This window comes from Seriola aureovittata, chromosome 9 (genome assembly GCF_021018895.1).
Source record: "Seriola aureovittata isolate HTS-2021-v1 ecotype China chromosome 9, ASM2101889v1, whole genome shotgun sequence".
Classification (NCBI taxonomy): domain Eukaryota; kingdom Metazoa; phylum Chordata; class Actinopteri; order Carangiformes; family Carangidae; genus Seriola; species Seriola aureovittata.
In genome coordinates, this window is record NC_079372.1 from 16,124,969 (window position 1) to 16,254,976 (window position 130,008).

Here is a 130,008-nt window from a genome sequence, read left to right on the forward strand (position 1 = left end):
AAAAAGAAATCGAAAAAGGCTGTTTCAGGGAGTCATTCAGTGCCTGCATATGTTCTTCAGACTTAATTTAATACATTTATAATCTCATTCATGATTTTATGTAAGACTCACATTACTGTTCCTCTTGAAGCAGCTGTATGTAAGTTTTCTCTGCTTCCGAATGTGGTTTCTTGCCGGGAGCAAGTGGTGGTGATGGTTACTTGCCAAGAGCTTCAGCCATCACTGCATTTACAATACAAGAGGTTATAGTATGCCCTCTGAGCAGCGCTACGTCTTCAGGGTGGACTGGACACTACAGTGACACGCTATCAGTAAATGACAAGACAGTCAGCCATATCAGGGCCTTGAGACTTTGTATGAAGTTGCGAGGGTTTCCTACAGTTCACACACATACAGAAAAGCATGACCAGCTGAAGTAGCTGGACATGTATGGCATCACACAGGTCCCTCTCACAGCAGATCTTGTATATTAGATGTTAGAGTTGAGGAGAGAGTTGGAGTGGCTTCCTGTTGAGCCGGGACCGTGGGCGACTGAACAAACTGGGTTGATGTGTGAAAAAGATAAAACATGAGAGAGAGAGACACAGAGAGAGAGAGAGAGAGAGAGAGAGAGAGAGAGAGAGATCGATAGCACAGTATAGTGGTGATCATCCCAGGTGCACAGGCTGCACAGCCCACTGTCATCTCCCTCTCATCTGTCTCCCTCCACAGCTAACTACACTGTAAGGCAGGCAGCAGTCGGCTGTTGCTGACTTGCTTTACTTTGAAAAAGAAAAAAAAAAGGATTTCTCTCATGAAGTTAAAATCCAGAAAATGCAAATGCTTTAAATAATTGTGCATCCTGCAGCAGTAACGGTGCAGAAGACAGACGGGAGGAGCAGAGCGGCGGAGTGAGGTTCAGGATCACAGACAAGAAAAACTTGCCTGTGGTTACCTTACCCTGTGGTTGCTCTTACTGTTACTTCTATAGCGGCTTTCTGAGGGCAAAAGCCCAATGTGCAGAGGTTGGAAAGAGTTCAGTTTATTCCTAACATTCAGATTTCTGTACCACATGCGCATATTGAAGGATAAAATACTTTACGCCTAGGTCTCAAACTAGATACAGTCTCTGTGGCTTTCTTAATAATGTAATCAGTATTCTTTGTGAACGTTGTCTTTAATCGCTGATATTTAAACACACACTGGCTGTTTTTGTGGGTGGGTCCAGTGATAGTCAAAAGTTAATCAAGAGTGTCTTGTGTGTTGCTAGAAGGCAAAAGAGGTGATCAAATCAATACCTTGTCAATCAATACCACCTGTTGTTAGACACTGTTTGTGGTCTATTGGACATAAAATCCAATAGTCAAACAAACAAAATAAGAGTGCACTACATACATACTATACTTGTCTGGTTCCAGCTGCAACATCAGTATCCCACCTTTAGACTTTTTATATGCAAACTGGAGGATGTCAACAGCAGCAGGTGTTCAATGTTTATTTAAAACTTCTCTCTGAAGATTTTAACTGATTATCTTCTTAGATTATTAATGAGTTATGAGTTTATGCTTTTGACACTGATTACATAACATGTCTCAGTCAGAGTTGATAAAGTGAGCACGATGCAGACCATTTGGAGAAAGTAATGATTTAGTGACCTCTGCTGTTCAGTGTTTAGCATTACAGTCAATGGAACTAAAGAGAAATGTCTTCACATGTTTAATTGCTTATCAACAGTATCTTTGATCTACATGCTTTCTTCACAGAAGCATATATACACTCACTGAGATCTGTCCGTTGCTCCTGGGTTTCCTCACACTGTCAGGCTGCATCCCGCTCACCTCACAATGTGCCTCAGTGGCCATACAACCTATACAAGCTCACAATGCTGTCTGAAGTGCAGCCCCATGGCTAACGTCCACACTCCTCCCCCTAAACACAGAAACATAACAATATTGTCATTGGCAGCTATTTTACAGATCTCTCTGCATCATTACATGCAGGTAGCCTACATACAGCCAATAAACCATGTCATAAATATTCCAGCGTGCAGCCTATTGGACTTTTCTGTTATTTGCAAAAATGCAAGCAGCTCTTTGCATTGGCAACATTTGACTACAATTGAGAACATTAAAATGCCATAGTAGTAGTACATACTTTACATAACACTGTACAAACACAGCAGAAACTAGTTTTTGAAAGTATTTTTGCTGCCTGCATATTCCTGACGTGACCTGCAAGTGGCCTTTTACAGACTGAAACTGCTGCCACCCTCAGAGAAGTCAGGTAGAAGAATAAATGCATCTTGCAAAACAGGTTGTGCAAGTGGAAAACTAATTAATATAACATAATTATTTGCCAAACTTCACAGTCACACCCAGAGACTTAATTTCTTCACCATCTAGGTGTTGGTTGATGACATGTTTGGGCACAACACTTTTTTTTTTTAACGGGAAAGAATTAGCACATTATTAATGGGACTGCCCTGTGTCTTTAAGATAGAAGAGATTATTGACAGGCTTCGCCCTCAGATGGTGTCACACTATTGTTAGTGATTTTAGTGAGAAAAAAGCAGAGATACAAACTTAAAATTACAGGAAAAAATTGTCTAATTGTCTATTAACAGGACTCGCTTCTGAGGAAAATATGTCCTTACAGGATGTTATGGGAGAGAACTCTTTGTTAGAGTTACATCATGTGCTGTGTCACATCATGTATCATGTCACATCATGTGCCGTGCTCCAAGATGGGGATATTTTGGAGAAAGGATATTGTGTCGTGGCTTTTACAGCCTAGTCATGGGGAAACGGCAATTTTTCTATATGTGCCTATTTTCTGAAATATAGCACACTCACTGCAAACAAGATTCGTCAATGCAAAGATACAGAAGGCAGACAGATCAATAGCAATGTGGCACAGCAGGACAAGACGGCATGTTGTTCAGCAACCTGCTGAGACACAGTGCTGCACATCTGGAAGAGTATCCCAGCAGGTTAACAGGTGGAGTTCAGCGGGATCAGGGTCGAGAGGGTCCTTCCAGCTGCCACATGGTACATCAACAGTATTTCCTGTAACCAGAATAGGAGCAACTACTACTGTCTCCTGGAGGATGAAGGATGCAGTCTGGCAGACAAAGGCAGACAGAAGCCATCAACCAGACTGATGAACGGTTGTGACAAAAGAGAATGAGACAGAGGGAGGGAAAAAAGAATAAAACAGACAGAGGTCAGACGACCACAGACAGTCCAGGAGAGATGAGACAGACTCCTTGGTGCTCATGTGCTCCTGATAGCAGGTTAGAAAGGTGCCACAAATTATTTAGAAAGAAGAACAACAGCCTCATCAACAAAGACAAAGAGAGGTGATTGAAAAGTCACACAGGGGAATAGCTACTGATTTCAACAGTGATTATTCTCCTAACAAAAGAAAGAAAGAACAAACGAAATAAAGTGATGGACCATTGGCAGATTTCTCAGGGAGAATTAGCCGATACATGAGGACCCACCCTCAAAGACTTTCTGGCCTTTCAACTTTCAACATAACAATTCAAGTGATAATCATTCTTTTATCAATATAACAGATTTTCTTTTCTTACAATTCACAATCAGATTTCTGGCACCTTAATTGTAAATGAATGTAAATTTGAACTGGTGATGTTAAACGTGTGTGGATATTCTCTCCGCTGATTTGTCCACTGGTAAAATATGGTATTTGGTTTCAGTGCACCATCCTCTTCTGACCTGCACTGCTATTCTTTCAAAAACAAAATATATAAATACTTATTTTTAATAAAAAAATTACATGCCACACAATGACACATAAACAAAGAGCGGGATCCTGTAGAACTGTTAAAGTGGTGAGTTCACCATTTGTTAAAGGTGAGCAACAGATAATCCACTTTATATCTTAAATCCATTAAATCCTCATCATTCAGTTTAGTTACTTTCAAATTTAAAGTCCATTTTCTTAAAGAGTGATTGTTTAATCCTGATCCACCACTTCATCCCATGACAACAGTGACTGTTGTCACCGTCACTCAGGTTTTTCTGTGTTGGGGCTTAACCTGAGCTTCACGCTGATCCTGACCGAATAAGCCTTCTTCACAAATTCAGTGGTGTTTCCCTTTAAACGAAAAAAAAAAAACCCCGACGTAACGTGACGCAGATGCTTCCATCCATATACCCTTGTGCCTCTCCTCACGCGGCAACCATCCAGCCTGCATCCCCCTGGCCCAGCCCCCCTTCCTCCCCCAGCCTTCTCCTCTCCTCCCCTCCTTCCCGGGCGTGTGAGCCCGGATCACCGCTCCATCCAGCGGAGCTCTTGGCGAAGAACCGCTGGGAAACAATGAAAACCGAGACTATAGATCCACGACAGGACTAAAGGCGTTGCAGGAGAGGGGGCAAATGCAGGTAAGCGAGGCCGGGGCTTGTCATTGACATCACCAGCGTCATTGGCCGCTGCAGAGCTGTCATTTTGCGGAGGATGCGCCTGTGGAGTGGAGATAGTGCAGTGTGCATCAAGGACTGGAAATTATATATGAATGGAGTAACCTTGCAGGAAACGCATGGAGCTTGGCGTTTATTTGAATCCCTGTGTGTTCCGCAGGGCTCAGGCTAATCCCTGCTGTGCGTGTGTTTATTATGATGCAGCTGATGGAGGGATGCTGCGCAGTGCGCTCCGGCAGATGTTTTGCGCGTCTTGACATCCTGTGCGCCCATGTTTGAGCGTGTAACTCCCCGGGGCCTTTGGGCGTCAGATGCACGTTTCCACCGGTGTCAGCGTCATAACAGGCTGGGCACTTAAACGTACTTTTCTTGGTGAATAGAAACGATCCTGACTGCTGCCCTGGCTCTGCACGGAGAAACAGCTCACTGTGTCACAGACCCAAAGTAAGTGCCGTCCATGTTTGTAGGAAGCAAAGTCGTGACATGTTGCCTGGCGCTGCAGTTTGACCTTGCAGCATTTTCTGTTTTTCAGGACCGCACATCCCACCTGACAGATAACAGAAGCTCAGCTGCTTTCTGTGTGGCTTTCAAATGTTGTGAGCGAGTTGCTCTAATCACATCAAGGCTTCATGCAATTTCAGCGAGGCTGCAGCCCATGGGGTTAGCCCAGTGCTCATTGGATTTACTTCAATTTATCTGCCAGATCCTTACAATAAAAACCTAGAAGCCTATTTCTTAATGTGACACCAAAGAAGAGTCAGAAGGACCGGGTTACAGTGTAGGGCTGAGTTTGGTTGGAGATTCTGTCAGTAACCTTGGAACAAAAACATATGCTTGTTTATATATACATATTATTGTGACAATTGATGGTGACTGATGGTCTGACTATTGTAAGAATTAAGCATGTCGATACAGCAAAATACACCACATACTCACAGGCACTCCTGAATGAATATAGCATTGGCTGGATAATGACACAATGGGCCCATGGGACAGACATGTACCCACCCCACACCCCAAACATGAGCCAGACATCCAGACTGAAACGGATGCTTTGTGCTCATTTCACATCTCTTTGTATTTGTTTTGCATCTTTGTAGTTGCTTTGCATCTCTTTGTTGCTGGTGTTGCTGGTTTGTGTCTCTTTGCAGCCATTTTGTCCTTCTTTGTTGTTGTTTTGTGTCTCTGAACTCTTGACTGACTTTCCAAACACAGTCACATCTGGCAGATGTTCTGGCCCAGGGCCCCCCTGCCCCGTTGTAGGCCCGCTCTATAATCCTCTCATGCATATAAAAAAGAAATGTATTTTATGACTTCACGGTGTCTGAAATGCAGAGGTGGGGGAAGCAGAACACAACATGCCCTGGCTGCAGAGACAGAGCTCAGTGTTGTTTACTGTCCTCTGCTACAGGTCACTTTTGTCCTTTGCAGCATGGCCATCTTGTCAGCAGCAGGCTCCTCCATTCGCAACCAATGGCAGCTCTCCTTCTGCTCACGTTCCTCACAAGTGGCGGATTGACCGTCGCCATGGTGACTTGGCAGTTGTTTGCACAGCATGGTGTTTGCTCAAATGCGCCCATGTTGGGAAAATCTCTAATTCTGTCTCTTTTTCTCCTGTAATAATCATCAGCACAAACTATTATTGATCTATAAGAGTGCAGCACTGCAGCAGTGGTCTCTGCATGCTACACTTCACTTCATCTCTGTATTTGTGTAAAATCTCCATAGGCCTCTTGCACACAGAACATGCAGCCATCAGTCTCCTCTGGACTGTTGGTTGTATTGTCAGTCACAGCATTTAACTCCACCACTACTCATGCTGCTGGGGAGGAGCAGCATTTCCATATAAGTGGATTTAGTCTGTATGAAAGGGAAACATGCCACTGCCAATCTCAGTGGTTTTCATATGGGGTGCTCTGTTTTTACATGATTATGTAATAAACAGTTTTGTCCAAGTTATTAAAATGCCTTTCTTTATTATCACCCATCATGTTAATATGGGAACATGTTAACAAATCGCTTCCCTTTTAAACATCCAGCAGATGTGGAGCAACATGAGCGTCATCGTTTGCCGCTCTATTTTAGTCTCCACCAACTCCTGAGGGGAAAACTTGCTGGTTAGCTGCACCAGTATGTTAACCATTTGTCTCTAATGTTGCCTGTCAACTGTTGGTGCTGTGCAGGTAGCACAGAGAGGGATTTTCGTGCCGCCTGCCGCAGCCCTGAGAGCGAATCAAAACATTAAAGCTACAAGCCAGAAAACCAAAACAACCAGCTGAAAGTTACTATCAAGGTCGGTAGAGCTGAAGGGAGCTGCAGAACCGGATGTTTGTCACTTATGTGTGACCCTTTTCACATACATGCGAAATATTTGTTGAGGTAATCCTGTGGTCCTAACTTGCCTTGAGGCTCCAGGTATGAGGCGTGGAGACATGCTCCTAATTGCAGCCTGACCAAGAAAAGAAAAGGATCCAATGTTATTCATCAATTAAACAATAATTATTTTGAAATCAAAGTATACAACTGTATCTGGGGCATACCTGGGTTCTGAATACATCCCATGATATATGAGTTGTAAAGTGGAAATGTGGAAAAAAACAAAAAAAAGGGCATAGACTATTTCTGTGCTAAAATATATCAATAAACCTGTTTATTAAACACAAAATAAACTGAATATCGTATGGGGTAATAAAGATAACATTTGCACAATATTTTGACCCCTGACTGTTCTTGTAGGCAAACAAAAATAATGACAACTTTCAGCATAAAAGGAGCTACAAACTAAAAAATAAGAAAAGTCAATTCAAAATATGTCCAACTTAAAGTGTTTGTGTGTGATACTGTGAAAGTATCACACACAACTTGTATTCAGTAACTGAGCCTTAAAACGAGTCGTCAGGACTTCTGTAACTTTGTCATGTCACAATTAAGCAGTCATGCCCCGAGCCCAGCCCGCCATTCAACCTTGCAGGATTTGGTTTCACTTGTTTACCAAATATATCTTATTACTAAAATCAACACTTCAAATAAAACACACAGGAGAAGTGTAAAATAAGTGGCTGTTAGGCATTTCTCACATTTAAAGCCCAGTTTATGTTGTTAGGGTTTACTTGTGACTCAAAGCGGCAATACTCAATATTTTTATTTTAACTATATAACAAATGACTGTGTAATGTGAGAGGGGTCGCTCCAGAAACAACTTTAAATGCTAATGTTGTTGGATGTGTACACTGGCAAGTGTTTTCTAATGTTTGCTGCATCATCATGAAGATATGATACTATTTTTAGCATAGAATTTACTGCTGTCTTACCTTATCACTGCGTCTTCATCCTGAATGGAGCCTGATGTAGAGAGAGAGAGAGAGACAGATTTTAATGAGTGAACTCCTGTCTCCTCCCACATGGTATTAATGTGATTGTGAATATTGATTTCCTATTTTTAATCAATGCTCTTTGGCTGTCTTGGCTTGGAGAAAAATAGTTTGCACGGACTGTTAGCATGATCACTTAGGCTACAGCGCTCTGGCACGCTTTTAATCGCTGCTTCTTGGCTCACTAATGACAAACCCATGGCATAATATATTTTGAGCTTTTGACCTGATTAAGCAGATATGATTCCCAGTTGTCTCAGATAAGAGTCATGTAAAGTGCCTCAGCCAAACTAGTGCCATGTGCATTTTACACAGAATTTGCAGCCAAATGAGAACTCCTGTCAAAATCCAGAGACTATGGTGCAAAAAGTCTGAAAGAAACCCTTTGCAGGGGATTACTGAAGATTATATGTTCATGTGTTAGGAGAAGGTAAGTTGCTCTCCTCTTCCTCCTTTTTCCCTTTCACCCTGTGTGTGTGTGTGTTGTGTTGATAGTTGGTCCAGTAAAATCTGTGCTGTAGCTTTATTCTTGTGCTCTGCTGGATCTTAGCTAAGCTGGTCTGCATCCACTGCAGCAGCAGGGTGACTCTGCAGGACTGGCCTGATCTGTTTACCCTGTGAAAACTGAAAGTCATCGTTTTAGCTTTGTATTGAACATTAATTACCTTCAGCCTGCGTTTACAGGGAAGGGGATTTGATGAATACGTGAGTATATTCTGGAGTCTGTATACTCTGCTTCACTCTAACGCGTTCTTCATTCTTGGAGTGCATGCATGTTCACAGAGCTAGGGAGGCTTGAAGGAAAAGTGTAGTCGCTAATTATGAAACTATCACTCTGCTCTTGTGCTTCATGTTTTCCATTAGAATTGAAATCACTTCGCTGGCTTGTACTGTAGGCAGAGTAATTTGTATTCCACAGCTCAAAGAGCCTTCACCGCAGTGTCTGCATGTACCAGCATGCATTGCACATCAACTGCTCAAAACCAAACAGCTGTTTTTGTTCTTTATCATGTTTAATGAAAGCAAACACAACAAGCATTACATAAACAACAGCTGAGTAATGGTAACTTGTGTGGATGGTAAAGGTCAAGCAAACCCCCATTTTAAAGGTCCCATATTGTATAAAATGAGATTTCCATGTCTTTTTTGATTATAGATCAGGTTTACGTTCTATATCAATACTGTGAAAGTATCACTGCTCTCACTCCCCAGAGAACTGCACACAGCCTGTATTCAGAAACTGAGCCTTAAAACGAGCCGTCAGGATTTCTGTGACTTTGTGATGTCACAACAAAGCAGTCACCGCTCCCAGCCATGCCCCAAGCCCCGCCCACCTGGACCCACCATCCAACCTTGAAGGACTTTGCTTCTCTGAGTGTTGCAGTACCTGAAATCTGCTATATCTTTATTAGATCAGAATAGATTTATTAGTCAGCCAATCAGAGGAGCGGTTCAGATCCTCTCTGCTGATTGGCTCACCGGCATGTTGTTACTAGAGCTTAGGAGAGGAGCCTGAGAGCGGAGATGTAAAACTACACTGAGATGATTTTTGGTACCACAAATATATCTTCTTATGGATCAACACTTCAAATAAAAAACATGGGACCTTTAACTCTGATAACTAGCAGCTGTGTCCCTGGTGTTCCCTCTTGTACAAGTTGGCAGGGTTTTTATGAATACTCTCTGAAGACACTCTGCAGTGAATGTCCACAGTAAAAATCACTGAAGTGTTGTGATGAATGAGCAACAGGATCTCAGATGCAACTGTTCAGTTCTGCCAGTTCTACCTGGCAGCTCCGCTGTTGTCATCCTGGCATGAACCAGGACTATGAAGACACAGTCTGCTGCTGCCAGACACAATAGACACTACCCCTGTTTAAGATTGTTTTATGCAATGCATGGGGGGCTAGCAGTGAAAAGCTAAGGCAAGCGGCCACTCTTTATCAGAGCTGATGACTCAGCTCTTCATCATTGACTTTTCTCTAAAACCAAAACACTTCAGATAAAGCATGATGCTCACCTTTGTGTTGTTGTTGTGGGGTCATTGTCACCTCTTGTGGCAAATAGGGACAAAAACACCCACTACAACCTTGGTTTTGCAAATGCACATCTGGTTAACCTGTGATAAAAAGCTGCATCTTTCCTTAAACTGTCTCCCACACAGTGGAGGAGTCATTCCCACATGGCCAGCTAGACAGTAGCCAGCGCCACATTGGCTAACATCTAGCTGTCTGGCTTCTAGCTACTAGCCAGGAAGTAGCAGTATCAATGTTAGTCTGAGCCTCTGCCTCATATGTGGATAGCTGAAGGCTGCTAGCTGCTGCAGTGATGCACAGATCACTCACAAGTGTGGTAAACATAAGATATGCTTCAAAAAACAATTCCATTTACATCACTAGTCTTATATTCCAGTCGTTAATGTCACCTTTGTAAACACGATAGCTCATTTTGGTTTTCAATCTTTGTTCTGAGTAAAATATAAACCAATACAGTACTGTGATAAGGTTTTAGACCCTTTAGGTGTTTAGATTCTTCTCCATCATCAGTAGACTGATGTTCTTTGTCACAGTCATATCAGCGATTCCAAACAAAGCTAATATGTAAGTGAATAAGAGGAGGGGCTTGATGAAACGTTGCTCTCATTAGTGTTTGTAAATGATTCTTGATCATATATTTATAAGTGCCCTTTAGCAGGGCCCTGGTAATGTGCACGCTGGCTAACTGTCACACTGTCGAGGCTTACTGGGACATATGGTAGATGTAGATAGAAAAGAGCCATCGATAATGTTATCTTTTCCTACTATATCAAGTCAAACTGTGCTGTGAAAAAGGTAATATATTTGTTTTATATTGAAATCAACAGCATAAATCTAGTATAATACACATCACCCTACTGTACATTTTCCAAATTTTGCATTGACTGTTTATTTTATCATATTTCTTACTACGAGAGGGAGATAGAATATATGGTGCATGATATGTGGTTCAATGTATTTATCTAGCCACAGAATATCTCAAATACAGTAGATGCAGCTTTTATCTGTAACTTAGTGACGTCTCTTTCTGTTTAACATGAAACAGAGTCCTGTGTGTCTTGTTTTCCTCCTTTAGAACTGCTGCAGTCTACAGGGACCAAACGTGGCATTGTGGACTGACAAACACTATCACCTACAAAATTTTAGCAACACCAGAGCAGGCTTCAAAGCTTTTTCATTGGTTTTCCTGATCTCGTTTCATCTACACTGTTCATATATCATTTACCAAAGCAAATGAGCAATTAAATATTTCAGAATTGTGAGTATTTATAGCACTAAGAGAACTTCAAACACACAGCTGTGTTTCCCAGGCAGCATGCTAATAGAAGCTGCTGACTGTGCAGACTGTCCAGATAAGCATATGAATCATCATCATCATCATCATCTGGGCAGAGAGAGACTTTGACTTGGAGCGATGCCACGCTGCTGCATTCAGCTCACAGATGTTTTATTTAAATCAGATGAGCTTCTCAACTTATGGAGTTTGGGACATCGTGTACAGGAATAGAAATGCTACCCGCTTGTTTGGCTAACCCTTATCAGGCAAGGGGCGCTCACTACTCAGAATTTATTGTGTTAGCTAATGAAGAGCTCAGTCTGTATAGTGCTGTATTTGAACGCTGCGGAATGGTGATGGGATAGTTTCTGGATCAAATTTATTTGTATTTATATGTATTTATGTGAGATGTTAAAGGAATAGTTGGACATTTTTTTGGGAAATATATTTATTTACTTTCTTGCTGAAAATTAGATAAGAAGATTGACACCACTCTCATACGTTTACACTATATTTGAAGCTGGAACCAGCAACTAGTTTGCTTACCATAGCATCAAGACTGGAAACAGGGGCAAACATCTAGCCTGACTCTGCCTAAAGGAAAACTCAAAGAAAAACAGCAACTTTCTCCACTTCAGGTCTAATCTGCTGTGTCAGCTCATTTAAATAAAGTTTTACTGTTTGTTCACTTGTTGTAAAAAGACACATAAAATTAGAAAATTAGTAGAAAAGAAGGTTTTTTAACCCAAATACAAAGCATGCTGGGAAGTACGGTATCAATTCAACACTGTTTCTAAATAACATGATTTGATGAGTTTGGTGAAGAATCAGTTGGTCATCTACAACTAAACACAAGTTAACAGAACTTTTTCACCTTGTCACGAATGACAATCTAGGCCACGTCACTAATAAGCAGACTGCAGTCTGGATCCGGACCCAGACATCGTCCTCTCCGGACCAGGATAACCTATAAATTATTGAGAAGCATTACATTTTGATGGAGTAGTTCCATTTTAATCGCGCAGCTTATAGTCTTTACCGCATTGGTCACGAGACGCTACTCAGCAAATTTATGTCGTTTTTCTAAAATTAAGCACTTTAATTTGAGATTCCTAAAAAACTCTCCCTTATGAACATTTTACTTATTACAGTCCTTATTTTCCTTGAAATGAGAAAATGTAATTAACATTAGAGAAGTTCATAATCCCCCTCAGCCTGAGACTTCTGGTGCTACAGGACATTTTACTTTAAATGCTGATTTATGCATTTATATTTCTCAGACCAAACACATTTTAATCCTTCTTTAGGGCACAAAATATGAGTTGGTGTTTTTACAGTGTAAGAAGATTTTTAAAACTTTGGACAAAAAAAGCTCAGTGCATTTCCCCCAATTTTTTGGTGTTTATGCTAAGCTAAGTTTACCACCTTCTGAATCTAGCCTCATATTTACATCAGACAGACAGAGACTTTATTTATCCCCTCGAGGAAATTCATGAGTGACATCAAATTTCAAATCTAACTCAAATAAGCATATTTTCGGGGCGTCGTGTGGCATAGTGGTCTAAGCAGGTGCCCCATGTGTAGAGGATACAGTCCTCGCTGCAGTCAGCCCCGGTTCGAGTCCCGCATCGTACGCCTTTGCTGCATTTCATTCCCCCTCTCTCTGCCTCCCCATTTCCTGTCTCGCTCTACTGCACTGTAAAGGCATAAAAAAGCCCCAAAAAAATATACTTTAAAAAAAAAAAAAAAGCATATTTTCATTAAACTTTAAATTGTATTATATATGAAAAAGTAACATGCTGCACCATGTTACCTCACAGCCCTGCTGATTAGATTAATTGAAATGGAAATGCACAACTTCGGAGTGACACTTTCTGAAACTTCCTGTGGCACTTCTGTCATGTAAAACTGTAAACAATGAGCGGTGACAGCAAATGGTCAGCTAGGTGCACAAGGACAGGTCACTGGTGTACAACTCACCACAGCATCCTGACTCAGCACATTGTTGACTTCTGTCTGATTTAAAATCAAGACAACAAAGTGAGATAACAAATACAGACAGGAGAATAAAAAGTTAGCATTTGTCCATGATTCAGTGGCTCAGTTTGCAAACACCAGCCAGGGAAAGTGCTGAAAATGACCAGGGGGCTTTGGATGACTGTTTATACACTCACTGTTGAATAGGTCTCCTGAATTAGCAGCAGTGAGTCAGTGTTGCAGACCCTGAGGTCGCCTAACAGTCCTGAACCTCTGTTTGCCAGCATTTGCCTGTTTAGGATTGAGACTCTCTAGCGTAGTTGGTGTGAGTCACACTTTCTCCTGCACCCCCCCCCCCCGTGTCCGACCTTAGGTGCAAGTCATGAGTTGCATTACCGCTGCAGTCTGCTCAGTCCAGACAAAGAGGGGAGCTCTGGTACTCCATTGTTTCTGCATTTAAACCCTGTTCTTGCATTATACCGTATCTTGTTTGAACCAGAATTTATGCTCTCAGTTCAGTTCTTTGTCACAGTTTTTCTGCTGTCAGTGTGTGAGGATTTTCATGCACAAACACACATGTATGACGCACCAATAGATTCACAGAGATTAATTAAGGCCACATTTTCCTACATAGCAAGGACAGTCTTTCATAAGAGAAACTGCAGTGTCTCCTCCGCTGCAGACGCAGAGGGGGATGAACAATGGCTGTGTGGTCATGTCTTTCCATACTTATGTGCGTGCAGATTATCATCCTCTATCTATTCACGTGTCGCCACCTCCTTCCATCTCATTGGATTCCCTCTCTTCTTCTTTACCTCCCTCTCTCCCACCCCTACTGTATCTCTTTCTTTTTACCTGCTCTGTGTTTCTGTCTCGTCAGCACAGAAGCTGCTTGCGTGTCGAACGCACTTAGGCTGAGTGAGGCTGGGGATGGTGTTACATAACAGGCCTAACTAAATAAATCCTGTATGATGTGCTGGCGTGTGGTTTGATCTGTTGAGACAGCGGCCAGAGCTGGAGAACATGCTGCCTTCCTGGGCCTATGTCACACTGTGTACAGTAATATTACGATTCATGAAAAAAAATCCAGCATTGTTATACAGACAAGAAATATTTGTATACTGTTTTTACAAGTAATACATGACCATGATGCCATTCTGTCTTTGTCTGTGTGTGCATGATTTTCCATACTTGTTTCTGAGTCATCATCATATTCCCTGTAGCTTTGATCTGAACAGCTCCAGCAGCCAATCAGATTTAAGTAATGGCTGCCGGTTTGTCCCCATTCACCTTCCCTGCTCCCTGTGTTTCCCTCTTCATTGCTTTGAATCTCTCCGTCTTTAATCATGGCCATTCAGTCAGCCAGTTACATCACCTTATTAAAGATTGATTAAGCAGGCTGATGAATGATTGAAACTAAAAAAGCATTAATGAAACAGGATTTAGAGGCATTAGCCCTCTTTACTCCAGATTAAAAAAAAAAAAAAAACATACAAGCTGGAAAAAATGTGCAGCACTATAATATGTTTTGATTACATTCAACAACCTGACCAAAAACATCAGATTCTGTCAAACTGTAGAATTTTTTCTATATAAAAATGCTCTATGATTATATAATATTTTGTTTAACATGGTTCCCCACATAAAAAGTGAACATAAATCAAACACTTGTGCTTAGTTCCTCACTAAGGAATTCTGGATCAGGCCTTGTGCAACTTTTAATTGTCCTGGCATGAACAACAACAACTGGAGTGAGATTCTGATGTTTTAGAGATGGTGTTGGGGTTGTTATGATGCTGTTAGTGGAGGTACAGTGTTTCAGGTGGAGATATGTCAGGCCGACTCAAATACAAAACACAGCAGTTAGAGGGAGGTGTGGAGGCAAAAAGAGCAACAAGCAAGCACAAAAATGAAGACAAAATGGTTTTGGTAAAACTGCTGAATAGATGGATGGAGGATTTTACAAAAGAAGGAGAGAAGTTTGATTTTGGTATGAATAAATTGCACACTGTGAACAGAAAGATATAGTTTGACACAGACCCAAATGATATGTAGTAAACCTGGGGTTATATATGCTATGTCCAGCCTTTGACATATCATATTACATGTACACATACAAACACACACACTTCTGGTCGTTCCAGAAAAGAAAATCCAAAAATCATTAAATGACAGAGATCAGAGGAACAATTCTAGATAAATGAAACTAGAGCTGAGATGTGTACAGTAGGTAGATGTGTGTGTTAGCAGGATTTGAAAGAATAACGTGTTGTTGTGTTAGAATATCAGGCTTTAATCCACCTACAGTACTGACTGTAGCGGGAGAAGACGACACAGGTGTTACAGCAGGAAGGTGACTTACAGCAGGTGCTTTATAGTCACACTCTCTCTCACACCCACACCCCCCCCCCCCCCACACACACACACACACACACACACACACACACACACACACACACACACACACACACACACACACACAAAGTGTGAGGCCACTAAGTTATGTGTGATTTATTATTGATGAGAAAAATCCTCCTCATTTCCTCTGTGTGTTTCTATCTTGTCTCTCATTCTCAGCCTGCTTCTCTCTGTCTCACAGCAGATGATGGCAGGATTTTATTTTATTCATGTTTCCATTTTGAACACTTGCATATATTTGCATTTGGCTTTTCCAGCAGCATAATGCAGGGGGAGCTCTGTTGGGTCACTGATGGCCGTAATGATTAAATGTTTGTGAGTGAAGGCAGGCGCTGCTCTGTCCTCATCTCTCGTCATCCTCACAGCCACGTGTGTGTCTCAATACTCACACAGAGGCAGATGACAAGCTCTGACATAGTCTCACACATGAACATACACACTCAGGCACGTGTACACACACACACACACACACACACACACACACACACACACACACACACACACACACACACACACACACACACACACACACACACAGATACAGATGCAAAGGCCCGTTCCCTTCGCTCACTTCTGCTGCTCTCACCATTACTTGGCCTGAGATGAGACAGATGAGTGATTATTGGTTAGTTCTCCCATGTGGCTGGGAGGTGATTGGCTGCTGAAACCTGATGCCCTGTGTTTGCCAGCCAAGTGTCAGCTTGAGTCAGTGGCACTGTGCTGCATGCTGAGGCATCCAGAGCCAGACGCAGAGGCAGTCAGCAAAACTCTGTGTGTGCGTGTGTGCGTGTGTGCGTGTGTGTGTGTGTGTGTGTGTGTGTGTGTGTGTGTGTGTGTGTGTGTGTGTGTGTGGGGTCACTCACTGGTCATGTCTGTGTTCTCCTCCAGGCTCCAGGTTTTGACCGGTGAGCTGCAGAGCAGAAAGTGAGGACAGAAGAAACTTCAGGTTGTGCAGGAGGCTGTCTGGCCCCATGTCTGCCCCTGCTCCAGCCAATCGGAGGTCTGCGTCGGGCTCTCGTCGGTAGGTAGCCAATGAGGAGCCCTGATTTTTCATCTTTCAGCAACAACCCTGGATAAGTATACTAACAGAGACATTTTGGGTTTTGAATAGGAATCCTGTGGTGCCTGATTTTTAATATACATTCATTTGTGATAATGTATATGGATAGTTCATGTAAACAATAAGACCAGAGAAGAAAGACTTAACCACCACTATGTGCAAGTGCACAAAACCATGCATATGTCATTTCCATCACATAAAGAACATGTGCACTTCATGCATACATCACTGGACATACACATGGTTTTCTAGAGTAAGCCAAGGTTTACTCTACATGATAAGCTGGAGATGAAAAATACATTAAGACGTGGAGTGAATTATTGATAATACAGTCTCTACAGATGGTATCATGTAATGATAAATTGCACCTTTTTTGTATTTTCTTCTTATTGGAAGACTGGTGGAGCGGGCAGAAGCATTGATATGCAAACATATGATTGACAGCGTGTCTACATCCATCTATGGCTGTGGGCTCATGTATGTGCACCCAGTTTCATGATGGTTGAGCTTTGTGTAGCGCCTGTAGTCTTGATCTATGGAAATAAAACTGATACTAACATCTACCTAGGTTCAAGGAGCGGTTTGCCTTTAGAAACTCACAAGAGGAGTTAGAATGACGTTGAACAGTTGACAGATTTATTGTTCCACAGCAATAATATAATTTACACAGTGCTGCAATTGTGTACAAACAAAATGAAACAAAAATGTAAAGACAGAGCTCTTTCAAATAAAAAAGAAACTAAACAAAATAAAAAAAATAAATAATCACTCCCCTTCAAGATGAGATCCTCAACTCCAGCACTCATTTGAAATGTCAGAAAACCAAGAGTTCAGTTTCTTTGTTCCTGTGCGGGTGTGTGTGTTGGATGTTCTGCACCTATGATAAGTACTACTACCTGGGTAGAGTTAATAGTGTAAATGCATCATTATCTGGGGTCCATGTGAATTAATCAACATGAACATACAAACACACAAGTATCAGTCCCTAAACACACAGATACAAATGCCCGTTCCCTTTGCTCACCTCTGCTGCTCTCACCAGTATTTGGCCTGAGATGAGACAGATGAGTGATTGTTTAGTTCTCCCATGTGGCTGGGAGGTGATTGGCTGCTGTTCAGATATCTTCTATGGACTGATCCCATGGTTGGCCTCACTGTTTCCACGTTCATCCACAATCTCCCAGCCTAGGCTCTCCATCACAGATTCCTCATAGATTTTATCTGGTAAACAAAAACCAACCTACACAAAGTGCAGAACGATAAGTTACTCTGTTCTCTATGTCTGACATTAGACCTCATCAACTTTTACCCTTCCATCTTATCATTTACAGTATAACCAATAAGGATATACTTCAATTAACATGACATGAATTACTCTTTATCATGACCTCCTTTGGTATTTTAACATAAACAAATGAAATATTTGTCATTAAGTACCTCAAATCACAATATAAAGTGCATTTAAGTATGAACAGATGAAATATGTAGCTTTGCCAGCTTTTTTTAAACCACTTTTACCTGAAACATCAATTTTATACATCACATTTCAATGTTTCTCTTAAAAATGAATATGAATTAAATTAACACTTCAACAATCTAGCTCAGTTCAACCACAATATAGCTGTGCTACAAACACTGAGACAAGTTAACTCTTCTAACGAATGGCTGTAATGTAAATGGGTTTAGTACAATGCGCCTTTAATATTTCATTGCAGCTATGAACTGTTCCACTAATCAAACCAGCAACTGGCGCTGCGTTATTACAATGACCCCCTTCTAACCGAGGCCAACGGTCAGCGGTTAGCCTCGATTAGCACTAGCTATTAGCGTTAGCGATCTTTTCAGAACAATAAAACAACGATACAAAACGCACCAAAGTACAGTGAAAGCTTTAGACAACATTCTCATAACCCCGACTGTTTTCTATGAAAAGTATCTGAACTTGAACAGCAAGTAAAGTGTATTATCTCTCCTCACAGTGGCTAACAACAGACTAGCAAAGAATGTTTGGTTCAACTCACCAGGATTTCAACACTAACAACTCGACAGAAGCTGTCTCCCTCAAGTTCATAGTCGGGATTCTAATAAAGGAGCAGCTTATTAGCGTTGACAAATGGAAATATTCAAGGTTTTACAATTATTCTGTGCTGTTTCCTACCAAGAACTGTTTAGCTGATCTGCAGCACGTTGTCAGGAGGAGGTCACAAGGTCAAGTGTGGGGGTGTTGGGAAAACAGCCACAGGAAACAGCACTTAGCGCCACCTACACCAGGTGTTGCACAGTGTAACAACATGCAACCACAACTCCTAAACGACCAATAGGGTTTTGGTAGCCCTGTTTCAAATGGGTTACATTTATAAAGCTGAGACACACATGAGCATAGGTTCATAAATCTGAATCTTTCTGTTGCTGTGTGTACACGGAGCTTTAGTTGTTAACCTACAGAGTTTTATGCTTCTAGCACCAAAGTACTATGTGTGCCCTGGATGGGTGTGTTTGGCATCTATCTTTCAAAAACTTTCTGAGCACAGGTTTCCTCCAGTTCAACCAGATGTTGTGAGAACTCAGTTCAGTACTACTTTCTAATAAGACACCCATTATACAACTTTTCTTTAATTCATCAGCTTAATTAAATACTTTCTTTCTTTGCAGTCATGGATATATCAGCAGTTCATTTTTCCAATTTTTTTCAGTCAGCTCTAATGATGCTGCTGCCGTGGTACATTTGACAAGAAGATGGACTTAAAATAAGCTTCATGCTTTCAGCCACCTCCTACTAATGAGCATCAAGTTTACTGCAACCTGAATACAGTTTATTGAGTGTGGTATATTGATGTGTTTTCTCCTACAGCTACCGGACTTCCTTTGCCTGTTTACTGGACATGAGTTAAAGATAAGACGGTGTTACTGAGTTTTCGTCGTCTCTCTAGGGACCAGTGATGACCTCTTCTCCATCCATTAAGTCATTCAGGCTCAGACCTCAGTGTTCTCACTTTACAATGCAAATGCTCCAATAATGTATACAGAGCAGACTGTATGTATTATACATAATGTGTACAATGATTATTGGGCATTGATTTAATGCTGTTGTCCAGTTTTACACAGTCAGTACTTTAATACCATGGAGAGCCAGTTTGCTGAAGAATCACATCCTAAGTAATTTTACTGCATATTGCTGAAAATCCAACTATTATAATGTTTTTAAAGTGATTAAATCCAGAATCCAGTTGAGACAAATCATAGGTTTATGAGTGGATCACGGACAGATAAATGCCCTGAACTATAGGCAAGATGTATGGTTATGATGGTTGTGTAGCCACAGACAGATCAATCTGTAGCTGTGGTGTCCTCCTCTCTTTTGTCTCTTTTCCTCAGATTCAACCCTCTGAAGGTGCTGCAGCCCAAACGCCGCTTGCAGCAAATACTGGCGTCCTCGCCCGTGCCGGTGTCCAAGCCGGTGCCGGTGTCGGGGTCGGGGGCGACTGCGCCAGCGGCCACAGCGCCGGTGGCCATTCCTGTGCCCGCCCCCCCTGCGTGAGACACACTTACGTTACAGTCTCACAAAGCATGCTCCATAGCTGTAGCTGTAGCTCCAGCATGCACTGTAGCCACTAAAAACAAGACCAACAAACCAATTAATGCTACCTGTCTTACTTAGACATGGTTGCCCCTCCATTTTCCAACTGACTTTTGGCTAAGTCCTGCAGCCCAGTTACTGTTGCTACGCCTGTCAAGTAGTAAGCAATTAGCCGCACATGCTAACGATTACACTTTTGCTCTAGTGACTGTAGTTTTGGTTAGGTTAAAGAAAAAAAGACACAGATATAAACTCCCCAAGTGCAGACTAGCTCTCTTACTATGGCCTCCAAAGCTCGACAGGCCGGCTGTGCCTAGGTACGAAGCTATTACTGCTCATTGAGGGCAGGGTTTAGTGAACAGTCAGTTGCTGCAGCACTGACCTGCGAATCTGATTTAAAGAGTTTAAAATGTAACAACTGTCCATCAGAGACTAGAGTTAGGTCACAGTTAAATCATGTACAGTATACAGTATAACATGAAAACAACACGAGATCCCAGCTGCTGTTCTCTGTCTTTATATTCAGTTTAGAAGTTGGCATCGGCAATGGCAACAGCACAGACTTCTGAGTTTGCTGTTGTGTTACATTGCATCTGAGTCTACTGATGTCATTGCAGGACAAAACAAGGGAAAGTATGATGTACAGGTGTTCGTTTGCACTCACTGCTGACATATGTTCAGTAGCTTCAGCAGGTACATTTGCGCACTAGAATCAGAGGATTGTAGCAGCATTTGGTTTTATGTATTTTTTCATGGCATGAAGTTGGGTTTAGCGGCTACATGCACGTTAGAAATAGCGCTATTGTTGTGCTGTGGAAGTATACTGTGATCACGAGTGATCACTGGTCCACCACAGTCGACAGCACCATGTGTTATAAACACTAACCAGTTCCCCACCAGACAGTTGGTGAGACACTGCCTGAAATGATATAATGATATTTAACTATCAGTATCTAGGTATGTGGAATGCCTCTTTAGCAAAGTCTCTGTCTCCACCAGAAACAAACAACAGCGTAAAGAAACATTTCTGCACTCCACCCACTCAGACTACCCAACACATGATGTCTGGGAAACACTCAGTTCCTATAGCCGACAGCCAACCACCATGTCCACCAGACCGTCACCCAGCACCCACAGTCCAGACACAGGTCCCGGCAGATGGATGAGATAGACTCTCAAACATTAAACACTGTTGTACTGTTTATTCTGTCCTCCTCCAGGCTCACTGCTTCAGCTGCTTCTGCCCTCCGCCTCCTTCTCTTCTGTTATTGTCTTGGCTTTTGTCAAATATTGATCTTCAAAGAAATACTGAGCAGTCAATATCTGGCCTCCTCCCTCACTTACTGTATCACACAGGACACGTGTGCTCAGCACACCTCTCGCAACAAACTTGGGAAACTGAGCACAAATAAATCAGTTGTACTGTATATGTTGACACATCATTGTGTTAGTGTGTCAAATACAGCAACGGTTGTTGTGTGCAACCCTGTTTCCGTGTGTTGGGTTTTTGTGGAGTTATCGTGTCCTGTGTGCAAATCCTTCATGGCTGCTCTGATTGGTCCCGCTTGTCCCCTCCTCCCTCTGTGGAGGCCAGTGATTGGGCAACAGTCATGTCCTTTTAAAGTAAAAGGTCATTAACATTCACTATGTGTCATGTAATATCACTGATTATAAAACATTGTATTGTTTGTTATCAGCAAGGAATGTCTCGACAGAAGTTGCCCATCACAGTTCACCCTTCCCTTGTCCTGGCTACCACTGATATAACTGTTCTGTGATACTCCACAACTCTCACCAGGATAGTAGCAATGGTTGAAGGTGAAAATGTGTGTTTATTTAACATTTTTTCAACATTACTATTAAGATGATACAGGAGTAGTTTTATTTGACCTCAACTGTGATTTTTGCAAATGTTTTCAAATGTTGTTGTTGTGTGGCATGTATTAGTTTAAAGGAATAGTTTGGCATTCATTCACTTTCTTGTCAAGAGTTATATGAGAAGATCAGTACAGAACATTAAGGATGAAACTAGTGCTAGCAGGTGTTTAGCGTAGCCTAGCACAAAGACTGGAAGGAAGGGGGCACAGCTGGCCTTGCTCACTCATAGCTCATAACCCAGATAGCAACGCAATAAATTCGCCCCATACTTGGTTTTCTTTTGGCCCACTATATGTCCGGTTCCATGGCCCAAATCCGGCCCATATACAGCATGATTGTAAGGTACTTCCACATCTGGACAAATTTTGGCCCCCACACACAAAATCTTCTGGCAGTCAGTCAATACCAGAGGAGAACAGCCAGACTCTGCTCAGATGTGGAAGTATACGGGCCAGACTCTGGCCGAGGTCCGAGGCATATGTTGGGCCAGAAGTTTCATTTTGCTATCTGGGAAATCCACCTACCAGAAGGTGCATAAGGTCAATGGATAGATTAAGTCCTGACGTCACATCCAGACTAGCCTCTCTTCCACTTCCTCATGTAACTCAGTGCAGTCTCAGTGCAGTCTCAGTGCAGTCTCTGGCATCCATAACAGCACTCTATTCGTTGTTAACAAGGTTTTCAACAAAGTTAAAGTTCATTTGGGAACTTATAAAGACTGCAGCTTCATATCCATCCATTATGATATTCCCCAACCATCTTTAAGCAGTAATTTCTGCTGTCTAAAAACTTCTACAGTGTGCGTTTTCTAGCCTATATTTCTCGCAGGATGTTCTTTCCCGCTGCTCTATGCTAAGCTACGTAAATTATTATTATGGGCTGGGAAGGAGCACAGCGTTTACTACAGAAGCCCTGAAAGGCAAGTTTGTTTGTCCTTAAATTCAAGGTTTTTTTTATTCATCTGTGAAAAAACCCCAAAAGACAAATAAAAAATATGTTTATAGCAAAAAAAAAACAAAAAAAACTTGTCTTTCAAAGCTTCTGTAGATTAATTAGAATAAGAAGGAAGACCTTCCTGGTGATGTGTGGAGAGACAGATCTGTGGTCTTAATCTGACATCCTTTCAACAACTGAACTCACCTTTGCCAATCAGATTTTAGCAATTAAATATGACAGATGTTGCACTATAATCTGGGGTGTATCAGATTTGTCAGGGGTTAAATTTATGTTTGATAAATGATGTTCGCCTAATTTTCAAATCACAACTGCTGTGTGTAGAGATTTTTGTATGGGAGCTTGTTTGAAGTGAACTTCTCTCGACCACGAGGCTCTAAATGCTAATGCCGCTCCCGCTCCCCGGCTTCTCTGAACACTGAAGTCTCAGAACATTTTATCTCTGAATTATATTTCAGGTAGCTAGACGTTAGTTTGTGTTCTGTGCCAGTAAAACCCTCGTAACTACAAATTTAAATGTGTCATATGGGTGGCCAAAGAGAGCAGCCTCAGCTACTAAAGCAGAGATATCTGTCTTTCCTCTTGCTATGCTCTCAGAGAGCCACCTCTCATGGGCCACTTCAGTGTTTGAGTGCTTATTGATATTTGGCAGCTGCGCCGCCTGCTGCTCAGACTCTGAGTGAATGAGGTGAATCCTACGACATGCTACATGCAGGGCAGCTTTGTCTCACCTCAATAGTACATGCACGTTGTATCGTTCAGGTGTGGTCCTCTGCTTGTTCTCTGTGATTTAACATCCCTGTTGTCTCTGCCTGGTCAGGTTTGACTATTGCAGGTTCATAGAGCTAGACTACGTTCCCATGGAGACAGGCTATATGGTCTCAATGCGCCCGACTAAAGGCTATGCATCAACCAAGTCGCCGACTAAAGGATACGCTTCCACCAAGTCTCCGGATCGCCACAGCCGCTCCGCAAACTCCCCTTCCTCCACCCCTCGTTCTCGGTCTGTTCTGAGTCCCTCTTGTTTTCCTCCCGATCAGTGTTGAATCTGTGAAGCATGAGAATGATGAGACCCTTTGCACTGTTGTGAATGTTCCATGATATTACGTTGAGGAAACACCTGAGAGACTTGTTTCCACAGCATCATGTCTGACCTGTTCCTCCCTTCTCCCTTTCTATTTATTTATTCTCTTTTCTTTTTTTTTAACCTCTCTAGTGAAAGATACCCTAAACTTTGTTTGTTTTGCTTCTTTTAGTTATGTCATTGAGTCTCATTTATTTTGATATTTGGTTTTCATCTTTGCAGAGCAAACTCCCTTTCTGAAAAACTGCAACATCACTGTCAGTGCCCAGAGGAGTGTGTGTCCTTGTTTCTCAGGCAGAACTTCCTCTGGCAGTGTCTTTGGCCTCTGTGTTTTGTAATGTGTCTGTGTATTTGTGCATTTCTGTGTTGTACTGGCATGTTGGTGAACCCGGACTGAACTTTGCTCCATTCATGTCTATTTTGATGTGTGGTTTTAAACAGAGTTGTCGTGGTTTTGCTCAACAGATCACCGACTTCACTGTCACCTGGAGTGTGGTTTCATATCACAAACACATTAACTTGTCTCCTCTTACTTTGGACCAGGCGGACACCGGCAGCGCCTAGTAATAGAGATCCCTATGGCAACGCCTCCCTCAGCAGCAGCAGCAACTCAGGCTCTTGTAAAGGCAGCGACTGCAGCCCCACCAAAGGGTGAGACATCAGACACTGCGTGGCCATGTCTTATATCCTGCTTTGCAGGATTGATTGCATTCACTTCAAAGCAAAAGTGAACACTACAGATAGAAACAGAAACTGTGTGTGACTTTCTCACCTCAGGAGAAATCAGAAATCGATATTCTTAAAACATGCATTCCTATTCCCTCGCTGTTTTATGAGCCTGATAATGAGACTCAAATGCTATTTCATTTTCACTTCATTATTTAAATCAGTGTAAAAGACGTGGGCAGCAATTCAGAAGCCTGGAATCCGGCTCCAGTTTTACAGCTTTTTGTCTGAATTGCTTTTTTATTTACATGACTTGGTTCCTTAAAGATTAAAGTCTAAAATAAATTTTTCTGTCAGAGCCGTCCATCCATTCTCGTACACGCCATATCTCCGTAACCTTGAAGGAATTTCTTTTGGCACAAATGTTCACTTAAGACTCAAGGATGAACTGATTCTATTTTAGTGGTCAAAGGTCAAAGGTCCCGGTGACCTCACAAAACGGTTTTGGCCTTGTGAACGCAATATCTCGGGAACTCGTCAAGGGGATCCCCTCAAGTTTTGGCACAAATGTCCATTTGGAGTCAAGGAGGTCAAAGGTCAAAGGTCAGAGGTCAAGGTGACGATGACCTCACATTCTTGTAAATGCAATAAATCAAACATATCAAATTTGGCACAAACATTCACTTGGACTCAATAATGAACTGAATTCTAGTGGTCAAAGGTCAAAGGTCAATGTGACCTGACAAAACACAGATTTGGCCATAACTCACATATGATGAAGTGTTGACATTTTATATCCAAAAGGTCATAGGTCAACTTCACTGTGATTTGTCAGGGGGGACAAACACATGTTGCTCCATAATTGATGGATGTATAAACAACCCACATTTAGTTAACATGACAACTGACTCGATAAAAGATGAATAAAATATTTTCAAGAGAACTCAATATCTTTTTTTGTTGCCATATCATGTCTCCAAGGCGAGAAGTCAATGATGTGTTTACAGCTTGTTTTCAAAGTAGACAGGGCCCATGTATTCGCATTAAAACCCCAGCTTACAACACAACAGACACTTTTCATTCAGCACCAAAAAAGATCTTGAGCTTTGATACCCACACCTACTACAACACATGCCAAAAAATAAAAAATAAAAAACTTCTGTTCCCTTCATTTGCCTGTCCTGTGTTCTAGACGTCACCAGAAGTACACGTCATGTACAGACAACCATGGTATTCGACCCCCTCCACCAGAGCAGTACCTCACACCCCTGCAGCAGAAGGAGGTGTGTATCCGCCACCTGCGGGCCAGGCTAAAAGAAACCATCACCACACTGCAAGACAGGTGAGATATGAATAGAGATTTTCACAATCAATAAGGTCACTTCATATTTCTTTTTCCCCTTACTAAATCTCCCAGGTTATAACCCTAACGATTGCAACTTTATCCCTCCCCCGTCTCCTCTGTCCATCTTCACCCTCGTAGGGACACAGAGATAGATGAGCTGAGAGGCCAGCTCTACAGGATGCAGGAGGACTGGGTCGAGGAGGAGTGTCACCGTGTGGAGGCTCAGCTGGCCCTGAAGGAGGCGCGTCAGGAGATCCAGCAGCTCAAACAGGCTGTGGACACTGTCCGTGCCAGGCTCAGTGATGCCGGAGGACTCAGTGGGGACGCAGGGGTCCAGAAGTACTTCCAGGACATCAACACTCAGAACCACAAGCTCGAGAACCTTTTGCTCAGTATGGAGTTAGCCCAGGCTGGATTAGCCAAAGAGGGGGGAGCCATACCAGGCTGTCGCACCCGTGTTGGGGGTTCAGCACCAGCGTCAGTATCAGGGGGCAGTCCAGGGGGAATACCCAAACCGGCAATAGGGGGGAGGGGGTCTTGCTCCTGCGATGCTTCCCCAGCTCGTTCTCTGACCCGGAGCTCCACCTACACTAAGCTCACCGATCAGGCGTTGGCAGACCAGAATGGCAACGGGCAGGACTTTCCTTGTCTGTCAGGTGACGGCACCCAGGACAGCGGCTTTGTGTGCTGCGGGGAGAGCAGCGTCCCCAGCCGGGCTGACCTGCTGCTGGAGGCCGCCTTCCTCTCCGAGGAGACTGCATCTTTACTCAACTCCTACACACAGACCTTCTCCCAGTCTCTGCCCCAGTCCCTGCCCCAGTCCCTGCCCCACTCTCTGCCCAGCTCTCTGCCTCACTCCTTCTCTCACACCTTACCTCATTCTTTCCCTCACAATCTGTCCCACTCTGTGCCCCACACTATGCCACACTCCTCCACCTATGAGAAGCTGTGCACAGGCGAGCGGCTGGCTCCCTTTCGCTGCGGCCTGGGTGGAGTGAGCTGTATGAGCCACCCCTGCCTGTCCCACCACCACCTGTACCTGCATCCCCTGCGGGAGACGGGTATTCAGACTGAAAGCTGCCCCATCCCTGCTACGGCAGGTTACCCCTCCGATCTGGATACCATTGCAGAGCAACGCACTTTCCGCTCCCAGGCCTGCAGCCCCACCTCCACCTGGATGTCTGATGAAGGGGAGGAAGAGTTGGACTCCATCACCACCACAACTTCGGTAACCACAGCAACAGTTATGAGTACGGCCACAGAGCCAATCCCACTCTCCAAAACGCCGGTTGTCCCTCCTTTACCACGTTCTGCTACTATGGCGTGTTGCATGGACAGTCCTCTGAGTGAGGTGATGGAGGGAGTGGAAGAAGAGGAGGAGAAGCAGGAGAAGGAAAACAGAGAGAAGGAGGCTGATGCAACAGAGAAGCAAGATGAAACAACAGTGATGAGGCCGGAGGATGGAGGGCAGCAGGAGCAGACGGGCTCAGTGGCAGGAAATGAGGTGGAAGGTCAGGGTGCAGAGGAGGAGGCGACGCCAGGAGAACTATGCGACTTGGAAGAAACACCAGCAGGGATGCAGGGTGAGCTTAAGTTTGGAGGATGCTGTGGAGAAAGCAGGCAGAGTGGGACAACACGGAAAAACCTCAGCATGGAGGAAGTTGGTCTGTCAGCAGGATCACCACAGGCGGAGACCGGAGGGTTGAGTCCGAGTCGTCCAGGATTATCACCAGGTGTAGACCAACCTCATACTTCCCAGCCCAGGAGAGCTACGTCCCACGAGGAGATCGCTGGCCTCACTGTAGTGGAGGTGCACGATGAGGACGATGATGAAGATGAAACTAAAGAACAAGGCGCTGCAGGGGGCGCTGCAGAAGAGGAGGGGGATTCGTCTGAATCTGGGACAATTCAGAAAAGCTACTGGAGTCGTCACTTCCTGGTTGATCTGTTGGCAGTGGCCATCCCCGTGGTGCCAACAGTGGCGTGGCTGTGCCGCGGTCCGGTCCGTGACGGACAGCCCATGTATCATATAGGGTCGCTGCTGCGAGGCTGTTGCACTGTGGCACTGCACTCGCTGCGCAGGGGAGGGGGATTGAGGCATTACCCCGCAGGCGGGGGAGACCTGGGCGGATCGCAGATATAAGAGGAGAAGCTGTTCACTCCTCCTCCTGTGTGGCTCTGATGGAAATAACTGTAATATGAGGAAGGGAAAGAACTTCCTGTCCTTTAGCTGAGGGAGCATCAGGAACAGGAAGTGTGCATTCATGACTAAGATCTCTGACCTATAAACTGTTGTGTTTGGTCCTGCTCTTTATTGTCTCTCACCCTCGGGTTCCTGCTGTTGCTACCAAGATGTCTGCTAATCCTATTGACTTGTGCAAAACTGATTGAGCTGACTGATGAATGAGTGATCAATGCCCGGATGTTTGATGCTGATTGTTTTGTTTTTAAGTGCAGGGAAAATGTTAAAGATTCATTGAACTGTCAACCTACTGGTCTGACTCCGCTCTGGCATTAAAACGATCACGTGTTAATGAGCGTGTACGTGAGACGCGGTACGTGTATGTATACAGCGTATGTATGTGTATGTGAACATGTACAACCAAACGGTCTCGTCCACACTAGACGAGCCACACTCATTAACCACTGAGGGAAAATCCACCCTAAATCAAAATTCACACGTTTCCTGTCGCTGCAGAAAGTCTCGGCTTCTCTTTGAGTCTTTGAGAACGTGGAGCTTGTCTAGTGTCAAGAGACGACAACATAGACACAGAACTCAGGTTGAATCAAAGGCCAGAAACACAGCGAACCTCACAAGGCTGCAACAACCATTGATATTTCCCATATTCAGCTGTTGGAGTCAAGCTGTGAAGCCAAACGCAGCCGCTGTACAGATAAAGTCCAATTTCAACACCAGATTCGACGCCTCCTAGTTGTTTATGAATCTGAGCGATCTCTGGTCGAGGAGATCGATTGTCATTTGATGCTTAGTTTAGGGGGGGTCACGATGCCATGAAGTGGACATTCAGACTGAATGCATTGCAACAAAAGAAAGGTTGTTTCAGATACCAGTAAGACAGAAAATACGATCCAGGAAATCCAGTTTGAGTAACAGATCCATGAGTGCGAGGCTGATCAGACACCGAACGCGTGCACAGTTTATAACACTTTACAGCTCTGATCAAAACAGCAGTTATTTGATCTTTTGTCGCAGCGATTGCAAGTTAAACAGTGCAAACACAGCGTTCTTGTTACTAAATAATTTACCAGAAATGTGTGTTTGCATGTATGTGATGAGCACCTGGCTGGATGATGTCACACTCTTTCCATAGCCCTGTGCATTGGCACCATGGCTGCAAGGTTATTCATTGGGTTTCACTCCAGTGAACAAGGTTCACTGTGTTTTTCCAGCGACCTCAGTGTTCAGATGGATTTCTGACATGTCATAAATTTTGTCTTGCAACTCGAGCAGTTTCCCATATTCCTATAAGGCTTATGTTGAACTATCCTTTATAAACTGCAGTGAGCTTGTACGAGCCTGAGCCACCAGGCAGTTAGCTTAGCTTAGCATGCAGACTGCAGGAAGGGAGACACGGCTAGCCTAGCTTTGTCCAAGGGTAAACACTAAAAAAAAAACAAAAAAAACGATCATTTAATAATTGAAGTCTTGCCTGTTTAATGCAAAGGTGCTGGTCAGCAATTATAAGTAAGTAAATAAGCACATTTCCCAAAACCTTTCCTTTATTGTTTTATTGTAATTAGTTTCTACATGTTGTTATTGAATAAAGAGTCTTGACTATAAAACAGAACAACCAGGATAAAAAATTATTTACTTCAATCTAGGAATTGAATAACTGTCTTGGTTTTTTTTTACTGGCCAAAGAGTTGATAGGAAAACAAAAACTCTGTGATTTCCTTTTAAATTCCACTCTCCCGAGGGATGCATGAATCTGCTGTTCCGTTCTTCAAAGGGGATGTTGCAATATAATATTAACTTCTCAAAGAAGATGAATGGGAGCTGACTGTGTTCAGTGTGTCTCTGCTTTGAGAGCAGATGATGCGGAAATCAAACAAAAGCTCAGACTCAATATGAATGAATCCACAAAGTAGGTCCTCAGTTTATTATTGGCAGTAAATCAACAAACATTAATGCCATTTATTTTATGACTGTAACCAAACCTCATAGTGTGTTTTTCTCAGTGCACAGCACCCCTCTGGGTTTTGCTGTGCAGACACAGCCGCCTTCACTGGTTCTCTCAACCATTAAAGGAGCAGTTCCACATTTTGGGAAATATGCACATTTGCTTTCTTGCACATAGTTCGATGATTGATATCACTGTAGTAGCAGGTGGTTAGCTTAGCTTAGCATAAAGACTGGCGGCAGGGGGAAGCAGCTAGCCTGGCTCAGCTCTAAAACTCTCTAGTTAATACAATATATCCTGTTTTGTTTAATCCGTACAAAAACCTAAATGATAAGTTTTACAGGAAGTTGCGTGCTGGAACTATTTTGTTTGTTCTTTGCTCTTCAGGCATCAACATGGACATTATGTTTTAGGGTGGAATTTCATATGTCTGGTCCTTGTACCCTGAACCTCAGAGCAAACTCAGCTGAACTACTGAATGACTGAAAACAACTGATCTCAATTTGGGTTGCTTTCATTTCACATAACACACAGACGATCTTTTCAAGTCATCAGATGGAAAGTCACATAATGACCAGACACTTGTTTGTAGATACTCACTGGCTCAGTTTGACACTCTGTTGTAGATCTGGATGAAGTGAGTTGTGCTCAGTCTGTGCTCTGTGCTGTATATTTCTGCTAACTATAATGCTCTTGTGGTGTAGTTTAACTGTCACTCTGGTAGTGTGTATTTCAAGTCCACTGTGCAAGAGTTAGTCACTGCAGATGAATTAACTTTATTTGTTTAACTCTGCAAAGCATCTCTAGACGCGGAAGACTACCTTACACGGCAGTAATGTAAATCAATAAGGTAACTGTCTGGGTTGTGATCTAATTTAGGATCAGGGTGTTTTCTTTGTATGAATGTGTGTATCGCGAGAGGACTTTGATGAAAGTGACACATCAATTTGCTGATCTTGTGCAGAATTTTAACTTTGTGTGTATAAGGGCAAATGAGCAGCCTGCAACTGTAAAATCTAAATTCGTCTGACTGTGAGAGACTCAATAGAAAGTCGTGAATCGAGGCACACCTGGACACAACCTGCAAAAACAGTAAATGGACACCAAAAAGAAAAATAGACACCAACTGAACTGTTTAAATCTTCAGTGAAAAAATAATCAGCATGAATCATGTTTTTGTTTTGTTTTGGGGTTTTTTACTATTTGGTTTGACATATTTTGCACTATTGTTCACTTTATGAATTTTAAGCAATTACTTGAAGCTGAGATTGTATTGGTTTCCAAAGTGTGTGTGTCCACTGAGTTCTGACCGATTGTTCTGATCAAGTTTGACAAAGCGCTGATGATGTTTAAGGCGAAAATGAAGCAGGTAAAGTGTAACTGAGATAATGCGGACATTTCAGGTAGATCTTTAAAAATACTCCTATAATACATGTCATTATTTCATCCATGATAAGAGCCATTGATCTCAGCTCTTTACATTTGTATCTACAGGCCATACAAACCCTGCAAATTAATGGACATTTAAAGTCTAAGTGCTGTTGTAAAGTCACACACTGGTAGAGAATGAGCAGCTTCTTTATCAGTGACAATCATGAGAATCCCTGTCTGTGTTTTCATGTCATCGATCTGAACGCAGCAGCCACTGAGATCCATGACAAGATTTCCTGAATGCCTTAGAGACACACAGGACTGCCTCTTCTCCACCTAACACTTCCCCACACATTTCATCCATAACCTTACTCGTTATCATGAGCTGTGCACGAGTTGTGTTGCCATCTCCTGACCGTGTGAGACGCTCGGCTGAAGTGGATTAGGAAGCTAAAACAATTTCACGTTTTACAAAAAAAAAGCCATATAATTAATCCTGTGAGGGAACAGGTGTGAGAATGTGGGAGGCGGCCTCCTTCTCTCGATATTAATGTGTTGTGTAACAAAATCTGATGAACGTCATGAGAATGATTACTACTGTACATCTGCTGTCACTGAACACAGGCCGTTGTAACAGAAACGGGGTGTTAGAGGGAAAACAAAGGGGTAGATCCAGTGAACTGACGCTGGACTACGAGGTTCAGGTTCAGGAGTTCAGGTTTGTAGTGGGTAGCAGTAATCATCTCAACCCCCCTTAATTTACCTCTATGCACCAAAGTCTATACTTCAGCTGCATTATGTGTCATGTATGTTAAGTTTATCTTATTAAAGCATTTATTGTGAAGTCGTGTACCGATTAAGAAAATATTGAATCGTTATCGTGTTACGAAGCCCCCAAAGTCCCTAAAGATTATATTTTTTCATCTTGTGCACATGGGATATGGATCTTGGATCTGTAATGGGTTTTATACTTATTTATTTTTTATTTATCTATTTGATTTATAAATGCTTTCAACGTAAATGTCACCATTTGACCAGATTATAGCTCCTAGATAATTTACATCTGCAGTCATATCAGGAAAAAAAATACAATGACATATGAGTAATTATTCTTTTTTGCCCAAGATGCAATTAGTGTGCATGAGATCCAGATCTTGTGCACACAAGATAATGAACGATATGTATGTATTAAAGAATAATACATCTTGTCACAAGTTAAAGGTCCAATATTGTACTGTTTTCCACTGTTTCATTTTAAGTGTTGATATCCATAAGAAGATGTATTTGTGTTGTTAAGTACCAAAAACCATCTCAATGTAATTTCTCAGGCTTCTCTCTGGAGCTCGACAACAGGCTCTGAGCCTCTCTTCTGATTGGCTGACTGTTTTCTGAGTGGTCGAATAAATATATAGCAGATTTCAGGTAAAACACTTTTCAATTGCAAAATGACTTTTTTTTTTTTCTCTTTTTTTGCAACAGTAAATACATCTTTCCTTTATATTGGGGCTTTGGGGACTTTGTATTTAATAGCTTATCGTCTTTTGCTTTAATATGTTTGACGAGATTCTAACAACGTTTAGACAGACCTGTGTTGAACCTGTATGTCTTCGCTAACTGGTCCTAATAGGGTTTGGTGATAACAGTCACATCATTAATCCTTGGGGTAACTTTGTCCTCTATGTTTTGCTGTTTAATAGGCAACATTTAGACATTGTGGCCTGCAGTGTTCTTGTTTTGGATCCTGACAGTGCAGTAATTTCCCTTGTTAAATGTTTGAGTCCCAGCAGAGGCTTCAGACTCATCAGGCTGTGATTGATTTATCCATTAAAAGTTTGATTCAACTTTCCTCCAGTCAATCTTTAACATAGAGCACTTTATCAAGTTTTATTGCAAAGCCAAGGAGGCCATTAACCTGATTGTCCTGAAAGAATGTCTACAGTGAGCCTGTGTTTTCTGTTTCTGTCCCAAAATACACCTAAACTTCCTGCTGCTGCGTGAGGTTGTGTCAGTGTACAGTATGTGACGGTGACTGATTGATTATATACTGCGTATATCCTTAGACAAACATGATGCTGAATATTTTTTGGGGGATGACAGGAGGAGGTGGGGGGTGTTTGGCTTTCTTTTTTTTTGTCAATATTTGAATGTGTAACGTCATTTTATGCTTTAATCCTTGTCTGATTGTCTGCGTATGTGCTCCATACACTATGTAATGATAATTAATATATACAGAGGTTATAACGAGTCTTTAACATCCTACCATTAAGGACATTCAATGCCTTGTATAGTAATCCAGCTGACGTCATTAATATCTACAGATAACGTATTGTAAATGAACTATTTTAATGGCAATAGTAGTGTGTACAGTAAAACACATCAGTAGACGACATCTCCATTCACACTCCCACCACACTGTATAAAGAAAGACCAAAAGCCCCTATATTAAACAGCATGGAGGAAACGTGTCCGTTGTCTTCATGTGTGTGTTTGTCTCTGGATGTTGATATTGTGACAGTGTTGTGAAATTACTTGTTGGGGATTAATGTCATGTTGAAGGGGTGAACGCCCATGAACACCATCAAGCTAACGTGAACAGAAAGATTGTTTATTTGTTTTACAATATTATCTTGGTTACATTCGTATATAAACTTTTAGATTTTTCTAATTTTTTTTTTACAGAATGACATGGATGTTTATCAGATTGCATACCTAGAAAATTAAAGGAATACATGCATCCAAACATGAACAGCATTAAAAGGAGCAACTTTATATAACAAGTAGAAATTCACAACTGTGAGCGCTGCTCAGTCTCACTGTGCTCATCAGTCAAGGAAGGAATATTACAGGGGGAAGTCCACTAACAGCTCCGAGCAGAAGAGAGCAGGTTCACTAGCTAAACACAGGATGTGGAATTTAAATGCCTTTAATCTGAGCAGATGATTTTCAGCATCAAATTTGAGCAGTTCCCTATAGTTAACATACATTAACATGAGGCGCCACGAACACAACTATCGGACTTGACTGTTGAAATGGATACAGGAAAGTCAACCTTTTAAAAGGTAGTGGAAAAGTGCACTTAGTGGGTCTGCCCATCACAGACCCTGCCCAAACAAATAACAACAAGGCCCTCAAAAGTTACAGTTTGAAGCGCTTAAATCAGTCAAACACCCACATGCTGTGCTGGGATCCTGCTCATCTGTGCCGTTGACCATCTCGTTGTCATCATGTTTGTGGACAGGGCCAAGTTCCAGCTGCATAGGGCGACAAACGTCTCCTGCTGTGCCTTTTCCCTACACTTTCCCCTGGAATGCGCACACAGTGTTCCCAGTACCAACAGTTTGAACACGTCAGCATCTCATCGTGAAATTTGCTCAGAGACAGGAAATGAGATGCAATGATACATCAAGCTATAGTAGAGAGTAGCAGCGTGCACAGCTCCACATCCTGAACAATGTATCGGTCGTAGCGATGTAAACGGACAAAGCGAAACAGAGACACTCATAAATAATCCTCTTGTTTATAATAAACATGATGATTATTTATCTATGACTGCGATGACACATCGTCATCTCTTGGAGAAGGTGGAAACTGCGATGTTGCCTCTCTCACTTGCGTGTTGGAATCTAGGGTCTCTAAAATAAGATCATAATCTTGATGCCAAAATCAACACTAATATTCACCAGTATATGGTGAAAACTAAAAACAACCCTTTGCTAAAACCTATTATTTTTACTGGCCTAGTAAAAATAACTGTACACTGGAATCTAGAACAAAGTCAGCAAACTTTTTCACAAGGCCCCCCACCGGGTGTTAGTTCAGCTCAGATTATGTATGTACACACATTACGAGGCCAAGTGCAGGGACTGAGAGCACAGCCGTAATCTACATGGTACTGTAGGGCTCTGATGACTGACCATTGGCTGTTACAGCATTTTTAACAAGGTGAAACGTTGTGCCAATGATTCATCTCCACACTGAGGAGGAAGCTCTGGACTCATGATAGTGTGCATGGCTTAAAAAACATTTTGTACTGCCCGTGATCTCAAATACAAAACAAGAAAAAAAAACATGTAATACTCAGACTACAAGGTTAACATATAAAAAGTACAAATGTCAACAGAGATGAGGAAAATGTAGAAAAGGTGAAGAATATTCTGAACTGAAGAATAGAAAAAAAGGCATCTTAAGATTATGTTAAGGATGAGAAACGGCGATGATGATTGCGATGCAGGAGGTGATTTGGTATGAAGACAGAAAGAGAGAGAGAGAGAGAGAGCGAGCGAGAGCGAGAGAAAGAGAGAGAGAGAGAGAGAGAGAGAGAGAGCGAGAGAGACAGAGAGAGATAAAGATATGAGTAAGGAAAGAGAGAACGAGAGAGAGAGAGAGATCTCTGTGTTGTAGACATCCAGACAGTTGTACAGTCCTCCTCATGGTCTTCACACCTCTGGGACAGAGTGATCCATGGCTGACCGCAGGAGGCCGGTCGACATCCTGGAGAACAAAATCACACCAATCAGCTAATTAATCTAGGATGCTTCACGCGGTCATGGACGTAGCCTCTGTGACGTCACAGACCTCCTACTCAACTGATGTCCCCTGCCAGACTAATTAGTCAATCTGACAACGAACTGAAAATATTTTACTATTTCGAATGGATAAAACCTTAGATAATTGTAGAGCTGTGTGTAGCGAAGTTATTCACTCAGCTCTCTCTCGCCCTCTCACACACAAGCACATTGACAATGGACTGGTCTGTCGATTGGCTATAACAAACGCATACATGTTTATTTGCATATAAAGCGGGGAAGGGAGATCTGATCATGAGTGGTGACTCACGACGCATGTGGAGACACATTTTAAAGGCAGCTGTGAACTGACCACTTGTGATCGGATCACTGAAGAGGTCTGAACAGGGCCTTACTCACTTATGGGAATGGACAAAGTTAATGATAAGGTGATTGGCACTAGACCAGGAAAAATGTTGAAGTCTCACCTCTTAATCATGTGCTCATAGATGAACTTGGGCATGATGGTGATGGTCATGGCGGTCGGAGAGGTGGTCAAAATATCCTTGATCTGAGAATCCTGGAGTTTACACACAGGAGCAGTGACACATCAGTATGGCATGTAATCAGTGAATTACCTTTATATTCAAGGTGTTGTGAAACACATTCATATTACAGTTTTTCTCCCTTGTTTTGATAGAGTTATAAAAAAAGAAGCCCAGTATTGACAATGGATGAGATAAACACCACAGCTGTACTTTGCTCGCTTCAAAAAGGTGTCTTCACAAAACTAACAACTAAATCACACAGAAAACACAGAAACAAAAAACTCCTCATGAGAACAAAAAGAAAAGCAACCATCTTTTTCAGCAGTAGTGCACTGAATCACAAATTCAAAACCAGAAAATAAAATAAATATTGTAGACAGTCTGTTCACTGCTCCAGCTGCTGTCATTCACATCAAGTCACCCACGTCGCATCTACTATGACAATTTCCCTGCCGCTCAGACGTAAAAGATCTGAGTGACAAATCCAGACTCGGATGTCTTCACAATGTATGTGTGTGTGACCTGATATGAGATTCCTGTATTGTCTATAATAATAAACCACAGTCTCTTCTGAAATGCTGCACAGAACCTCAAATTGTCCAACGTGACACTGATTAATCTGTTGTGTCTCTTTCCTTATGACTTCATGCCCTTTATACAGTCAAGGGTTTGGTACATTCATTGGTAGATTCAGAGTATTGTAGACAGAAAATTACCAGGAGATATCTGAGCGCTTGTGCCAATTGTTTTGCAAACCATGTTTTCTGAGTATGAAGAGTAAAGAGAACTGTGGGAAGTTATCATTGTATTTAGAGCAGTTTACAAAAGTACATCAAACCAAAGGAGAGAACTGAAGGAGCCAGCAAAACAAAATGTAAAGTTCAGACTAAAAACACATTGAAAACCCTCATCACAGGGCAGACAAAGACATGTCACGTGTCTGCTGGGGCAAATACTTGACAAAAAGCAAACTACTGATGGATCAATGCTGATACGTACTAAACACTTCACATTTGTACAGACTTGGCGTTGGTGAGTGCTGCACTTGCTTTAAATCACTGCATGTCCCACGTTTTGTTACATTCTGCTATTGTGGGAACAGCCATCCAGGTGCAATTTACAATCAGCCACCAAACATCTCATGAGAATCACAAATGTACTGGATCTGTTCTAATGGATCATTTTTAGCCCGTATTTTTCTCTGCTCTGACACAGTTCAAGATCAATAAAGTTAATCAAATGACACTGTTCACTTCTTCTCAATACTTCCACACAGTTTATATTCTGCAAACTATTTCGTGTGTGTAGAAATAAGTGTCTGACCTTGAGTCCAATAATGTTTTGTCCATTGATTTCACAGATGTAATGCTCAGTCAGCAGACCGTTGCGGGCAGCAGAGCCATCCTTGACCAGTGAGGTGATTTTTCCAGACTTGTAGATGAAGCCCACGTGGCCTGAGCTGTCTTTGTGCATGGTGACGGTGCGCTGAAATGGCCTGCAGACACACAGGTGTAAAGCTTTGATACACAGAACCTGATGCTGAGGCTCTTTCATTTAAAATTACAATGAACCAGAATGTCTGTCAATTTATAATTATGAACATGAAAACAGAAAACTCAGAAATAGATGGGAAAATACAAGATAACAAGAGACTATTTGATAATGTTTACAAAAGTAAGGCTAAAAGATGAGCTGAGCAGCAAAGTGCAAATGATGGAGGAGCCAGCAGAGGGAGCCAAACATTGCAGCTACTACAGAAATCAGATGACAAGGAAAATCTCACCAGTTTAAATAACCGAAGGATATGTAAAGATACACTAATTTACACTCAAAGGTTTGCAAATGTGATGGCCATGTTTATATCTGGAATCTGTCACAAGGCCCTAAGCTCATCAGGCAGCAGCCTCTTATCTTTTCCTCAAATAAACTCAAAAGCTGGGGAAGCTGAGTCGAAGACAATTAACAAACCTTGAAAATTTGAACTCTAACGTGAGTAAAAATTCAGGCGCTAAACTTAGCACTGGTGCAACGGTCAAACTGGTACCAAAAGAAAACATGTCTAGATAAAAAATGTAGGACACACTGTTATAATCTTCTGTCCTCAGTTTATCAAATGCTGCTCACCTGTCCCTGACCACAAGCTCAATGCGGGTCTCGGCCGCAGCCTTCAAGGCCTTGTGGGCCTTGTCTACGCTCCAGCCGGCACAGTTCTGTCCATTGATCTGCAGGACCTGGTCTCCAAAACGAAGCCCGGCCAGAGCCGCAGGGGAGTTGGCCTGTACCAGCTGGACAAACACTCCCTGTGAAAGGAAAGAGGAAACAGATAAAACATTCAAAATTAGTCAAGGCAGTCGAGGGAGAGAGAGGGGAGAGACAGAAAACAGACACTGATAATGGTGAGAAAACAAAGGAGTGACTCAAGAAGAGGGAGGCAAGGACACAGACAGGAAAGAAGAGATTAAATGTTCATAATGTCGAGAGAAAAGCCATTGATAGATTATTTTTAAAAAAAAAATGAAACAGTAGAAGGAATGACGTAAAACAGGATCAGCAGAAGGCTCATGTATGAACAGTTCATTTTAAAAAATTGGTTCCACTCTTTTACTTGATGTCCATGCAATATAACTAGCACTTTGGACTGGGGTGACATACATTTCAATTTTTATTGCCTATTCTGAGAATTCAGCTTGTAATGTTGTAAAAGTAAAAACAGTGCATGTTGTCTCTTGTTTGGATGCTATGTAAGCCCCCAGTTTACTGCAGGCTTTACTGCAGGATGTACAAATCACGAGTGTGCTGTGTCTGGTTCATCTCAGCAGGACATCGATTACCAATACTCCGAATCTTCTGTGTTTGCCAACTCATTCCAGTCATTTCAGCCCTGCGCTCTGTGTTAGTGCAATTCTACAAACTGAATTATTAACTACGTTTGGATGCATATTACCACTTTCAAGCTGGCCAAGTATCAAAAGAGAGAGACTGTTAATGAACACCAGCCAGTCACTGTTTCAGCTGGCACATTCAAGCCAAAGAAACACAACAAAACAAAAAAAACAAATTGTGGATCGGGGAAATGTTACACTAAAATGCGTGTTTACAGTCTGTCAGTCAGTGCTGAATAATTAACGCAGGTGTCTGTCAAAGAGCTTGTGATGCTGACTCACGTTGTCGATGGCCCTGAGCCGGAGTCCCACCTTCCTGTCCTGGTCCTTACAAAGTATAATCTCCCGCAGTCCTGGGCGGATCTCTGCCCGCCTGATGCCGACGTCTGCCCCTGTGACGGGCCGAACCATGCCCCCGACACCTGAGCTGGAGGGCACTGCCACTTGCTGAGGAGTGGGGAAGGAAGCCAGACAGCAGGAAGGTGAAAACGTATGAAGAGGTGGGTTGAGAAAGAACAAGTTGGGGAGGGGGTGAGGGGGTGGGGGGGTGAGAGGAAGAAAGGATTAAAGAGAAACATTAAAATTCAGCTGCAGATGAAAAAGAATACTGCATAAAATAGAGATATGTGGGAGGATTCAATTTCATCTCCTCCTCCACCAGTGACTGAGGTGCTGCTTTTGAAAACTTCATTATTAATATGCTTTGCACTAACAATAAAAGAAATGCACAAAAAATATAAATAAATAATGGTAGAGGTAAAGATATCAACAAATGGCAGAGAGCACAGATGGTTAAATGCCAGCTGACAAGCTTGGGTGCTGCAAGAGCTTTGACATGTTGCAGGATCCACACATACACACACGCAATTGGAGGGGAGTGAAGAGCTCACACCCGCCCACACACTGCTCCAGGCCTGTGGTGAGTCATTCAGTGATGTGGATCTCCAGAAACCCAGCACTGTTGTGCTTTCGATACATGTTCAGCTCATGGTTTCCATCTACTAAAAACACATTTTTTCTGGCCACTTGGGGGCAGCGGGAACAGTTGCTTACAGAACAACATGATTATACATATGTATGTGGAGTCCCACTTGTCATGTCACTTACATTATCAGCCACAGGCAACAAGGCCAAGTTCCTCTGGACTTCATCACTGTTGAGAGCCAGTCCCATGTAGTCTCCCAGCTCCTCCAGGTTAGGGTACAAGGCTGGAGGTACAAGTGGATGGAGGAAGAGGAGGGTGGGTGGGAAAAGGGAGCCAAAGAAAGAATTGAGGTAAAGGGAGCAGATGGAGGGAGGACAAACAGGTGGGAGAGAGGGAGAGTGAGAGACATGTGGTTGGTAGAAGAGAGAGAGAGCGAGAATGTGGAGGAGAAGAGAAAACAAGTTTACCTTAAGGTTACATTCTGTAATGAACAAATGAATATATAAATGCATTAGTGTATATGATAACACACAGGTATGTCTTTCTGAAACCCCTCCCTGAACAGGTCCACAACAGGTCTACAAACTCTGTTATATTAGCTACAACTCAGTAGGTTTTTTTAATCTGATCTCATTCTTTCCTACACGTTGTTTTATTCATGCTGTCGATCACAGCGGGGTCAAGTTTGAGCGACACTGAGACCTCTATTGGAAATCTACTGTTAATAACCGCCCTGTGCTGCAGTGCAGTAAAACTTTCCTGGCATCAGTATTTAGGTCCTTGCTCTGATGGTCACTTGCTCTGAAGTGTTAGCTTTGGTGTGCATGTGTCCATTCCTCCCCTGTGTTTTCCTGTTCTGTCTGTTTAAATATTACAAAGACATGTACACACATACATGTACACACATACAGTTTTTTACCAACTGGTGATGCCTTGTAGGTTATGAGTCAGGAGGCCATCAGCTATCAGGTTACTCAAAACCTAGGGAGGTAAGACTTGAGTCCCCAGGATGTTAAGCATCTCCTTTGAATTCTAACACACCACTACAAGTGTTACATAGGGTTAGGATTAAGCTCCCTGTTTACTGTCCCGTCTACCTTTCTGTTTGGACAGTGTGTACCTGTCTGTCCCTATTCTTGCTTGCCTGCATCTCTTTCCTAGCAACAAGAGCCTGTCACTGCCCTTGCAGCAGAGCAATAATTACTGCAAAGGTATAACAGAAAGGACACGAGAGGAAGGTAGTCAGAGGTAGGAAAATAAGCACCAGCTAAATCAGACTATATGGTGGCATACATGAATATGCATGCTAGCCAGTCATTTCGAATTTACTGTGGGTGTAGCAAAGCGCACCTTGCTATTTTGGTTCATGTATGTGCAGCAGGACAAAGACGGGTTGACTGAGGTGGAATATAGATCAGACGGTGTGGTGATTATTAAATACAGTCTGAGCCAGTTACATCACTGGTCTCATCTCTGAAATTAGCTATGCCACGGTGGAGCATGATGACAACTCAGGATTGAGATCTGGTGACTGGGGAGGCCACTGAAGGACACTGAACTTATTGTCATGTTCATGAAACCAGTTTGAGCCGACTTTTGCTTTGTGACATGGAGCATTATCCTACTGGAAGTAGCCATTCGAAGACAGCTGTGGCTGAGCAGTAATACTCAGACAGGCTGTGGCATTCAAACTATGATTAATTGATATTAAGGGTCCAAAGTGTGACAAGAAAACATTCCCCACACCATTACACCACCATCACCAGCCTGGACTGTCGACACAAGGAAGGTGAAGCAAGAACTGTGGCTCACTTTTTGTTTTTGGCTCCATTCTGAGTAAAAACTCTGGAGACTTCTTGTGTGTGAAAATCCCACGAGATCAGCAGTTTCAAAAATATTCAAACCAGCCCGTCTGGTTTTTACGATCCAACCAAACCTCTTCCGCAATTGAGGGAAAACTCATTTACATGTCATCAGATATCTGTATGCTCTTCAATAAATCAGATACAAACTAGATTAGATGGAAATATGCTACTGTATATATAGAGAGAAATTTTATTTATAAATCAGATTCCAGATCAACAAAGCTAAATTCGCCTAGTTCAGTGATTGTGGGGACGTTATGAGAAATTAGCTGGGTGAATCAACAATTACCTGACTGCATGTAGAGCTGACTAATTTTTAGTTTTAGTATAGATATGAATAAATAAGTATAACTATATAACTGTATGTCTTGTAAACAGCCAGTTTTGATTATTTTGATCAATGTACACTTCAGGGATTTTCCTTGTTTCAACATCTTGTTTCTCAATTTTACAAGGTAAGTCAAGTCTAAAGTCAGCATGGTTCGAGTCATTCACTTCAACCACACATATAGCAAGTGATCAGAGGTCACTCACTGTACAGTTACAGTTGACAGCTCTGGTCATGGTGGAAAAAGGGAAGAGACAGAAACACCCATGTGCTGGGCAAACAGAAAAAGTACAAATGATAGAAAAATGGAGATTGTGATTCATCTGGTACTCCTCCTACACTAGACCCTAATAAAAAAACTGAATGCGTTTCATTATATCAGAAAACTGAAAAGGCCTAGTCACATAAGCTGGCCTGCTCTCTCCTTTTCCTCATTTAGATTTCTGTGCTCTCCTGTTTTATCACCTTCTCTTTCATTCACCTCTCCCACACATGCCTGCTCCACATCCGCCCACATAGGCAAGTCAAAAGAACAATCAACTCTGCTCTTTTATTCAATTCAACACAATTTCACTGTTCTTGCAGTTTATCATTTGCCCGACCTCTTTCTCTTCAGAAGTCTATCCATAGCTGAAGTTTGTGGGAAACGGCCTTTGAACTCAACCATACTTCTAAATTAGTCAGTAAATGAGGACTGAGAATTCTGGGAGATTCCAGTGGCTGATAATCAATATTCCTTTACCAGCCAAGTGTCTTACTGATGCAGATCCATGATACAGTATGTATGAATTGTGTTTTTCCAATAACAATGACAGGAAGAAGGAAGGTCATGTTGTTATTTAACACAGTGACCACAGCATTAGTGTATCTCGCGAAGCTGTGATCCAGTGCTGATGTCAATCAGGCCGTTCCCCTCTTACCTCCCAATTTCTGTCTCTCCTCGCCACCAGGAGAACAAACTCCTCCTTGTACCCCTCGAGCTCACTCCTGGGTCTCTCCACCCACCCTCCCTCCTTTTCAAATCAACTCCTCCTCCTCCTCTCTCTTTCTCCCATCATTCCCTGTCCCAGCGCAACTACCAGAGCCAGTCTCCATGGTGACTCATGGTTAGCACTGCTGAGGTAAAAACAAAAGACCAAAAAGCCCACAGGACTCCAATCCAAACAGAGAAAAGAGAAGCCGAATGAGCGGGAGAATGGCAAAAGGGGGACAAGTTCTCTCATCTCTCAGGGGTCCTCTCTTCCATCTTTTACCCACTTTTAATCTTGAATTCTTTCTCTTTTCTTACATCTGAATATCACTCACTGTAAAGTTCAGGCGTATTTTCACACAAACTAACAAACTCAAAAAAACCTGCTCCAAAATACAATATGAGACAGAAACAGAGAGTCACAGACACAGAGGGATATAGAGAGAAATCACAGTCAGTGTGGGGGGCCCATTTACTCCCATTATTGTGCAAAGACCCCATAAGTCTCCCTCCCAACCCAGTCTTCTCACTCCACACGTCTTTATCTGCCCCCAAGAATAATCACAGACCCCCCACACAGTGACGCAGATAAGAAACAAGTGGAAAGACACAAAGTGATATTGAAAAAAAGGACAGCAAGCACAGGTTAAGGGGTTTCTGCTACGAGTTTTGTTAACTTTATAAGTATAAGTATAAACAAGTTTGTATCACAATAGAAGGATAAAATACTCAAACATATATATGAGACTCACTTGATCCTGGCATCCCAGCAGTAGCAGGCTGAAGCTGATAGGTTCCCTCAGTGATGGCAGGCATGGGGGTGGTAGTCTGGGCAAACTGGGCCTGGGCCTAGAAAGTAATTACATTCAACAGTCAAACGGCAGGCAGTTGTCATCAGTATAATACAAAAGAGCAGTAATTGCAGCAGGGTTGTTAAGGAAACATGAATCTTCATTAGAAATACATATCTTTTTTTTTATTTATTTTTTTTTTTTAAATCTTTTAAGCCTCAAAATCTTTTTATCAGAGTACCTCCATGCACTTCAAAATTAAACAGTGTACTGTGGGCCTAAGCAATACAAAAGACAATGACATGCCAATGGACACTGAAATGACAAAGTTAAAAGGATACTCTATGATATAAGATTCAGGGACTTATGTTGACTTCCAGTAAGTTGGGGGGGCTCACAAAGGACAGATTAAACAAACAATGGCCAAAATCAAAGCAGCCTGAGGCCAGGATACTCTGACTCAAGCGCCACTTCCAAAAAATGCTTCAGTTCCATTAAAGCTACTACATAGCACTTTTTATTACATTTTTGTTACTTTTTTTGCTCAAACTTCTGAAAAATCCAGAGCCACAGAAGAGATTTTACAGCTGTTTTAAGAGGCTGTGTAGGACTCCTCGTAATGATTATACTGAACATCATGTGTAAAATGCCCCGTTCGTTCAAGTATTAGTAATGGCAAAAAATAGCATAGAATACAATGGACAACAGAATTCATCATCTTCAGGTAGACGCCTTTGTCTAAAGACATTTCACCGCAACACACTCACCTTGATGACCTTGTCGACCTTCAGGTCTTCGAGAGATGGATACAGAGACATCCTAAAGAGAAAACAGAAACAGCAGTGAGTGGAGGACCTTGGGAAAAGGAGGACAGCGTGGTTGTATAAGATAACAACCCAGCTGGTATGCCTCCCCAGACTGCTGACCTGGATATCTTCATTTTACCTTAATGTAATCTATTCCCATTAAACTCCATTAAGCTACATTTTATATTAACATTGAATCTCCACTTGGACTCTCCACTGATCATTAAAACCAACGCTGTAGCTGTGTGCAGCTTTCAGCCATATGCAGTTCATTGTTGTGGTTTTCTAGACCAAAACCAAAAGAAATGCTGTTCACCCAAAACAACATTGAATGGCACAGAGATGAAATAAATGAGTAACTGATGAAGAAAATCAAACTGTCAGCCAAAGAGAGCCACACATCCTGCTCAAGGGCTGGCAGCACAGCTACAACAACACAGAATGCTTGATATACATTTGCCAGATAGCGATTTTTCAAGCAAGTAAATACATACCATGTAAGAAGACTGAAATGTCAATAAGTGGTAAAAGAACAGGTAGAACACTATGCTCTTGGGAACTGTTGATTTTAGAGCTGAAGGGATTGGTCAAGTGACACAAAATTAATCAGCAACTATTCTGATAACTGATCAATCATTTCATCTAAGATTCTCTGGTAGCTTCTTCGAAGCGACAATTACTGCTTTTCTTTATCTTATGTGATATTAAATGAAATATGTTTAAGATTCAGACTGTTGGATGAACAAAAAAAAAGGGACGTTTTATAGACAAATCGAGTGACGGAGAAAATAATCTGCAGATTAATCAATAATGAAAATATTTGTTAGCCTTAGTTGAATTTACTAACAAATGTTACCATAATAATTATGGTATAACAATGAGTGGGAAAGATATGTAAACTATTGGCATATCGTGACAGAATTAATTTTCTTAAACCTCTGGAAGCTGTGGACAGATTTCTCACAACATACACCAGCATAATTGCCAACCCTAGGAACAGTTACATTTGTAAATAAAAGAGGGTTAGGGTTAATATATTTAAGATGAGGCTATCCAATGTCCAGGTAATCTAAGTATGCAGTACACTTGTTCATAAACAACCCAGTTTAGCATTGGCAGCAAATATCCAGAGATAAAACAAGAGCACAAAGTGCCACGACACATCAGCTAATGGACGGGTGTGTGCATAGACACTGTCAGTGTGTGTAAAAGCACAATGAAAATAATAGGGGCACTTATTCTGAAATGTGTCATCACTCTGTGACTTCACAATACATCATTTGATCCAAGCACCTCATCTTATCTAATCTTGTTCTCATACTGGGTGGACTTAAGGTGTGTATGTGTGAGATGACTTTGATATTGACTTATTGCTGTGAATGACGAACATGTGGACCAAAGTCCCAGCTGAGAAGTGAACAGAGGCAGAATTAGCTCAACTACATTATGTAATTGTACTTCCGCACTGTTTTCATGACAAAGATTTCGGTTGAAGTTCAAATAATGACATTACACTGACAAACACCTGGACCTGTACATACCTGTGCAAGCTGTAGAAACACAATGCATAAGTAAACACGGGCGGAGCGAAAAACAATACAGCACATGCAATAGTTAATGGCTCTCAGAATCCCACCATGTTGTAACCCAGTTATGATTAAGCTCTAACCAAACCTAGACTCCAAAAAACTCATTACCATGTCATGTAAACAAAACAGCAGCCTGAAGAGGGAAGAGGAAATGAAAGATAACAGTCAGTCAGCTGACTGACATTATGCCCACAGTACAAAAAACACAAGCCAAGACATGCAGCAAGGCAGTGTTTGATATGCAGTAATGCTCATATTTGTCTCTGTGTCCTGTTGTCTGCAGTGATTTCAAACAAAAAAGAAGGTAGTGAAAGAAGGTACTGGCTGCTTTCCAAGCACACTTATTACATCTGGTGTTGACATTTAAAATCCTAAGGCACATACAATGTAAATAACCATGTTTGATTCAAGCTGGAGACCTTTGCTGCATGTCAACTCCCTGTTAACCATTTCAGTTCTACTCCTGACACAGATTCCAGTACCAATGTTCTAATACTTACTACCAATCCAATACCAGAGACAAAAATATTCATGTTTCTATTTCAACCCTCTCCATGTTGGTCATATCTTATAACTGAATTTGAATTTAAAATTTGTATATCTCACTGCATGGAAGTCATTTTGATATACGGTAATACGAGGCCAAACAGAGCTGGTCCCATCAAGGGACATCAACACCAACCCATCATGAATGAATGGCTGAATCTGAATTTAATCATGACAGTGACAAACAAACTGTATTTAATGTAGATTGGTCACATCATGGCCAACACACAATCCACTTGAGAAAGTCATTATTGGCAAAGACACCAATCCAGCGTTTTTGACTGATGAGTCTCTAAGATAAAGACAAAACTGCCAAAAAGAAAATCTTACAACACAAACTGATTGCACTTTAGTTTTTCCAGTCCTTCTACTTTTATATGATAAAATGTTTTTAATGACAGAAGCATCACTGATTTCTCACCCATTTTCTTCACCACACTGTGACAACTGTGTCACCATCACAAGACATGCGAACACATCTCTTACTCAATAAGGAACAGACAAAGTGAGGAGTCAGTAATATAAAAAAAACAGAATGGCACTCAACAGAGCGCATACCTCCACCAAGGCCAATCAATTCTACAGGCCTGTCTAGCTTTAATAATAGAACAATAAAATCCTGGCATATGTGCACTGCTAATTATCCAGGTGCTGCACTGCCCATGTGGTGTACTTCCACCTTTGCGTCACACTGTTGTAGTAATCTACGATGTTGGTTACATGAACAGGGGCTATATTTGAGTTTCCTCTGTCACCAAATGCGGTTTCTTGCGGGTGATGGTGATGCTTGTTTGCCAAGAGCTCCAGCCACCATTGTGTTTACAAAACAAAAGGTTATAATATGCAGCACTACTTTGTCAAGGTAAGACATCACAGTGACTCGCTACGTGAAGAGACAGGCCAGATGGGCCAGAGCTAGCTGGTTAGCATGCTAACTTCAGTAGAGGAAAAGAAGTGATAGACAGAAGCAAAACAAGAGTTAACATTGGTGTTGCTCTTGACAGCTCTTGGTGAGTAAAGGAATGAAATTTGATGCTGAACTCACAAAGTTTCTCCTAGACTGGTAAGTAAACAGCTGTAAATTCTAACGTTGGCTATGCAGCAATAGCAAAAACTTACATATAGCTCCTTTAAAGCGTGTAAAACATCACAAATATGATTTTACACTGATATGTCACACACATAATGGTAGGATATGTGGTCAAACATTAATTTTGACACCAGTAAGTGAAAAATGCAATGTTTCCCTAAAGTAACCAAATTATTCTGACCACAATCACATTACTGCCACATCTCACTCTCCCAGCTACTCCAGCCACTACTCTATTCTGATATTCTTAGTCCTTGCAGACAAGTGCATCATTGTGTTAGTGGACACAAAGAGGCATTTTAATACCTTCTAGTGTTTACTTTTCAGCTGTGTTTTGTTTGCTCCCTTTATACCACCCCTCGTTTGGACGTGCAGGCTGGAGTTATAAATGAATAAGCCTGGAAAAAATTTGTGTTTAGGCAGCTCTAGCAATGACATAACCTAATCCTTGAGTCACCTCTGCAACTGCAGCTCAGATGAAGGGGACAAGTGAGATTATTTGACATGTAAAGGGAAATTTCCAACACTTGCATATACCCAGTAATATAAATGGTGATTAAAGGTTTGGCAAGTATCCCACAAATGCATTCCCCTACTTAAGAGCAGTTCAACTGTTGTGTTCATTGCTACTCAGCCTCAAAGTATGTAGCTAGCAAACCAAAAGCTTTGGTGGAAACTGGATAGGAAAAAGAGGGCTAACTTCAGTAAGGCTGAACGAATTGGTTAGATACAAGAATGAGGTCTTCTTGGCAGCTTATTCCGGTCTATTGACATGGCTGGGAAAGAGACGGGGTGAGGGAGGGAGGAGGACTGACAACGGTAATAGGAAAAAAACTGACCCACACCCTTCCCTTTCTACTGTACATATGGAATGGGACACATTATGTAGCATGGGTTCAGATGTTACAGACAGCTAACATGCCGTTATGTTTTATAAAAAGACTCAATACGGTGTTAACGCTATAATAACACAGCAACTGCATATGGCTGAGACATAATACGTACGGCTTAATAGACCTTAGCTTAATTATAATAGATGAGGCATTTCCTGAATCATCTAATGAGGGAAAAGTCTGTGCATAATTTTAAGGTCGTTTTACAGCTGTGCCTCCATCATGTTTTCTAAATGATTGAAGTTACGACATTAAACGTTGCAAATCACCGTTAGCTAACGTTACGGTGCCTCACTTCACTGTCATTAAAAAAAATAACCAACTGCTGTTAGCTGCTTCAGGAAGACAGATAAACACCATAGTCACACGCTAGTTAACAGTTAGGTGAAATTACAACACAGTGTAAAGTATATGAATAAAGACAAAACTAGCTGAGTCGCTAAGCAGAGCGTCTTTGTTCCGACACAAACAGCAGGGAAGCAAAGAGCTAACCTTAGCCGTTACGTTAGCTTGTTAGGTAAACGAAACCTGGATGTAACAGTTAGCGACTGCTAGCAAGGATTTGATACAAGGGTTTTGGTATAGACACTCTTACCTTTAATGTCTTGGTTGTTAGATTAGCTTGGGAATCACAGACAGTTTCTCACTCCTTGTTTTCAGCGTCGCTCTTGCTCTTCTTCGTCGTTGAGACGGTACTGAAGGGGAATTCTGGAAAGTGATGTCACTTCTGGCTTCCTGGTCATGGTAACCACGTCAATCAATGTTGACGCTGTAAGTCACGCCTCGTATCGGTCACATGAGATGTGATTCATTGGGACCATTTTACACCGAAGAAACTGAACTTATGATTAACCATCATGGCCCCGCATAATCTAGTGGCCATTTTTTGTCTCAGCAAGACTGATCTTTTGTTTTGGTTCCCCCTGTTTTGTGTTGTTGGTCTCTGTCAGGGGTCAGGTAAGGGTCCTTTCAGGTAAGGGACCAGGCCAAATGTATGTGGTAAGACTGTCTTCTGCTCAGCCTTTGCTATATTAAAAGGACTGTAAATAATACCAAAAATATTTACAATGCCCTAAAGATATAACTGTAAACGTGGGGAACAGTTATTTATAGTCACTGCCTAGCAAACACTGGACTGTTTTCATTAGATTTATGGCTTTCAACTATTCCTATGGTTATTTTTTCATAACTGACTGAAGTTTCCTGCACCATGGCCTTACAAGACACATGACAGCATCAGCAACCTTGATCATCACATTCCAAGCTGTAATTTACAGAAAAATCCCCTCATTAAAAAGCCATCAAAATAAATCAGGATTTTTTTTTCCAAACAATCAGCTGGTCAGCCGAGGTCACTGTACATAAGATGATGATACACGAAATTGCATTCATCCCTCAAGATCACATAAAGCCTGTTCTACTGAAATGCCTCCATGTTTGTCTACCTCATATCCATAGGTATCGGTTCTTAACTGAGCTCCTGAGAACCTCTGATTTCTCTATTACATTTAATATTGGGCACTGTGTAGTACTGTTTATTTTTAGTGTACTTTCTAGGCCTTGGTTTATTCCAGATATCTAAGAATCATAAAGTCCCATTCCTAGAAGGATACTGATTTAAAACTACAAAGTTTATAACTGATAACACCAGATCTATGCAGTACAGAATGCAAATTTCAAGTCCAACTTTTCCATTATGTAAATCATGTACAGAGGTAACCTTCTAGTGTGGCTCATGTAAATGTACCCCTTTGAACTAATTATCCCTAAAATGATGACTGAAATTTAGTGGCATAGAGTTACTTATTAAACTCATATAGAGGTTAAGTTTTATTTTTAAGCAATAGAATCCAATGTATGTTAAAAGTAATTTGTTGTTAATCAGCCAGTGCTTTATATTTGACTCAGAACAGAGTAATTGCCAAGGACATACAGTTGTAATGCACAGAAAGGAGTACGGCTGCAAATCCTGCATACTGGGGTAAATGGACTTCACCACTGAGTGATACTGTGCATCTATTGGGTTAAGTGGACAACTTCCCTGTTACCTCACACCAAAAGCCCAAAAGCCCGCTGGTTATATGTAATTTGCTTATCTGCATATTTGTATTGAACAATCAGCCAAGGTGAGGCCTGGGTCATTATCTAATCTTTGTTGCCCTATCCTGTCAAAATCTAAACTTCATTTGGTGTTTATTCTGCTCACATGGTGCATTCCCCTACATAAAGTTATTGTTGATCAAAGTGACTTTAAAACTATTTGGCAGACAGAAAACCTGAGGCCAGTTGGTGTCCCAGCAGAGGAGTAGTAGTCAGTCTCTCTGGGCTCAGGCATATGGCACAATGAAGAGGGAGAGGAATAGGGGCATTTGCCCTGGTCCCATTGGATTTTTTAATCTCTTTTTCTTTGATGATAACGCTTTTTCATGGAAAATCTTTATCTCAGGGACATCCTGATAGCCGAATGTTCAAGGTGCGTACTGCAACGTCCCTGGTTTTCGGATCTGACTAAATGTAATATCTCCCAATCCACATGCATATTATTTTTGTAATTATTTGTTTTAACACGAATAGTGTCAGAACCACACCACCAGCTTTTCATTCATGCAAAACTTTGACAGGGGAAATATACATTTTAATAACTCAAATATGTAGTTCAGTAGTGAGAAAATAGGGAAAAAAAAACTTTCATAGGCAGGTGGAGAGCACTTCTTTTATTTTAAATATGTCATCATTGGTTTAGCCTGCATACAGTAACGTATCAGCACATAACTACACAGTACAGAGGTGGACTGCTGCCACACCAGTTGCAGCTTGGCCAATATGTAACATCGACAGCCACAGTCAATTATCTGACAGCCAGGCCAGCATATTCCTTCATTTAAACTCCATTTAAAACTATTTATTTGAGATACAAAACCACTTGGATGCCTGTGTGTCAGCATTTTTTTTTCTACAACCACACAGACTTCAGTTAGGCAGCGTGGCACTTTACTGACACCGGCAAAAAAAAAAGAAAAGAAAACTACAAAAAAAGAAGCACATTATCTATCATCATAGGTTATACATTAGCTTTGTTGATTCTCAGAGATAGAAAGTTGGCATCTGAAAAATACACGATTGAAGTTGTTACACAAAATAAGGTTGGGGGAGGTCACAATTTGATTGATTCCTCAACCCCCTCTTGTAAATTTCAAGCATTTCCCTTTTCTTTCTAAGACAAAAAAATTATAAACTCCAATTGATGTGCATCACCACAAATCCTATCTTTGCACTGTTCGACCTGTGTATGGCTTTAAATGGGGTTTAAAGACTTGGTGAGATGAGAAGGCGATAATATTATTAATAATAATAAAAATAATAATAATAATAATAATAATAATAATAATAACAATAATAATGCAAATCAGATGCAAAGCGCTCAACATCTACATACTTAGATTTCCAATCGGGCCTAGAACATGCAGACAGGGCAAAGTAGTAACCATGTGTCTGGTGAGAATATTGAGGCACACATTAGAACTACCTACAACTGTGATTGGTTCTCCTTTGCGCCAATTACCTCTCTGGAGCTCAAACTTCGGTTAATGATTTAAATGAAAAAGAAAACACAGTGGCACTATATAGAAACAGGCATTTTATGTAGTAAACTCAGTTCCTGTGTTGCACCATTAACGCCTCCACTAAATTCAGCCCTAAGCCTTTTCTCTAACAGAACCTCATTTCGTTTGTTCTGGTTTTAAGGGATACAAATGTGTGCTTTTCATTTTCTTTTATACACTATTTTTTTGTTTCTGTAATATAACAAGCACCAGCTCTTAAATATTATACGTTGACTCATTATGGATAAATGTCGCTGTTTGTGGTTCATTGGTATTCTGTACTTCTCGGCATAACCAAGCACAACCAGCACTTCAAAGAAAACAAAGAAGAAAGTAAAGCACAAGTTCAAAAGAATTCAAGATTAAGAACATGGAGGTTTGTAAGGTTATGGCCCATAGTTTTTAGGAGGAAGAATATGATGGAAAAAATATAATTAACTCAGTCACAGAGACAAAAGAACACAAACTGTCATAGTTTGATGAAAGAAGTAGTGGAACTATAGACTCAAGCCTCTTATAGAATCAAGTGCAGACTCTCCTAGTTTCTCTCTCCAGGTCACCCAGGTAGGAAGTCACCTGTGAAGACAGCAAGAGGGAGAATTCAGGGATGAAGCACAAGTAAAGTAAGTTAAATCACACAGATACTAAATCTCTACTTAATCTGACTCTCTGAGAGTTTGGTCCAATGTTGACTTTACTCAAGACCAAAAACATCGTCTTTTGCCAATAATGTATTAGTATGCAGGTAATTTGTTTTAGGTGTTTTCGCTAAAAGTAAAAATTCAATGGATGTGTAGCAGCTAAAAGGCAGAACAAAAAACTTCCAAGGTTTGTTTAACAAACAGGCAACACAGATTAAATGCAGATGCTGATGAGATTTAGCTAGATAGCAGGCTATGCTCCTGATGAGTGAAGTCTGAATAGTGACGATGAGGTCTTAATAGTCTTAACTTGCACCACACAGACATGATTTTGGTGATGAAAAGTTAGTCTGCATATGAATATTATAAGCTCTAAAAATTTCCATTTCAAATCTTTGAGGTCTTTGTTCAACAAAAACATTTTGCCTAAAGAACATGTTTGACTTTGAACGTCAAAGTGCTGCATTATGACATTTTAGGAACTTTTTTCAAAATGCTGGAAAAACGGGAAATTAAACAGTCACTGTGATAGATTATCAATATAAACAAGTCTCTCCAAGTTGATTTTCTTTTTGTAGTGAAATTAAGGGACACCACTGACTGCCTGAAAGGTAGGAAATGTATAATTCAACAACTATTATAGGCTTTGGAAATAAGAAAATCCATTTAGATTCGAAATGCATATTTACTGCAAACTTGCCAAAAGCAAAGTGTCTTGACAGTGCTGACTTTTTTGGGAATAGAGAGTCAAAAATGGAGAAAAGGTAGTTAGCTTAGCTTGGGTTGTGGAACAGGACAATGGTTCTTCCTCTCTTGAATAAATAGCTTACTGTCCCATTAGTAAACCGAGCTAGCTAGCTTGCAGACTTGCTAGCTTGGAGAGCATCTTCCCTTTTTTTGAGTGCAAGTGTAATGGTTCCCTCTGTCAGTAGATAAATGCTGCTGCTAGCTGTGTAACTTTATATATATATATATTATATATATATATATATATATATATATATATATAATGGGAAACAATGCACTGGGTAAACAAGCTATTTAGCCATTGTACAAAATAATTGTATGACAGACCAGTACATATATTCTGTTTCTATCCAAACAATGAATGACAGCTCAGAAATAGAAGCTACAAGCACGCCCTCCGTCCATCACTCCTCCAAGCAACACAACAACTCAGAGTCAAGAGGCTCCTTTAAATAGCCAGTTTTATCTGTGTCATTTACATCTAATTACAACGAGAAGGAGTAAGCAGCACAGAAAACAGAAAAATACTCAGACAGCTACTGGGACTGACAATCTCTAGCCTGCTCCCAACTTGCTAGTGTGTTAGCTGTTAGCTCATCAGAAATGGCTACACTACAGTACAGTAGTTCACCAGATAGCCCCTTATGTCACTGAGCCTCTGTCACCACCTGTTTGACGCATTTCTGGTGTAACTGGGCCCTTGAGAAGAAACCAAGAGATTACTTACACAACACAAAAAATAGGATGTAGATTTGTTTCATTCCAAACCGAGCAGCTCAACGTCAAAGATAAGTGTGGCGTTGGGAGGGATGATGCCCGGGTGACCTTTGTTTCCATAAGCGTAATCAGGCGAGCAGGTCAGCTTGGCCCTTTGACCAACACTCATCTGGAGGAAGGAGGAGGCGGACGATACAAACAGAGACAACAGGCGTCATGGAACAGATAGTCTGGCCAACAAAATACAGTTAGTTGGTTCATACACACTCTGAAAGTAATGGGTGAAAACATCTCACTTACTAATGGTGCTTCATTAGTTCATTAGTTCTAATCTAATCCTGTCATCAACAGCTTTTTAAACAGCCTTGCTCAGATATTGAAGAGTGATGTTCATGAAGTTACACCATCTTGAAGCTACAGGACCTTCAGACAGGCAGCACCGTTCACCAGCCACCTCATCTACATGCTGCGTGTGTGAGACACAGAGCTGCGTCCATGCTGTATAGGCCCAATGTTTGCAGAGTTAATGGAAACCTCAGTGAGTGAAAACTCGATAATGGTACCATGTCAATAAATTAACGTATTTCAGCAGATAAAATAATAACAATAACAGCAGCAAAACACATTTTCTTTCTTGCAATCTGCATTATTTCTGCCTCCGAATCATGACTGGTGAAGCTCCCTAGTGGCATGACTTTTTCCTTCAATCTATTTGTAACGATTATATTCATCAAAAGAAGTGTGCATTTCATTTGCACAGTATGCCTCTAGTTCTCCAGCCTACCTGCACTACCCCCTCTTCCCAGCCTCGGATGACTTCCTGCTTGCCGATCTTGAACCTGAAAGGTTTGTCCCTGTCACGGGATGAGTCAAACTTGCGTCCATCTGTCAGGGAGCCTGCGAACAAGGAGATGAATAGAGAGGAAAGAGTCAGAGTCTTTTTTCTGTGGATGAAAAACCCAAACTCTTACCTCTAAACGTGCACAACATTACGGGAGTCAGCACTAAGAGGAATTCCTGCTGCAAAAATTGTTTAAAATGATGGGGAAAATACTTGTTTTCTGTGCAGATAAAACCTAAATATAATAACACTGGAAACAAATAGATCTTCCCAGCTTGTCTGACATCCATCTTCCCTGCTGTGTGTATATTGAGAGCGCAAATGAAGGGATTCCAAGGATCTCAGAAATAGCTGCTGCAGCTGTCTGCGGGTGGGTTTCAGTGTGACAGTCAGGAAAACGCAACCATCAGTCCGCAGAATAGCACCCCTCCAAGACTATTTACGCCGCCGCTATTACTGTTATTAGCACCAGCAAGGCAGCATGTGTGTGTGATGGTTTGGTGTGGTGTGTGTGTGTGTGTGTGTGTGGGAGAAGGTGCAACATTGGGCATGTCGTTATGCACATCAGGGGGGCGTCTGGCAAGATACAGCCTTTAATCCAAGCAGTGGAGTGGGTGTCCTGTCCTCTTCTGGACATCTAGATAGCAGCCTAATGGAATTATCTGTAAGAGCTGAAAGGTACTGTCCAAGTATCAAAGGCAATGAGCATCAATACGTTGCTTTTCCCATCTCACCACCGAACAACACAGTGCTGACATTTTCTCACATCAACCATTTCCTGCAGGCAGAGCCTTTTCCAAAAAATCCAGCAAATCCAGGTTTTGATCTTCCCTTGTACGTCTACATTTAAAAAGGCTTGTGTAACAGACTATCCTGTTTCATGTCTCATTTAAAGGCTGCTTTGTAGGCAGACAGGAAGGGAGGCCGCCCAGAGAGGAAATCCTGTAGTTTGTGTGATATAAAAAAACAAAAAAGACAAAACAATGCAGGCTCATGCCTAAAACCAAATAAAAAAAAAAAACATTTCACTGTGCAAAGCCTGAATCAGGTCTCACTTCAAGTTTATATTGAAGCAAAGAGGCTTGTATTACAGAGATAGATATGTCTGTCTTACCAGGCAAGAAGGCTGAGACCAGCTTTGCCAAACCAAGAACAGGTGCAGACAAATATACAGTTAAGCACGCTGGGAAGCAAAAGCCATCTGAAATCCCAATTTGCTGCTGATGCTACATGTGTTACTGTTAGTACTGTATTTACACTGTAATACTTTTAATACATTTAATGCTAGCGGCCTGGCTCTATAAACAGCAATGTCTGTCTGACAGTCGGTCCACACAGAAATGTCACAATAACTATTGGATTGGTTGGCATGACATATTGATTGATGGTCACCAAAGGATGAATGCTAATGACTTTAGCTATCTCTTGACCACTAGCACCATGAACAGCTTGACATTTGTGATTCTGAGTCAAATGTCTCAGTGACTATTGGATGGATTGCCATGAAATTCACGTCCAGCTCAGGTTGAATTGTGATAACTTCCCTTGCTCCTCTGACTTTTCCACTAACGCCATAATCATTTTCAAATTTTGTTTGTTCAGTACTTTGGTTTATGACTAAATACCTGCAAAACTAATTGCATTCCCATCAGCAATTAGCAATTGACAATTAGCAAATGTTAGTATGATAACACACAAAACTATGAAAGTGAGTGTGCTAAACATCATACCTGCTGAACGCTAACATGTTATCATTATGAGCATGCAGAGCATGCAAACATTAGCATTTAGATCCAGCTAGCTTAGCTGCAGACACTTGGTCCTGTTAGGAAATAATTAGAGCTGAAACGATTAGTTGGTTAATCGATTAGTCAAAGCAACTAGTCAGCAACTACTTTGATGATTGATTAATCAATCATCAAAGTATGATCATTCTAATAATTTTTAAGCAAAAAAATAGAAAAAAATCAGATTCCATTTTTTGAAACATGAATATTTTCTGGTTTTCTACTCTTTTATCTTTGTGTTTGTAGAAGGTCTATGGTTATTGTCTGTTAATCAGACAAAACAATACATTTTTGCAGAGGCTCTGCAGCATTGTAATGGGCTTTTCCTTTATTTGTTGACACACTATTAACCAAATAAGTAACTAACTAACCAACTAACTAAACTAACCAAATAATGAACTGATTAATTAAGATGATCCTTACATTAATCAATAACAAAAATAATCATTAGATCCCACCCCAGATATAATCCTGTGTTATTGGCCCTTTTAAGTGTATCATGATGACACAAAGGAGGTATTAAGAATCTAAAGCTACAACTGATATTATGAGTCTCTACAGGAATAATTTAGTGAGATGTTTTACAGGAGGTTTAATGGGAATACCTGAAATATTTAGTGCCATTAGAATATTGTATGCCTGTGGAGAAAATATTACATGTTTAATACAGTGAGTCTGCCATTATTTCTGTTGCCCAGACGATCATAATCCGCTCAGCCAAACGCCACCAACCCCCCCAGAAACTCCAACAAAGACAGAGAAGCGCAGGAAATCAGACGGGATTTAAAACCCCGCTGTCTGATCTGTCTCTGTCTGTCTGTCTGTCTGTCTGTTTGTCTGTCTGTCTGTCTGTCTGTCTGTCTGTCTGTCTGGGCCTCTGAGTGAACCCCGCGGCAGAATCCGTCTGCGTCTCCTTTATTCCCCCCTAATTCTCTCCAGACAAGACAAATGACCACATTATCCACTGATCTTGATGAGACTGTAATGGAGCGCTTGGCCCAAACTGGAGCGCGCATTATTTTACGCAGTGATGAATCCGGAGCGCTGTCCCCGGGACACACCACCACCACCACCACCACCACCTTCACCTACACCACTGCTGCTGCTGCTGCTACAGGATCATAATCACCTCCGAATATCTTGAAGACAAATGTGCTTCCAGGGAGAGAAAATGTGGTGAAGGGGTTAAATCCTCATGCAGCCCAGTCGGTGACTGACAGCCTCTGCCTCTTTGCCCTACTGAGAAATCACTGCCTGGAAGGTTTGAGGCTGGAACATGTCTGCTGGCAGAGGTTAACGCACTGCACAGCGTTTAGATGTGTACTGTAGTATCACCATAACCTAATGTTCCTGTGAGGATTTACAGTTTTTGCTGTGACACTTACAGGATTACCATGTCTAGATGTTTATCATACGGGTGTAGGAGACAGTTGCCCACAGCCGTCACTCCACTTGCACGGCCTTCATTAGTAGAAATGCCCAACTGGAGTAGCGAAATGTGCAGGATGTGTCCATGCATGCAGAAGAACAAGTTTCTTATTTAAAACTCACCAACATAATGCACCACGCACGTCTGTCCTTTTTTGGGGAAAGTCCTTCCTGTGGGGAAACCAAAGAGGCGCTTAATATAACGGGCGTATGCAATTAAGGCGGTGTTTTCTGCGGCTGTATAAGACACATGCAAACAGAGAAGTGCAAACATGCACCTAGAAATTAACACAAACACGTTTCCCTTTTGTGCAGTCGCTTTACCGTCGCCCGGGGTTATAGTCTCGATCTCGACTCCCATTTTTAAGTGGCGTGTTCTGGAGCTCTCCCCGCACCCGGCAACACTCCTCCCGCAGTCTGTGTGTCTGCTCCTCCAGCGGATATTCTATCTCTCTCTCTCTCTCTCTCTCTCCCTCTCCCTCTCCCGCTCGCTCTCTCTCTCTCTCTCTCTCTCTCTCGCTCACTCCCTGCAGGGACACCAGCATCAATTTCTCATGTTACACAACAACACTTCCGCCCACCACTTCCAGAGTAAAAGCCACACAGAGGGATTTCAGCCAGAAGTACATGCCCCCCCTGGCGGCCATAGAGATAACAATAATTATTTCCAAAATTATATAAATATAAATATAAACAAGATTCTATAAATAAAGTGGGATAATATTTAGAAATAATAGTACAATATTAATCAAATAAACAATAAGTTAAAGGAAAATAAATATATGTTACAACTGTTCAGGGGGCTTACAAGAACAACCCATAACACACTTATTATGGTCTGCCGTCAGGAGTCTATCAAAAAGAGTTTTATATACTGTAAGGATTGGTAAAAATTTACTGTACATAACGATTATGAGACTTAACAAAAACACACGAGTTAGGGTTACTTTAAGGTTTAGTTAGATTATCTTTCACCACAACTGTAACAGAGAACGCAGTGTTATTGAAAATAAATGTCTCTATATCTGTACAGAACAAGGAAGCACAGTCAAAACAATTGGAGAACTGATTCTGGCTCAGGACTAGATTACAGTGTATCATAGACATTAAGAAAGTAATAATCCCAGTTGGTAGGTAGGGGATTAGGGGAGATTTCAATTGTGATGCTGAAGTTCTTCTCTCAAATGCTTGTTTGTGCATTTGAATCAGTTAAGAGATAATCACTGTCATCAAACATCTCAGAAACGCCTTTCATGCCAGTTACCATGAAACATGCTGTACTGCAAGGCACACGCCCATCAGTAACATCACTGCAGGTGTTTAACCGCTGACTCAGAACACCTGCTGTGACACTGACTGGGATCTGGCCAGATTTCTGTTTTGGAAGTTGTGAATCATAATTATAGCATATACCATGTATGAGTTCATATAATATAATAATAAATTATAATATAATATGACCTACCTGTCGAAGGTCTGCAAATGAAAATTATTTTTTGATATAACTGTTAGCTTAATCTGGTACAATGGGTCTCCTCTTCTTTGCATATGTTTTTGTACATGGTCCCTGGTAAAAAAAAAGAAATGTAATAAACTAATCTGAACATTAATGATGGCTGTGTTCTATTCAAATGTCCGAGCAAGACAGTGAACCAGTGTGAACAATAGCAGGACATTGAAATTGAAGCAGCTGAATGGAATCTGTACCTTTCTAATGTGACATGCCAAAATGTCTTCTGGGTAAAAGACCTATTTTGGAATAAGTATTCAGATAATTTATTTAAGTGAAAGTACCAACACATGACCACAATATAAACTAAAACAGTTCAGGGCTTAAAACTAGAGTCTGAAGAAGATTTTTACTTAATCACGACTTCCGTTGTGCAAATTTCAAACAAATTAAATCAAATGAATCAGTTTATGTCGACCCAAATGATATGTAGTAAACCCAGGGCTTTCAGGGCCCCTGGAGAGTTGCCTCTTTTGTCTGATTGGTAATCCAGTCTTGCTTCCACCTCTGGGGCTCTGACAGGAGCATTAGGTGAAAAACATGCTTTTATTTTGAAGGCACATTAAGTATGGCGTATTTGCTGTATCTGTGACTAACTTGATATCTGGTAAGCAGCGTGAACATTGTAACACAGTCCTAAATGTGAGTGTGATGGGGTTTTTTCCACATTTGAAGTTTGATGGTTTGATCCAGTGAATAAAAAATTCTAATCTCACTGATTTGTTATAACTCAGAATCATTGACATATATATATATATATATATATATATATATATATATATATAGTATGATATTCAAAAATGAGAAAAAGTCAGCCATCATAAAGGGCCACAGATTACAGTGCCCTGACTGCAGTTTACTTTAGGCCGTTCTGTGGAGCACTGCAGTGCAAAACTACTGAAAAGAGAGCGAGCGAGGCAGGCCAGGCAGAGAGGAGAAGGGCTGTCAGAGATGGTGCTAATCTAGGTGAACAGCTGAATCTAAGCATCCCACTGTCCCAGCAGACACTGGGATACTCTCTGCTCTCGTCGCCACTGCAGCCATAGCAACACCTGAATCTCACTTCCTGTAGAAAATAATAACAGCAGGTGCATATAATTTCCACTTATATTCTATTGTATTCTAACTGAAAAAAAGAAATTCCACCTTTTAGCCTTTCAGTATATTCTAACTTTCCTCACGGTTCATTAGATTGCAGCTCAGTTTTTTTGTAATGCAGAATTCACTGTATATGAACAGCTAATTGGCTCCAGAGCCATGGAGTGTCCATGTGGGTGTGCATAACCAACCAAGCTAACCAAGGCGATGAATGTGGGTTCAAGACACATGAATCTGAAGGAAAAAATACAAATCATGTTAGTATGAGATTTCTGGGAGCAAAAATATTTCAAGTGGTTGCTTCATGACTGGATTGGACACTGAGTATCTAGTGACTCAGACTTCTTCAAAACAAAGTACAGTGAGTCATTCTCAGTTTGTAGCCAATAAAACTGCCAAACCAGAACCAAAAGGAGAGACATGTTTGAAGAAGACCTATATTATCTAACCAATACTCAAAGGTGTCAACTTGAAGCATTCCCATAATACCTGTGCTGCAACTGTGCTACTACATTTTTCTGTCATATTTCTTCCATGAAAGAGCACTGCCATGAGATTTCTGACACAGGTATTATGTTCACTCACAAAATGTATGAAAATATAAACAAGTCATTTTTACTGCAGAGATAAAGAGGGACACAATTTAAAAATACCCCAGCAATTTTGGCTAAATGTTTATGTAAATGAGAGTTTATAGATTAGCCTTATTCACATTAAACTCAACCAAGAGATACGATCACTTGTAAGAATCCAAAACCTGATCCGACACGTGAAACTGGCATTACACATCATGTCACATCAGTTTTATGTCAGTTTCCCCTCACGGTCTCCTGGAGATGAGAACACACAGTAAACTACAAGTGACCACATGAAAGCAATAGTGTTTGCATGCCAGTTTTTAAAGTCAAATGTAAAGATTACTCTTCGTGTTGTATCACAAGATCAGTAAAATTTACATTTTAAGCAGCTGCTGGAAAGATTTTGACGGGTCAAGAGGTGAAAACGAGGGATGATGTACTACAAAGGTCTCTGATTCTCTTACAGAATTTAAGCTTTCCAAGCAGTGGTGGGTGATGTGCACTTTTTCCGCCCTGGATTTTCCCTCCAGGCAACACACAAGCTGCCCTCCCTTCTTTGTGGAGGTTGTCAGGGCTCCGTGCAGCTTGTGAAGAAGACTGCAGAGGATGCTCAAGGCTGGAAAAAGTCTCCCAACTCTTTTGCATATTGGCATTAAAGATCATACTGTTTTTATTTAGGAATAATTCTCCTAAAAAGCAGCTAGAACTGATCATCAATCAACGATAATTAAGTAAAAGGCAGCTCTTTGTTTTAAATATAGAAATAACACTTTTTTATGATGTTCACTGTTGACATTAAATGGTAGTTTAACTTTTTTGTCAAAGTTTTTTTTATATAACAATACTACGTGATAACATTTAAGTCTCCACTGAGGAAATTATAGGTGATTATTAGGTTAATGTGCTCTGATGCAGCAAACTATTCTCTTTTTTTGGGTACATACTCTTCAAAGAAATTTTATAAACTTAAGTGGATAAAAAGATACAAAGTTTATCCCAACAGCAACACAGCAAAAGCAGTGTTTCAAAATTTGAAATGATCCATGTCTTAACATGATGCATTCAGCATGAATGTGACAAAACGCTCAGGTTACAGTGATTCTCCCTAATCATCACTTTAAAGGAGCTATATATAAGTTTTGCTAGCGCTACATAGCCAACATTAGCAATAACAGCTGTTTACATAACGGTTTACTGACAGTCAACGCTTGAGATGGTTTTCTCACTGTCACATGATTCCATGTTTGTCACTTTGCTTAACACCTCTTCTCTAACTACAATAAAAACACAGGACGATTAAGTTCTTTATACATCAACCATAAAATGGATTTATTTTACCAGAGGTCCAAACATATTTCTGTGTTGCCCGAGGATGCATAGAAGATGTCATTGTGTCATAGGAATTCAACTTCCACTACTACAAACCAGAGTTTACAATCTATATCTTCTTTTGTTTGACCATTGGTTTGACAATAAAGCCATGTGTAGCTGTTATGTTACACAATATCAAAGTGTGTAACTGGGACAATCTTACAATCTGTAAAGGAAAAAAGAAAGGAGAAAAAAAGGCAGCTTAAAAAAATAATTCCATCTTGATTTGAACAAAGGGAAGAGTGTGTTAGTGGAGGTCGATAAAGGAGAGTAAGGCTACTGGTATAGGTTGGTTTGGAGAAAAAAAAAAACCCTCAGTGTTTTGTGATACTGTTTCACTTTTCTCTCCAAGAAGAGTATGGGAGAGAAAAGGAAACTTACAAAACCACACTATTGTCATGTACTTCTAATTTAATAAGACTAGTATTCCTAATGTGGTTATGGTTTGTGCTGCTGAGGCAGAAACAAACTGGGAATCTGCCGCTGGTCTAGCGAGGCTCCAGCATCTGATAGTAAACGTAGCTAAGAGGCCAAATGAAGGTCAATAGAAAAGGAAAAGTGGGGGAGCAAGTTAATGAAAAATAGAGCCAGGTTTAGTGAGCATCTCTGCAACCCAACTGCTCGTCAGAAAGCTGGACTGCTGCTGTGTTTTTGGGTTAAACCATCTCCTGCTGTCAGGTAAACACGTCCCCATCACAACCGCAATCCAACAGCATCTGCAGCTTTACAGAACTCTGAGAGAACTCTGCTCCATTTTGGAAGATTTTTAGTTTCCCCCCTGATTACTGCCTGTCACAGACCGCACAGGGGTGTAGAGTAAGAGTGGAGGGAGGGGGGTCTGGGGGAGCAGAATGTTACATTTCACTTTAGAAAAACAAAAATCAGAAATTAGAAGTCCATACATAAGTCCGTGTTTTCTCCTCCCTCAGAAGGGGCAGCAGGTTTCACATGGCTGCAGTACTCAGCCACACCACCAGGGATAGACCTTACTCTACCCCCCCTCACTTTAGCCGCTGGACAATGACGGCGTTGAGGAGGTTGGCCTGCTGCAGCGTCTGGCTCTCGTCCGACAGCTCCTTGTTGGGGAAGGTGGTCATGAGAACAAACTCTCTGGCAGCCATGGCGGGCCGAGCCGCTACCACGAACTGGCGCACGTCAGACACCCTGAGAGACACAACAATACATGGTGAAAAGAAGTATTTTTATTCCACAGCTACTGTATAAATCTCAACAGAACATTTTATCACTACAACCTTTCTATTGACCTCTGATTTCCTGAGCAGCTGTTACAAACAATACAAGCACAGGTTGATTTCCCTGCCTCTGAAATCAAACTATACATTTGTTGCTGCACTTTTACCAGAGACTGACCTATGATGCATTTTGGAAAACACAGGGTAGACCACATCTTTGTGTAGATACCAACTTCAAGTTAAAGAGCGCCTCAGTTACCTGTGGGTGTGGTTGAACTTTTGGACCAACTTGCCGCCATCGGCCAGTCGGATCTGAATGTTAGTGACGGGCTGGGAGGGGTCCAAGGTCACAGAGGCGCTGGCTTGGGCCTCGTTGGCAGCCTGGTCCTGCTGGGAGGTGGCCGGAGCTACAACCAACTCTGGGGTGGCACTATAGAGGGGGGGAGGAGGAGGAGGAGGAGGAGGAGGATGGGGATGAGGAAGAGGAAGGAAAAAGATCAGAATTTACTTAATTAGTTTAAGACCTGCAGAAATCCTGACACTTTTGGCACAAGTTGGTCTCACAATGAAATACAAAAAAAATTGTAACTAATGTTATTATCTACAGCAGGTAACGCAAAAAAAATTTTATTTAACTTTTTAATACCTTGTAAGGCCATTTTTTGAAGAGCTGCATTCGGAGCTTTTAAAGACTTTAAGATTTCCTGGTTTTCCTGCTTTGAGCCTACGAGTGATTAATAATGAGCTGCTCTTAATGATTGACTTCCACTTTTCTGTAAAAAGGAATAAGCAGCTTAATTAATGTGTCTTATTCTTCACTTTTAGCAAAAGCCTTTATTTACCCCTAAGTTAGGTCTTTAGAGATTTCTCTTTAGTGTAATTCTTTTTGTTTGACAAATGTGGGCCCTGAACTGAAAGTGAAAGAAGAGCACTGCTGCATCACTGGAATTGTACAAATTGGACATTAAATCTGTTTACTGGGATTTGAATCTGCTCCAACAATTTACACTAAAAATAACATTATATGCTTTATTAGAAACCAGCCATTTACTGGAAGGATCCCACACAGAGTCGATTCCTAGACTGAAGATGATTCATTTCCGTGTAGAACAAGCAAGACTGGTTTACCAGCCTTTATTTAGACGTCGTATTGAATTCAGCTGTGGCTCTCTGATGTGTAATGTTGTGCTGAGGAGAAACAATACGGAAACCATGTTCAATGAACTGACAAGACTGCTCAATCTCACCTTCCCAGCTTCTGTCCTTCACCTCCAAAGGCCTTGAAGGCCATCTTGGGTTTGGAGAAGTCCTCATCCCTGTGATCCTCCATGTCCAGGTTGACCTGGCCTCCTCGAGACCGCTGCCTCAACTCCAGGGGAATCTCCCTGCAAGGTAACAACCAACAGGTGCTATCACATGCCATCAGTGCTCTAAATGTGTAAAGCAGCCAACAGTGTCTCATAGTCTCATAGAAACGCTGGTAGGCATATTTACATATAAAGACGGAGGACATAGTGTGTCCCCGCTGACCTATGATGAGCACATGTGTAACTTAGATGAAGTTGCCAGAATATCCTCACCCCCTTCTGATTGCCTCAAGGAAGTTGGCGTTTCCAGGATCGCTGTAGTTTCTGAGTTCACCGTTATCCAGACTGAAACCTGTCTTCCACAGTTTAAGCACCACGTGTACCTAACACACACACACACACACACACACACACACACACACACACACACACACACACAGAATGAGACATTTGAGTTGGTATGTACTTGGGTCTGTACTGGCATGTACTTCATCCAGCTTCATCCAGGAAATAGCCACAGCCTTTCACATTTCTTATACATTATGTAACTTCACTAAATATTAGCATTCAAAATCACAGCATAACAAGCTCCAATATAAGAACTGCAGTGACAAACTTTAACTTGCTCTCTGCAGTGTTGGTGGTGACTGATTTATGCTTTCCCCTCAGTTTAGTACAAACCCATATTCTCAGTTCCTCTCTGCTGCTGCTGCTACCAGCACTTGTTAATACTCCCTGCCCTCAACACCCCTTATACATGCTGAGCTGCAGCCTATATGCCAAAGAATACAGGACAGGCTCCATGATGTTGTGAGTTACCAGCTTTACGTGGCCTACATCTTAATATTTTGCAAAGATAATAACACATAAATCGGTTTTCTTCCACTCAGATCCAGTTTGATGTGTCAAAAACCCGAAAAGCGTCAAAGTTCAACATAATTAGAGGTCCAGACGTGGGAGGTGCCATGTCAGTCTTTCTGGCACTAACTACAGCCTGTTATGTAATTCCACTCATGAGAGCAGGAATGCCTTCAGTATTAGATTAATGATTAGCAGTTCTCCTGGAAAAACCATGAATTAATCATAGTCCATCTGTTACTGTGTTCTTTCATTACTGAAAATGTAACAGTTCATGAGGGATTTCATCTATACAGCAACAAAAAACAAGCATCAATGCACATGAGAATAAAGAGTCATGTGTCTATAGAAGGATTTCACGCAGGAGATGCCCACAGAGTCCAGACTGTAAATATTTGGACAATAACTCATCCTTTGTTCTTCAGCCTCTGAATTTTCAAAATAAATGAAAAGAATCAACATTAAAGTGCCAAGTCTCAGCTTCAATTTGAGTAGGTTTACATCAATACAGAAAGAACTGTGTGGGAGACAGAGAACTTTTAACACACGGTCACCAAAATCATTATCATTAAGAGTTAGGGCCATCATGGAGAGGAAGATGACATTTAGAAATGTGGAAAAGGGCCCACATTTTCAGACAGTCTCTCCATGGACACATTCATAGTCTTTCTCTTGGTTGTTGGTGAGTGTGAATGTGGGGTTATCGGTTTTTATTGGCTGAAGAGTCACCTAGACTGGCTGAATAGTAACAAAGGATACAGGAAACAGGAGGCATCAGGATCTGTACTCACATCCTGCTGGCTGTTGGAGGCGTGCCTCTCTCCAGCCACGTAGGTTGACTCCTCCTCAGGAGCTGCTCCTAGCCTGTAACCTCCCCCTACGAAGGCCTAAGTGATGAGAGGGGATAATAAAAAACAAAATAAGATATAAAACGATCACCAAGAGGAAGGACAATTACAAACACAAAAGCGAGCAGAAGCAAATTAAAGTAAACACACTCTGCAGAAAGAACCTGCTATAAAATGCACAAAAAAGATGGCAATACAGAAAGAGCAGAGGGACAAAGGACATCAACATTGTTCTCATGTGCTTTCTTTTTACCTTAGCTCTACTGGGCTCGCCTGGCCCTCTCCCGCTCCGGTCCAGAGGCACAGCTCCATGTTCTCTGGCTCCTTTAAACAGATCTTCCACCACTTCATTGGAGCTCTTCTTCTTGGGGGGGCCAACAATCTGCTGCCCACTGCGCTCTGACCCCCCTGCAAAAAACCTGCAGGGGCACATAGAAAAGTGTGACTATAATGACAGGAGAGGGAATTCTTCCACAAAATATGTGACATTATAGACACTGAGGAAAAACAGAACGAACAATCTACAAAGTCAAGTCAGTATTATTATTGAAGTGATCGATGAGTAGCTCACTGTGCATGATGTAGAAGCCCCTTTCAGACATTCACCTTGCTGTATAAATGTTATAGCAATTTTACATGTCTGTCCGTCTGAAGTGCCTGAGTCACCTCTACAATAAAAGTCACTATGATAATATTATTAGTTTGGATCTCTAACAATTCTGTATAACATGGCACAAGTCTGAATTGAATCTCATCAGATCAAGATAGAAACCAGAGAGGCACAAAGTTAAATATGCACAGTAAATACTGTGTAAATACACAGCTTGTTCCACTTTCTATAATCACTGTGATAAATTAATTACTTAATTGTCCTATTTTAAAAACAATAAAACCTGTAATAAATTAGGAAACATGAGCCAATTTTAAGTTGATGGGGACAGTCTCACCTTCTTTTGTCTTTGTACACCCACAGTAATAATCAGATCAGTCTCCCTCCCTATATTTTAAACTTTTATTGATGCCTACTGCATGGATGGATGGATGGATGGATGAATAGCCAGCAAGACACTTACTTACAGCATCTAACCAAGTAATAACTAATACAGTTCCAACTTAATGTCTTGTCCTTTTATTTGTGTGCACTGAAGACATTATAATAATATAATATAACATAATTCACTTGTGAGAAGGCTGAGTGCTGACAATGGTCATTAACTAAGGCTTCAACAGCAACATAAGTTTTATAATTTTATCACAGATCCAGCCTGTGAGATGACTAAAAACACTGATCTTCATTAAGGTGTCAATATGCTCAGAACAAAGTCATTTGTTTTGTCTGTCCACATCAAAAGGTGGTGGCTGTCATTGCTGTTTTCAAATGGTCACACCCAATTGTGGGATGAAACGCTTCCTGTCATAAAGAGAGCTCCAGAGGAGGTAACAGCAAGCTTTTGGTAAGTGAGAATTGTAAAAAAGCAGCATGAGAAAGAAGTTCAAACCATGCTCACTTTCTTGCCACCACACAGTTGTCCAATCACTGCATGAAGAGGGCATTGCTAACCAGTCAGTTACAGAAAGTGACAGAAATGATTGAACTCAGCCCTCCCAGCTCCGATGTCAGAAAGGTGTAGGGAGTAAAAGTACTTCAATTGACTATCAAGCACTTTAGTTTAAGCATACTGACCTGGTGCTTACCAAAGAAAATAATACGATAAGCTAACTACACTAAAATCACAGACTCACACTTTGTCACTAAAACATGAATACTGCACTTTAAAAGGAAAAAACGCAAGCACATTGTTGTTTTTGGCAGATGTCCAGGTAACCCCTTGTTTACATTGTGTCAAGTTGTGCACAGTCAGCACATTTAAAAAAAAAAATGACATCAGGAAACCCATTTGGAACAAACTCAAAGATGACCTGAGCTATGTAATATTCATTCTGTAGGACTGTTTTTTCATTTAATTTGCTTAATGACTGCAAATGGAAATACACTAAAAGGCCATTTGCAAACCCACACAATCCTTTAACAAGCAGTCTACTGCACTGCTCCAGTGGCAGAATCTGTTGATGCTGCAGAAAACCAGAAACGACCAGCCCACAGTGAATGAGATGAGACCAAAAATAGTTTGGTGCATTCTGGACTCACACCCACTAGGTGTGACTTCCTACCGTCCAAACACTGTGAGGATGTACAGGATGTCACAGCCATTTAGGAGGATCAGAAAGACATCCAAGGGTTACTGTTACAACACACACTGGGCAGTGACTTTATTTATTAACTTGCCTCTACGTCCTTTTTAATCCCTGATCCACTCTGAGGTGTCCTTGGGCATGACACTCAATCCGACCAGGGTCATGAATGATTTTTCAATAACTAATCTAAACCTGATCTGTCAGTTTCTCAAGGAGAACAGACAAGTATCTCCTATATGGTGATCAATTAAATCATGGATAAAAACAATAGGTGGTTCTTTTCCACCATCTAGGCTTCTTTCTTCATCAGGTCACACATTCACTACAGATAAATAAACAGGCAATACTGCAACTTTAGCTCACCTTTGGCCTTCCTCCTCATCACTCTCCTCCTCTGCCTCATGCATCAGATCTCTGAAGGAGGTCACTCTGGGCTGAGAGCTGATGTTACAGAAAAATACATGCACTGAGTTGTATGTCACAAGATCATAATGATGATGAACAATGATGGTGACTGATGGGAACACTGCTGCACAGAACTACGGTCCAGTACTGTAGCAGTGAATGAGTGCACCATTAAATTTTCATCAGACTGAACTGTGTTATTAATAAAAAAAACATTACCTTGGCCCTGCAGACCGGGACACTGAGGAGCCTCCCTCAGGTTGAGGAAGCGTCACTATGTCGTCATCAGCTCCATCCTCAAAGAAACTGGCGAGGGCGAGCTGGGGGAGGTAGGGGGGGCAAAATTATTATGACAATGTCACAACACAATCCTGACAGATAGTTAATTAATTGTGCAACAAGTGTCATGTACGACCTTTCAGACATCCCAGGAAAGAGCTAGATAACTTGGCTCTACGTCTGAGGTTCCTGAGGTTGCCTTTTCTCGTCAATAACCACAGCGGATTGAAATGTTTTCACCGCAGTTTCCCAGCTGATACATTTATGTTCTCTTTCGATGTCTAAAAGCGAAGGCGCTACCCGAGTGAGAAAACTCTACACAACAGTCATTCGATTTCATTTTCTTATGGATTTGACATCTGAAATAGAGACGTTAAGCGTTTGTCTCCATTTTCTTAACCATTAACACACGCTTCATCGGGACAAACGACACTACTGCATTGTAGGCTAACCAGTGTCCTTTGCTAGGTTAACTAAACTAACATTTACACAGGTCTTTATCGTTACAGGCTAATGCTAGCTAGCGCGGCTCAATGGACTCTTGACAGACTAGCGTTAGCCAAAACTTAACGGCGACCTACTTTATAAAGAGACGACAGTTAAGGACCTTATTGTAACCGTGACCGTATCGGCTAACTAGGTTTAAACAGCCTTGTTGTTAGTGACAGAAGGCGGCCAGGCCATTGTCAAAGGGTGACTTGCACAAATCACCGGTAACACATGCTAACGTTAGCCAGCAAGCTAATGGTCTGACACTTGTCATGACACCGCCGTTTCCTCAGGATTGCCCAAAGTACACTCCTTCGCGATTCTACGGAAAGGCACAGTGAAGACGTACCTGCAGATTCCAGCCGGCGGACTCCAGGAAAAACCGGGCCCTCTCCTCATCAACATCAGTAACAGCGACGAACTCCCTCACAGATTCCTCTTGGCTCGCCATTTTGATTTGCCCCTTCAACGACTCGTCCGCCTCCACCTGAGGAAACAAGCAAAAGATGATGGTTCCTATGTGGTTTCAAACCGGGGACCATAACGACAACGATTTAAAAATACATATAAAATAAAATAAGATGAATAATGTGTGGTTTAAAACACGCTTGTATTAGTTTTTAAAGAACATATGGGACTTTTTTTTATTTTAATTGTCCATAGTCTCTTTTTAATAAACACGATTTGCTGCGCTGCTGACATTGTTTTGACCACTAGGTGGCAATGTATCCACAGGTTACACAAAACAACAATAACTCATGACCATTGTTCTAGACTCTCTAGAACAATGGTTCAAGTATTGACCCAGGGATCATAGAGGAAGATGTGCCAGTGTGCCTGAGTGCATATTACTCCAGATTTCATTTTCTGTATGTGCCATGCAGAAGTTTTACAAAAGAGATGGTGAATGGTCAGTAGTTTACTGTATAGCTCTTTATTACAACCAAATTATATAACACCTTTGCTTAGGCCGTGCACAGTTGATAATGATTCAAATCCTTGATAGTAAAGAATGCTACTAATCCACTTAAGCAAAAATATATTTACTTTATTCATAGTTTTATAATGTGCTTTTACTATCTATTTCTTTCTCTAATGCATTTTGGTTTTCTAGGTTATTTGTCTTTGAGGAATTATTACGGTTTTTCATCTTATCTCGTCTCATTAATCCGGCCCACCCCACCTCATCAAGATGTGACACCTCAGTGTGAGACCACAGAGCCTCTAATGCAGCAATCAGATCCTAATCTGCATCTTATCACACTTCTCAGCTCCAATCTCTAGTTTGTCTTCTTGTGCAAGTCCAATGTAAAACAGCTGCTGACTGTAGCATGAGTCCCCTCACCTCTGACAAAAACATAGTAAACGTGTGCCTCTGATTTCAGTACGATGAGCAGATGGAGAGAATATTCTCATGGGAGATACCTTTGTACCCCCGATAAGGTGTCTGATGGCGGGTTGGTCAGATGGCACAAAGTAATAAGTACTAGACAGATTGGGAGCATCTTAATTGTTTCTAGGGGGGAAAAGTGTTGATGGGGTTTTCATACATTCACTGTTGGGTGTTCGATCTTTGAGGCTAATTAATCTGTAGCAAAGTGAGAAAACCATGTTGTCATGTCACTTTGTGAAGCACAACCCCCACCTCTTCCTCAAATGCACATAACGAACAAGATGAAATATAAAAATAAAGAGCATCACACTAAAGAGGTTTAAGCATCAGTGATTGTATATTGTTTCCCCTTTGGATGTTTGGAGCTTCAGGTTCTGTGTGATGAGGCAACAGCACCCAGATACAAGGCAAGAGAAGGAAGGAGACAAAGAAGACGATGGCAAACAGAGAAAGCTGTTTAAACCTAAAGACTGATGCATTAAGAAGAAAAAGTGTGCAAGAGAGACTAAGAAAGAAAAAAGACAAATAAAACACTAAAGGAAACAGCAACAAACCAGAAGTAGGTATTGTGCAGTAACTGTACCTGAAGCTTGTCACACACCAAAACTATAAGTCAGGAGAAAGGACAAAACACAACAGTGACAGTACGAGTCAAGCATAACCCAGGTGACGGGTTGACAGCAGTGAATGTCGCCTCAGGAAACCCTGAAGGCATCGTGTGTTCATGTATGCGTATAGTTCTTTATCTTTCCATGAGACTTAAGGCTGACATTGTTGTAGTGTAACATTACCACCAGTGTATAATTACAAAATGTTAGAAACACACAATGGATACTGATATGTCAATTTGAATGTCAGCACAAAGGCAGAAATGTCTGAGGCCCTACAGAAAGAGCCAGGAACTGGTTTGGTGAACCTGATGGAAAGAAAATGAGTGAAAGGTGTATGACTGTGATTCAGTGCAGTCACCAAGTGATTTTGAGATATGCAGTCAGATGAGATATAGTGAGCTGGTTGAGACTGTAGTCTCAAAGTACATGCCCCTTTTGCGTAAACATAAAGCCACCATGCTTTAATCGTAGACTGTATATAAAAATGGACATAGACGCTGGGTCTGAAAAGTGAAACCAATGCAGAAGTGCCTTTACTTTTTTTCTAATGACCATTGTTGGGCGACTCCACTGGTTGCAAACATAGACTATATATCAAAATAGAATACTGTTTAGGTATAGGAATAGTTTTTTGGGAAATATGCTTTTTCACTTTTTTGTTGAGATTTAGATGACAAAATCAACACCACCATCATATCTGTGTATAGTATGAAACTAGAGCAGGTAGCTAATTAGCTTAGCTTAGCATAAAAACGGCACACAAGGGCAAACAGGTAGCCTTGCTCTGTCTATCCATGCTGAATGGACCCAAATACACTGAAGTGTGCATGCATATGCACCCACCCAGTGAGCAACTTCCATGGAAATGAATGAGGTGCAATCTCTGACTGCGGTATCCAGTTATCCTTAATATATTTATGGCTCCTTCACTCTCGCTGCTGATTGGTCAGCTGAATGTACTACCCCACACCCTTTCACCCTACCCATTTTAATAGAGAAGTCTGGAAGAACATCACTAAATGAGCTTTACAGTTGTTGATAAGAATATTTTTGAACTTGAGTGAGCTAGGCTAGCTGTTTCCCGCTGCCTTTTTTGTCTTTTTGCTAAGCTAAGCTAAATGCCTCCTGGCTCAGGCCCCTTAGTTAGTGCACACACGAAATAACTATCTTTCCGTAAATGTTTTCCTAAATTTAAAAATATAAAGTTGTGTATACAACTAGTAAAAGGCAGTTTAATATAGGCATATGCTTCTGATGAACAGTAGCAGGTCTGTTTAAAATATATTGCAGTAGCTACGGTTATCTCATGATTATGGCTACAGATGATATGAAAAGCCAGTGTGTTTTTGTCTGTAAGAACAGGAGGTCACGTCTTGTGCGAGTATTCAGATTATGTGACCTCTTGCACTTTGCCATTAGAAGAGAAACACACTACTGTTCTAAGATACCAAGCATGGTTATTTAACCTTGAGCTACCCGCAGGTCAATAACAAGCAGAGCATCATGAAAGACAGTTTAAATGACTGCTCATAAAAGCGAAGCTGTTGCAGGAGGTTGATTAGGACAGGCATCCATAAACCCAGAGACCCATGAACATCCCTCCATCTTCAAGCCCCCCCACCCACCCCCCCACCCCCACCCACCCACCGACCCACCCACCCCTTTAAATCACATACACACAAGTCGTGAAATTATCTTCCTCTTCTTTCCTCCCTCAGGCAATGGCGCTGTGTCGCAACAAGAACCATAGCATCGTTTATAACTCCTGACAGTTAGTTGGTGAAGGGTGGGTCTCACCCACAGCTTGTCAGTTTCAGGAAAACACCTAACCTTTTGACCGAAGGGCAATTTTGAATAATACTTCATGGAAAGCAGAGGGAAGAAGTGAAGGCACATAAAAGTCTCATTAAAATGAAACATCTTATCTCTTGCTTGTAAAATTAAATGTGTGGAGTTTTTGTTCTTATCTGAACAGCATGCAAAACCACAACTGCATATTTACTTTTCATTTGGACTTTGCTGTCAGACCTATATATCCCCCACCCCCTTGTTCATGCTCCTCCTGCTGCAGGCGTGTCAAGCACAACAATATATCTCCCTCACCTCCAGACAGGCGGTAGCTAATAGTGAAAATGCTGTGTGACGGGTCAAGGCCTTGTGTTAAGTTAACTGTCCTGCTAAAGGTCAACAAAGTCACAAACCATTGGTTCTTTAGAGACGACTCAGCAATAACTCTTAATCCAATCAGTTATCTTTGTTGCGTCATAAATGCATGTGTTTCATGACTTGTAGTCCTCCATTTGATATTCTTTGTAACACAGCTTTGTGAATTTGTCTTTAAAAAGCAAATCATCGTCTTCATTCCTTCAGTTTACCACAGAATTTGTAGCCAACAGGCTGTTATTATGTCTTTGTTATGTTTTGTCACAAGGAGCCAGAGGATTGTTGGATACTCATTTTGCTAGTATCAATGTCATCACCAGCAGTGGTTTAGTCTGTTGAAACCACTAGTGCATTCACGGTGTTACACTGGTATTTCCCTTTGGGAGAACTTTTTAGACCACCAGACAGACACTGTCATAGAGGTCCAGGTGAAGTCAGCTCCAACAATGGCTGCCCCGAGGGTTGCTGTCACTGTTGGGTTTTGTTCCCACCCATCAAAAGCCTAACCATAATTACAAACTGTCAAATCTATTTTTTAGGATCTGGCTGACATAATACCACTGGGACATACCATACATCACTTTTTAATGTGTTAAACATGTGGAAAGTAATTGAGTATTAGTGACTAAGGGGCCCTAGAGGAAGCATCTGTAATGGTTCACCATTCACGAGATGGTATAGACCAATAACATCTGCAATAACAAGTGTTTTTACAACACATAAAGTCATGAAAACAGATTGGAAACAGGATGGGGTGACCAAAGATCTGCAGCAGGTCATATTTGATTAGCATTGATTCCTGATGCATCAACTGAAACACACACTTCACATAAATAAGCAGCAGCTGTTTGTATGATCTCAAAATAGGATGACATCAACAAATAAGCTAGTGGTGGAAAAAGTAAAAATCATTCAAGCGTTCAAATTTTTACTTAATGTCCCCCCAAAAAACGTGATTTCAGATCTTATGCATTTCTATATATTTATGACTAAATAAGCAAACAATCAATATTTTAGAGGTTTTTCACACATGACACAAAGCAAAACAACATGGACAACAGTGAAAAAAAAATGCCCTGATCTAATCAGCCAATCACAGTCAGTTGTGTGAAAGTTTGGGCAGCAACTGCACTTGTGTGTGTCTGTCAATGTGTGTGTGTGTATTGTTGTGTGTGGCAGTAGAGCTGTCTAACATAGAGCCTCCAAAAAGCTTGTGTTACCAGGTCGAGACACTTATACACTTAATATCTATAAGGTGGAGATGGTGTTTGTGTGTCTGTCAATGTATGTGTGTGCGTGGTGTTAGAAACTGCCTCAGCTTAACCTTCAAAAAGCCCTTATGAAGTTGTCAGGACCGGCCAAAGAACCACACAACAACACGCACACACAAGTACACACACGCAAATACACCGTGTTGATTTACCTTGGGTTGCTCTCATACCTGAGTTAAAAAGCTAAGAATGAATGAGTCCAATTAGCCAATCAGAATCAGCTTTGTCTATTTCTGCCCAGTAACTGTCAGTAGCACCTGCTGAGACACTGCTTGCTCCACTGAAGTGAAATACAGATTTTAAGTACAGTGCTTGAATATAATGACTTTCCACTACTGTGAAAATCTTACAGAGAAAATAACCCAACACTGCTGTAGGCAAACAGTATCTACATTTTCAATCATCACTTTCCCTTGAGTATTGCAGGGCAGGGCAGGGCAGATATACAGGCAATATCATCTCTAGTTTTCTCTGTGTTTTGCTTCAGCCCAAGAGGCTGTGCAGTGTGAAGATGAGAAACAGTCTGGTATCAACAGGAAGAAGGAAAGAGGAAGGGGCTTATTATCTCTGTAGCCATTATGCTGTTAAGATAGCCCATTAGTTTTGCTTGCATTTCAATAGATGCTTTTCTGCACGTGCACATACTTGAAGACTGTCTGTCTGCCTGTCTGTCTGTCTGTCTCTCTGAAAACCCCAAACCAGAGCCAGATCAGTTTTTTTTTATCTCCATGGCAGCAGCCAATCACTTGATACAGTTGGCATAACCAGGTCTGCAGAGACCAGAGAGGAGCTATTGACCTACATATGACAGGAGTATATCCACTGTAAATCACAACGGATTACATAGTCTGCATATTGTGGCAGATCATAGAGTATATAGATCATCATATAGCAGTACCAAGGTTGCTCTCTAATACTGGCTGCAGGCAGTACAACGCTGTGAAGGGGGCGATTGAAAAGGATCCAATCCATTCTCTTATTACCCCAGCAGGCAGCCATAAATCTGGACATAGCCCTCTCCTCTCTCCTCTGCCAGAAAGAGATTTACTACAGCCAGCATGCCACCTCCCCCTACCTCTCTATCATCTCTCCACTTCCTTTATTTTCACACCTTTGTCTCTTCCTCTCTCTTTTTTCCTTCCCTGCCCCTTTCCTTCCCACATTTCCTCTTTTCACTTTGTGCATTTTATCCCTCCACACCCCAGTGTCACTGAGGGTCAAGCACCCACCACTCCCTCATTGTCACTGAGATACACACTGACACAGCAGCCAACAAATTTTAATTAAACCCAAAGTGATTTGCAGCTGACAGACCAGCTGCAAATGAATGCAGTGAATGATATAGAGTAAAAAAAAAAAATCAATGTAGTTTATTAAATAGAAAATATATGGAATTTGCTGTGTAATTCAATTTCAAGTCTAGTTTTGGGTAATGTGGATAATGGGTCAATCTATTTTATGATTTGTGCATGATTGGTTTATTTATAGAAAACAGAGCAGTAGTGTAAACTGGTTAATTTAACTCTTTGAATTAATCTAATTGGCTCATGTGCATCAATTTATTTCACATTTTCTGGTGAAATTTATTATGGTTAATAGGGAACATTTAAGACAATATTACGTTTCATTTTATCAGAAGACAAAATATCCCACCCTAGGTCCTCCCTGGGTTACAAGATAAGGGCACAATACCTACAAATACGTACAAATATATACTGTAGGTCACACACGTAATATTTCATACAGTGTATTTACTTTTCTGCTTTCAGCCCATGTTTTCTGGCTGCCTTTGATCTGAATAAATAACCATTTGCTTCTTTCCTCCATGAGGTCTGAACTCAAAACCTGGAGCCTCAAATAAGCAGGACTTTTAAGAACCTGTAAGACTCTGGTTCTTGGTTCTGCCCAGTGTTTCTGCTGTGTTAAACAAACCAGCACATTTTGGATCTCCGTAACTGAAAAAGCGACGCAAGGAAAGATGCTGACAACAAAGTGGCACTTATATAAATGGAGCAAACACAGTACACCACACTGACACCAGACCAGCACCTACACCACTGACACGCTCTCCAGAGCTGGGTCTGTCCCTCAGCAGAGATCTCTGTCTAAGGACACACTCTGTTCCATACTGTCAAACCAGCCTGTTACCTGAATGAGAAGACAGAGAGGTGGAGGTGACAGATCTGCTAGATGCAATTAAGCATTTGCTCACACTGCTGGTTTTTTGTCTTGACAACTACCTACTATATATATAATTTGTTAATTTGTGAGCTTTGGAGGTGGTATTAGACCGATTTTATTATCACTAGACAGAGCCAGGCTAGCTGTTCCCCATGTTTACACTCTTCATGCTAGGAAAAGCTAACTGCCTCATGGCTGCAGCTTCACATTCAACACAGACAGATATAAGACTCATATTGATTTTCTTGGCTAACTCTCAGCTAAAGTGCTAAGTGTCTAAAATGTTGAACTGCTCCTTTAATTAGAAAAAGAGCGAGAAAAGAAAATAATAAATGAAAATAAAAAAAAGACAAAACTGCACCAAAACTAGTCATAATGATTTTGAAAGGAAATTTTGAATGCACCATATTTTAATGCTTATATCTGTGTTTTGGTGCAGGCAATTCCCAGGCAATTATGGGCCACATGTGTCCATTTAAATGGCACCTAACAACACTCGTCCACATTGAACTTAAAACGAGAGTCAATGAGCCCGTGTAATCATCAGTGCAATAATGCCCCGAGGCAACGTGCGCTGCTCTTAATGGCTCCTAAACCTAAATCAGACGAAGTTTAACACAGCCTATAAACAGACATTAAACAACCTCATCTCTTTGTCTCTTTGTGTGTGTTTTATTACCACACCAGAGCATCCAGACAACCCTTTAGATGACCAACACTGACACTGCACACACACACACACACACACGCACACACACACACACACACACACACACACACACACACACACACACACACACACACACACACATCAGCTGTACACTCTCTGTTTGGGGTAATACCACATGACATTCCTCTGAATGCCTCCCAGACAATCCCCCCACCTCTCCAGCTTTCCAGCATTTTTATTGGTGGTGATGGAGAGACCAGGGTCACCGTGGTAACCACATGCTCGGCTTGATGCAGGACCTCATCTGGCTGTGTACAGGCGTCTGTGCCATGCCTGCGAGGAAACTGCCCCAGATCTCAGTTGACATTTGGCAGCCTTTAGTGTCTGTGTGTCTGAGTTAGCGTCCTGTACAGTAGATGTGTTTGTCTTGGGGGAGGGGCCGGTGACTCTGGTCTGTGGTGAATATGAATATTTCTACCTCTACATTTCTATTTCTTGTCCATTGACAGCATTTGGGTGCATCTTAACGGACGCCTTTCATGTTTTGTCACCATTTCAGTTGGTTTTTGTTGGTTTAATGCTGCATGTATACGCTGACTTATGGCTGGGCTGGGTAAAATATTGATTTGCTTCATCCAGACTAGGCTTTTCAACACACACACACACTCTCAAGTGTCCTCTTTTCATGCGAATTAAAGATTCTCTTTTCCTTTTTCTGCTTTTTCATCTTCCCAGCTTTTTGGGGTCTTTGAATTTCTGGTTCAGTCATCACACTTTAAAAAGGCTTAGTTCCTCTCCCTCTATGCATGTGCTTATGTAAGCCACTGACATTTCATTGTTGCAGAAAAGGAAGATAGGGAGAGACAGAGAGACAAAGCACTGAGTTGGAAAGACTGAGAGCGATTAACAGGATTATACAGATGCATGACTGTCGCTAAAACCCTACAAATCACTGTCCTCACTGATGAATAAGTCCGCCTAATGACTAAATCAATTAATACATTTGAAGCTGGAGGGCAGTCATCTGGAGTGGATCAGTAATGATGTTTCACTTCTGTTTAAGAGTCATTTTCTGTGAACTCTCCAACACATCAACATTTCTTATTGTAAAAAGTTGGTGGTGGCAGTAATTCACTGCACAAAATCCCTGGCCACAAGAATCCTGCAATTGGGTTACATTATGGGAAGTGTAGGATTTAGGATTTTTTTAAGCTTGACCCACACTAGGGATTATACAAATCAACATATGTCTCTTTGACCACTTTGGTTTTAATCTTTCTCTTTCAAACCCCCCGACTTCATGGACGTACAACACTAAATCGCTGGAACTACTGAATCACACCAGCATCACTACACCACAAATAAATAAATAAATCCTGGATTTTTGCCTTTGCTTTTATGTTCCTGAGCACAGGGAGCCCATGTGTCACTGGACCCAGTGTAAATAAAGGTTGAATAAATGAAGTAATTGAAAACAGCCGAATTTGACAGTGAATCCAGTTAACCACTGGATTCATGTGCAGGTTTGTAAGTAAATCTGCATGAATTTTTCATGTGGAGTTGATCTTCAGTGAACTTTGACATGTGAAGTCACAGCGTCGACCTTAGCAATCTGTCTGAACAGTGCTGACCTTGAAGGGAACAGAGAGCCAGACAGAAGCTGCAGGGATGACGTACCGTTGTGGGCATCACCTTTGGTTCCCTTGACAAAAAGCCAATTTGATTTTTCCATTAGTTGTTGGATTACTGCAGAAAATAAGCTCTGTGACAAACAACAGTTTATGATACTTACACGTTTTGTTCAGCAGGATAATCTTCACAAATGAAACCACTTTTATGATTTTTGAAGCCTAAATACAATAATTACAATATCTATAATAATTATAATAATTAATATCCCTGACAACCTTTATAGTTTCATTTAGCCACTTGTTAGAAACTGGCCTTTTTTGAGAGATGTAAAAGCTGAAAGAAATTTGACTTGCAGATGTAAGTCTTACATTAAAATAATACACAGTAGCTCCTCTTCTTCGTGACAAAATGACGTGTCATGGGGCCTCATCACATGACTTTAGGACATCTTAGAGGTGTATTATCTCACAGACGTCACGCGTTCAGTCAGAGGACTGACCTCTGTCACCCAGTGACATCGTCATTTCTAGTCTTTGATTTCAAGCTTCAGATCTTTCTGTTGTGAGACACTGACTTTCATTTCCTGAGTCATTACAATATTACCATGTAAATTAACTTTCAGGGTAGATGTTCCCTTAAGATCGAGTAGAAAAATCGGTCCTTGCAGCAAATCACTTCTTAAAACATGTAAGTGAAAACATTTTGAACTATGGATCATTCCTAATAGCCAGATTGGACTCTTAATTTTGGAGAAATTATATTCCTGAGGTGATATAACTTGTCTCTGCAGATATGTGATTGTTTCTGCTCTAAAAATTCTCCTAAACTCCTCCATTTAAATCATTAAAATTTAAAGCTTCATATATAGTAAAACAATATTCAAATGCTTTTGTGTATCAGGTCAAAAACAGACAGTGAGTGAGACAGAGCATTATTTCAGCCATTCACTCTTCACCCTTATTCAAATCAGTTGAGATGGGAGAAGCGGGCTGAAGAAAGCCGTCCAAAGTTGTGCTGCAGACGCTCGGTGTGGGTTACGGAGTCAGCTTGAGCAGAGAAAGCGATACCGGGCCTGTGTGTGGAGATAACGAGGAGACAGAGGCACAGCCCCAATCACACATGAAAGGGATTTGTGGAGTCTGAGTCGAGGTTCTTTTTCCCTGGAGTCCCTCCACCCTCCGTCACATACACACACATACACCACAGCAGCAACACACACTTTCTCCCTGTCTTTCACTCTCTTTCGCACATACACATGTAGCTCCTGGCTCCCTCCTCCTCCTCCTCCTCCTCCCCCTCCTCCTCCTCTCTGACTCTCACAAAGACAAAACAAGTCCTTGGATCTTGTGACACTGTTGTTGCCGTGCTATCTTTGTATGTTTTTCTTGCTGTCTGTCTTTTTAGCGCTGCTCTCTCAAACTGTCTATCGTCCCTCACCCCCTCTCTCCTGTTAGCCTCTCTCATACATGCATACACTCTCTCTCAGCCTTTTATCTTCTCTGATTTGATTAGACAATTCCACGGCAGGTTCCACATAAATATATTCTTTTCTAAATGCATCCTTATTACAGCTTCTTCTCCACTTTTCTTACACACTCCCGCTTTTGTGTTTTCACCAGGCAGTCAACGTGATGCCCCACCTTCCCTTTTCCTCATCCCTGTTTCTTCTGGTGCGGTTTCCTCTGCTCTCCCAGACATCTGCGTTATCAGACAGGAAGTAGTGGAGAGTGGCTTCCTGTCCCATATACCCAGGGTAACATAATGGTGCCGATGTAAAAAAGAAAAGTCAGACCTATTTATTAAATATTCAGCGGATACAGCAAAGAGCTCACCAAAGCATAACATTAATTTTTAATTGAGGGCCTCCAGAGGCGTCTTTTACTGTTTTCCCTGTTTCTTATTTGGCTTCACGTGTGCATGTATTAACAGTAATAATTACATCAGGCATTTCAGCTGCACCAAACAGGTTTATGGGATATAAAATTGAATATTTCCTTCTAATGTATTTAGCTCCATATCAGCTTGAAGTAGCCTCTTACTAAATATAATAATAAATAATTACAGGCCTCCAGATCATGGATTTATTATGGACAACTGGATCATTCCTTTCAGATGTTTGTTTCAGACGCTCATTCTAAACTATATGAATATTACAAACTCTGAAACGCACACATTTCTCCATGCACGTTTATATACAGCATATCAAACAACGTTATACCTGCTTTTATAAAGGACTAGCAGTTAAATGTATAACATCATTTGGACTCTTACACTCTTTATTTTTTGATTTAGGTTACGATCACTGTTTCTTGTCATTTTTGTTTTTTTACTTCCTGTATTATTTTGGTGTGTGTCTAACCTCTCCTCTCGATCCAGATTACCACTTCCTGCCATCATGTGTTTCCCACTCCTGTGATTGTTGACCCCGCCCCTAATGTGTTGCACCTGTGTCTCATTGACTTCCCCTCCTTGTGTATTTAGTCTGCGTGCTCCCTGTGTCCTGTGCCAGTTTCTTCGTATCAAACGTTCCAGCTTTCCCTCCTTGTTCTACCTAGTGTGTGTTTGACCAGTTTAGTTTTTTGACCAAGAGTTGAAGCCCGTGTACCGAACTCGCCTGAATTAAAGACCCTGCCCCTGTCGCTGAGCCGAGCATTGTGAGGCCTTATCCTGTCGTTCTGTTGGTGACAGCTTGTGCTACAGTTTCCTACACATTTCCTCAGTCTTCAGCAGCTGAGACATTTCTTAAAGTGCCCCTCTACTTAAAAATGTTTTTCTTCTTGTTACTTCACTTTGGATGTTTGGGGCTTCGCTGTGCAGGGTGATGTACTGTTTTCACAATCAAGTTTTTGTGTGCTCACTTTAAAGATCCCCTCAGATGACAAATCAAGTGTTCAACCTTGTTAACATGTTACATGATGTTTTTTTAAATAATACAAGACATATGAGTGAAATAATGAGTCGCCTCAGTGACTGAGATTCAGACAGCCGGAGTTTTATATAATCTATGTAGTTTTTATGTAGGAAAACCATGTTAAACAAAATGTTAATCATATCAGAGGATTTTTACATAGTTCAAAACAGAGAAACTTTAAATCTATGTCAGTGTACCAGTAGGATTTTGTGACATTACATACACTACATTGCCAGTTTGTAAGTCGTGTAATGGAAACTACAAACCCCGAGTGCACGTACACTGGAACAATGACATTGTTTTGTTTCTAGCAGTTTAACTTTTGGAATGAAAGTATTTGTTTATTTATAGATTCTGGAGTAGTACAATTTTTAACAAGGTCGTTTTTGTTGAAAAAACACACAAATTCAAGGTGTATTGTCAATACACCCTGTGACTGAAGGGGATCTATACGTTTTAATAGTTCTGTCAGATTTGGGAAATTACTGGCTTGAAACTAGTTTGTAGTTTCAAAAGAATTCAGAGGCACTTAACACACAAACTTGATGATGGATTCACGAATAGCGGACGCACCTCTGTCCAGATCAGTCAACAAGATACTTTCACCTCGCTCATTAGGATCACAGCTATGACTCAGCTCATGTAAAAACATTTAGACCTGCTCTCCACTCTCTGTGCTCCTGAAGCATCATCTGTCAAATCCTGTAACATCACAACTATGTCAGCTATGCAGCCCGCTGACTGCACCGAAAACTTTAACAAGCCCGTTAAGTGAACGTATAGAGGAAGACAGAGCAGCCATTAGCCAGACAGTGTGACGTCTGTGAGGGGTTAATCAGACTGAATGACTTTTGAAAACAAGAAGTAAAAGAGCAAAGCACAGAGAAAAGAACAGGGAAGAACCTCAAACATTAATGGAAAAATAGGAAGTTAATTATGTTTTCAGAAGTTGCACAAGTGTTGCATGTGTTGTGTGTTTTCTGTCTGGGAGTACAGGCAGTGAATGATTTAGGGCTGATAAGACACCCTCAGGTACACCCCTTTACCTGGAGGGGACTCTTTGTGTGCAGGTGCATGTGAGAGTGTGTAAGCCGAGCATGCTTGCGTTACTGTAGCGTGCATGTAAAAGCATGTTTGTGTGCTTGTGTGTAGTTGAGTCAACTCCCTTCAGCTTAACTTACGTCACAGTGACGGCCACCGGTGATTCAGTCTCTCTGTAATGTGTGTGTGTGTGTGTGTGTGTGTGTGTGTGTGTGTGTGTGTGTGGGTGTGTGTGTTGGAGCGTGATGTGTTAGATTTTGATAGAACCTTTTAGAGGGAGAGAGCTTGAAGTGGAGAAGATTTAAAGTAGTTGACAGCACAGTTAGGATGAGAAGATGAAAAGTGAAAGATGGAAGAGACCAACTGCAAATATAACCACCTCAAGAGCCCATTTAGACTTTCTTCTTTTTGTGCCATCTGACTTATTTTTTAATCAGTCACTCCATGCAATCTAGGCCCAAACCATAGTTTTGGGCCATTGTCTGTGTTTTTCTTTTGCTGCAGATCTTCAAACATGTATCAGTACCTTGACAATAGACAAAACAAGGCAAGACAAAATGCCTGAAAACAATGGAAAGGAGGACAGACACACAGACTGATGGAATATTTCTCTCAGGGTCATTAGGATCAGGTTTTGACTCCCACTGTTGGCAAGCATCCATCCTGCTGATGTGTCATTGAGCAAGAGTCTCCTCCAGCCCCAGAACTGCTGTGCTCAGGCTGATCCTGACCTCTGACCTCAGTGTGGAGGGGGATATGATGAAATAATCCTATGACAAAACATTTACTGTTTGACCGGCTGCAGAGAAAACATGCAACTATTTTTGAGACAGCATTGCAAAATGTGGAGCATAGTCTGTGTGTGTCTTGGAGTGATAATGCAGCTCTGACACAAACAGCTACAGGATCATATCTCTCACCTGGCTTCGGTGACGTGAGAATGCGATAGAGGGAGCAGAGAGAACAAGGGCCTGCAGTGTGGAGCGGATGAAAACATGACAGGCTATAATAACATGTATTGTAAGTCCTGAGCGGGAACAGAAACCAACACACTGTGATATTAGCTCTCCTTCGCCAGGAGGTGACCGTAAAAGCAGCACAGCCGTGTCCGCAATACAGACACACGGATGGAAAGATACGGCACACACACTGACTAGCAGTCAGGCACACACACTCGTACACACCTGCAGATACAGACACACTCTCTCCAGTGAAATTCCACACCATCCCTCCGTTCAGCCTCAGGTTACGTTGCTGTACATGAATAGCAGATATTCCACTGGTAGAACTGACTTAGAAAAACAAGTGAATGATATAAATGTTCCTGCTGGAACATTCTTCTGAGAGCTTTTTTGAATGAGGAAAATTTCGAGGAGCAGAGATAAGAAGAATGTTTTACTAGAGGCAGAAAGGAGGACTACAGCGATAATTAAACTCATAGGTTCCAATTTCCACACACACACACACACACACATATATATATAAACTGCATTCCAATTTCATAATGTTCAGTTATAAAACATAGCTGGGGGGTGAATTTGGCGTAAACAGCATTACTAATCTTGACGCCTCTTTTTGTCTCACTATGCTGGAGTACAGTTCACGTATTTAATGTTTAGATGACAGATCTACATTAAAACTGGTGTCCTTTCTTTACAGTTGAGTTCATTGTAATCATTCAGTCCATCTGTGGAAGGTGATTTATATTTACACATTAAACATTTACACAGTTTGTCAATCTGTTCGCACAAATAACACTGAGAGAGATCTACCTCCATAGAAATACAGTTCATAGTTTTTACACAGTGACAGCTCAAGTTTCATGAATGTTTCTGGACCTTCCCAGATTGAACTGACACTTCACCTGATAATTCAACTTCTACATCCTCATTCTAAGTGATGTTAGTGCACACAATCGAAAGCACTTCCACCTTAACTGAAAAACTACTTTTGCCACTTATATGTCAACTGAGCAGGGCTTATATTGGAAATTCAAACATTCATTCGAACGTGGGGGAAGAAGTTAATATTTGTACTGTAATGACCTATTTGAATTCAAAATTTCCAGCCTATAAGTGCAACAGAAAACAGTATCTGCTATCTTTATCTCTTTTTACCTTGTGCCTCCTCAGGTTCTCCCAAATTCTTCCAAACAACATAGTTTATTTTTCTGTACTCATGAGGGCTGCTAAATTGTTTTCAATTATGTTTTATCTTCGAAAATGAATCAGGTCCGCTGCAGGCGTAGAATACCAGCTGCGTATGCCAACACATGATTTGAGCCAAAGCTGTTATCTCCAAAATCTGTTTTGAACGTTCAGGTGAGTTTGGCCAGATGAAGCCAGTTTGATATGATTACGAACTATTCCTGGAAGCAGTTATGTTACAACATTTGTACAGAAACTCGTTGCACCTTTGTTGCTATGTTGGTCTCTCCTGTTCTTACTGTTACCTTAAAAGTCAATCTGAAAAGTGCTCGCATGGAGAGAAATGCAGGAAAAGTACCACTGATGATTCAGAGTGCCAGAACACATGTGTTGAAATGCCACTATGAGTCAGTGGACAGTGCTGCAGCATTGCATAAGGCCAGGAGGTGAAACCACAGTGTAGTGAAAGAGTTAAAGTGTGAATAACAGACATAAGGACCGCTGCCTGGCACATTTAGATTTTGTTTATACTTTGCAAACACTGATGTTAACAAAATGTGCTCCAAGTCTGGACAGCTGGCCTCCACCTTAAAATTATATCCCAAAAAATGTTACAGTCCGATTTTCTTCAGCATTTAAATATGTAAAAAAATAAATATGATAAGCCCACAGGGAATTATCACACTGTAGTTCCCTAAATTGTTTATGTCCTTATGTTCTTTTTTTCGGTGCAAAAATAAATACCCACTTTACTACCTGTCCAGCACCAAACAGCAGACGGACAGTTAGCGACTAGTGGGTGAACATAGCGGAGCATTTGCAGCTAAAGAGTCAGATATTTCACTCTGAATTTAGTGGAGGGCAAAAACAAAGCTAAAAGGACTGTTAATATCAGACATACATTCACCAAACAGTCTCAAACACAACTCCAAATAAATGCTAATGTTGCCCCATGCTAGCCTATAGCCTCACATCTAAGCCCCCTATATAACACATGATATCTCATTTGTGTCATCCATGAACAGACGTAAAGATGACGTGGTTTTATATGGGATGTTACATACTAGATTTTCCAAAAATGTTTAATTATTCCTGTGATTCCAACATGTCTTCATATTTTGGTATGTCCATTTTAACTTAGGTTTTTGTCTCCAGGTCTTACTAGCAAACCAAAAGCTTGATTTGTGTTTGTGGGCAACGTCATAGCAGATAGCAGGCCAGATGCTTGGAGCACTCACTGTTTCTGCAAAATGGACAAGTACAAATGCATCTATTTCTACTCTCCAGGTTTCACTGGGTGCTACAGCAAATTGTTCCAATGAAAGGATCTCGGATCAATGACTGGTGCAGGTTGGGTGAAACTCTGAAGCTGACTGGGAATAAGAGGCCAAGGATTAGATGGCTGCAGGTCGGGGTACATGTAAGAGGATTGGTCATGTGTCCAATAGTCTGTGGGGAAAACAGGCAGATGAACAATCAACCAGCTGTAAGCCTGGAGTCAACAACAGTTTATCATAATCTGCCTACATATTTTTTCTCCTCCTCCACCAGGAAACTCTTCTTATTCTGCCAAAGAACCGTCCTCTAAATTCCACAATAAAAAGTTTTTTTCTCCAATGAATCTTATCACTGAATTCCCACAAATTATTCTGTGTATTTACTCAACATGTTCCACCTTCAACCTCTGAAGTCTTAATTCATCCCCTGCCTCCATTATCACCTTCTCGTCCTCTGTTCAACCCCTGCATCCCCTCACACCCCACCCCCCTCTACTATGAATCCAGCAGACAATATGAAAGAGGTTTACTATAATCATTACTCTAATCACCCTTTCCCCTTTGAGTACCCCCATTTCTCCTCTGTACAATGAGAAATATTATAGGTCATCGGGCAGAAGCTTCTGTGAGCTGAAACAGGCATTCACATGAAGAACAACAGAAAGCCCCACTGCCGATGTTTTACTATTAATAAATGACATCATGTGCCTTAGTTATTTGTCCTAATTGTATACAACTATGTCAATAAGATTTTGAAAAGGAAATGCAAAGTAAATAATGCACCATTGTAATTTGCATACAAGTATTTAAAGTGACAGCCAGTAGATAAAACTGGGTTTTATTTCTCCCACAAACCAAAACACAGAGACAGGTTTCCAGTTCAGAGCAGCGGTGTGGATTGCTCACCACTCTCCCCACAGGCTGAAGCTGAGTGGTGACATTAAAAGCTGCAGATCTTGTGAATCAGCTCTTCACTGCATCTGGACTCAGACAGGAGTTCAACTCCATGTTTACCTGGCCTCTTTCTTTGACTCCTCACATGGGCAGCACACACACACTCGACATATATAGTGCATTGACTTATAACTTCCCCCTGCCTCACATGTTATGCATGAGCAGACAGATTTCTTGCACGTGTTTTCTCACGCTTCTCTTTTCGTTTTATAGAAAAGTGTTTGGCTCAATGCTTTGGTGATATGACCACTCCACCATTAACCAATGGCTCATCTTTCTATTTTCATGTAACATAAAGAAAATGGAGTTCTTATAAAATCTTTCCACATGAGACACATCTTTTTCCTTTTCTTTCTTTTCTCTGTCTAATCCTCTTTTGTTTGACCCTCTTTGCTCAACACCCCCACTCCTTTCCCATGTTAATGTCTTCCCCTCCTCAGCTTTCTCTCCACCTCCATTTTCTCACTTCTCAACGTGACATACATCAGTGCTTTTTCTCCTGTCAGCCCTGCTGTTGTAGCGATATCATACAAGATTCCCATGTTTGTGACCTGGTTTGATTCCCCGGCAGAGCACACCTTATGACAACTTCTCTTTCTATCATCAATTCTTCATCTGTTTATCCTCTGTTGATCTCCAGTCGGAGATTTCTATGACTTTTTTCCTGTCACCAGTTTTTGTATTGTGCACAATCATTTCATTAAGTGGCTTTTTAGCAACATTAGCATGCTAGCAGCGTGGCCCCTGGCAGTGTCGATATTGGTCCAGGTCCAGACTGAAATACCCCAACAACTACTGGATGGATTTTGAAATTTAGTACAGACATAAATGGTCTCCAGAGGATGAATCCTTCTTTTCCTGTAGCATCGTCATCAAGTCAAAATGACTTGAAATTTAACTTGTATAATAATTAATTACTTTAACTAATCAATTAATAATTTATAGCCAGATACCTACGACTACTTTCAATCTCAGTTGTAATTTATACTTAGTGTTGGTTAGTCAATGTTAGCATGCTAAGCTAAGAAGGTGAACTTGTTGAACTACTTGCTCAACATCAGCCTGTTGGTTTATCACTGTGAACCTTAGCATGCTGAATTCTAGCTAAAAAGCACCACTGTGCATACAGGAAGCACGGCCTCAGAGAGCTGCTAGCATGGCTATCGGCTCTTTAAATGAGTAATCTAGGAAGCTTATTCTTCATTGCACAAATTTATTATTGTCTTTTCAGAAAATGTCCAACATTTAACTTATCAAGTACAGAAATAATATTACATATGTTGCTGACTTATCTTACCGTCATCTTCTCCATAATTTCCAGTGAAGCACACTCTCACCCTTCCTCCCCCTTAGATGCAGTGCCTTCATTTTCCAACACTTTCATGCATCAGCTAAATAGCTGAAATACGAGCTCCAATGTGTGCTCACTTCCAGGCCATTTTATTAACCAGTCCCATTTGAGGCGTCTCCTTCTCATATGAGAATTCTTGCATGAACAACCACCAGAATTTGCCTCTTTCTGCTCCTTTTGATCCCACAGCCACAGGCAGGGCTACGTGGGGAAACCACACTAATGGGGTACATACTTGTCCCCCCACCAGTAAATTCCACATGAAAACCACATACATTTACATGGTTAATGAGCCAAATCTGAACAACCACTTTCTGTTTTTGTTGTCATGAGAGATGTCTTGACTTTTTCAAATTTGTTTTTTCTGGGCTGAAGATTTTGAAATGACAAAACTGCTTCTAACTTCTCAAAGCTAACACTCGTAAGTTAGCAGATTACGCTAAGTGGATGGGCTGTGTATTAATAACTACATCAATGTGTGACAGTGTCAGTCAAGGTGCGTGTACAGTCAGGTCAAAGAATATAAACAGTGCAGAGTCAAACTAAACCATGTGCATCAGCTGCAGCAGTGCTACTCTCCTCTGTTAGCCTGATTGCAGAAAACTAGTGCCTCTCTATAATTCATCTACACCCTTTCTACACATGCATGCATGCACACACACATACCCACCCATGCATGCTTGCAGGCACACATTCGCAACTGTCAACACACACACACAGGGCCAGGCTTACAACAAAACTGCTTACAGATTCTCTGTTTACATATTTCATGAGTTAGACATGCAGGTCTCAGTCTTAATGGAGAAATGCAGCTGAATTATGGGCCCCTGGGTGCCATGTTTTACTGGTCACATGTGAGTGCAAGCTTAAGGAAGATACTACTGTAAAACAACTCCGCACACACACTCACACCAATACTTTCCCTATGTCTTTCTTGCACGCATACAGCTGCAGTTTGTGTTCTCTGATTGACAGAAAGATGTTGAAAAGGCTCATGGGATCTCACCTCATGAAATGTAAAAGCTTCCTGGGTCTGGCACTCAACTAGGCTATTATCCTATCACATACAAGAACCCCCCCTGTCTCACACCATTAGACACACACACACACACACACACACACACACAGTAGGGCAGAAAGAGAAAGAGTGGGGACTTTTAACGGTGTGACACCTTTTATGGACGGGAAAATGTCAGAGAAAAACAGATGGAGATGGCAGGGAACACCATCATCATTAGCTGCCACCTCACACACACACAGGAGGCAGTGGTGCATCTGAATGCTCATGCACAAGGCCTCAGAGGTTAAAAAGTGCCCTCATCTGACTGTCAGTCATGATAAGAGTTTGTTGAATTTGCTGGCGTTGCCGGCAGAGGAACATTCTGTCCTCTTTTCACGCTGTACGCCTCTTGATTTCACCCTCATATTACCTTCAACTCTGCCTCAGTTTTACATAACCCTCACAACAAACGATAGAAATGTGCCTCTTGAATAAATGAGTGCATTTATGGCGTTTTTAAAGCACACAGGCAACGTTTAGAAATGTCTCCTCAGACCCAAATAAATCAAACCAGAAGCTTTCACTCAGGCCCGAACCATTACACCTTAATAATGTACTATTTTAGCCCCCCTACACTCATACACAAACTTTCTTTCCTGTCTTGCAAAATTCCTTGGCTCATTCTGGCGACCTAGTTTACAGCCCTCGCCTCTGAGCCACAGAGAGTTGGTTCCTTTTGAAGATGCACTGAGCAGCACAGCATGACAAGCCCATTATAGAGCAGGAGGAGGAGAAATCGCTCAATTACCAACTGGCAAGTCTTGAGGGAAAAGCAATGTGCACTATTCACTTAACCATATCAGTTTTTATTACTCAATAATATTTTTCAAGTGTTACGTTGCACACAATAATCTATTCTCTCTCCACGTATGAGAGCACCTCACAGGATACATAATTAGAGTTATATTATATACATTTTTCTCACACAAGTCAGTAATCCAGTTTTGTTGACATCTCTGCTTCTGCATCAGATACAGGCTTCTCATTATACATTGTATTGTAGTCATTACTTTTTATTACACTTGTGTATCAGTGATCATATGTTGCTGTGCTCATAAACATACCTACACACTGTCTCAATTTTTCCTGGCTCATGGTGCACAAGTTTGAATAACAGGGTTATAAATATGAGATAATGAGAGAAAACCACGTTCATTCTGTAGGAAGTAACGGCAAACCCACAAATATGTCACCACATATACAGGGGCTTTGGAAAGTATTTTGACTACTCCACTATTTCATTCCGAACACAATAACCCATAATGGCAACGTGAGCATGTTCCAAGAAAATTTAGCAAATTTATCAAAAACTGAAATCTCACAGTGCCTTAACAAAAGCAATCAGAGCCTTTATTCAGTGCTGTGGAGAAGCACCTTTGGCAGCAAATGCAGCTCCAAGCCTTCTTGGATTAAAGCTTAGTCCCAGAAGGAAATGACACAGTGAAATTCATCCATTCAACCAACCACTAACATGCTAGCTAGCAAGTGCAAACATACTAACACTAGTCAGTCAAAATAACCTCTTTGTACATTTTTTTCTAGTAGGATAAATTTTAGATTGTAAAGGTTGCTGCTGAGGTGACAGGTGTCCGATACTGTCATAAGACATTGTTGTTTTAAATTGACCTTATGTCCCTTCTGGATTTGGGAAGCGTTTCCCGTTCTCTATGGCAGATCCTGTCAAGCTCACTCAGACTGGATGAGAACAGATGTTTTCTTGGGTTCACATCTGGGCTTTGGCCGGGCCATTCGAGGACATTCAGAGACTTATCCTGAAGTCACTCCAGTGTTTTCTTGGCTGCAAGATTCAAGGTTGTGGTCGTGCTAAAAGGTGAACCTTCTGCAGTCTGAGGGTTGTGTGCACTCCCAAGCAGGTTTTGCTTTAAGTGTTAAGTGACAACCTCCAGGTGTGCTGTCATATGCCTTTTACTCAGGAGTAGCTTCTTTAGCCACTCTACCAGAAACCTCTTACTCACAGAGTGTTTCTAAGATTTTTGTCCTTCCAGCAGGTTCTTCCATCTCAGACGACGTCTGTGTCTCTGTTACAGTGGCCGTTAGGTTCTTTGTCACCACCATGACTGAGGCTCTTGGTTTGGCCACATGTGCAGCTCTAGGAAGAGTCCAGCTGGTTCCAAACAGGACATTCAAAGCTTTAGAAATGTGCTAGACTCTTGCACAGATCTTTGCCTCAACACAGTTTAATCACAGATCTTGATTCTTTGGACTTCAAAGTTTGGTTTTTGGTCTGACAAGCACTTTATCTGGAGGAACATAGGTGTGTGCCTTTCTAAAGCATGTTAATTGAACTTTCCACAGGTGGACTCCAAAACTCAAAGCAAACACCTGGTGCACCTGAGCTCAATGTGATTTGATTTTGAATTTTCATGTTGCTATGGGTTATTGTGTGTCAGCTATAATCAAGTGTCAGAACAGTACACCTGATCAATTTTAAATTAAATCTATAACAAAGTAAAGAAAAGGTTCAGAAGCCAACAACACAACACAAGTTCTGAAGATAATGGATTAGTTTGTTTGTTGTTTTTTTCGTTTGTTCTTGTATAGAGAGGCTTATTATCCAGCATCAACAACTCACAGTGACCTTTGACCTGATAAGTGATAATGGCTTGTACATGCAAGTGTACATGCAAACACACTTGAGCACACACACCCACATAAGTGCATGACGGCATTTGCAGTAGCAATCATGCAGACGTGCAGGGCAGTAGATGGCACCATGCTGCACTGATGAATCTGCAAACACACAAAACGCACATGCACAGACGCAGTTAAGCCTCTGCACATGCACACCTACATGCACGCATGCACACACATGTATGTGATGGACCCAAATACACACATACACACAAATCCCTTGTACAACAATAGTGAAATATTAATCCGGGCTCACAAGTGGACTCCTCCTCAGATGAATGGTGCGAGGGGCGGATGAGACGAGGAACAACACCCGACAGTAACCTACATATCAGGAGATTTCCCCATCGGATCACCAGGTTATTTCACATTAGAATCGCTCCACTTATTTTTTACCGTCTTCCTGCTGCACTATTAGAGTGTAGTAACCGTCTTCTAGCTGCATGGTGAAGATGAAACGAAAGCTGTATGTTAAAACAGAGTAAAATCCGTGTGACAAACTGACACGACAGCCTTCAAGATCGGTTTATGATCCTGAAACAGTCTTTTAATAAACCAGATTCCTGAAGGAGACAGGAAGCACATCAGTGTGTGCTGCTGCAGCACTATCTCATCACGCACATATTCAATGTGACACAACATTTACACAGTCTGTTTGATTCACCAAAACATCTCTCATTCTCTATAAAAGCTCTACCACCATCAGACATGTGCTTCATTTACTATACTATATCATATATGGGTATAAGTTATGGTATTAGGTGCGAGATGCATATGTGTTGGATGTAACAGAGTGCACGTGCATCCAAGATGACACATGACATTAGCATGCAAGAGAAAAGGCCAGTTTGTGCTTGTGTGAGTGTGCGCGCACTTCACACTTTACTAAACAAAAGCGATTGCGGAACGTGCAGAGTCTGAGCTTTGCCGTCTTATGGAGGCAGTTTTACGGATGTTAGCTGGAACCAAAAGTGGGCTGCATCGTGCATTTGTAATTAGAGCAGGGTTTTTACTCGCTGTAAATCTCCTCAGCTCAGTGAAGAGGGGGGAAAGACAGAGGAGGATGAAAGCAGATATGAAAGAAAGGAATAACGGGCTGTCATTGTTTGTGAGAATGTAGCAGTTGTGTGTATTATTGACATGGTCTGAACTCCCTGAGTGTGTTTCTGTCTCTGTGTGTCTGTTTGGTGCTCTTCCTGTCTGTCTGTGCTCCAGACAGAGGAATATCTTCGGCTTAATTCATTACAACTTCTGGTCAATTTGTGAAATCCTGCTTCTCCTCCTGGGACTTTTTCAGTCACTTTACCGTCTCAGGGGAGAATCAGCGCATGGATCAACTTGAATTCAACTTGTAAAAGCGTCAGGCCTGTCTTTTACCTCTGGGAGAAGCTCTGCTGGGAGGGTCCTGCTTCAAGTAAAGATGAAGCCATCAAGAAACTTTTTTCCAACACTGTCACAGTGCTGCTGCTCTGTATCTAAGAAAAGGCCCAAGGTTTAAATTTGATCCATGTTTTTATGTTTTAAAACGGATGAAACACACACTGTATATGTGAAATGTACTTTTGTCAGTTCTGGTTCATCATAACTGGCACAAACACTCTCGACTTGGCTGGTTGTTGTCTGTATTAAATACTTTCCCACTGTCCAAACGACAGCTGCTCATGACAGCTTTACTGTATCGCTGAGTACCAGCTGTGGTCCAACGGCTCTCTCTGAGAGACAACTGGCACACACACAAATACAGACACACACACAGAGCGACACGTATGTTCTCTGTGCACATGAGGCCCCCGTGACCAATCGTCATAATGACTCTTGTGGCACACGAGGAGGCGATCGAGGCGCATGTGAACAATAACCGCCAAACTGATTTCTCAGGAACAACTCAAGCAGTAACCGACCAGCCTGAACAAACGTTCACAACTAATCCTGCACATATGACGGTTTTAATCACATGGAATCATCTCGTCCCTTAAAGTTCAGCGGAAATTTGAAATTGCCGCCCTTCTTGTAAAAAGTTGGACACTGTTAGCTGCTACTGTGAGCTACTGACTGCAGAACATCCTACAACATTGACCATGCGCGCCTTTTTTAATTTGTTCCATTTCTGGTTTTGTATTTTAACTCCTGTTCCTGTTGCCAGCTGTAATAAACACAAGCCAAGTGTGTGTTACAGCCGTGGATAGACTATGGTTGCAGCAGTACATTAGCTTGATGTTTCAGTGGTGAAAAACTGTAAGAGATCTAATGTCAACTTATTACTTGCACTATGATGTATGTAATCAAGTTAATAACATTATTTCTACAGATGATCAATAAACCAGCTGAGTTTTGCTCACCTCAGTTGTGGCGTGCTCCTGCCATGTACATCGTTTGGTGTGAGGTGATTATCTCTGAGTTTCTGAAGCCAGTCTGTTTTTCATCTTGATGTTATGATAAAATCAAACATGTCTAATATTATCAGTTTTTAGCCCTAGCTCGTGCAGATAGTAACTAAAGGGAATCTAGTCTTGCAAATAGTGACGCTGCAAGATCCCCAGTCTTTACAAATTCTAAACTTCCAATATGGTACCATATTGTTATATTAGGAACACATGTATACTGTGAACAGAGACATGATCAGCTGATGAGAACTGATCTAATGATGTCAGTCTACACAACGCAACACATTCCCTCTTATGACGTTGACAGGAAGTCAAAAGACAAAACTAGCACATAAGCACCTACTTGTTCCTCAAACGTTAACGGTCAATATGTTGATTCAGAATGTTTTTTCATCACGTATCATTAGTAATTTAAGCAAGGACTAATCATGTTGTGGAGTCTCTATTCTGCTTGAAAAGCTGAACTTACACCCACACACTCTATCTAAAGAAAAGAGCCATCATAATCCACATTTTTTTGCTCTTTCAGCCCCGGCTGCATTCAAAAATATCTCACAGTGCAGAGATTTCAGCGCTGCCAATTTTTAACCAAGGGCAAAACCCCCTGCTATCTTATCAAACACACACACTTAGCTATAGACAAGACTTCTGCTTGTCTAGCCTGTGCATGCAAAAGCAGGTCAGAGGTGATCAGATACACACATGGAGGAAAACATGAGACAAACTGGGAGTAAATACAGGAGACAGAGTGGGAGGAGGATAATGCATGTGTGTGTGTGTGTGTGTGTGTGTGTGGTGTGTGTGTGTGTGTGTGTGTGTGTGTGTGTGTGTGTGTGTGTGTGTGTGTGTGTGTGTGTTTTGGACATGGTGACTAAGTGTTTGTGCCTTTGTCAGACACAGTCACACACAAAAGGGAGAGGAATCATCATTCCATGGTATTTTACTTCTGGCTGCCAGTGGAAACCTGCCTGATGAACAGAGAAGTTCTGTGCTGACAGACAAACACTGTGGTGGCTTTATGAAGGACAGTTAGAGAGCTGGTTAATAGGTCATGAGTTTAAAGGCCATATGCTCAGCTGTAAAGATCTCGTGCCACCGTTAGCCCCATCGATGTGTTGGGTCTGCCCTCCAGCTGCCTGCTGCTAAAGGACATGTGATGTAAACATCCACTTTACACAGTGGGGTTGTTTGTTTTCGCCATTTTACCACAAATCAATTATAATTTACAACACAACAAACAATATTGCTTCTATGAATTAAGGATGTGGATGGATTCTGTTCGGTATTCCAACATCTATTGGTTTCCATTCAATTCTATATAATATGAAAACCTATTAGCCATGAAACTTCAGTGCTCAACTCGCAACAAAACTGTGATGAGGTAAAACTAAGGTGAGTTTCATGAGTTCATTTTCATGCAATAAAAATGAATGGAAGCTAATCCCTGATGGATCTAAAGGAAAAATAAAACAACATATCTAAATCTGTATTGTTGAATTTTAAACTGCCCCAATGAAAATAAACCAAACAAAGAAATAAAGTTTTCTTTTTTATTGATGCATTGATGAACTTGTCATAATGCCATGAATAACACATTTATTATACACCTTTTTAAAATCTATTTGCCTTTAATATTTGGCCTAATAACAAAATTAATTGTTTTTCATTGTGATATGAATTTTCCATGTCACATTAAAATCAAATGACAACACAGAACAAAATGAAAAGGTGTGTTGCAGTTTAAACCTGTCAATGATGCCAAAATGAAACTTTGGTCCAGACTGAAATATCTCAACAGCTGTTGGGTGGATTGCCGTGACATTTAGTACCAGACATTCATGGTCCCCAGAGGATGAAGGCCACGACTTTGATACTGATATTTCACCTGGTGCCAACAGCAAACAAACTTCCTCTACTGTAGTTGTGATGTTGGTCAGTCAGAGACGGGGATTTCTTAATTCAGTCAGAGGTTAGGTAAACATTAAGCCTCTGAGAAAGAGAGCTCTACTTGTCTGGAACTCTCTCTCTCTCACACACACACACACACACACACACACACACACACACACACACACACACGCATGCCAGTTACATTTTGTGTGTGTCTGGCAGCCCTCGTAGGCGGGTAAACTCCATGTTTCCGCTGATTGCTGTGGAGCTGCTGGCCAGAGATTTTGTTTTGGCTGCCGATGGACAGTGTGAATTCCCTTCCAAACATTAAAAAAAAAAAAAATCCTGCTTCTTTCAAACTTTGAGATGACATACTGTATATCTGAATCAAATTTTCCACACTGTTTCCCTCGTTGAATGGCCTGTCCTGTGAAGACAGCCAAGTTACCGGTATTTTTATTCCTTTTTCCACCTCCCGATCAGCCTCTCAGGCACCAGCTACTGAATGGAGGGGAATTGACATGAGAGCAAAGGATTGAAGGAAGATCCAAACACAGCCTGCGGGGCATGTCTGCCTGGTTTTTCCACGTGGGACTGTTGTCGTGTTAGAGTCCAGCAGATCTCTTCCCAGATTGCTTGGCTGAGGCCGAAGCCTTTAAATCACAGGTCGGTCCACCTCCACTTGGAAAGTCCACACATAAGTCAGAGCACACTGACCGAGTCATAAAAAAGGCAGGACAAAGAAATAAGAAAGAAAATGAAAATACAATATACAAAGAAAATATATAAAGATAACAAGGGAAACACACACTCAGTGCATTAAATGAACCTGTTTCACTGGATTAATGAAAATAATAGTCATTTGGTCATAGTGCTCGTACTGAGCACCAAGAAATGACTAATTCTCCTCCTCATGTTAATGAACTTACAGACTTATGAAAAATAATGGTAATTTTCATTTGAGCTTTTCTGAGGTGCTAACTTTGCACTTTCAGACTGTAAATAAAGGGAAAATGAAAACAGCAGCATGAGCCTCCTAACACTTCCCAAATAAACTTTGGTTTGACATAAATCATTTCAAACACAGAAATGAACCCCCTTGATTACATATAGTAGCTAACTGCGGCTAACAAAACTAGCTGCGCACCAGACTGTTTACATGTGTGAGGCTGTGGGTCTACATACTAGATCAGCAGTGGCAAATGAGAGAAGGTTTCCTTTTGATATTGTTCTCTAATTAAATGAAAGAAAATGCCAGCGTAATGGCTGCTTCATTCAATCCATTATTACGAAGATGATCGTGATTCATTTCACTTTAACGTTATCTGAACCACAGACAAGGGGCTAAATCAAATAGAAGAGGGATGAGGAAGGATGGAGGTAGAGACAGGCAGCTGGAAGACTATCCCAGCAAACAGAATAGCAAACGTCTTTTACTGGACTCAGCATTTCCTGAATCTCTGGAGATCATGAGTGTAAAGTTCGCATGACACATAGACCAAATGGCCACACTTATCATAATAAGATAAGAATAATAGAGTTTTCCTTTAATACTAGACTTGTTACTTATGTCAAACTGCTACTTATTCAAACCCAGTGAGTGAGTCCATGAAACTGAAAACATAATTTTCTTTGGTGGAGTTACACATAGTGTTTGTGGTGCTGAGTGTCTCTCAGGCTTTCATGAACCGCTTTATAAGCAAGATAAATAATTGACAATATCTCTTTGCACTTATCCTCCGTAAAGAGTTTTAATGTGGTTCCTGTGAGGATGTGTGTGTTACAGTTAGAAATGCAGCTCTGCACCTCAGCAGCTCTGTGTTGCACTGTGGTTGCTTTATGCGTGTGTTACGACATGCTGTGGTTTGTGACTATGTCAGTATTGCAAAACACACACAGTCCACCTCATTTAAACACAATTCATGCAGACTCATCTTAACATAACACACTTAATCACAGTGCCTTCTCATCCTTTCCTGTTCATCATTCCACATCTTCCTGTCTTGTGGGGAAACACAGGACTTATCATCTGTCTACTGGTGGACAATCAGGGCACCAGACATTTGGTACAATGCAGGTATTCTTTAATGTTATTATCTGTTACCAAATTGGTAAATTGACAGACCAGCATTGCCAATGCCGAGGGCATAGACTATAGATAAAGTTGGACGTAGCCTCTGTGACATCACCTATAGGTTACTGAAGAATGGTTTTGAAGCTCATAGTGGGCGCCACGCCATTGCCATCTTGGCATTGCCTGACTCTGCCTAACTCCTAATCCAAAAATGGACAAAGAGCTAAAGTTTTAAGCAACCAGAAATCACATGAGTATATCAGAGGGGCAGGAGTGAAGGGTGAAGGTCCGTGCCATCCACCCTGATGAATATGATTGGTTGTGAGGGCCACCTGACAAGCATAAATGAAATACCTTCAATCAGGTAGACTATCTTTATGCCTCATCCATTCACAATTTCCTCTCCATCTCTTACCCCACCTCTTGTAATCAGCTGACTTCAGGTGATTTTGGTCTCTCTCCTGCTGTCAGCCGTCATTTCAGTGTGAATTGCTGCGACCCTCCTCCACCCCATCCATCGTATATGAAGATCTCCAGCATTCTCTTCCTCCCATCAACACCAATGTCAAGACCCCTAACTATCTATCTATCTATCTATCTATCTATCTATCTATCTATCTATCTATCTATCTATCTATCTATCTATCTATCTATCTATCTATCTATCTATCTAAAGATGGACTCTAATCAACCTGTGGTTTTACACTGGTGTCTGGCTTGAATACAAGACACATGCAGTCATTTGGTAAGAGTCAAGAGGAGCAGCAAGTTGCTCTAAATTAGGTTGGATTCCGCTGGATTTTGTTTGATAGTTTTTGACAGGTCTCCCAGCACTTTTCCAACATATTGTCTCTTTTCCATGCTGGATGGTCTGAACCACAGCAGGAACTTAAGCGTCAGCAGAACCTTGGTTTAGGAGGGATGGGAAAAAAATAATTTCAGTCATTTTTTACTCAAGTCATCAGAGATGCATGGTTGGCCTTACTGCAGACTGTTGAGTTGGCCAAGCGTGAAAACAGAGACAATAAGGTCTTCATTTCACTCACTCCACACACTTGGATCAACACGTCACTACTGCAGCCAAGAAGCACCCAAGAGTCATCTTTACAGGAAATCAAACCTATTATTACGTTAGCTTTAATTGCTACAGATGAGTATTGACATTTTCTTGGCTTCAGCTGAATCTTTTGCATTTTTTACACACTAGACTATGTAACTGTGCTCACTGTCACCAGCTACATTTAAAGGCCTGGAACAAGATTGAGGGTATTTGCTGTTTGATCCTGTCTGAGGCTGGCTGGATGGAAGATTAAAGCTGTACCGAATGTATAGCGGAGCGTAAACAAAACACAGTTTTCTGTGTGTTTTTAGGCAGCGGGCAGTGTTCACAGCTGATATGATTTAGATGAACAGATAGAGTCAAAGAGGGGAAGACAGAAAAGATGGATGACCAGAGAGATAAGGCGAGCAAGGCATCGCTCTGCAACAACACGTTAAGCTAACACAGACAGCCCAGTTTTGTTTTCCCACGGGATATACAGTGGATCCCAGTGAACGACACACACACACCACACACACACACACACACACACACACACACACACACACACACACACACAAGCACACACACAAAAATATAGTCAAAAACACAGAGATCCCATCTGCCCTGGGGCTTTAATCAGCTTATCACTCCCTGCATGGAGGCCATTCAGAATGACTATATCAAGCTTTGACATACATTAGCAGCACTACTGGGATCAAGCAATATACAGTTTGTAACCCAACACCCCCGTCACACACACACGCACACACACACACACGCACGCACACACACACACACACACACACAAGGGCGCAAGTTTGCATATAGATGGTAGGGACATGTCATTACCAATATTTTGAGAGGACAGAATTGTCCCCGCCAATATTTGAGTGAACTCGTTCACACTGTGTTTGGAGTGAAGTCATATTAGATCATTCCAATGTGTCCTCCAAGAGGCTACGTCTCCAAGGAACCCGATTTATGCATGCTGGCATTTGATTGACTAAAAGGGCGGGGGCTATCTGAAGTGTCATGTCATGTGAGAATATCAAAGTGGTACTAAACGTCACCAGGGAAATGTCAACTGATGCCATTTAACCATATGAGCAAGCATTAACTAGCAATCTGGTTGTTAGCAGTAGTAAAATAAAATGGTGGATACATCAAAGTAGGAGTTTATATTCTGCCGAAAAATGATGATTATTATTATGATTTAATTTACTATGATATTTCTATGACTTACAATACAATGACAGTTTTATGCCTTGCTATACTATGACATTTCTGACGTTTATATGCTGTACTATGCTATGACATTTTTTTGTGCCTTACTATACTATTAACCTTTTTTGCCATACTATACAATGATATTTTATCTGACATCTACTATGTCAGCTGTTTCCCCTACCAGACCATGATATTTTATGCCATGAAACTATGACACTTTTTTACCTTGCTATACTATTACGTTTTTATGCCATACTACACTATGACCGCTTTTGAAATTTTTTTCCTTACTATACAGTGACGTTTTTTGACGTTTTTATGCTTTACTATACTATGATGTTTTATACCTTACTACACTATGACCTTTTTGAAATTTTTTGCCTTACTATGCTATGAAATTGAAAGATTTACCTTACTATACTATGACCTTTTTGACATTTTTATGCCCTACCATGCAATGATGTTTTTTGACATTTTTATACGTTTCTATACTATGGCATTTTATGCTTTCCTATAATATGAAATTTATTGATGTTTTTATGACTTACTGTACTACGAAATTTTTTATCTTACTGAACAGTAACGTTTTTTGCCGTGCTATACTATGACATTTTTTGAAATTGACAGATTTACCTTACTATAATATGACCTTTTTTGACAATTTTATGCCTTACTATACTATGACGTTTTCTGATGTTTTTTTGCTTTACTATACTGTGACATTTTATGCCTTCCTATAATATGTGATTTATTGACATTTTTATGACTTACTGTACTATGAAGATTTTTCACGTTTTTATGCCTTAGTATACGAAGACATTTTTTGAAATTTTTTACCTTACTGAACAGTAATGTTTTATGCCTTGCCATACTATGACGTTTTTGATATTGAACGATTTACCTTACTTTAATATGACCTTTTTTGATATTTTTATGCCTTACTCTACTGTGACCGTTTTTGAAATTTTTTGCCTTACTGTACTATGACGTTTTATGCCTTACTATACCATGACGATTTTTAACATTTTTGACCTTATTACATAGTGATGATTTTTGATGGATTTTTGCTTAACTATACCATGATGTTTTTTGATCGTTTTTATGCCTCACTATAATATGATGTTTTTTGATGTTCTTAAGCCTTACTATACTATAACCTTTTTTAAATTTTTTGCCTTACTTTATACTATGACATTTTTTTTACATTTTTATGCCCTTACTATGCAATGATGTTTCTTGATATTTTTATACGTTTCTATACTATGGCATTTTATGCCTTCCTATAATGTGACATTTATTGACGTTTTTGTGCCTTACGTTTTTTAAAAGTTTTTACCTTATTATATAGTGACGTTTTTTGAACGTTTTTTTATGCCTTACTATTCGAAGTCGTTTTTTTGAAATTTTTTACCTTACTGAACAATGTTTTATGCCTTGCTACTATGACGTTTTTGACATTTTTATGCCATACTATACTATGACATTTCTTGACGTTTTTATACGTTTCTATACTATGGAATTTTATTTTTATCTTATTATATAATGACGATTTTTGACAGATTTTTGACTTTGTTTACGAAAACATTTTTTTTAAATTTTTTACCTTACTGAACAGTAATGTTTTATGCCTTGCTATATTATGACAGAGAGTTTATTGGGGAAAAGGCAACCGTGATGGTGTATGAAGAGGGGGAGTGGCTCCGAGGAATCCAGGTGTCTCGTGAGTACACAAGCACACAAGGCAGGAGTACGGAGGACACTGGAAACCAGAGGTAGTTGAGTGAACACACTGGAAAAACGAGGGACGTCTATAGAGCAAAGGCAGGTGGGTGCTGTGGAAGGATCAGCAGCACACAAGTCAGAAAGTCTTCTGGAGCGCAGGAGAACAAAGCGTTAATACAGGCAAAAACATCAGGGAGATCACTGAAACACTAGATAACTCTGTAGTCACTCAAACTAATCAGAGCCGCTGAGACAGTAACTACCACTGTGAAGAGCCGAACAATCTGGGGATGATTGTATGGATGACCGTGGCAAATTTACTGCAGATGATGAGTGATAGATTGCAGGTGTGGTGGTGAGCTGCTTTGCAGACCACACCTCAGCTGAGTCACCTGATGTAAGGGGACGCTAACAGAAACACACACATACACAGGGGAGGGGAGGCAAACAGGAAAAGGGCAGAAAATCCTTGCTATATTATGACGTTTTTTGATGTTTTTATGCCTTACTATACTATGACGTTTTATGCTTATATATTATATTACTATATTATGATTTTCTATGCATTACGATACTATAACGTTTTTCAATATTTTTATGCCATACTATGCTATGGTGTTTTTTGTCGTTTTTATGCCTTACATTATTATGATGTTTTATGCCTTACTTTGATATGATGTGTTATCCCTCACTATACTGTGACGTTTGTTGACATGTTTATGCCTTACCATAATGTGAAGTTTTTTGACAATTTATTCCTTAATTTAACATGACGTTTTACGCAATACTATATATGACGTTTTATGCCTTTTCATATTATGATGTTTTTAGACACTTTATACCTTACTTCAATATTAAGTTTTTTGACATTTTTATGCCTTACTATACTATGACAGTTTTTGAAATTTTTTACCTTACTATACTATGACTTTTTTGACATTTATATGCTTTAATTTAATATGATGTTTATTGACGTATTCATGCCTTACTATCATTTTACTTTTTTTTTTACGTTTTTGTGCCTTACTATACTATGACGTTTTTTGAAATTTCTTCCTTATTGTATTATGACATTTTTTACATTTTAATTCCCTAATTTGATATGATGTTTTTTGACATTTTAATTCCTTATTATACGATGACTATTTTTGAAATTTTTAGTACCTTACCACACAATGACGTTTTTTGATGTTTTTATGCCTTACTCGACTATGATGTATTTTGAAACTATTTGCCTTACTATACAATGACTTTTTTGACATTTTTATGCCTTACTATAATATGACGTTTTATGCCTTCTTATAATATGACGTTCTTTTAAGTTTTTATGCCCTACTATACTATAATCTTTTTTTACGTTTTTATACCTTACTCTACTGTTACATTTTTTTGACATTTTTATGCTTTACTACTATGACGTTTTTGACGTTTTGGTGCCTTACTCTATTATGACCTTTTTTGAAATTTTTTGGCATACTATACTATGATGTTTTTTGATGTTATTATGCCTTATTATATTATATAGTTTTTTCACTTTTTTATACCTTATTATACTTTGTTTTTTCACTTTTTTTGCAATACTATGTCGATTTTTTCCTTTTTTTCACTTCTTAGGCCTTACTATACAATGACTTCTTTTTACCTTACCATACTATTGACGTTTGTTAACGTTTTCATGCCTTATTATACTATGTCATTTTTTCACTTTTAAAGCCTTGCTATACTATGACATCTTTATACATTATTATAGTATGATGTTTCTTGATGGTTTTATGCCTTATTGTACTATGTCATTTTTTCACTTTTTTTTGCCATACTATACTATGTAGTTTTTTCACTTTTTAGGCCTAACTATACTATGTGTTTTTTTTTTACTTTTAAGGTCTTCCTAAACCATGACGTAGTTATACCTTACTATACTATGACGTTTTTTGATTTTTTTATGCTTTATTATATTATATCGTTTTTTTCACTTTTTTTGCCATTGTATACTATGACGTTTTTTTTTCACTTTTAAGACTTTGCTATATTATGACATCTTTATACCTTTTTATACCATGACGGTTTTTTTGATGTTTTCATGCCTTATTATACTATGTAATTTTTTCACTTTTTTTCCATATTATACTGTGTCGTTTTTTCACTTTTAAAGCCTTACTATATTATGACGTTTTTATACCTTATTATTATTGTAAGTTTTTTGATGTTTTTATTCCTTATTATACTATGTTGTTGTTTCTTTTTGTTTTTTTGCCATATTATACATGTCTATTTTCCCTTTTAAGGCCTATTTTTTTTTCACTTTTTTGCCGTACTATGTTACGTCATTTTTTTTCATTTTCAAGGCCATGCTATATTATGACGTGTTTATACCTTATTATACTATAACGTTTTAGATGTTTTTATTTAGTAATTATTATTAAATGTTTTTTTTGTTTGTTTTGTTTGTTTGTTTTTTGCCATAGTATAGTATGTTGTTTTTTCACTTTTTTTTACCATACTATACTGTGACGTTTTTATACCTTACTATACTATGAAGTCTTTATACCTTAGTATACTATGACGTTTTTTGATGTTTTTATGCCTTATTGCACTATGTCATTTTTTCGCTTTTTTTTTTTGCCATACTATACTATGTGGTTTTTTTCACTATTTAGGCCTAACTATACTGTGTCGTTTTTGTTTACTTTTAAGGTCTTCCTATACCATGACATATTTATACCTTACTATACTATGACGTTTTTTGATTTTTTTAGGCTTTATTATATTATATTGTTTTTTTCACTTTTCTTGCCATATTATACTATGACGTTTTTTCACTTTTTTCACCATACTATACTATGACGTCTTTATGCCTTACTATACTATGACCTTTTTCAATGTTTTTATGCCTTATTACACTATGTTGTTTTTTCCCTTTTTCTGCCATACTATGTTATGTCGTTTTTTTCACTTTTTTTACCATACTATACTAAGACGTTTTTATACCTTACTATACTATGAAGTCTTTATACCTTAGTATACCATGACGTTTTTTGATGTTGGTATGTGTAACGCTCCTGCTACCTTTCAAAGGTTGGTAAACAAAGTATTAGGAGATGTGAAGAACTGCAAGGCATATCTGGATGATATTGTTGTGTACTCCACTGATTGGGCTAGCCACATAGCTTAACCCTCAATCTTGCCAAATGTGAGTTTGGAAAAGGTACTGTTCTCTACCTTGGTCAGCAGGTCAGTCGAGGGCAAGTGTGTCCTGCAGATGCAAAGATCAATGCCATTGCTGCATTTCCTATACCAACCACATGGAGAGAGCTGAAACGTTTCCTAGGGATGTCTGGATACTACAGGCGGTTCTGTAAAAACTTCTCCTCGGCAGCAGCCCCACTGACTGCCTTAACCAGTCCCTTGAAGCCCTTTGTTTTGACTGGTGAGTGCACCCAATCATTTGAATGCCTAAAAGGTATGCTATGCTGCACTCCTGTCTTGTCTGCCCCAGAATTCTCTTCACCATTCAATCTGGAAGTTGATGTCAGCGCAGCCGGGGCTGGAGCTGTTCTTCTACAGGAGGACAACCAGGGCATTGATCATCCTGTGAGTTACTTTTCACGCAAGTTCACCACACACCAACTCAAGTATTCCACCATCGAAAAGGAGACTCTCGCACTACTGTTCGCCCTGCAACATTTTGAGGTTTACCTTGGATCCAGTGTGAAGCCAATTAAGGTGTTCACAGATCATAACCCCCTGGTGTTTCTCACCAGGATGTATAACCACAACCAGCGTCTTATGCGTTGGGCCCTGATTATTCAACACTTCAATCTAGGAATCCCTCACAAAAAGGGATATGACAATGTTCTTGCTGACGCTTTGTCTCGTGCTATGTGATTTAGTTTGTTTAGTTATGGAGAGATTAGCAAAACGTGATTCCAAACATCATGTTTGGACTTAGAAGGGTGGGGTTGTTACATGCCTGGCTGAGAAAAGTGCATTTGTGTTTGTGGGTGTGTGTCGTCGTTGTCGTCCCCCCCCCCCCTTCTCTCTGTCCTCAGGTGCAATCAGCCTGATTGGCCTGCACCTGTGGAGTGTGGGTGCACCTGGACCAGCTAATCACCTCCCCATACAAAAGGAACGTGCTTGCAGTGCTGTGGTCACTTCTTTTCTCCCTCTGCTTGCTGGAGCTGCTGGTTGTTGTGTGTTTTCGATTTGTGACTTTCAGTTAATTAAGTAACTTAAAACAAGGTTTGTGGAGTGAGGTGGGGGATATAGGTAAGTTGGGGTACCCTTTATACATTGCACTCACGTAATGTCATAGGACTCCTCTGTATATACACACTAGATTTTAGGGTTGGTGCCACCTTTGTATTTACTTTTGGTTGACCTTCTTTATTAGATAAGACTCAGGATTTTGGTTTAAGTTTTATTTTGAGTCTAGCTAGGCCCAGTTTTATTGTACTTTTCAGTTTGATTGGTACAACCACCTCGTCCCATCCTCTTCCACAATTGTATTTTGTTAATAGATTTCTGTTTTAATGAACTATTTTTCTTTACTTATGACATGGCTACTTGATTCAGTTTTTGGTTGTCGTTTCGTCTCCTTTCTACCTTGCCACCAAAGGAGTCGTAACAATGCCTTATTACACTATCATTTTTTCACTTTTTTTCACCATACTATACTATGACGTTTTTATACCCTACTATACTATATATATATATATATATATATATATATCGTTTTTTTTTTTTTACCATACTATACTATGTCGTTTTTTTCACTTTCTAGGCCTAACTATACTATGTCTTTTTTTTTACTTTTAAGGTCTTCCTATACCATGACGTATTTATACCTTATTATACTATGACGTTTTTTTTATGTTTTCATGCTTTATTATACTATGTAATTTTTTCACTTTTTTCAACATACTATACTATGACGTTTTTTCATGCCTAATTACACTATATCGTTTTTTTTTTTATCATACTATATACTATGACGTTTTTATACCTTACTTTACTATGACGTCTTTATACCTTTATACCTTAGTATACTATGACACCTTTATACCTTAGTATACTATGACATTTTTTTATGTTTTTATGCCTTTTTACACTGTCATTTTTTCGAATTTTTTGCCATACTATACTATGTCGTTTTTTTCACTTTTTAGGCCTAACTATACTATGTCATTTTTTTTACTTTTAAGGTCTTCCTATACCATGACGTGTTTATACCTTACTATGCTATGACGTTTTTTTGATGTTTTCATGCTTTATTATACTATGTAATTTTTTCACTTTTTTTCACCGTACTATACTATGACGTTTTTTCATGCCTAATTACACTATATCGTTTTTTGTTTTTTTTATCATACGATACTATGACGTTTTTATACCTTACTTTACTATGACATCTTTATACCTTAGTATACTATGACGTTTTTTGATGTTTTTATGCCTTATCACACTATGCCATTTTTTCGCTTTTTTTGCCATACTATACTATGTCTTTTTTTTTTTTTTACTTTTAAGGTCTTCCTAAACCATGACGTCTTTATACCTTACTATACTATGACGTTTTTTGATTTTTTTTTATGCTTTATTATATCGTTTTTTTTCACTTTTTTTGCCATTGTATACTATGATTTTTTTTTCACTTTTAAGACCTTGCTATATTATGACATCTTTATACCTTTTTATACCATGACGTTTTTTTGATGTTTTCATGCCTTATTATACTATGTAATTTTTTCACTTTTTTTCACCATACTATACTATGACGTTTTTATACCTTACTTTACTATGACTTCTTCATACTTTAGTATACTAGGACGTTTTTTGATGTTTTTATGCGTTATTACACTATGTAATTTTTTCGCTTTTTTTGCCATACTATACTATGTCGGTTTTTTCACTTTCTAGGCCTAACTATACTATATCTTTTTTTTTTACTTTTAAGGTCTTCCTAAACCATGACGTCTTTATACCTTACTATACTATGACGTTTTTTGATTTTTTATGCTTTATTATATTATATCGTTTTTTTTTTACTTTTTTTGCCATTGTATACTATGTTTTTTTTTCACTTTTAAGACCTTGCTATATTATGACATCTTTATACCTTTTTATACCATGACGTTTTTTTTGATGTTTTCATGCCTTATTATACAATGTAATTTTTTCACTTTTTTTCACCATACTATACTATGACGTTTTTATACCTTACTTTACTATGACTTCTTCATACTTTAGTATACTATGACGTTTTTTTGATGTTTTTATGCGTTATTACACTGTAATTTTTTCGCTTTTTTTGCCATACTATACTATGTCGGTTTTTTCACTTTCTAGGCCTAACTATACTATATCTTTTTTTTTTTTTTTTACTTTTAAGATCTTCCTATACCATGAAGTATTTATACCTAACTATACTATGACGTTTTTTTGATGTTTTCATGCTTTATTATACTATGTAATTATTTCACTTTTTTCAACATACTATACTATGACGTTTTTTTATGCCTAATTACACTATATCGTTTTTTTTTTTTTTTTTTACCGTACTATACTATGACGTTTTTATACCTTACTTTACTATGACGTCTTTATACCTTAGTATACTATGACATTTTTTGATGTTTTTATGCCTTTTTACACTGTGTCATTTTTTTGCTTTTTTTGCCATACTATACTATGTCGTTTTTTTCACGTTTTAGGCCTAACTATACTATGTCATTTTTTTTTCTTTTAAGGCCTTCCTATACTATGACGTATTTATACCTTATTATACTATGACGTTTTTTTATGTTTTCATGCTTTATTATACTATGTAATTTTTTCACTTTTTTCAATATACTATACTATGACGTTTTTTTATGCCTAATTACACTATATCGTTTTTGTTTTTTTACCATACTATACTATGACGTTGCTATACCTTACTTTACTATGACTTCTTCATACTTTAGTATACTATGACGTTTTTTGATGTTTTTAGGCGTTATTACACTATGTAATTTTTTCGCTTTTTTTGCCATACTATACTATGTCGGTTTTTTCACTTTCTAGGCCTAACTATACTATGTCTTTTTTTTTACTTTTAAGATCTTCCTATACCATGACATATTTATACCTTACTATACTATGACCTTTTTTTGATGTTTTCATGCTTTATTATACTATGTAATTTTTTCACTTTTTTTTACCGTACTATACTATGACGTTTTTTCATACCTAATTACACTATATCGTTTTTTTTTTATCATACTATACTATGACGTTTTTATACCTTACTTTACTATGACTTCTTCATACTTTAGTATACTATGACTTTTTTTGATGTTTTTATGCGTTATTACACTGTAATTTTTTCGCTTTTTTTGCCATACTATACTATGTCGGTTTTTTCACTTTCTAGGCCTAACTATACTATATCTTTTTTTTTTTTTACTTTTAAGATCTTCCTATACCATGAAGTATTTATACCTTACTATACTATGACGTTTTTTTGATGTTTTCATGCTTTATTATACTATGTAATTTTTTCACTTTTTTTTACCGTACTATACTATGACGTTTTTTCATACCTAATTACACTATATCGTTTTTTTTTTTATCATACTATACTATGACGTTTTTATACCTTACTTTACTATGACGTCTTTATACCTTAGTATACTATGACATTTTTTGATGTTTTTATGCCTTTTTACACTGTAATTTTTTCGCTTTTTTTGCCATACTATACTATGTCGTTTTTTTCACTTTCTAGGCCTAACTATACTATGTCATTTTTTTTACTTTTAAGGTCTTCCTATACCATGACGTATTTATACCTTACTATACTATGACGTTTTTTTGATGTTTTCATGCTTTATTATACAATGTAATTTTTTCACTTTTTTTTACCATACTATACTATGACGGTTTTTTTCACTTTTAAGACCTTGCTATATTATGACATCTTTATACCATTTTATACTATGAAGTTTTTTTGGTGTTTTCATGCCTATGTAATTTTTTCATTTTTTCTCATGATGCTTTTATACCTTACTAAACCATGACATCTTTATACCTTACTTATACTATGATGTTTTTTTATGCCTAATTACACTATATCGTTTTTTTTTTTCACCATACTATACTATGATGTTTTTATACCTTACTTTAGTATGACATCTTTATACCTTACTTTACTATGACGTGTTTATACCATATTATTCCATGACTTTTTTTTCTATGTTTTTATTCCTTATTATACTGTCATTTAAAAAAAAAAAAAAAAAAATTTTGCCATATTATACTATGTTGTTTTTTCACTTTCTTCACCTTACTATACTATGTCATTTTTCCCCTTTAAAGGCCTATTTTTTTTTCACTTTTTTGCCATACTATAATCTTTCGTTTCATTCACTTTTTAGGCCATACTATACTATGTCGTTTTTTTCAGTTTTTTTGGTATACTAAACCATAACGTCTTTATGCCTTACCAAAGATCCTCTATACAGAAGATACCGCATTACAGGCACCAGTGGTATGATATGGGACATAGTTCCGGTCTCATAAGTGGGCGTTGTCCCTCATCCCCACCCTCAAGCCAAGGCAACTAGCATGAAATGTGACAGTAGCTAATATTAAAATCTATCCCTGTCTAGACTTACCTCTCTGCATCCTTTGGAAAAGTAAACGACATCTGATCAGCCCAGTACAAAGTCATGTCAATTTAGTAGGCTAATAATCCATTTTATCAATTGTTAAGCAATGTAACAAGTTTTATTTAAGTTTTAAAGTTTAATCCATGGTTTCACGTATAGGTTAGTCAATCCAAAAATAACTCTGGTCCATCTAAACATCTCGTCATCAGTTGGCAAACGATGCCAGCAGTTGACAGATCTCGCAAGAGTTTTTTGATGTTTTTATGCCTTTTTACACTGTGTCATTTTTTTGCTTTTTTTGCCATACTATACTATGTTGGTTTTTTCACTTTCTAGGCCTAACTATACTGTCTTTTTTTTTACTTTTAAGATCTTCCTATACCATGACGTATTTATACTTTACTATACTATGTCGTTTTTTTCACTTTCTAGGCCTAACTATACTATGTCTTTTTTTTTACTTTTAAGATCTTCCTATACCATGACATATTTATACCTTACTATACTATGACCTTTTTTTTTGATGTTTTCATGCTTTATTATACTATGTAATTTTTTCACTTTTTTTTCACCGTACTATACTATGACGTTTTTTCATGCCTAATTACACTATATCGTTTTTTTTTTTTACCATACTATACTATGATGTTTTTATACCTTACTTTAGTATGACATCTTTATACCTTACTTTACTATGACGTGTTTATACCATATTATTCCATGACTTTTTTTTCTATGTTTTTATTCCTTATTATACTGTCATTTAAAAAAAAAAAAAAAAAAATTTTGCCATATTATACTATGTTGTTTTTTCACTTTCTTCACCTTACTATACTATGTCATTTTTCCCCTTTAAAGGCCTATTTTTTTTTCACTTTTTTGCCATACTATAATCTTTCGTTTCATTCACTTTTTAGGCCATACTATACTATGTCGTTTTTTTCAGTTTTTTTGGTATACTAAACCATAACGTCTTTATGCCTTACCAAAGATCCTCTATACAGAAGATACCGCATTACAGGCACCAGTGGTATGATATGGGACATAGTTCCGGTCTCATAAGTGGGCGTTGTCCCTCATCCCCACCCTCAAGCCAAGGCAACTAGCATGAAATGTGACAGTAGCTAATATTAAAATCTATCCCTGTCTAGACTTACCTCTCTGCATCCTTTGGAAAAGTAAACGACATCTGATCAGCCCAGTACAAAGTCATGTCAATTTAGTAGGCTAATAATCCATTTTATCAATTGTTAAGCAATGTAACAAGTTTTATTTAAGTTTTAAAGTTTAATCCATGGTTTCACGTATAGGTTAGTCAATCCAAAAATAACTCTGGTCCATCTAAACATCTCGTCATCAGTTGGCAAACGATGCCAGCAGTTGACAGATCTCGCAAGAGTTTTTTGATGTTTTTTTGCCGTATTATACTATGTAATTTTTTCGCTTTTTTTGCCATACTATACTATGTCGGTTTTTTCACTTTCTAGGCCTAACTAAACTGTCTTTTTTTTTTACTTTTAAGATCTTCCTATACCATGACGTATTTATACTTTACTATACTATGTCGTTTTTTTCACTTTCTAGGCCTAACTATACTATGTCTTTTTTTTTTACTTTTAAGATCTTCCTATACCATGACATATTTATACCTTACTATACTATGACCTTTTTTTTTGATGTTTTCATGCTTTATTATACTATGTAATTTTTTCACTTTTTTTTCACCGTACTATACTATGACGTTTTTTCATGCCTAATTACACTATATCGGTTTTTTTTTTATCATACTATACTATGACGTTTTTATACCTTACTTTACTATGACGTCTTTATACCTTAGTATACTATGACGTTTTTTTGATGTTTTCATGCTTTATTATACTATGTAATTTTTTCGCTTTTTTTGCCATACTATACTATGTCGTTTTTTTCACTTTCTAGGCCTAACTATACTATGTCTTTTTTTTTACTTTTAAGGTCTTCCTATACCATGACGTATTTATACCTTATTATACTATGACGTTTTTTTGATATTTTCATGCTTTATTATACTATGTAATTTTTTCACTTTTTTCAACATACTATACTATGACGTTTTTTCATGCCTAATTACACTATATCGTATTTTTTTTTATCATACTATACTATGACGTTTTTATACCTTACTTTACTATGACGTCTTTATACCTTAGTATACTATGACATTTTTTGATGTTTTTATGCCTTTTTACACTGTCATTTTTTCGAATTTTTTGCCATACTATACTATGTCATTTTTTTCACTTTTTAGGCCTAACTATACTGCCATTTTTTTTACTTTTAAGGTCTTCCTATACCATGACGTATTTATACCTTACTATACTGTGACCTTTTTTTGATGTTTTCATGCTTTATTATACTATGTAATTTTTTCGCTTTTTTTGCCATACTATATTATGTCTTTTTTTTCACTTTCTAGGCCTAACTATACTATGTCTTTTTTTTTACTTTTAAGGTCTTCCTATACCATGACGTATTTATACCTTATTATACTATGACGTTTTTTTGATGTTTTCATGCTTTATTATACTATGTAATTTTTTCGCTTTTTTTGCCATACTATACTATGACGTTTTTTTATGCCTAATTACAATATATCGTTTTTTTTTTTTTTTTTACCGTACTATACGATGACGTTTTTATACCTTACTTTACTATGACGTCTTTATACCTTAGTATACTATGACATTTTTTGATGTTTTTATGCCTTTTTACACTGTCATTTTTTTGCTTTTTTTGCCATACTATACTATGTCGTTTTTTTCACGTTTTAGGCCTAACTATACTATGTCATTTTTTTTTCTTTTAAGGCCTTCCTATACTATGACGTATTTATACCTTATTATACTATGACGTTTTTTTTATGTTTTCATGCTTTATTATACTATGTCATTTTTTCACTTTTTTCAATATACTATACTATGACGTTTTTTTATACCTAATTACACTATATCGTTTTTGTTTTTTTACCATACTATACTATGACGTTGCTATACCTTACTTTACTATGACTTCTTCATACTTTAGTATACTATGACGTTTTTTGATGTTTTTAGGCGTTATTACACCATGTAATTTTTTCGCTTTTTTTGCCATACTATACTATGTCGGTTTTTTCACTTTCTAGGCCTAACTATACTATGTCTTTTTTTTTTACTTTTAAGATCTTCCTATACCATGACTTATTTATACCTTACTATACTATGACCTTTTTTTTGATGTTTTCATGCTTTATTATACTATGTAATTTTTTCACTTTTTTTTACCGTACTATACTATGACGTTTTTTCATGCCTAATTACACTATATCGTTTTTTTTTTTTATCATACTATACTATGACGTTTTTATACCTTACTTTACTATGACGTCTTTATACCTTAGTATACTATGACGTTTTTTTGATGTTTTCATGCTTTATTATACTATGTAATTTTTTCGCTTTTTTTGCCATACTATACTATGTCGTTTTTTTCACTTTCTAGGCCTAACTATACTATGTCTTTTTTTTTTACTTTTAAGGTCTTCCTATACCATGACGTATTTATACCTTACTATACTATGACCTTTTTTTGATGTTTTCATGCTTTATTATACTATGTAATTTTTTCACTTTTTTCAACATACTATACTATGACGTTTTTTCATGCCTAATTACACTATATCGTTTTTTTTTTTATCATACTATACTATGACGTTTTTATACCTTACTTTACTATGACGTCTTTATACCTTAGTATACTATGACGTTTTTTTGATGTTTTCATGCTTTATTATACTATGTAATTTTTTCGCTTTTTTTGCCATACTATACTATGTCGTTTTTTTCACTTTCTAGGCCTAACTATACTATGTCTTTTTTTTTACTTTTAAGGTCTTCCTATACCATGACGTATTTATACCTTATTATACTATGACGTTTTTTTGATGTTTTCATGCTTTATTATACTATGTAATTTTTTCACTTTTTTTTACCATACTATACTATGACGTTTTTTTGATTTTTTCATGCTTTATTATACTATGTTGTTTTTTCACTTTTTTCAATATACTATACTATGACGTTTTTATACCTTACTTTACTATGACGTCTTTATACCTTAGTATACTATGACGTTTTTTTGATGTTTTTATGCTTTATTATACTATGTAATTTTTTCGCTTTTTTTGCCATACTATACTATGTCGTTTTTTTCACTTTTTAGGCCTAACTATACTATGTCATTTTTTTTTCTTTTAAGGCCTTCCTATACTATGACGTATTTATACCTTATTATACTATGACGTTTTTTTGATGTTTTCATGCTTTATTATACTATGTAATTTTTTCATTTTTTCTCATGATGCTTTTATACCTTACTAAACCATGACATCTTTATACCTTACTTATACTATGATGTTTTTTTATGCCTAATTACACTATATCGTTTTTTTTTTCACCATACTATACTATGATGTTTTTATACCTTACTTTAGTATGACATCTTTATACCTTACTTTACTATGACGTGTTTATACCATATTATTCCATGACTTTTTTTTCTATGTTTTTATTCCTTATTATACTGTCATTTAAAAAAAAAAAAAAAAAAATTTTGCCATATTATACTATGTTGTTTTTTCACTTTCTTCACCTTACTATACTATGTCATTTTTCCCCTTTAAAGGCCTATTTTTTTTTCACTTTTTTTGCCATACTATAATCTTTCGTTTCATTCACTTTTTAGGCCATACTATACTATGTCGTTTTTTTCAGTTTTTTTGGTATACTAAACCATAACGTCTTTATGCCTTACCAAAGATCCTCTATACAGAAGATACCGCATTACAGGCACCAGTGGTATGATATGGGACATAGTTCCGGTCTCATAAGTGGGCGTTGTCCCTCATCCCCACCCTCAAGCCAAGGCAACTAGCATGAAATGTGACAGTAGCTAATATTAAAATCTATCCCTGTCTAGACTTACCTCTCTGCATCCTTTGGAAAAGTAAACGACATCTGATCAGCCCAGTACAAAGTCATGTCAATTTAGTAGGCTAATAATCCATTTTATCAATTGTTAAGCAATGTAACAAGTTTTATTTAAGTTTTAAAGTTTAATCCATGGTTTCACGTATAGGTTAGTCAATCCAAAAATAACTCTGGTCCATCTAAACATCTCGTCATCAGTTGGCAAACGATGCCAGCAGTTGACAGATCTCGCAAGAGTTTTTTGATGTTTTTTTGCCGTATTATACTATGTAATTTTTTCGCTTTTTTTGCCATACTATACTATGTTGGTTTTTTCACTTTCTAGGCCTAACTATACTGTCTTTTTTTTTTACTTTTAAGATCTTCCTATACCATGACGTATTTATACTTTACTATACTATGACCTTTTTTTGATGTTTTCATGCTTTATTATACTTTGTAATTTTTTCACTTTTTTTCACCATACTATACTATGATGTTTTTTCATGCCTAATTACACTATATCGTTTTTTTTTTTATCATACTATACTATGACGTTTTTATACCTTACTTTACTATGACGTCTTTATACCTTAGTATACTATGACATTTTTTGATGTTTTTATGCCTTTTTACACTGTCATTTTTTCGAATTTTTTTGCCATACTATACTATGTCGTTTTTTTCACTTTCTAGGCCTAACTATACTATGTCTTTTTTTTTACTTTTAAGGTCTTCCTATACCATGACGTATTTATACCTTATTATACTATGACGTTTTTTTTATGTTTTTATGCTTTATTATACTATGTAATTTTTTCGCTTTTTTTGCCATACTATACTATGTCGTTTTTTTCACTTTCTAGGCCTAACTATACTATGTCTTTTTTTTTTACTTTTAAGATCTTCCTATACCATGACGTATTTATACCTTACTATACTATGACGTTTTTTTGATGTTTTCATGGTTTATTATACTATGTAATTTTTTCACTTTTTTCAACATACTATACTATGACGTTTTTTCATGCCTAATTACACTATATCGTTTTTTTTTTTATCATACTATACTATGACGTTTTTATACCTTACTTTACTATGACGTCTTTATACCTTAGTATACTATGACATTTTTTGATGTTTTTATGCCTTTTTACACTGTCATTTTTTCGAATTTTTTGCCATACTATACTATGTCGTTTTTTTCACTTTTTAGGCCTAACTATACTATGTCAATTTTTTTACTTTTAAGGATTTCCTATACCATGACGTATTTATACCTTACTATACTATGACGTTTTTTTGATGTTTTCATGGTTTATTATACTATGTAATTTTTTCGCTTTTTTTGCCATACTATACTATGTCGTTTTTTTCACTTTCTAGGCCTAACTATACTATGTCTTTTTTTTTACTTTTAAGGTCTTCCTATACCATGACGTATTTATACCTTATTATACTATGACGTTTTTTTTATGTTTTCATGCTTTATTATACTATGTAATTTTTTCACTTTTTTCAACATACTATACTATGACGTTTTTTTATGCCTAATTACACTATATCGTTTTTGTTTTTTTACCATACTATACTATGACGTTTTTATACCTTACTTTACTATGACTTCTTCATACTTTAGTATACTATGACGTTTTTTCATGCCTAATTACACTATATCGTTTTTTTTTTTTTATCATACTATACTATGACGTTATTATACCTTACTTTACTATGACGTCTTTATACCTTAGTATACTATGACATTTTTTGATGTTTTTATGCCTTTTTACACTGTCATTTTTTCGCTTTTTTTGCCATACTATACTATGTCGTTTTTTTCACTTTTTAGGCCTTCCTATACCATGACGTATTTATACCTTACTATACTATGACGTTTTTTTTATGTTTTCATGCTTTATTATACTATGTAATTTTTTCACTTTTTTTCACCATACTATACTATGACGTTTTTTCATGCCTAATTACACTATATCGTTTTTTTTGTTTGTTTTTTTTTACCATACTATGCTATGACGTTTTTATACCTTACTTTACTATGACGTCTTTATACCTTAGTATACTATGACGTTTTTTGATGTTTTTATGCCTTATCACACTATGCCATTTTTTCGCTTTTTTTGCCATACTATACTATGTCGGTTTTTTCACTTTTAAGGTCTTCCTATACCATGACGTATTTATACCTTATTGTACTATGACGTTTTTTTGATGTTTTCATGCTTTATTATACTATGTAATTTTTTCGCTTTTTTTGCCATACTATACTATGACGTTTCTTTATGCCTAATTACACTATATCGTTTTTTTTTTTTTTTTACCGTACTATACGATGACGTTTTTATACCTTACTTTACTATGACGTCTTTATACCTTAGTTTACTATGACATTTTTTGATGTTTTTATGCCTTTTTACACTGTGTCATTTTTTTGCTTTTTTTGCCATACTATACTATGTCGTTTTTTTCACGTTTTAGGCCTAACTATACTATGTCATTTTTTTTTCTTTTAAGGCCTTCCTATACTATGACGTATTTATACCTTATTATACTATGACGTTTTTTTTATGTTTTCATGCTTTATTATACTATGTAATTTTTTCACTTTTTTCAATATACTATACTATGACGTTTTTTTATGCCTAATTACACTATATCGTTTTTGTTTTTTTACCATACTATACTATGACGTTGCTATACCTTACTTTACTATGACTTCTTCATACTTTAGTATACTATGACGTTTTTTGATGTTTTTAGGCGTTATTACACTATGTAATTTTTTCACTTTTTTTGCCATACTATACTATGTCGGTTTTTTCACTCTCTAGGCCTAACTATACTATGTCTTTTTTTTTTACTTTTAAGATCTTCCTATACCATGACGTATTTATACCTTACTATACTATGACCTTTTTTTTGATGTTTTCATGCTTTATTATACTATGTAATTTTTTCACTTTTTTTCACCGTACTATACTATGACGTTTTTTCATGCCTAATTACACTATATCGGTTTTTTTTTTATCATACTATACTATGACGTTTTTATACCTTACTTTACTATGACGTCTTTATACCTTAGTATACTATGACATTTTTTGATGTTTTTATGCCTTTTTACACTGTCATTTTTTCGAATTTTTTGCCATACTATACTATGTCGTTTTTTTCACTTTTTAGGCCTAACTATACTATGTCATTTTTTTTACTTTTAAGGTCTTCCTATACCATGACGTATTTATACCTTACTATACTATGACGTTTTTTTGATGTTTTCATGCTTTATTATACTATGTAATTTTTTCGCTTTTTTTGCCATACTATACTATGTCGTTTTTTTCACTTTCTAGGCCTAACTATACTATGTCTTTTTTTTTTACTTTTAAGGTCTTCCTATACCATGACGTATTTATACCTTATTATACTATGACGTTTTTTTTATGTTTTCATGCTTTATTATACTATGTAATTTTTTCACTTTTTTCAACATACTATACTATGACGTTTTTTCATGCCTAATTACACTATATCGTTTTTTTTTTTTTTTTATCATACTATACTATGACGTTTTTATACCTTACTTTACTATGACGTCTTTATACATTAGTATACTATGACATTTTTTGATGTTTTTATGCCTTTTTACACTGTCATTTTTTCGAATTTTTTGCCATACTATACTATGTCGTTTTTTTCACTTTCTAGGCCTAACTATACTATGTCTTTTTTTTTTTTACTTTTAAGATCTTCCTATACCATGACGTATTTATACCTTACTATACTATGACGTTTTTTTGATGTTTTCATGCTTTATTATACTATGTAATTTTTTCGCTTTTTTTGCCATACTATACTATGACGTTTCTTTATGCCTAATTACACTATATCGTTTTTTTTTTTTTTTTTACCGTACTATACGATGACGTTTTTATACCTTACTTTACTATGACGTCTTTATACCTTAGTTTACTATGACATTTTTTGATGTTTTTATGCCTTTTTACACTGTGTCATTTTTTTGCTTTTTTTGCCATACTATACTATGTCGTTTTTTTCACGTTTTAGGCCTAACTATACTATGTCATTTTTTTTTCTTTTAAGGCCTTCCTATACTATGACGTATTTATACCTTATTATACTATGACGTTTTTTTTATGTTTTCATGCTTTATTATACTATGTAATTTTTTCACTTTTTTCAATATACTATACTATGACGTTTTTTTATGCCTAATTACACTATATCGTTTTTGTTTTTTTACCATACTATACTATGACGTTGCTATACCTTACTTTACTATGACGTCTTTATACCTTAGTATACTATGACGTTTTTTTGATGTTTTTAGGCGTTATTACACTATGTAATTTTTTCGCTTTTTTTGCCATACTATACTATGTCGGTTTTTTCACTCTCTAGGCCTAACTATACTATGTCTTTTTTTTTTACTTTTAAGATCTTCCTATACCATGACGTATTTATACCTTACTATACTATGACCTTTTTTTGATGTTTTCATGCTTTATTATACTATGTAATTTTTTCACTTTTTTTCACCGTACTATACTATGACGTTTTTTCATGCCTAATTACACTATATCGTTTTTTTTTTTTATCATACTATACTATGACGTTTTTATACCTTACTTTACTATGACGTCTTTATACCTTAGTATACTATGACATTTTTTGATGTTTTTATGCCTTTTTACACTGTCATTTTTTCGAATTTTTTGCCATACTATACTATGTCGTTTTTTTCACTTTTTAGGCCTAACTATACTATGTCATTTTTTTTACTTTTAAGGTCTTCCTATACCATGACGTATTTATACCTTACTATACTATGACGTTTTTTGATGTTTTCATGCTTTATTATACTATGTAATTTTTTCGCTTTTTTTGCCATACTATACTATGTCGTTTTTTTCACTTTCTAGGCCTAACTATACTATGTCTTTTTTTTTTACTTTTAAGGTCTTCCTATACCATGACGTATTTATACCTTATTATACTATGACGTTTTTTTTATGTTTTCATGCTTTATTATACTATGTAATTTTTTCACTTTTTTCAACATACTATACTATGACGTTTTTTCATGCCTAATTACACTATATCGTTTTTTTTTTTTTTTTATCATACTATACTATGACGTTTTTATACCTTACTTTACTATGACGTCTTTATACATTAGTATACTATGACATTTTTTGATGTTTTTATGCCTTTTTACACTGTCATTTTTTCGAATTTTTTGCCATACTATACTATGTCGTTTTTTTCACTTTCTAGGCCTAACTATACTATGTCTTTTTTTTTTTTACTTTTAAGATCTTCCTATACCATGACGTATTTATACCTTACTATACTATGACGTTTTTTTGATGTTTTCATGGTTTATTATACTATGTAATTTTTTCACTTTTTTCAACATACTATACTATGACGTTTTTTCATGCCTAATTACACTATATCGTTTTTTTTTTTATCATACTATACTATGACGTTTTTATACCTTACTTTACTATGACGTCTTTATACCTTAGTATACTATGACATTTTTTGATGTTTTTATGCCTTTTTACACTGTGTCATTTTTTCGAATTTTTTGCCATACTATACTATGTCATTTTTTTCACTTTTTAGGCCTAACTATACTATCTCATTTTTTTTACTTTTAGGGTCTTCCTATACCATGACGTATTTATACCTTACTATACTATGACGTTTTTTTTATGTTTTCATGCTTTATTATACTATGTAATTTTTTCACTTTTTTTCACCATACTATACTATGACGTTTTTTCATGCCTAATTACACTATATCGTTTTTTTTGTTTGTTTTTTTTTACCATACTATGCTATGACGTTTTTATACCTTACTTTACTATGACGTCTTTATACCTTAGTATACTATGACGTTTTTTGATGTTTTTATGCCTTATCACACTATGCCATTTTTTCGCCATACTATACTATGTCGTTTTTTTTTACTTTTAAGCTCTTCCTAAACCATGACGTCTTTATACCTTACTATACTATGACGTTTTTTGATTTTTTCATGCTTTATTATACTATGTAATTTTTTCACTTTTTTCACCATACTATACTATGTCGTTTTTTGATGTTTTTATGCGTTATTACACTATGTCATTTTTTCGCTTTTTTTGCCATACTATACTATGTCGGTTTTATCACTTTCTAGGCCTAACTATACTATGTCTTTTTTTTTTACTTTTTTTTTTTTTTTTAAAGTATATTTTTTGGGCTTTTATGCCTTTAATGGACAGCACAGTGGAGAGTGACAGGAAACGGGGAGACAGAGAGAGGGGGAATGACATGCAGTGAAAGGCCGTCCGATGCGGGATTCGAACCGGGGCCGACTGCAGCGAGGACTGTAGCCTCTACACATGGGGCGCCTGCTTAAACCACTACGCTACACGACGCCCCTTTACTTTTAAGGTCTTCCTATACCATGACGTATTTATACCTTACTATACTATGACGTTTTTTTAATGTTTTCATGCTTTATTATAGTGTGTAATTTTTTCACTTTTTTTTACCATACTATACTATGACGGTTTTTTTCACTTTTAAGACCTTGCTATATTATGACATCTTTATACCATTTTATACTATGAAGTTTTTTTGGTGTTTTCATGCCTATGTAATTTTTTCATTTTTTCTCATGATGCTTTTATACCTTACTAAACCATGACATCTTTATACCTTACTTATACTATGATGTTTTTTTATGCCTAATTACACTATATCGTTTTTTTTTTCACCATACTATACTATGATGTTTTTATACCTTACTTTAGTATGACATCTTTATACCTTACTTTACTATGACGTGTTTATACCATATTATTCCATGACTTTTTTTTCTATGTTTTTATTCCTTATTATACTGTCATTTAAAAAAAAAAAAAAAAAAATTTTGCCATATTATACTATGTTGTTTTTTCACTTTCTTCACCTTACTATACTATGTCATTTTTCCCCTTTAAAGGCCTATTTTTTTTTCACTTTTTTGCCATACTATAATCTTTCGTTTCATTCACTTTTTAGGCCATACTATACTATGTCGTTTTTTTCAGTTTTTTTGGTATACTAAACCATAACGTCTTTATGCCTTACCAAAGATCCTCTATACAGAAGATACCGCATTACAGGCACCAGTGGTATGATATGGGACATAGTTCCGGTCTCATAAGTGGGCGTTGTCCCTCATCCCCACCCTCAAGCCAAGGCAACTAGCATGAAATGTGACAGTAGCTAATATTAAAATCTATCCCTGTCTAGACTTACCTCTCTGCATCCTTTGGAAAAGTAAACGACATCTGATCAGCCCAGTACAAAGTCATGTCAATTTAGTAGGCTAATAATCCATTTTATCAATTGTTAAGCAATGTAACAAGTTTTATTTAAGTTTTAAAGTTTAATCCATGGTTTCACGTATAGGTTAGTCAATCCAAAAATAACTCTGGTCCATCTAAACATCTCGTCATCAGTTGGCAAACGATGCCAGCAGTTGACAGATCTCGCAAGAGTTTTTTGATGTTTTTTTGCCGTATTATACTATGTAATTTTTCCGCTTTTCAGGCTTTACTATACAATTACGTCTTTATACCTTATAATACTACGTGTTTTTTTCTCCTTTTTTTTGCCATACTATATTATGTCGTTTTTCCCCCTTTTTTATCATACTATACTATGTTGTTTTATGCCTTATTATACTATGACATCTTCTGACGTTTTTATGCCTTATTATACTATGACTTTTTTTACATTTTTATGCTTTACTATACTATGATGTTCTTTGATGTAGTTATGCCTTACTATACTATAATGCTTTTTGACGTTTTTATGCCTTACTATCCTATGATGTTTTATACCTAACTATCGTATGACTTTTTTTGACGGTTTTATGCCTAACTATACCTTGATGTTTTTTTAATGTTTTCATGCCTTACTTTACTATGATATTTTATGCTAAATTATAATATGAGATTTTTTTGAGATTTTTATGCCTTACTATACTATGAAGTTTTTTGACTATTTATTCCTTAATTTAATATTAAATTTTTTGACGTTTTTATGCTTTTCCATACTATGACTTTTTTGACATTTTTATGCTTATTATACTGCGACATTTTATGCATTACTGTACTATGACTTTTTATGCCTTTTGATGCTTTGACTTTCCATGCCTTACTACATTTAACCAACACACTGGAGCTAATACTATTCCACACATGCACTCATTCGGACTTAAGCTGCATGCAGAGAAAAACACTCATCCCAAAACGATTGCAAACATCCTCTGCATGTAAGCACCATGAAAATCATTAAACATGCACACACGCACTCGGAGTAGAGGACTTTCTGCTCTGAAAACAACACGAACAAGCCCAAGACACTGAACAGAGCATGCACAGGAAAATCCAAACTCTGTGTGTGTGTGTGTGTGTGTGTGAGTGTGTGTGTGTGTGTGTGTGTGTGTGTGTGTGTGTGTGTGTGTGTGCGTGTGTGTGTGTGTGTGTATTCTGACAGGATGCCAAAGCCCAGCTGATCTCTCAGTAAATATGGACATATGGTCAGCCTCTGTAGGGAGAGGCAGATAGAGACAGAGCATCCGAGGATGACACGGAGATGGTTCTTGGCACGTTTCCCTTATCTGTCCGCAGGGAGACCGTAGCAGGCGGAGACATCTTATCCTCCCAGGACATGTGTTCTTTTCCCAGAGCTGAAGCGTTTAGCCTTTTTGACTTTTCACTTCTCTGCGGGGGGCAGGTCAGAGGTGTCCACTCTTGGTTACATAACGATCAGATTATTACAGGATGAAAACAAGGGAATTGTTGTTGTCAGACTGAGTAGTTAGTTATGTAAGTTTCACAGAGCTGGTTGACGAACTGATGCAAATTGTGGGCATCATGTGATGAGGCAGTCAAAACAAGAACTGTGAATGCTGGAACCAAATCTGGCAGCTATAGTCATCTTTGATCTGTGTTTTTTTTTGTTTTGTTTTTTTTTTATATCAGCGCCAAAACCCAGGAGATTTGCCTTCCTGTACTTGCTGAATTTTATTTTTCAATCAGCACTATAGAGAATCCAGTCTGCTAAAATGTTGACACATATAAGCTGTGCCCCAATTCATGGGCCACATCCTTCGCAGGACATGGTTCATGAAGGTGTTGCCTCTGCAGCCGTCGTAGACCACAAAGGCCGAACCGAAATGAGACGGCCTGACTCTGATTTCTGCTTTTCAGAACCAGCTGTGCCCACCCTTACCGTTGCGTCACAAAGCGCTGCTCCTGTTGCTTAGCAACCTTAACAACAAGTAACCTTTTTTCACAAAAACTTGAGTTGTATCATTAGCTGTTGAACTGAGCTGAAACCCAATACTTCCATTTAAAAGTGTAATCCTCTGGCTGTTGGTGTTGTTTGCTGCCATATTAGTTTCATTACAGGCGCTCAATGAATCTTGGGATAGGTTGGACCATGAAGGATACACCCATTAGAAGGAAAAGAAGGCCACATCTCTCAGCCACATTTGAAAATGGGACAGCCTGGTCCACTGCTGTGACACAATCGGTCTTCAAATGCAGCCTCTGAACTGGGACACAGCTATAGCTGTACCATCCCTGCTTCAGTTCTGCCATTGTTGTCCTAATGTCTGTAACTACACTTACAATACACACTACCCAAAAAGAATAAATTGCATAAAGCTAAAACTGTGAGACAGGATGTTGGTTAATTATCTTTTTGCAAAACAAAAATGAGAAAAAAACTATAAATAAAAGGTCACTTTTGAAGACGAGAACCATGACAAAATATACTACATTTTTTATTATAACACAAAAACAAATGGGTGTAATATGTAGGCTTTTACGTTAATGAGTTTTATTCACTGGCCTTCATTTATCTGTTGAACTACACATTGTAGTCATGTTACAGAAACTTCCCGTCTGAAGTCTTAAGTTAATATAGGAAGAGTATAAGAGAGGAGTTTTCCTGCATTAGTATGACAGAAGCAAATCCAAGCTAACTTTAGGAATCCATCTTATCTTACTTCATCCTCTCTTATCTCTTTGGTTGTGTAGATGCAATAAAAGAGCAGCGATATGGATGAAACAAGGTAGTTAAGTGTTGAAAAGTTAAAGTTGCCAGAGTTTATTTTTTTGGGGAAGTTAGCAAATTTGTGTAATACACTTTTCCTATCTTCAGTCAGGATAAAAACATTAACTTAAGAACTGTTTATCTGTAATGGCTTTTTTCCTAAATCAGGTCCTAACCCTAATCACCATGGTTACCAAACAGTTATGAAAGGATCTGCAAGTTTGAAAATAACACAGCCCCTGATTCATAAAACTGTGTCCTCCAGCTCCTGACAAATATTTCTTCTTCTGAGGTTTATTTAGCTGCTTTAGTGCTAGTACTGTTAGCTAACGTTACTACTAAGAGTAGCACAGTAAGTAACAGATTTATAGACTAATTTCATCCTCAGTCCCACTGGAAATTAGACAAGAAGCAGCAACAGAAGAACTGAGTGCAGAGCTACTGATTTCACTTACTGGACATTTAACGTTTCCATATGCATAAAATCACTGTCAGTCTTGCAGCAGCTGTCATTTTCCCCAGTATCTCTCTCTTCTTCCCACTTCTACCTCCCTCCAGCAACTTCCTCTCTCTTCCTCTCGTCCTCTTCCATTTCTGAGCCTTTAAACTGCTGCGATCTGTCGGGCTTTCAGATCTCAGCGTCTCCCTCTCCCCTCTGTGTTGCTGGCTGTTAATCAGAGCTGCCTGGGACATCAGGCGGCTGCTGTCATGATGCCCAGCCCCAGGCTCCAGGCAGCAATATTTATCATTTTCAGCAGCGTTCTCCACTCCACCACACTTCTCCAATCCTCTGGCCACCCACGCCCTCAAAACCAGAAAATGAATGCCACGTTCTGGAGGGGATCATGCATGTGGTGATGTCATGATGTAAAGGGGTTGTGATTTCTGACAAGTGGTCGCGGGCCTGAAGGAGGCACGAGCCAAAGTCCAGCTCAGTGACTGTACGACTCAGATAGAAACCACCAAATATCAGAAGTGCTCATCAGAGGTAGCAGTTAATCCTGGCAGTGGGTCTGTGCTGAGAAGGAAAACTGAATCTGATCTCAAACTGTTCAGACACCTAAGGTCGTTTAGGACTCTTGAATCAAACAAGTTGTATTATGGGAAATGTAGGATCCAGTATTTTTGGATGTCTCTGACTTTGTTGCTTTGATTTAGATCACTTTTTTTTTCCTTGTATGTTTGAAAGAAGTGGCTTTGAGAAGTTAAGATTGTATTCCAGAATAATGTCCACTTCTCAAACCTATGCTAGCTGCATCTTTTAATCTGTATTTAGAAGCTACAAACTCGTTCAGCTTTCAAACCAACAGGAGTGTTACTGTAATCCTCCTAGTCCTTTCTCATTTCCATGTTTCTGCCTA

At 39.2% G+C, this 130,008-nt stretch overlaps 4 protein-coding genes and 1 long non-coding RNA gene across 8 annotated transcripts; 1 reads left to right on the forward strand and 4 right to left on the reverse strand.

The window, feature by feature from the left end:
* Window positions 1–4,879: 4,879 nt before the first annotated feature.
* On the reverse strand, window positions 4,880–19,921 carry LOC130175565 (uncharacterized). 2 transcript variants are annotated; one of them, XR_008828753.1, is made up of 4 exons: window positions 18,581–19,921; window positions 16,363–17,799; window positions 7,733–7,763; window positions 4,880–6,870 (listed from the first exon to the last, which is right to left on the reverse strand). It is a non-coding gene; the product is annotated as an uncharacterized LOC130175565 (long non-coding RNA). The 2 variants fall into 2 exon arrangements; XR_008828752.1 differs by having other exon boundaries at window positions 16,363–16,581; window positions 17,584–19,921.
* Window positions 16,391–34,041, forward strand: snphb (syntaphilin b). 3 transcript variants are annotated; one of them, XM_056386130.1, is made up of 6 exons: window positions 16,393–16,520; window positions 19,935–20,093; window positions 23,789–23,971; window positions 24,596–24,703; window positions 25,911–26,060; window positions 26,202–34,041. In XM_056386130.1, exons 1-6 carry the CDS (start codon window positions 16,471–16,473, stop codon window positions 28,204–28,206), a joined length of 2,655 nt encoding a protein of 884 aa, XP_056242105.1. In that variant the 5' UTR covers window positions 16,393–16,470; the 3' UTR covers window positions 28,207–34,041. The 3 variants fall into 3 exon arrangements, with proteins under 3 accessions (XP_056242106.1, XP_056242107.1, XP_056242105.1); XM_056386131.1 differs by lacking the exon at window positions 19,935–20,093 and having other exon boundaries at window positions 16,391–16,520; XM_056386132.1 differs by lacking the exons at window positions 19,935–20,093; window positions 23,789–23,971 and having other exon boundaries at window positions 16,392–16,520.
* Window positions 34,042–34,160: 119 nt separating this feature from the next.
* On the reverse strand, window positions 34,161–50,066 carry sdcbp2 (syndecan binding protein (syntenin) 2). Its single transcript, XM_056386133.1, has 9 exons — window positions 49,910–50,066; window positions 45,158–45,209; window positions 44,352–44,448; window positions 40,619–40,719; window positions 39,794–39,958; window positions 38,754–38,929; window positions 37,953–38,124; window positions 36,570–36,661; window positions 34,161–36,067 (listed from the first exon to the last, which is right to left on the reverse strand). Exons 2-9 carry the CDS (start codon window positions 45,206–45,208, stop codon window positions 36,013–36,015), a joined length of 909 nt encoding a protein of 302 aa, XP_056242108.1. The 5' UTR covers window position 45,209; window positions 49,910–50,066; the 3' UTR covers window positions 34,161–36,012.
* Window positions 50,067–52,013: 1,947 nt separating this feature from the next.
* On the reverse strand, window positions 52,014–59,552 carry fkbp1ab (FKBP prolyl isomerase 1Ab). The gene is made up of 5 exons (XM_056385766.1): window positions 59,402–59,552; window positions 59,201–59,248; window positions 55,806–55,918; window positions 55,032–55,190; window positions 52,014–53,492 (listed from the first exon to the last, which is right to left on the reverse strand). Exons 1-4 carry the CDS (start codon window positions 59,436–59,438, stop codon window positions 55,062–55,064), a joined length of 327 nt encoding a protein of 108 aa, XP_056241741.1. The 5' UTR covers window positions 59,439–59,552; the 3' UTR covers window positions 52,014–53,492; window positions 55,032–55,061.
* Window positions 59,553–63,564: 4,012 nt separating this feature from the next.
* nsfl1c (NSFL1 (p97) cofactor (p47)) lies at window positions 63,565–71,716 on the reverse strand. Its single transcript, XM_056385918.1, has 9 exons — window positions 71,559–71,716; window positions 70,661–70,761; window positions 70,400–70,477; window positions 68,094–68,259; window positions 67,784–67,879; window positions 66,408–66,517; window positions 66,075–66,212; window positions 65,087–65,257; window positions 63,565–64,798 (listed from the first exon to the last, which is right to left on the reverse strand). Exons 1-9 carry the CDS (start codon window positions 71,658–71,660, stop codon window positions 64,636–64,638), a joined length of 1,125 nt encoding a protein of 374 aa, XP_056241893.1. The 5' UTR covers window positions 71,661–71,716; the 3' UTR covers window positions 63,565–64,635.
* Between the last annotated feature and the right edge of the window lie 58,292 nt (window positions 71,717–130,008).

Excerpts from the sequence above, each read along its gene's own strand:
- snphb (XM_056386130.1), top strand. The coding sequence starts at position 16,471 with ATGTCTGCCCCTGCTCCAGCCAATCGGAGGTCTGCGTCGGGCTCTCGT. Across the intron at positions 23,972-24,595 it reads TCCTCCACCCCTCGTTCTCG|GCGGACACCGGCAGCGCCTA; the intron begins GTCTGTTCTGAG and ends ACTTTGGACCAG. Across the intron at positions 26,061-26,201 it reads ATCACCACACTGCAAGACAG|GGACACAGAGATAGATGAGC; the intron begins GTGAGATATGAA and ends TCACCCTCGTAG.
- sdcbp2 (XM_056386133.1), bottom strand. The coding sequence starts at position 45,208 with ATGTCTCTGTATCCATCTCTCGAAGACCTGAAGGTCGACAAGGTCATC. Across the intron at positions 38,125-38,753 it reads GAGCTTGTGGTCAGGGACAG|GCCATTTCAGCGCACCGTCA; the intron begins GTGAGCAGCATT and ends GTGTGTCTGCAG. Across the intron at positions 36,662-37,952 it reads AAAACATTATTGGACTCAAG|GATTCTCAGATCAAGGATAT; the intron begins GTCAGACACTTA and ends TGTAAACTCCAG.
- fkbp1ab (XM_056385766.1), bottom strand. The coding sequence starts at position 59,438 with ATGGGAGTCGAGATCGAGACTATAACCCCGGGCGACG. Across the intron at positions 59,249-59,401 it reads GACTATAACCCCGGGCGACG|GAAGGACTTTCCCCAAAAAA; the intron begins GTAAAGCGACTG and ends GTTTCCCCACAG. Across the intron at positions 55,919-59,200 it reads GTGCGTGGTGCATTATGTTG|GCTCCCTGACAGATGGACGC; the intron begins GTGAGTTTTAAA and ends CCTTGTTCGCAG.
- nsfl1c (XM_056385918.1), bottom strand. The coding sequence starts at position 71,660 with ATGGCGAGCCAAGAGGAATCTGTGAGGGAGTTCGTCGCTGTTACTGAT. Across the intron at positions 70,478-70,660 it reads TCCCGGTCTGCAGGGCCAAG|CTCTCAGCCCAGAGTGACCT; the intron begins GTAATGTTTTTT and ends CTGTAACATCAG. Across the intron at positions 66,518-67,783 it reads CCTCCAACAGCCAGCAGGAT|GTACACGTGGTGCTTAAACT; the intron begins GTGAGTACAGAT and ends TGTGTGTGTTAG.